The sequence below is a fragment of the Peromyscus maniculatus genome, chromosome 2, assembly GCF_049852395.1.
Source record: "Peromyscus maniculatus bairdii isolate BWxNUB_F1_BW_parent chromosome 2, HU_Pman_BW_mat_3.1, whole genome shotgun sequence".
NCBI classification, from domain to species: domain Eukaryota; kingdom Metazoa; phylum Chordata; class Mammalia; order Rodentia; family Cricetidae; genus Peromyscus; species Peromyscus maniculatus.
Window position 1 is genome coordinate 47,654,865 of NC_134853.1, and position 132,932 is coordinate 47,787,796.

Consider the following 132,932-nt stretch of genomic DNA (forward strand, 5'->3'; position numbering starts at 1 on the left):
ACTAGCAGCCAGGAGTTTCTGCTGCTTGGGTAAGGCTTCTTAGGTCTCTGGTTTTAGGTATCTGTTGTGTATCTCCAAAGATAGCCCAGTGAAGTCTTTACCTCCTGTCCTCAGCTCTAAGAGCGGTAGGTACCACAGCACACAATAGCATGGGTTTTTGCACTTGGTTTTCTTCAGCTTCCAATAGGGTGTCAGGCTGCGACACAGCCATGAACAGTAATATAGACAAGGTCCCTGCCTTCTGGAAACTTTAATTTTAGTTGATTTTAAAAACGGAAAAAAATTAATAAAAAAACCAAGAAACTCGTAGAAATAGGTTGTGGTGGCTAATGTTTAAAATCCCAACATTGAAGAGGTAGAGGCCGAAGGATTCCTGATTGAGGCTATAGCCAGGCATGGTGACACACACCTTTAATACCAACATTTGGGAGGCAGCCAGGCCAAGCATAGTCACATGGTAAGAATCTATCTTAAAAAGAAAAATGTTTGAGGCCAGCTTGGGCTACATTACAGCCCTGTCTCAGAGGACTCTAGTTTGATTCCCAATGCCCACATGGAGGCTCACAACCATCTGTGACTCCATTTTCAGGGTATCTGACGCCCTCTTTTGGCATCCATGGGCACCATGCAAAAGCATGGTACACAGACAACAAGCAGGCAAAACAATCATACACATAAAATAAAATAAATTTTAAAAAACCAGCTACAGAAGAGATGTCAGCTATGGGCCACTTTTCTATTTGCTGCCTAAAAAGGATGTAAGAGGGAAAACCAGGTCAAGGAGATAGCAATACAACTCCTCTCCTTTTTCCCTGCAAGCTTGTGTGTGCGGGGGGGGGGAGGGGGGTGTCACTTTTTAATGGGCCTCTTTGAATTTAAGATTTGAGACCACAAAAGCTGGGCATAGTGGCACTTGCCTTTAATCCCAGCACTTGGGAGGCAGAGGTGCTGTGGGATGTTCTGTATGGCAAATGTGTTGCTCTGATTGGACAATAAATAAAATACTGATTGGCCAGTGGCTAGGCAGGAAGTATAGGTGGGACTAACAGAGAGGAGAAAAGAAAGAACAGGAAGGCAGAAGGAGTCACTGCCAGCTGCCGCCACCAGGACAAGCAGAATGTGAAGATGCCGGTAAGCCACGAGCCACGTGGCAAGGTATAGATTTATGGAAATGGATTAATTTAAGCTATAAGAACAGTTAGCAAGAAGCCTGCCATGGCCATACAGTTTGTAAGCAATATAAGTTTCTGTGTTTACTTGGTTGGGTCTGAGCGGCTGTGGGACTGGCAGGTGACAAAGATTTGTCCTGACTGTGGGCAAGGCAGGAAAACTCTAACTACACAGAGGCAAGTAGATCTCTGTGAGTTCATGTTCATGGAGGCCAGCCAGTAGTGCATAATGAGTTCCAGGACAGCCAGAGTTACATAGTGAGACCATGTCTCAAAACAAACAAGTAAATAAAAAAAGATTTGAAACTATAAAATCTTTCTTTTGTCCAATAAATCATAATTCCCAAAGACATTCTCTATTCTGTTCACCACATGAATTTCTGGTGCCCAAAGAGGGCATCAATCCCTCAGAACCAAAGTTACAGACAATTATGAGCCATCCATACGGATGTTTAGAATTGAGCTCCACTCCTCTAGAAGAGCAGCCAGTACTCTCAAAGGCTGAGCCATCTCCCCAGCCCCCTGTTTTATGATTTGTAAAGTTGAGTACCCAAAACCATACTTTCCATGATCATTTTCCATAGTTTATTAAAACTGAGTATTGAACAAGTTCAGTAATTCTTACTGGCCATATGGGTAGTGAGTGAAAGAAGTCTTGTTGGCACCTGGGTCTGACATCAGTTCAGTGTTCTGCTGGCCATTCCTAATGGTATACCATAACTGTATTTCAGTAAGAGAAAAGATGGAATAATTAACCAAAGAGTATTTACTGAGAACTTACTAGCAGCTCAGTATATGGAAGGGCCTGTGGCCCTGCGGCATTATAGATCCTTAACAGAGTTCACATTGCTACATACTTGACACTATCTCCTTTGGGCATTGACATTATGATATAGAAGGTGCACACACTCCAGGTACATGGAGAAGTCTTGCTTCCTAGCTTCAGCATACTACCTACAGGGTCCTCATGGTAGATTTGAAAAGTTCTCATTATTTAAAAAGTATAATAATTATTAATAAACTTGTTGATAGGACTAAACAAATCAGTATTGTAACTATTTTTAACCATGAAGTCCTTTTAGTTAGTTGGACTAGATTTCACCCAGATAGAAAACAATAATTCATTACACACAAACTGAATAATCATTTTCTATTTAATTATGTTAAATAAAGACTCTTTAACTTGGGCATGATTATGTAATTTAAACCTGCAGTCCCTGTGGTGATATATTGTGTGCCCTAATAAACTTGCCTGAGGATCAGAGGACAGAGCCAGTCACTAGATTAGACATAGAGGTCAGGCAGTGGTGGCACACACCTTTAATCCCAGCACGTGAGATCTTATGCCTTTGCTTGGGAAACACACGTGCCTTTAATCCCAGGAAGTAAGATGGTAGGGCAGAGAAAGGTATATAAAGTGTGAGGAAATAGGAACTCACTCTCTTTAGGCTGAGGATTTCATAGAGGTAAGAACTAGTGGCTGGCTGTTCTGCTTCTCTGTTCTTTCAGCTTTCACCCTGATACCTGGCTCTGGGCTTTTTATTAAAAGATCATCTAAGATTCAAACAACAAATCTCATTACTTGGGAGATAGAGGCAGAAGAATCAGGAGTTCAAGGTCATCTTTGGTTACACAGTTAAGTTCAAGGCAGCCTGGACTACATGAGACCTTGTCTTTAAAAATGAAACAAAATGAAATGAGTCTTCATATTAAATCTAGTTCCAATTGTTATTGAATGAACAACATAAAAGAAAAATACCACTACATAAAATAAAACCCTAGAGCTGAGTGGTACAGTATATGCTTAGTATGCTTAAGACTCTGGACTTAATTTCTGGTATGAATGAAGGAATGAATAAATGAATTCTTTGTTGTTTTTGTTTTTGTTTGTGGGAGCCCACAACTGACTCAGTTTCCCAGTTTGAATCTGAAGTCTATTCTGAGTCAATAGAGTTCAGGCTTGTTTGCTCCAAGGCTGTGAGAAAGTCCTGATTAGCCCTCAGAATTTCCTTGAATGGCTGTGAGAAAGTTCTGATTAGCCCACAAGAAGGAACACCCTATCTAGTTATATGCAGGCTGCTGATGCCAGCCAGAGGTACATTGAGATAGAAAATGAAACTGCCTGCTCCTTGACACAGGCAGGAGTGATAGTGGTTGAATGCCCGTGCTGTGCATTGTTCTACCTCTGTCCTTCAAGACTGTATATAAGCTGGCTGTGAAATGAACTCAGGGCTGTCTGGCACTGACTGGCAGACCTCTGGATTCTTTTCTGTCTTCTTCATTGTCTCTTCAATCTGCACGCCTCTACCCTGCTACCCAGCTGACTGTAGGCAGGCTCCAAAAGTTGTTTTGTTTTGCTTTGTTTTTCAAGATAGGGTTACTCTGTATAGTCCTGGCTGTCTTGGAACTCACTCTGTAGACCAGGAGGGCCTCAGACTCACAGAGATCTGCCTGCTTCTGCCTCCCAAGTGGTGGGATTAAAGGTGTACATCACCCCACCACCATGATGTTACCTTATCAAACTCAAGTATCTTTTACCATGATGTTAACTTATCAAACTCAAGTATCTTTTACCATGATGTTAACTTATCAAACTCAAGTATCTTCTATCACAATTTGACCAAACCATAGTTCTCAGACTGGGAATTATTCTAAAGAAAATGCATTTACAGCTGTTTCCTGGCCATGGACACCTAGTTTTCTGGTCTCTTGGCTTATCATCAATCATCATGTCTGCCAAATAGATATTTCCCAGAAGACTACTTGAAATATCTCAAAAAAAAGGTGCCTTTTATCATCAATATCATCATCTTTCTAATCATGCCAGAAACAGGAGGGAAAAAGAAAAGAATTTATTTTTGCCAGTTTCCTTTTTTTAATGTTTTGACAATTAATAAAAAATATTTTCCAGCTATGTGGTAAATTTAAAAAAGATAATGCTGCTTTCTTTTTCAGTGTTAAGAATGCATTAGCCAGGTCAAGTGAGATGGCTTAGTGCTTAAGAGTGCTTGCTACTCTTACAGAAAACTAGCGTTCAGTTCCCACACTTCCAACCAGCTCATAACCACTTGTAACTCTAGTTTCGGCAGATTCAATGTCCTTTTATGGCCTCTAAGGGTACCTGTACACACACACACACACACACACACACACACACACACACACACACACGTAAATAAATAAATAAATGAATAAATAAATAAAATAAATCTTTAAAATATAAAATAAATCTACAATGATAGAAGTACCCCCCAAGAACATGGAAACATATAGAAGTTACTCTGGAGTTTTCACAGAGCAAGTAGAATTTCAGAGAGAGATTGTACAGACAGGTTGCTATTCCTCTCCTCCACTGAACACCTTATGTTTGCAGCACTACACCACATACTTTCCTTCTCTTGGGTTATCTAGAATTTGTCAGGAAATGCCAACTGAAAGTTGTTTAAACAATAAAGAGACTTGTATTAACTAACAGAAAATCTAGAGGCTGGTGCTGTTTAATTCAGTGGAAAGACTATTTAATTCAATGGTTCTAAAGTATTGTCACCATGAATCACTTCTGTCATCTTCAGCCTGAATGACTTTTCTTCAGTCATAACATGTGTACTACATCAAATATAATACACATGGCAATTTCTCAACCAGGAACCCTTGCCATTTGGACTCAGATAATTCATCTTTATGAGAGCCGATCCTGAGCATGCCAAATGTTTATCAGCATTCCTAGCCTCTCTCAAGATTGTCTCTAACCTCCTTTCCTCATACAAGGCAAGCAAAAATGACTACAGTCATTACTTACTGTCCCACAGAGTGGCAAAAACACCGGCAGAGAAGAACCACTGAGAAAAGGAACAACCAGAAACACCGAAAAAGGAAACTAAACTTTCCCTTCTTTATAATCAGATTTTTCTTTGGGTTACCAGCTCACAAATAATGACATGGAGACTTATTATTCATTATAAGAGCTTGGGCCTTAGCTTAGGCTTGTCCCACTAGCTCTTATAACTTAAATTAACCCATTTATTTTAGTCTACATTGTGTTGCGTGGCTTGTTACCTCATCTCTTTGTACTGCCCATACTGCTTCCTCCTCATCTGGCTGGAGACTCCGCCTTCTTCTTCCCAGAGTTCTCTCTGCCCAGCAGTCCTACCTATACCTCCTGCCTAGCTATTGGTCATTCAGCTTTTTATTATACCAGTTACAGCAATACACCTTCACACTGTACAAATATCCCACAACACCTCTTCGTGCTTCAGTTTAAAACCAAGAAAGAAGCCATCTAATCAGCTGACTTCCTCTCTGTTTCACTGTCCAGAATGGTAACCTAACTCTGCTTAAATCAGCACTGTCCTTAGACCCAAGCAAATAAGACACTATTCCAGCTACTTCTCAGCAGTCGCCGAGTTGTTGGTTTTTAATTTACTTTTTTGTTTTGGAATAATTTAAATTTATGGTCAATGGCAAAGATTGCCCAGAGTTCCTCAACACCTTTTACCCAGTTGTCCCTAGTATAGTCATCTTCCATAAGTGTAGTGTTTGTCAAAAATTTAAAAAATTGTTGTTGTATATAACATTCCTGTGCCTCTAGTATAAAGCTTACTCGACCATACTAGAATGGTAGTATCACTATCATCTGGACCAAGACATGCCCATTGCACAGAATTTCCAAGGAACCTTCCATTAAGGATAGGGGAGGGGCTCATGATGCTCCACCCCTTCCTGGGGAGTTATTAACTGTTAATTGTTTCTGGGTGGAGGCAGAGACATTTTCCTCAGTTGTATACCAATGGATAAGTTGACCATACTCCAGTAATTAACCTCCTTTCCCATGTTTACGTTGGCAATCCTCATTAAAATCAGTAGGTCATTACAGGGTGGTAGTGGCAGTGCCCTTCAGCCCGGTCTACAGAGTTTCAGGACAGCCAGGGATACACAGAGAAAGCTTGTCTTGAAACAATGGGGGAAAAAATCAGTAGGTCACCAAAATAAAATAAAATGAAATAAATCCTCGGAGAGTAGAATGGAAATTGAGTGGTGAAGATGAGCTGGCACACACCTTTAATCCCGGAGATGTTGGAGCCCACTAGGAAACCTAGTGGCTGTACCCAGCAGGACTGCATGGGAGGTTGATTGGACCACAGGCCTGGGTACCAGGTGACTGTAACTAGCAAGGGGGGTGTGTGTCTTTTGCGCCACCCTTAGCATTGTTTTAAATAGACCTTTGGAATAAAGTTCTGGGCCCGTGGAGAAGGATCCAGTCCCACCTGAGTCTATCCTGTGTTTTCTCTTTCTCTTCTATTTCTAACTAAGTCTCTTATCCCTCATTCCTCAAGAGTTCCTGGGGTAATAAATAGTGGGGTCTGGTCTTCCACACAGAGGCAGGTGGATCTTAACATGACGGTGTAAATAGTGCTGGGAATTGCACCCAGGGATTCTCGGGCACTAGCAAGCACTTTACCAATTGAGCTACATCCTTTGACCCACTTGTTTCTTTTCTGAGACAGGTATCAGCATGGAACAAGGACTGGCCTGAAACTCCTAATGTTCCTGTCTCAGTCACGGAAGTGCAGTACTAAGTGCAATGTTACAATGGTAACAGAAACACGATATTCTTCACTTTGTAAAATGTACGTGCATCTGTGTGGCTAGATGTGTGTTTACATGCTCATAGATGGTTTTAGGTGTACAAATAGACGGCTGTGACATTAAAAGATCGCTACTCTAAACAGTCTACACTTACCACACTAAAACCCACTAACTCACTAGGCTTCAAGCCAGCAGGAACCTCACTAAGAGCACTTAGATCATAAGGCCAACATTATTTTCATTTGTTTCTCCTTTCAATTCTAGGGGAAAGAGCAGTCATATAATGTCATGTTTTGTTTTGTTTTGTTTTTCTTACAGTGCCAGAGTGCTATGTTTGAAGGCCTACCAGGCGGATTAACAAGATCCCTAAACAGACCCCAAAGAAAAACAGCACAGGACCCGAAACCCAGGTAGCGGCTGCTCTAGGGCGGAACTCGCCGGAAGTCTCGCGGGAGAGCGTCTCACCGGCGCGAGCCTCCGCCCCTGTTTACTCTAGTTCCGGTCCCCGGCCTCAGCACGCGCCCCGGCAGGCTGGTGTTTGCTCGCTTCCTCCGCTCCCAGGGCGGGCCGGAACTTTTGTCAGCAGGAACCGGTGTACGCAGTTCAGTGTTGTCGACCGGCGTCTAGGCGACGAGGCTGCTGTTCTCTTCCCCCGGCTGGCGGCCGCTGCGGGGTGCAGCCCAGCCGGTCAGGTTGAGGAGCGCGGCCGCCTGGACTGGGTCTATGGTCGCTCCGTGGGCCGCTCTGCTGGCTGGTGCTTTTGTATCAGGGCAAGCAGTATTCCATGGCAGGGAACTTCTGGCAGAGCTCCCACTAGTGAGTGAGCTTCCATTTTTCTCGCGCGGGACCCGTTCTGGGGCACGGGGAGGACCGGGCCTGCGACTCCTTTCGGGGCTTCCATCCTGGCTGCTCTTGGGGGTGTGGGTGAGCCTTCCCCGAGAAGCTGGGGGTCCGAAGCCGAATGCGCTTGTTCGGCGGAATTTGGGGGACTGTGGAGGGGGCAGGGATGAGCTTGAAGGATGGATAAGAGGACCGATCTCGAAGGAAGAGTGATGCAGTTTCATTTTGAATTTTGGGGTTAGTTAAGTGGGATGATATGGGCACCAGGCACATTGTTCCCGACAGGTATGGCTCGCTTTTGTTAGGTTTTGTTGAGAGCAACGGCGTTATAATCTCTTGTCATTCGCTTTACATGTAGATTTAATATTTATTTACTCAGAGGAGAGGAGTAAGTCGTCCTTGTTTCTACCTGCTGCTTCCTGGCTGTCCTTTATGCCAAATTGTCGATCCGTTTGTTGTGTGTCTCCCCCCCCCCCCGCGCTCGCCCTCGCCCCCGGGTTTCTGTGCAGTCCTGGAACTCACTCTGTAGACCAGGCTGGCCTCGAACTCAGAGATCCGCCTGCCTCTGCCTCCTGAGTCCTGGGATTAAAGGCTTGTGTTACCATTTCCTGACTTCTAAATTGATGTTTATGCCCCTAGAATATAGCGCAGGTGCTCTCAAAATGTATCCATTTTCATTCATTAGCCAATGTCTTCTATTTTGCTTTAAAAGTGTGTCTTTTCTAGATTTTATTTCTTCCTTTACCCATCTAAATGAATGAATTTGGGTGTCTGCCAGTGACCATGGAAGGGCTAAATATCTAAAACATTTATCTTTACAGGCATTGGTTAAACATGCAGGAAGTTGTGTGCTTTGAGCAGGTTGTCAACAGAATAAAAACTGAACGGGACTTTATACAAGACATCTTTGTTTAAGTAAATTTTAGAGTGAAGAGAAAAACAAAATTTTAGTTCTGTGAATTGGATTGGCTCTTTTTCCTCTTTGCCCAAGAACGGGGAAGAAAAAGAAAAGAGTGGGTTTGGAAACCTTTTTCTGGAAAGCATGTTTTCCCTTGCTACAAAGTGATGCTAGGGAGATGAAATGCTCATAAAGCATTACTATGGGACATACTATTCTTCGTTGTTTTCACTCACTGAGATGTTATAGTTAAACTTGAAATACAGAAGCAGGAGACCCAGAAAGGCAGGTTAAATTTGAGCCTATAGAGGCCTTACTATAAAGGGTCCAAGAACTGTGTACTGGTGCTTTGTAAAAATGACAGTATGAAGGAAATCCAGAAACAGGTAGAGTCTTTGAAAAACATCAGGAGATTCTTTTTGTTTTGTTGTTGTTGTTTTTCAAGCAGGATTTCTCTGTGTAACAGCTCTGGCTATCCTGGAACTCGATTTGTAGATTAGGCTGGCCTTGAATTCATGGAGATCTGCCAGTCTCTGCCTCCCGAGTGCTGGGATTAAAGCTGATTCTTGACCCTCAAATTCTGTTTTCTCCTCAAAGGATCTTGCTGAGACTGTAGGTGGGTTGCTGAAAAGCTAGAGAAATCAGATGAATAAATTCCCTGAGAGTTTAAAATGGAATCCATAGCATCCTTTTTTATCGACCAGGCATAACAGACTGACACAGAATTATTAAAGATAGTTAGCAAAGCAGTCACAAATAGCCTTAAAAACCAAAGGGATTAATTTTTTTTTTTTTTTTTTTTTTTTTTTTTTACCAACAAGACTGTGAAACTTTAGGGGTGATGGGGGAAATGCTGGTTGAAAAAAAAAAATACTTCATTAGAAAAATGTTTAATTTCCTCTGAGGCAGAATTTACTTGAAACATATGAGCACGTGTTGAACAACTTAAGCATTGTTGAGTATAATTTACTCATCATTTTAGAGACCTATTTGAAGAATTAATGCTGAGACTCTGTGTGTGTGTGTGTGTGTGTGTGTGTGTGTGTGTGTGTGTGTGTGTTTCAAAGGTAGGCTAGTGCTCTGTCTACCTCTAAGCTACGTTCCTAGCCAGACACTGTCTTTTAAGGACGTACTTCCTAAAAAGCAAAAAAGAAGAAGCTGGGTGTAGTGCTGCATGCCTTTAATCCTAGCAGTTGGCAAGGTGGGGTGGGGGGTCGTTGGCAGGCGGATCTCTGAATTTGAAGCCAGCCTGGTCTACAGAATGAGTTCCAGGACAGTTATGGCTACACAGAGAAACCCTGTCTCAGAGGGGGAAAAAAGCATGTACTTAGAATATGGTCATCTTGTTAAATCTTAGTGTTTTAGGTGTTTTTGCTTGTTGGCTTTCTATACCATGTTTTAACATCTTTCCTTTTTCTAGTTTGCAGTGGATTTTGGATAAACAAGATCTGTTGAAAGAGCGCCAGAAGGACTTAAAGTTTCTCTCAGAAGAAGAGTATTGGAAGTTACAAATATTTTTTACAAATGGTAAACTCTTAAATTGGTTGAAATAGTATAGTATAGCTGCTCAACCTTTGAGACTCTTTTGTGTGGTGATTTTCAATGGATTATTACAGTCTATAGTTAATGCTTTTATTTGTACATTTATCGTCTTAGTTTTCTGGGTAACACTTTTTGCACCTTATGTGTCAGAAGCACAGTGTTAGCTCACCTCCTCAGGCATTTCTCGTGCAGCCCCTTTTAAGGCTGGCTAAAACAAAGTAAAAATAAATGATTCTTTAAATTGATATCCTGTAGTTGTCATTCTTGCCTTATAACTTTACATTAATGAAAGGGGATTTAGTCAAGAAACCTTTACTGTACTGGGATAGCTTTGTTGCCTGTTATTTTTTTTTTTTTAAATTAAGTAATTCTCTACTCACTCCACATGCTATCCACAGACCTCCCCCTCCTTCCTCCTCAGCCCTCTTTCCCAAGCCACCCCGCATCTTCACATCCCCCATTTATTTGTTTTATGTGTATGGGTATTTTGCCTGCTTGTGTATCTACACTCTATGTTGTGCCTGGTGCTGAGGAGGTTTGGCTCTCTAGGGACTGGAGTTATAAATGGTTTTGAGCCACCATGTGGGTGCTAGGAATAGAACTCAGGTCTTATGCAAGAGTGGGTGGTGATCTCAACTCCTGAGCCATCCCTCAGCCCTGCCACCATGATGTTTAATGCTGTCACTCTCTGCAAATCTTCCTTTCTCTTGTGTAGAAGATTAGCTATGGATTTCTTGGTAAAATAACAGTAGGTATTTTAATTTTTAAAACTTTTTATATAGATAATTTGAAAAGCACTAAAATATATAGTAAAAGAAGAATATTTGATATTCAACCTCCTTATCCCAAGATAACTTGTAGGCAGTTTCTTGTTTGTGCATATTGCTATATTTGCAAGTCTTAGGCAGCTGTGATTCAGAGGGTGTCAGAGAGAGTACCTAGGTGTGAGTGGACATAATTCTAACATGTAGAAATTACTGTTAAAAGCTAATGTTATTAATGTTATTATAATGATGCCAGGTGATACATTTAAATTTTATTATTTCCCTTTTAGTTATCCAAGCATTAGGTGAACACCTTAAATTAAGACAACAGGTTATTGCTACTGCTACAGTCTATTTCAAGAGATTCTATGCCAGGTATGACTGTTTTCTTTATTTTGTTAGCCTGTTTGAAATTCTCTTCTAATTTTCTTATGCCATACATAAGTAAGTCGCTTGTTTACTATAGAGTTAGGAGTCCCTGCTCCTTGATCACCCAGTGTGCTTTCTAAACGGACATCATTTAACTCTTGTCTAATCTTGTTGTAGGTATTCTCTGAAAAGTATAGATCCTGTATTAATGGCTCCTACATGTGTGTTTCTGGCATCCAAAGTAGAGGTATAAAGCAATTTTCTGTTCTTCATCAAAGTATATTCATTATGTATAGTTAATCTTTTTTTATATTGCCTTTGTATGGGGGTAATTTATACAAGATAATATATACATCTTGCAAATAATTATATTTTTTTATTTAATAAATATGGTACTTATTATGTATCAGGTGCTTTAATGAGACCCTTTATAAGTTTTTATTTAATCCTGTAACAGTGAAGTATATAGCAGTAGTATCCCTATAGGGTAAAAGGGCCTTGACCTTGACTTGATCCTGAGACTAGAGCCAGGGGAGAACACCCTGACCCTGATTTGACCCCAAGCCTGAGACCAGAACCAAGAAAAAGAATCCCACCAATCCCTGAGCTTGCCCTAAATCAGGCCACAAAAATCCCACCAATCCCATGGAAATCTCTGCTCCCCCAGAAGCCCTATATAAAGCCTGCCTTCAACTCAGTTTTCTGCTGCTTCTCATCCAACCAGAGGCAGTCACCCTCCTGGGTTCTTCCCTCCCAATAAATCTCTTGTGTGAGGTTTGTTGTGTGGTGTGACTTTGTGGTGTGCCTTGGCTCCCGAATGCCAGGATGCCTTTCCCTTCAGAGATGCAGTAATTCCATAGGGGAAGCCTTTCCTCTCAGAGCTGTAACACTTGCATTGGGCAGACCTTCCTGCTTAGCTGTCAGCACCTTTCCCCTCAGAGCTGTGATACCTCCATTGGGAAACCTTTTCCCTTCAGAGCTGTAACACTTTCATAGGGAAGCCTTTCCCCTCAGAGCTGTAACACTTACAATCCCCATCTTATAAATGAGGAAACTGAGGCATAGAGAGAGCAGCAGTCATACACCTAGTCAGTAGCAGAGCCAGTATCTGAGTCCTAATAGTCTAGCCCCTTATCTTATGACTTAATTGCTTTGCTATTTTTAAAAGACATTGTTGGGCTGAGTGTGTTGTGTATGTCTTTAATCCCAGCACATGGGAGGCAGACGCATGAATTCAAGGCCAGCCTGACCTACATAGTGAGTTCCGAGTTCCAAGATAGCCAGAGCTATATAGTGAGACCTTGTCTTGAAACAACAACAAGAAGACATTATTTGGTGCTAAGTTGTGTTAAGTACCATGGCTTATCTACTGTAGCCTAAGAATGTCTCTGCTTCTCTCCCATATTCTTTTTCTCTATTCCTGTCTTCTCTGGTAACAAAAAATAGAGGGAAAGTGAAAGGGTAGGCTAGGATTAGGAAAGGCTATAGCTCTGTAGACTCTTCTCACAAGGAAAAGTATGGGTAGTGGGAGCAGAGAAAGTAGGTAAGAGAGAAGACAGATAAGGATATGGACCAACAACTGGATTTCTCTCAACTTATTTTTTCAGTGTTGTTGAGAAAGCTCATCTTTCAGCTATAACCCAAATAGTAGCAGATTTTGAGAACTGGCTGTTTTTCTTAACTAATCCGCACAATCTCTAGTCTATTGTTTCTATTCTTGGTAATGTCTTTAGAATATTAATTGTATCCATGTGAATTGAATGTGATTTTAACCTAATACGTTTATACTCCTTTTGTGTTCCTTTTGATTTAGAAGTATCCATGACTTCTTTTCAAATTATCTCCCAAGAATACTAAAACCTTTTATAGGAACTTTTGTTAACTCTATGGTTTCTTGAGATAAAGTTTGAATAAATCTAATTATGGAAGTCAGTTGTAGAATGCTTGCCTTGCATCCATGAGGCCTGGTTTCAGTCCTTAAGACTGGATTTGTGAAAGATCTTTTTGGATAAAGGGGCCTTGTAGGTGAGTTATATTTTCAGGTTTGGTTGTTGAATTACTTTTTTTTGTCTTAAAAGTCTTTTTTTATATAATGTGTTTTGATCACGTTTCCCCTCCCCCAACTTCTCCCAGATCCTCTTCCCTTTCCACCCAACGTAGTGTTCTTTTTCTTTCTCTCAAACAAAACATCATAAAACCAAAAACATAAAACAAAATCAAAACAAACCAAAAAGCCAGAAAGAAGTGGAAAGCCTGCAAAACACAAAACAGTAACAAAAACCATGGGGTTCATTTTGTGTTGGCCAGCTGCTCCTGGGCATAGGGCCTGCCCTAGAGTGTGGTTGATAGACCCAGTGTCACTCCACAGGGGAAACTGGTTTTCTCTCTCCCAGCAGGTATCAGTTGCAGATAGCATCTTCATCCCCCTCCACTCAGTCTGTTGCATTACATTTTATCTCGAACTATGACCAAATTTCTGTTTTGTTTAGTAGAATAGAAATTGTGTACAAATCATATTTAATATACACTCCTTAGTTTTTAGTTTTACTTATTAGGGTTTGAAGTTTAAATTTAAATACACACACACCTGGAAACAACCTAGATACCCTTCAACTGAGGAATGGATAAATAAAATGTGGTACATATACGCAATGGAGTACTACTCAGCAGAGAAAAACAATGACATCACGAGGTTTGCAGGCAAATAGGTGGATCTAGAAAAATTCATCCTGAGTGAGGTAACCCAGACTCAGAAAGACAAACATGGTATGTACTCACTCATAGGAGGATACTAGATGTAAAACAAAGATGACTAGACTGCTACTCACAACTCCAGGGAGGCTACCTAGAAAACAGGACCCTAAGAAAGACACAGGGATCTCCCAATGATAGAGAAATGGATGAGATCTGCGTGAGCAAACTGGACGTGAGGGGGAGTAATGAAGGACAAGTCGAGGGAAGAGAGCTTAGGGGAGCGGGAGATCCCAGCTGGATCAAGAACAGAGAGAGATCAAGGAATAGGAGACCATGGTAAATGAAGACCACATGAGAATAGGAAGAAGCAAAGTTCTAGAGAGGTCCCCAGAAATCCACAAAGATACCTCCACAATAGACTATTGGCAATGGCCGAGAGAAAGCCCAAACTGACCTACTCTGGTGATAGGATGGCCAAACACCCTAACTGTTGTGCTAGAAATCTCATCCGATGACTGATGGAAGCAGATGCAGAGATCCATGGCCAGGCCCCAGGTGGAGCTCCAGGAATCCAACTGGGCGAGAAAGAGGAGGGATTGTATGAGTGAGAATTGTTGAGACCAAGATTGGAAAAAGCACAAGGACAAATAGCCAAACTAGTGGAAACACATGAACTATGAACCAATAGCTGAGGATCCCCCAACTGGATCAGGCCTTCTGGATAAGTGAGACAGTTGATTAGCTTAAACTGTTTGGGAGGCATCTAGGCAGTGGGACCAGGACCTGTCCTTAGTGCATGAGCTGGCTGTTTGGAACCTGGGGCCTATGCAGGGACACTTTGCTCAGCCTAGAAGGAGGGGACTGGACCTGCCTAGACTGAATCTACCAGGTTGAGCTGAATCCCCAGGGGAGTCCTTGCCCTGGAGGAGATGGGAATGGGGGGATGGGCTGCGGGTAGGGGGGAGCAGGAGGAGGGAGGACAGGGGAATCGTGGCTGATATGTAAAATTAAATCAAATTATAAAGTAAAAAAAATACACACATACACTAGATTAGGTTATAGAGTACAGATACACCCCCCCCACTCCCAGTTCTTTGAAAAAGGATTTCTCTGTGTCCTGGCTGTCCTGGAACTCCCTTTGTAAACCAGGCTGACCTGGAACTCATGTCTGCCTGCCTCTGCCTCCCACGTGCTGGGATTAAAGGTATGTACCCCCAAGCCTGGGCCGAATTACAGATTTTTAATTGAAGGTATTTGAATAGTTTTTAATTTGTTATGGCCCAATTCTTGCTTTTTCCGCTTTAAAAGGAAGTAAACAATTTAGAAATCTTAAGTGATTTACCTGAAATTAAATGAGAGTGTATTTAAAGTACATTACTTGATAAATTTTATTATTTTATAGTGGTAGTATATTAGATTGAAAAGGAAATAACTTACCTAAGAAGCCTTGTATTCCATTATAACTGCTTCATCCTTTCAGAAAGGTTGGTGTTTTTGTGGTCTTCTGAGTAATATCAGCATTTGTTCATTTATTGATTGACTGGTTGGTAGATTAATCGTGCTAAGGATTGAACACAGGGCCTTGCACATTCTTGGCAGGCAAGCAATATACTTCTGAGCTGTACTCCAACCCAAATTGTGAAATTTTTTTCTAAATTATTGAAATTTTAAGGAAAGGTAATACATTTAGAAATTTAAATACTTCATAGATAAGTAGGTAGAAACTGAAGAGGCAGTCAACATGAGAAGAACTTGGAAAAACTTTTGAGTAGATTTCATATCTTTCATTTTTATTGGATTAGTAAGTATTTGATCTCATTCACTTTTCTCTAGGAATTTGGTGTAGTCTCAAATACAAGATTGATCGCTGCTACTACTTCTGTATGTAAGTGCAAAAAGTATTCTGTTTTAAGGATGAAGTCTAAAGAAAGCTGTAACATACAGATTTTGTTTTATATTTTTTTATGAGCCACATGTACGTGAATTTATTACGGCTCCAAAGACTATTCTTGCATATTAGACAGGGAAAAAATGTTTGAAAAGATGTTTTTACTGATGTAGTTATGTAGACCTGTGATCTCAGTGCTTGGGAGGTGGAGGTAAAGGATTAAGAGTTCAAGGCTAGCCTCACCTACATAGTGATTTTTGAGCCAACCTGGGCTATATGACACTAACTCTAAAAAAGGGGAGGGTGTTTTTGTCTTTGTTTTTTTAATTTATTTTCATTTTTTGTTCATTGATGTTTTGCCTGAATGTATGTTTATATGAGGATGTCAGAAGCCCTAGAACTGGAGTTATAGACAGGTGTGAGCTGCCATGTGGTGCTAGGAATTGAATCCAGGTCCTCTGGAAGAGCAGCCAGTGCTTTTAACTGCTGAGCCATCTCTCCAGCCCTGAAATTTCTTTTCGATTTATTTTTACTATTTTATGTGTATGAGTGTTTTGTCTGCATGTATATCTATGCACTACATTTGTACTTGGTGCCCAGGGAAGTGATGAGCTTCCTTGTGGGTGCTAGGAATTGAACCTGGGTCCTGGGCAACAACAAGAAGTACTCTTTAACTACTGAGCCAACTCTCCAGCCTAAAAAACAAGTTTTTGTATTCATTACAATATTACTTTTTTTTTTTTGAGACCAAGTCTCATCTGAAACTTGGACTCCTCTAGCCTTTACTTACCAAGAAGGACTGCTAATCTCCTGGTGAGATTACATGTGTGGGCCATCATGCCTAGTTTAAGACAGTACTTTTCAATGGTAAAAAAATTAACTGTAATGATGGGAATAATGTATTTTCAAACCTTCAAATTGTATGGTACAGAAAAGAATGTGACTGTGTAGATAGACAGTCATCTGAGTTAATTTTTGTTTGTTGGTTTTTTGAGCCAGGATGTCAATGTTGCTGGAGGGCTTCTCTCCAGGTTCCCCAAGCCCCGCAGTCCCACAATCCACTTATAAAATAATCACTCAGACGTTTATATCACTTATAAACTTTTTTTCTTTTTATTAAAATAGAAAAGGGGAAATGTGATTTTGATTGTATGTTAATAAATAAAGTTGCTCGGGGGTCAGAGCTATTAGAGCCATAGCAAGAGTGTGGCGGTGGTGCCGCACGCCTTTAATCCCATAGATCTCTGTGTGTTCAGGGATACAGCCAGCATTGGAGACATATGCCTTTAAGACCTGGGGGGCTGTACATACAGACAGTGACGAGGCAGTCACGTGTTTGGGTTTACAACCAATGAGAAGGCAGAATGACTATGAAATGACTTATACACAGGGAAATAGATCTCTTTCGGGAAGCTAAAACCACCGCAGGAGGAAGGGTGCGATTTTAGCTCTGAGCTCTGATCTCTTGGCTTTCTCTTTTACATTGGTTCTGTGTTTCTTATTTAATAAGATGGTAGCCCTGGCTGTCCTTGAACTCACAGAGATTTGCCTCTTGAATGCTGGGATTAAAGACTTTTATTATCACATCTAGCAACACTTGTGTTTTTAAAGAATTATTTTTAATTATGTGTAGGTATGTGTTTGCATGTGGGTATATGCATTTGAGTGTAGGTACCCAAGGAGTCCAGAGGCATCAGTCCTTGTAGCTGGAATTATATAGTTTTGTGAACTGCCTGGTGTGGGTGCTGAGAACCAAACTCGGGCCCTCTGGAAAAGTGATCTTAACTGCTGATTTCACCTCTAGCCCCAGTTAGGTTAACTTTTACCCCATTTCTGTCTCTTTGTACTTGTGTCTCTTTCTATCCAGTTGCATAACCTTCTTAGACAAGTTGCTCTACCTCTTGGCCTTAGTTTGGTTTGTTTGCTTTTAGACTTTTGAGACAGATACTCGCTATGTAGCGCTGGCCTGACTCATGATAGTTCTCTTCTCTGAACTCCTAAATGCTGAGATTATAGGCATAACCCACCATCTTTCCCAATTCATATCAGGCCTTTTTAAAATTGTCATGTGTGTATGGTTTGCTGTGTACGTATGCATATTTGTATGTGGTAGGCATATGTACTTGTGTGTGCATACACACCAAGACCTGAGGTTGATGTATAGACTCATCCTTCATTTTTCTCCACCTGAATTTGTTGAGGCAGGGTCTCTCCATTAAACCTAGAACTTGACAATATGGCTAGTCCTGCCACTACAGCTTACTGTGGGGGAGCTCTTGTCTCTGCTTTCTGCTGGAATCACAGATGGACTGCCACACACATAATTTCTGTGTCTGGAGATCCAAACTCTGGTTTCTGCATGCTTGTAGCACTTCAACTGCTGAAACATCTTCCTAGACCACATCTTAGGCTTAAGGGTAGAAGTTTGCTGTAAACCTTTAATAACACCATACATGTGTCACCTCAGTGATGCTCTGAATTGTTTTCTGGAAACGTATTTAATCTGTTGTCTAATCTGCAAGATGGAGAGTTATGATGAGGATAAAACCAGTTAATATGTACAGCATGTTGAACAATACCTTGCTGTTTCTTTTCTAAGATTATTATACCAAATATCAGATTGGATATTTAAACAGAAAGGTATTTTCTCAAAGTTCTAGAGTCTGAAGGTCCAAAAACCAAAGCACCAACAAGTTTGGTTTCTCTTGTGGCCTTTTTGTTTGGCTTTATGGTTATTCTTTCATTGCCCTTTGTGTGCCTGCACCTTTACTTTCTTTCTTTCTTTTTTTTTTTTTAAGATGCATATAAGTATCTTGCTTGTGTGTACATCATGCTAGTGCTGTGGAGATGAGAAAGAGAATATTGTATCCCCTGAAACTGGAGTGATAGACGTATTAGTGACAGCTATGTGGATGCTAAGAACCAAACTTGGGTCCTCTGCAAGAGCAGCAAGTGTTCTTAACCACTGAGCCATCTCTCTACCCATTCCCCATTGGTCTTCCACATTGTATTAAAACAGCAGTAGTCGGGGGTGTGGTGACACATGCCTTTAGTCCCAGCACTTGGAAGACAAGGGCAGGCAGATCTCTGTAAGTTTGAGGCCAGCCTGGTCTACATAGTGAGTTCCAGGACAGCCAGAGCTACTTAATGAGACCCTGGGTGAGTTGGGGGAGGGACCAGCAGGTTGACATTCTGTTGCTGTGAAGACTATTGAGTGAAGCAGTTCTTTTATCGTTGTTGTTGGCTGTTTTGTTTTGTTTGTGAAGCAGTTTTAAAGGAAGGATTTATTTTGACTCATAGCTTCAGAAGTTTCTGTCTGTGGTTTGCTGCTTCCGTCACCTTTAAGCCTCTGGTGAAGCAGAAACATCACAATGAAAGGGTATGACAGGGGAGAGCTACTTACTTCATGATGGCCAAGAAGCAGAGGGTGGAGGAGACTGAGGACAGGAGGAAGTATCTCTTTAGTGACACTCCACCAGGGATCTGCGTCCTCTAATTAGGCCTACCACCCACAGCTCTACCACCTCCCATTGGGATGTTCAGTTAGGACTCCATCAGTGTTTAGAAACTTTATCTTTCAGTGATGGCATCCTCCAGCTGATGACTTAGCCTTCAGCATATGAGTCCCGGGGGATACTTTATGTCCAAACCACATCAAGCCATCCTTTGACCTAATTTAACCTTTACCTCTTTTTAAAAATGATTTATTATGTGTATGTGTGTTTGGTGTTTGCATGTACGTATGGGCACCCGAAGAAGCCAGAAAAAGGGTGTTGCATTCCCTGGAGCTGTAGTTACAGGCAGATGTGAGCCCCCTCACACGGGGTGAGAACTGAACTCTGATGCTCTGCAAGAGCAGTGAGTATTCTTAACCGCTGAGCCTCTTTATTGCTGTAAAGGTCTTCTCCAGGTATAATCCCCTTCTGAGATGGTAGGGGTAGGACTTAAGCATGCAAATTATTGACTTTGTTTCTTTTAGTTCTTTGAGACAGTTTTACTACATAGCCTTGGAGAGATGGCTCAACCCAGTGACCTGAGTTTGATCCCTAGAACCCATAAGATGTCCTCTAAATTCCACCCACATCATGGTGTACGTGTGTGCATACACAAACACAGAATAAATAATAGATGTTTAATGTAGATCCAGTGGTGGTAGCGCATGCCTTTAATCCCAGCACTTGGGAGGCAGAGGCAGGTGGATCTCTGAGTTCAAGGCCAGCCTGGTCTACAGAGTGAGTTCCAGGACAGCCAGGGCTTAAAAAATAAAAAAATAAAAAATAAAAAAATAAAAAAAAAAAAAGTGGGTCATATTGTTTTAGCATAGGTGGAATAGAAGCTGACAGCATAAGGTAAATCTAGTCTCTTTAGATGTGTTAAGTGTCCAAATCCAGGGGTTAGTGATATGTATCGATTACAAACTTTTTTGAAACAGGATCTCACTATCTAGACTAGACTGGCCTCAGACTCAGAGAGATCCACCTGCCCTCCCTATTGCTGGGATTAAAAACATAAACCACTGTGCTGGTCCTATACAGACATTATTTTACCTTGTTGAGTCTCTGCCATTAATAGGGACCTGTTTTATTTGTATACTTTATACCCTACTTACATATAAAGGAATTCTAAAACCCAGAAACCTAAATGGAAACATTTTCAAAATAAGGAAAAGAAAGAATATTAATTTCCTCATGTTGAAATAGTTCTAGGTTTCAGATCTTGGCAGATGTTACCTAAATTATGTGTACAGTACTTAATTTATAAAATACCCCTTTTGAAAATGTAATACAGAAAAGCACAGAAGTCCCCTTATTTTGAGTGAAGGAAGTCACTTGTACCAATGGAAGGATCTATAAACCAGAGCTGCTGGAGCTGCCAGTTGCTATCCTAATTGGCTTAAGTATTGTAACTATGCATGAGTTGGCTGTTTGAAACCTGGGGCTTATGCAGGGACACTTGGCTCAGTCTGGGAGGAGGGGACTGGACCTGCCTGGACTGAGTCTACCAGGTTGATCTCAGTCCTAGGGGGAGGCCTTGCTCTGGAGGAGGTGGGAATGGGGGTGGTCTGGGGGGGAAGGGGAGGGGGGCAGAACAAGGGAATTCATGGCTGATATGTAGAACTGAATGATATTGTAAAATAAAATAAAAGAAAAAGTATTGTAACCTAATGACTTGAATACAATTTTCTCAAAAATACTTAAGTATGTGTCACTCTTGACTTCTTGAGGAGATAACAGTTGTTTTTCATTTGTACTTCATTAGTGAGTACAAATGGTAACAATGTTGTATAACAAAATGACTTTGCATGTATCATGGTGTAGCAGATCTCTATTACCTTGAGGCCTGCCTAGCCTACATAGCAGGTTCCATGCTAGCCAAGGCTACATAATGATACCTTGTCTCAAACAAAAAACTAACAATAAATAAATACATTTATGTGTTTGTTTATGAATAAATACATTTACATATTTATGTCTTGGTAAAGAAGCACTTGTAAGCTCAGAAATCATCAATTAGTTAAAAAAATTCTTTAGTCTCAGATAATCACTGCTGATTTTGGTATATTATCCTAACTTCCCTCCCATTTTTTTATAGGTTGCTATATAGGTGTCCTGTATTCATTCTAAGATAAATACAGGCAAACAGAAAAATACCACTCTAGAGTTGAAGGGATTTTAGAGATGTTAGAATCTAGTGATTTTTTTTCAGTCTTTTAATTTTTTAAAAAGCAGTAGAAGCTTTTTCCTTTCTTCCTCCTTTCCCTTCTTCCCTCTCTTTCCATATCCTTCCCTCCCTGCCTCCCCTCTTCCCTTTTCCTTTACCTCTGCAATCTTGCCTATACTCCAAGTGCTGGGAGTGAAGGCACATGACACCATTACAGCGTGAATCTTTATTTGAAATAAAATTGAGGTTCTCCAATTGTATAGGCAAGCTCATCACTCAGTCTTTGTCCTTCTTGGAAACAAAGCTCTAAATCTTTTAAGTATTTCTGAGAGCTCCTCCTGGAGGTAATAAATACAACCTACCTTCTAATATTTTGTGTTATGTTAAAGAAATTTTGGATAAATTCATGTTGGCATCTTCTTGATTTTAATTGTTTTGTTTCGTTTCTTATAGTAAAAACTAGATTTTCATATGCTTTTCCAAAGGAATTTCCATACAGGATGAATCATGTAAGTATATTAAATAAAATTTTATATTAACTAACTTCATTTTCTATTAGAATAAACTTCATAGTCTCTTAGGAATGGGAGTTTCAAGTAATATAAAATATAGACATTATTGTACATTAAATCTCAGTAACTTAATAAATAAATAAATAAAAGCCAGGTGGTGGTAATGCACGCTTTTAATCTTAGCACTTGGGAGGGAGACAGAGACAGGCGGATGGATCTCAGTAAGTTCAAGGCCAGCCTGGTTTACAAAGTGAGATCTAGGACAGCCAGGACTCTCAAAACAAACAAACAAACAAATCTCTATATGTTTTTTCTGGTAATAGTTGACAGTAGTGATTATTAATCTTAGATGCCAGTTAAATCACCTTAGGAAGTTTTTGTTGTTTTTTGTTGGTAGGGGAAGGGTTTGGCTTTTTGAGACAGGGTTTCTCTGTGTAGTCCTGGCTGTCTTGGAACTCTCTAACTCACTCTAAAGACCAGGCTGGCATCTGTCTCCTGAGTATTGAGATTAAAGGCATGTGCCACCATGCCCAGCTTAAATTTGAAGTTTCAAACAGTTCCAACAGTTTCTGTTTTGTTTTGTTTTTGTTTTTAAGTAGCAGGAATTCTGGGGTTGTAGCTCAGTAGTGGAGTAAATGCTTAGCATATCTGGGACTTTGGGTTCAATTCCAAGTTACTACCACCACCCCCCAAAGAAGATCATGATACTGCCTTTTCCTTATAAGAATCTAAAACATGTAACAGTCAAATGCTATTTTTTGCCAAGACTCCCTATTTGCTGTTTACTCTAAGCACTCGGGAGACAGAGGCAGGCAAATCTCTGTAGCTTTGAGGCCAGCCTGGTCTACGTAGTTGGGCCCTGACTCAAAAAACAGACAAAACTCATAATTTTTATTGTGAATGTTAATGCTAATATCAGTTACTGTGTTTATTTTCTTGATTTAGAAATTTTATGTAAGACTGGTAAATGACTTAATTTGTCTGCATCTGTAAGTTGTTAAACAACAAAGAATATTCATGTAATTATGCTTATTTTCACTGGGTTTTTTTTTAACAGATACTAGAATGTGAATTTTACCTCTTAGAATTAATGGTATGTATATTTTTTCATAATACAGTAAAACAGTTTAATGAATTGTTCTGAAGGGAGGTATATTTTAAATTTATCCAAATGATACGTGATGGCAAAATCATAGAAATATAATAGCATCATCACTTATTCCTTTCTGAGACCTATAAAATAATTTTTATCTCTTACTTGGGCTTGAAAAAAAAGTCTTTTATTTTATTATAACTATATTAAAGATTACAAGCAAATAAGCCAGGAAGTTAAACCACTGTAAACTGTGTGCACAATTTGTTTATGTGTGCAGAGTTAAAGACAGATTATGTCTTGGGCAGAATTCTGCTCCTCCATGAGAATTATGGATTTATAGGCTAATAAGAAGTGTCAGTGTGTTGCAGATGTGACACTTTGAGTCTCTAAGGGAGAGAATGGATGCTGACTGTCTGCCAACTGATTTACCAAAGTGTATTCCAGAGAAAGCCCTGCCTTCACTGTTACAGCAGCTCAGGGTTATGTTTGAGTAAGAGAATAAAAAGGAAGCAAGTATAGAGATAGAGAAATTAATCTGAAATACACAGAACAATTAGTTGGAAAATGATACAGTTTTGTGTTATAATAAACCTGCTTTTATACATATATTTTTAAACTGTTTCTAGGATTGTTGCTTGATAGTGTATCATCCTTATAGACCTTTGCTCCAGTATGTGCAGGACATGGGCCAAGAAGACGTGTTGCTTCCCCTTGCATGGTAACTGGAACAGAAGTTACTCATATGTAACGTGATACTAGACAGGAGGGTTGGTAACTGAATATGTGGTTTGGTATTATAAGGTGCTCCAAGACATTTTATATTCAGCAGCTCTCTGCTCATTACATTTTAATGGCTACAGTGGTATAAGTCATAAAGTCATCCATGTCTTGAATTACCTATCTGATAAGTATTTCTTTTAATGTTTTGTATAAAAACATGACTTTACATGAAAATTAAGAATAATTTTTTTTCAAATAATACTTTTTGATTGGATTCAATGTAAACCCATTTCAAATTATGGGTTATTCATTTTACTTTTTATTTTCCAAAAATGTGGAAAATTTATTTTACATAGTTTGTTGTGGGGTCCCAAAATCGAAAATAAGTTAGTTTTATATTCAGTAGTGGGTATCACTTTGTTGTCACATTCACACATATACGGTTTTGCCTCTGTTTTCATGTGTGGCTGTTCTCAGTAACAGAACAAGGTTGTAAGTGTAGAAAGATGGGAGAAGTTCCGTAGTCAGTGACGTACATGTGCTGTTAGTAATGCTAAGGTTTACATTTCTACAGGAGGATAGTGAATGATACCTACCGCACAGATCTTTGTCTGCTGTATCCGCCTTTCATGATAGCTTTGGGTATGTAAATTTGGGGTGCCTTTATTGGTTAAACTGTTTCTGCCTATTTAGGTTATGCTAAAATACATTTCACCTAATCATAATTTATGTTTTTATGTAGTAGACTAATCCTTGAATGTGAGCTTTCAGTAATGTGCACTACAACAGATTAGCATTATTGTCCCCCAGCCCCCTTCTTTGGTAATTTTCCCCCCTTAATTCATTTAAATCAGTACCTAAACAATGTTTTTGTTTGCTTAAGGGGAAAATTCAGGTTTAAATCTGCTGTTATTAGTTGACGTTAAGTATCTGGTTTTGATTTCCATTTCTGGATCTAAGAGCTTAAGGAAAGAAGTGTCTGTGCTTGTGTTGCTAGGAGAAGTTAGCTGGCATCCCACAGCATGGAGAAGGGATGCAGTGATGGGCTAGAGTAGACTACATTTAGACATTGCTTTCTTTACACTTGTAGAAACTATTAGCTAATTTTTCTGAGTTTGTACAACTGTGGGAGGGATAATAAAGAATTGTTTATTACAAAGAATCTTATAAAGAATTATTTCAGTAGTTAAGTGAAATGTCCTATAGAACACCAAATGCCTGTTATAACCTAGGCACTTAATAGTTTCTGCTCCTTTTTTCTCTCCTGTTGACTTTCATGGCTCCTTTCTTACACCACCACCCCCTCTTTAAATTAATCCAGACTTCTTTTTCTTTTAATTTTTCCCCATACTTAATTTCACTGGATGGGTTTCCCCTCTCTCTTTTCAGTTATGTCTTTTTTCATTGCTCTTTTACATTTATTTTATTTTATATGTATGAGTATTTTGGCAGCACGTATATGTAATCACTCATGCCGTAAGCCCTTGAAGGCCAGAAGAGGGCACCAGATCCCCTGGAACTGAAGTTAGAGATAGTTGTGAGCCTCATGTGGATACTAGGAATTGAAGAGAAGTCCTCTGCAAGAGCAGCAAGTACTCTAAACAGCTGAGCCATCTCTCCAGCCCCCCTTTTCAGTTACTTCATAAACATTGCTGGTTTTCATCTTTATACATGAGCTATAGCATGAGCTATACTTAACACCGCTGCAGCACTGGTGGCTCTTGTAACACACTGGCCTGTGTAGGATTCTGAAGTAACACCAGTGAGAAAAGACGCTGGGTTTGTATAGATAGGAAGGAAGAAATAGCAGGGCACATGGCATGATTTTGTCCTCCGTGTGTGGTCTATGTTCCCCTTAGGTAGTCTTACTAAAATGTGTGGCTTTTATAATCTTTTATATGTTGAAACATTAAAGTAAATGTGTTTACTTGTGAACATTGGCAAGTTCGTGTGACAGTATGGTACACATAGTAGAGGTTAGAGGTCAACCTTTGTCATTCTTCAGGAGTCATCTTTTTTTGTTTTTGTTTTTCAAGACAGAGTTTCTCTGTTTAGTCCTTGCTATCCTGGAACTCACTTTGTAGACCAGGCTGGCCCCAAACTCAGAGATTTGCCTGCCTCTGCCTCCTGAGTGCTGGGATTAAAGGTGTGCGCCACCACTACCCAGCATCATCTACCTTCTTGAAGCAGGGTACCTCATTGGGACCTAGGGCTCATTTATTAGATTAGGCTGACTGGCCAGTGAGCCCCAGAGATTACATGTGTTTGCCATCATGTCCAACATTTTCTTTTATGTGTGTGGGTGTTTTGCTTACATGTGTGCCTATGCATTGTGTGCCTGCATTGCAGAAGCCAGAAGAGTGTATTGGCTCATCATGATTGGAGTAACAGTTGAGTTATCATGGCTACTGGGAATTGAACCCAGATACTAGAAGAGCAGCTAGTCCTCTTGGCCTGTTGAGCCATCTCTCCAACCCTAGTCCCATGCCAACATTTTTTTAATGTGGGTGTTGGGAATTGAACCCAGTTCTTATGCTTGCAGTGCAAGCACTTGAGCAACTACGCTGTCTCCACAGCCTGAATCTGTTCAGCTGAGATCGTGTGCCTGATCAAGTTCTTCATGTCCATGGTCCTCACATAGCTCCATTTGACACTTGACTGACACCTCGTTAGCCTTGCCCAGAATGTATTACCTTTTTAAATTTTGTTGCTAGCATGATGATTAGTGCTAGTTAGTTAACTTTAGTTGGAAACTACTTAGTTCCCAACTAAGGGTTCTTTGATCTTAGCTATATATGTTGGTTATCTCAGTTGTCTGTCCCTTCTGTAATCTAGCCATCTTTTTCATCCAGTTTGGTGATGGGTCTCCAGCGTCCTTATGCTTATTATAGTTAGATCATATTCTACATATTATTGAGCTGGGCTTGTGATTCTAAATACAAGCTAACATCCCTCACACTCTCACAGGGAATATTTGGCATCCAAGGAGATGGACCTGGATTTCATAGTGAAATGAGATGCCATGGCATCTCATGGGTATAGAAACCAGGGATGCTGTTCAGCTTTTTTTTCCCCAAGACAGGCTTTCTCTGTTGCCTGTCCTTGTTCTTACTCTGTAGACTAGGCTGGCCTCGAACTCACAGAGATCTGCCTGCCTCTGTCTCCCGAGTGCTGGGATTAAAGGTGTGCACCACCACTGCTCGGCTGCTGTTCAGCATTCTTTATCACACAAGACAGTATGGTTTGGTTTTTTTTAATTTATTTATTTATTTTATGGATATGAGTGTTCTATCTGCATGTACAACTTTATGTCAGAATAGGGACATCAGATCCCTCTTCTGGTTGTTAGCCACCATGTGGTTGCTGGGAATTGAACTCGGGACCTCGGGAAGAGCAGCTCTTAACCACTGAGCTATCTGTCCAACCCCCAAGACAGTCTTAAAAGCTTTTCTAACCAAACATAACTGTCGTGCAAAGGTCAATAAATGCTTAAGTGAAATTTAGCTTTTTAAAATTTAGATTATATCCCCTAAGGATAGGTTCCATTAACTGGAACTAAAGATTAAGGTCTAGGGATGGAGAGTCTGGTGTATGACATTTGGGTGAGGTCTGCTTCTATAGACCAAAGGTCACCAGGTCATTAATAATATCCCAGCTTTCTGGATAGAAGCATTTTATTTCCTCCTCTGAGGAGACACCCATGTGTGATTAACATTCCTGGTTCCCCCTGCAGTCTGTGGATGCAAGGACTTTTGTGCGCCCAACAAACATTTTTAAGACTTGCAGTACATTGGTGAGGTGGGCTTTGTTTTCTGTCACTGACTCGGGGGTGTGATTTGACTACTTTGCACTACTATTCATAGGTGATTTTCCCTGTTTACTTTTCTTGGTTGGAGTTGTTTCTCTTGTACAAATCTGCCCTCAGGGCCCTACAGCTGACCAGGATACAGTGAAGACAGGGTGTCAAGAACTGTCCTGGAGCCAGAAGTTTTTCTCTGTATCATTAAATTAATAAATGGTCTATTAAATGTTGATAGACAATGTAAAGTGTTTGTAATCTCAACATTATAACTTACTTTAGAAAAAGAGTATTGGAAAATATGATAAAATCTCTATGAAAATCTTCTAAGACTGTTTGCCGGTAAATTTGAACAATTGTTTCTAATTTTTTTATAGCTTGCCTACATGTAGCCTGTGTTGTACAACAGAAAGATGCTAGGCAGTGGTTTGCGGAACTTTCTGTGGACATGGAGAAGGTACTCTTGTCTTGTTTTAACATAGTCTCGCTGTGCAGCCCCATCTTTCCTGGGACTTGCTATGTAGCTCAGGCTGGCTCCAGTGCATGGAAATCCACCTGCCTCTCCCTCCCAGGTGCTGGGATTAAGGCGTGTGCCGCTGTGCCCTGCATGATGTATGTTCTTTATATGCTAATACCTTGCTAGTTCTTGCTACTGATAGCTTTTGAAATATTTTCTTCTAGATTTTGGAAATAATCAGGGTTATTTTAAAACTGTATGAGCAGTGGAAGAATTTTGATGAGAGAAAAGAGATGGCAACTATTCTTAGTAAGATGCCGAAACCAAAACCACCTCCAAACAGGTATATTTTAGACCCAATCACTGATTTGATTTCATTGTATGGTGTACTCAGTTATATTTTTCTTAGATTGTGCTATCTTTCATCTTTTTCTAAAAACTTATACTAAACTTTCTTGATTTCTGTCTGTGTAATTTCTGTCTTGATAAGTTGAAGATGTCTCAGTTTTAAGATAAGTTCTGTCTAGCAACTCCCTAATGCAATGGAGGTCTATTACAGGTATCCCTCAACATACCGTCACATTCTGTACATAAATGGAACTGGACTAGGTACACCTACTTGAAATTCAGAGATAAAAAGCTCAAAAATAATTCTTTCCATTTGATTCTCTGCCATTCTTCTTTCAGTAATGATTATTTTATACATTTCAGTAACCATTTTCAAAAATTTTGATAATCTGATATACAAAAGATAATAAATTTTGACTTCCGAGTGACCCTATGATCCATAGCACACAGTTACATATAATTTTGTAAAAATGAACCTCCTCTGTTAAGAAGTTTTTGTGGTTTTCATTGAATCTGCTCACTTAGTTGAGTGGCCCTCCGCCCTCACTGTGTGTCAAATCATTGAAGGAAGAGAAAGAGGTGAAAAGGGAAATGAATGCTGTCGGCCTAGTTGTTACTTTAAAAGGTCATGAACACTAAGATGCACTTATAGACTGCTCTGGTTACAGTGATGTTACAGTTGAGAAGAAAATGATGTTACTGTTACTAGGAGCTGCTTAAGGCAGTCATTCAAACAGCTACCTTTGGATGCGTTTTTTACAGAAGCTCCCTGAGTGATTCTCCACTAATGGCAGGGCCTGAAGCTGCAAGATGATGATGGACAAGATAAGGCAATCTCCTATTGTCACAGTTACTGGTATTTTCAGCTTTAGTTCCTTTTATTTTAATATTCAGCATTTTTCTAGGAAATTACCATATTTTTTAATGTATAAAGGTTTGTTATTACCATATGATTTTATGATGTCATTGGACAGCAGGCTTTTTGTTTTTGTTTTTGTTTTTTTGAAAGACACTTTGGATTTTCCTAAAGAATAGAAGTAGCGTTTTACATGTCTGATTTGATTTTGTAGGAAATTTGTCCAGAAGTTGTAATCTCTATGTTGAGTGATACCTGTAATAATAGTGAAATCCCAAGCGCTAACTTATATCTCTGAATGTGTATGGACACTAACTTCCAGACTGCTTGTTGTGTATGAGGGCCCAAAGTTACAGAAGAATAAAAACATAAAACCAAATGTTAGTTTTCTGGACTTTAATTTTCTTCACCTGTGTCTTATAGTCAGAAATGTCTTTGTTTTATAGAATTGTGCCACAGAATGATAAACTTCGGAAACTAGTAGTATTATCAGGTGTTGAAAATGAATCTTTTAATTGGCATAAAATTTCTTTCTTCCCCATTTGAACAGTGAAGGAGAGCAGGGTCCAAATGGAAGTCAGAACTCTAGCTACAGCCAATCTTAAAACACCCTGAAGAATCCTGTAGTGGACCACTTGGAAGTAAAGCATTGGACAGTTTGAGTAATGTCTTCATTGGAAATCAGATGCAAACGAATAGCTTGTTTCTATCAAGCCTATTGGGAATTGACTTAATTTTCACAAAATAAGTTTTCCTTACTTAATTTGATTCTAGTGTGTAATTTATTAGATCTTAATTATAGAGTTGAGTAAAGCTCTAAGGGGACATTTTAGACACACGCAGACATTTCAGAGTTAACTTCTCTCCCACACAAATGTACGCACACACAATAATACTGGTTTTTGATTAGGATAATTGACGTTTTTATTAATAGCTTTTTTAATTAAGGCAGGAGACATGAAATGTCATTTGTTTAAAATTCTCTTTGGACATTAAGGGACCAAAAAAAAGGACATAAAAAGTCAGTAAGAGCCCTTCACCCTCCCCAGTTAAAATTTAAAACTTTTATTCTTAAATAAATTAAATCTTAGGGAAAATTGTAATGTTTTGGAATGGTATTTATAATTTGAGGGAGATGAATCAAGAACTTACTGATTTTTAAAATGTATTTTATTCAATATTTTTTGTATCATCACAGAAGATACTAGCCCAACCTGTTAGAAAAGTGCAATATGTATAGTGTGCTTTGACAGTTTAAAGCTTATATTGACTTATTAGCTGTTTTGAAATGCTGGGAAACCTGAAAGAAAAAGTTATTTGCATTTAATTCACAGTTAATAAGCATTTTAAAAGTTCAATTTGGTTGAACAATGAAGCTGAAATTTTAATGTTCATCTTTAATCTGTACTGGAAATTTTTATGAGATTTTATTAGACCCCAGTCTAATTTTGTGTTTTAGTGTGAACTGACAGATGTACAGTAAGTATTCTAAGTCAAGAACCTACTCAGAGTGGGGCGGTGGTGGCGCACGCCTTTAAACCCAGCACTTGGGAGGCAGAGCCAGGCGGATCTCTGTGAGTTCAAGGCCAGCCTGGGCTACAGAGCGAGATCCAGGACAGGCACCAAAGCTACACAGAGAAACCCTGTCTCGGGGAAAAAAAAAACCAAAAAAACAAAAACAAAAAAGAACCTAGTCAGGTTTCAGGCTAGTGTGATACTGGCCATTCTTAATTTTGTGAGTGTAGACTTCAAAATAAATGTTAAATCTATGGGACTGGTATCACTGGAACTTCATAAATTACTCATTTTCTTCAGACTTGAAGGAAGAATGACAAATAAAACTTGGAGTAATGGAATATTAATGTGTAGTTTTGCACTTTTAAAAAATAAATCATGAAAAAAATTACTGAGCATTAACTTCCTAGTTAAAATTAGAAGAATAAAAGTTAAGTTCTTCAGCTATATTTACTAGTGTCTTGAATTCATCTTGTTAAGTTTTACTTAGGATTTCTGAGAATCTTTCTGCATGTTAAATTAACACCCGTTATACTTTGTAAAGGGGTGATTTCATATGGTTTATGAGTAGATTGTAAGGAAAGTCTTGATTCCTTACGGAGAACATGGGATGAGCTGGAAAGGAGACACATTGGTACCAATACGGAACCTCCTAAGGTTGTATAAGGATAAGAAAAACAAAACAAGCTCTCTGCAGGCCTTATGGAGTGAATCTGAGCTTAGCTTGGATGCTTGGTGATTGCTCATCACAGTCATTAGCCATAGTTCTATCTTCAAGCTTTTTTTTTTCCAGTTTATTTTTTCAGTCTAATCTTTATGCTTCATGGTTTTCTTTGCAATCTCTTATTGTAGAAAATTAAAAGTTTACAAGAGCAGACAGAGCAGTGTAATAAACCTCCATGTGTGTATGAGCTAGCCTCAGCAGTTACAGATTCATAGTCAATTTCACCTTTTTTCAACTTCCACAGTCTCCAGTTTGCATATTAATTTTGAAGAAAATTCCAGATATATTATTTCATCCGTAAATATTTCAGTATGTGCTCCTGAAAGGTAATGGCTCCTTAAAACACTATAAAAGTACTTTTAAAGGTTTTTTTTTTTTTTATACTTTTTTGTACTTTACTTAAAAGTAATGAAATTAATTATCAAATTTTACATTAAAAGTTTCAGTTCCTAGCAGAGTGGTGGTGGTGCACGCTTTTAATCCCAGCACTTGGGAGGCAAAGCAAGGTGGATCTCTGTGAGTTCAGGCCAGCCTGGTCTACACAGCGAGATCCAAGAGAGGCACCAAAACTACACAGAGAAACCCTGTCTCGGAAAAAAAAAAAAAAGTTTTCAGTTCCCTGGGAGTTACAGAACAGTCTATGTATTCATTTATAAATCCTTTTACTTTTAGATTCATGGATTCTTCCTCCATGTTATTAAAAAAAAAAAATTCCTAGTTTTCATTTGTTAATCTATGAAGTTTCCCATAGCCTAAATTTTGCTGTGGGCATTCTTAGCATGCCATTTAGTGTGTTTTCTTTCTCCTTTGTATTTTTGTACGTTGGCAATTGAATATGAAGGTCGATCACATGGGGATTCTCTTTGTTTTGGCTAGACTACTGTATAAGGGGGCAGTCTCTTCCGTTAGTAAGCACATAGTGGCTGTTGCTGTATTGTCACCCACATGACAAGTATTGTTTTTCAGAATCAATTACTGTCTTAGGCACACTGTCCAGTATCATAGCCACCAGCCACTTAGGGTTGAATGGTTACCATGTGGCTTGTCTGAATGCAGATATGCTGTAAATGTGCAAACGTGTTGGATTTCAGGTACTTATTACAAAACAAAAGAATGTTAAAAATCTCAATTTGTTTATAACCATTATGTGTTTTAAATGATAATATTTTGGATACATAGAATTAAATAAAACATTATTAAAATTAATTTTTCTTGTTTCTTTTTAATTTTTTAAATGTAGGAACTTTTAAAATCACAGAGTGGCTTGCATTGGACAGTGCTGCTGCCAGATAATAATGAAAATGTTAAGACTCCTGTCTCATTCCACCTACCTCTCATTCCCATTTCCTCCTTTCTTTTTAACTTGTAGTCATTTCTCTGCTATTTACTTCAACATTTCCAATTAGCAAGCTCCTAATATATATTATCATTAATTTGAACATTTACTGTATGTCAAATGTACATCATGTGCTGAGTTTGAGCTAGTTCTCAGAGTAGCTTTACTCCAGAGATGAGAACTCAGTCATAGTTGAAGTGACAGCTTAGATACAGATTCCAACCCATAAACCTGCTCATCTGAACTCCAAATACATTACCATGCTACCTCTCCGCTTACTCTCCCCTTTGTATTCATTTTTTATTTATTTTCAATTGTAAATATTACCTTACTATGGAAGATGGAAGGTCTTGCTTTCTCTCACATTTCCCTCTCTCCCCTATGATGGGATTTCTATCATTTAATTGTACAGTTTGAACTGGCCCACAGCTTTAGTACTAGCACTTAGGGTATGGAGTCAGGAGGATCAGAAGTTCAAGTCTAGCCTGATCTACATATGAACAGTTTGAGGCCAGCCTGAACTACCTGAAACAGTATCTCCAAATGACAATACATTGTACAGTGTTCAGTTATATACAGGTATATAGATAATAGTCTTCTATAATCTAATTTTTTAAGACTATTTTGTCTTTTATATTTGGCAGTTACCTTGGTTATAATTTGTTTAGTGTTTCTTGTTATTTATTTATTGTTTGTTCTTTAAAATTCACACTTAGGGAGACTTTGGCTAAGTGTGTTATCCTCCAGGAGAAAATGACTGCCCTCAAGGCCGAGTATCACTGCTGTGTAGAACCAACTAGATTGTGATTCCCCTTGTTTTCTCTTATGTAGTTACCAAAGATAGGGGCATTTCAAGCCTTTTAAGTAGTGCCTTGCTCTTGTTTGAGAGTGCAGTTCATTCTCTGTCTAAGGGTATTCGACTTGTTGGTTGTTTTAAGAGTTCTTTGTTCCATTTTGTTCTGTTTTTTTTTTTTTTTTTTTTTTTTTCAAGATAGTTTCTCTGTGTAGCCCTGGCTGTCCTGGAACTCACAGAGATCTGCCTGCCTCTGCCTTCTCAGTGCTGGGATTAAGGGCGTGCACCACCACCCTGCTCTTTATTCCCTGTTTTAACAGTTTCCTTTACAGCCCTTCTGTTTGGTTTAGTCACACTGTTGTTAGTTAGAATGTTGCCATAATTTAAAGGATCCTATATATTTGAGAAAACAGAGAAAGATATTTGGAAAGTCTGTGTGTTAAAATAAGAGTAGCATAGAATAAAGGATAAACAACTGTCATATTTAATCTTCAAAGAAAATATGAAGTAGGTAGGAACTTAGGAATGCACTCAGATACACTCAGTGAGATTCTACTAGGATATCATCATCTAGAAGGTTCTCTTTCCACTTCTCCCTCCCTAGTGAAATCTCTCTCATTTTCTCTTTTTCCTTGGTGCTTGTTGTGGGATTTTCACCAGAGGAGACTGCTCAGACATGGGTTTAAGCCAATAGAAAGTCTGTATTAGCTGGCTGGTGACTATACTGGGTGCTTGGTATCCTAGTGTAGCCCTGAGCCTTTCTCAGGGTGAGCTTTTCAGTACAAAAAAACATGGTCTGGGTTGACATACTTCAGTCAACACAAGCAGTTAGCCAGAAGCAGAATTACAGTAGCTAAAAAACAAGGTTAGTACATTTAAAGACTTCCCACAACTACATATGGACTTTGGCGGGTTAGGCCTTTGTGTTTGATTTGGCTGGCGGTTCTGTCCGCATGCTGAGTTTTACAGCCTAATGGTCCTTCCACCATGGCTGTGCTAAGGTCTAGGGCCCTGCTACAATGCAGAAGCAACTTATAGTGCTGAAAAGGTCTTGATAATTTAAAAGAATTTTTTTCCCCAAACACCGGGAACAACTTACTTTGCTGGAATGATGTAAATTGTTCACTTTTTCATTTGTATTGACTGATTGACTTAGGGTCTCCTTACACAGCCCAGGCTGGCCTCAAACACTGTTCTTGCCTTGCCTCTATAATCCTGAGATTAAAGTTCTGAGCCACCAAGCTTGGCTTCTTTAAGAATACAGCATTTGTGCCTGGCAGTGGTGGTGTACACCTTAAATCTCAGCACTTGGGAGGCAGAGGCAGGTGGATCTCTGAGTTCAAGGCCAGCCTGACCTATAGAGCTAATTCCAGTACAGCCAGAGCTACACAGAGAAACCCTGTCTCAAAAAAACCAAGAAAGAAAAAAGAATACCTCATTTGGGCTGGAGAGATGACTCGGCAGTTAAGAGCGCTAGCTGCTTGTGCAGCTAGTTCAATTCTCCACACCCACATGGCCCTCCTGTGACTCCAGTGCCAGGAGATCTGATGCCCTCTCCTGGCTTCCACAAGTGATACACAGACATACATGCAGGCAAAATACCCACATACGTAAAAATAATAATGGTATTTTTAAAAATAATACAGTATTTGGTGTTAATGGCTCAGAGGTCTAAGAGCATGGCTGCTCTTGCAGAGAACCCGGGTTCAATTCCCAGCACCCTCGTGGCAGCTCACAGTCGTCTGTAACAACAGTTCCGGGAGATTTGACTCCCTTTTCTGACATCTTTGGGCACTGCATGCATTCGGTGAACTACCAAGTGCAGGAAAAACAGTCATAAAACTTCACATAAAAACTTAAATCTTTTTTTTAATTTATACAAAACTTCATTAGATGCTGAACCTGTATCTATTAGGCGTTATGACAAACATAATAAATAGCAAAAGAATACATTCTCACAGAATCGAAGAGGCCCAATGGAAATCATGAAGCCAGCTGAGGAAGCTGAGAATGAAGGGAAGCTGAGGCATTTGGTTAATTCAGAATTTGGTCTATTGTTGCCACATTTTCCGTGGTTACTTCTGCTCCCTTGTGACCTACTCAAAAGGTGATCTCCCATGATTGAGATAAAACAGCTACTCGTATAAATAAAGCATTAAATCATACGCTATATTTTTTACATTTTGAAGCCTCTGACACCATGATAGCAACGGTTTTAATATCAGTCTGGAAGTGGTACTGCAGGCCCTTTAACACTTGGTAGGCTGGGGAAAAAAGGATCTTGAGTTCGAGGGCACCCTGAACCATGTAGGGAGACCCTGTCTTAGCAAACGAAAGCATCAGACTCCTCTTGTTTTAATTGTGGCCAAGTGCAGACAGTCACGTAAAGGGGTATGGTGGTGGTGTTTGTTTATGCTCTTTTTTGCAGGGCCCACCATCCAGTTCCCAATGAATGACACAGAGATGAATTCTTACTTATATATGCCTGGCCTTAGCTTGGCTTATTTCTTGCCAGCTTTCCTCAACTTAAGTTATCTCATCTACCTTTTGCTTCTGGGCTTTCCCCATTCTTTTACTTCTGTAAATCTTACTCTTACTCTGTGGCTTGCTGTGTAGCTGGGTGGCTGACCCCTGATGTTCTCCTCCTCCTCTGGCTTCTAGATCTCTCCTCCCAGATTTCCCCCTCTATATTTTCTCTCTGCCTGCCAGCTCCACCTGTCCTTTCTCCTGCCTTGTTATTGGCCAGATCTTTATTAGACTATCAGGTGTTTTACACAGGCACAGTAGCACAGCTTCACAGAGTTAAACAAATGCAACATAAACAAAAGTAACACAGCATAAAATAATTTTCCCCAACAGTATGGGGTACTGGTGGTGGTCATTTAGTGTATTGCTGACTCATTCCATGGAACAGATGAAGATCACAGGGTAAGAATCTTCTCAATTGAGACTTAAAGAAGGCATCTCCTTGATTTTCTTTACCAGAACTTGGTTCCCAGGATAGTACCGGGACTGTCTTGTATCTCATATCTAGGCCTCCCTGTTAAAGTTTTGTAGCCAGAAGTTTTCCTGTGTCCCACCCCGCCTGCAGCCATTCAAGTAAACACACAGAGGCTTATATTAATTAAAACTGCTCAGCCATTAGCTCAGGCTAACTACTGACTAGCTCTTACACTTAAACTCAGTCCATTTCTGTTAATCTATATGTCTCCACGTGTTCGGTGGCTTTACCTGTGTGCCATTACATGCTGTTCCCTGGATGGTGGGTTAGCATCCTGACTCAGCCTTCCTCTTCCCAGAATTCTCCTTGTCTGCTTATCCCACCTATACTTTTCTGCCTGGCTACTGGCCAATCAGTGCTTTATTAAACCAGTGTAGAAAAACATTCCACAGCAAAGTTCCAAAGTAACTTGTCGGAACTTGGATAGGTGGGTGATACGTTACCAGCTGGTTAGTTTGAAGATCATGTCGCAAGTTACATCAAAGGACAGACCTGTACAAAACTGCTAACGGCAATCCCAAAGAGCTAAGGATAATAACTTAAATCCAAGAAATAGGAGTTCCTTGCATTAGCTTAGTAAGACAATTTTTTTAGTAGCCTATTTATTCGTTCCACTTTTCTGGAAGACTGGTGATGCTGGGCACAGTGGAGGTTAAGTTGTATCCCCAATTCCTGGGAAACTTCCTGGAGTAACTTCGGCCTTGAAATCTGGCCTATTTCAACTCTGTATACTCTTAGGCACTCCAAACTTAGGAATTTTTTCATTTACAAGAGTTACTACTTTCTGTGCCCTTTCCATCTGACAAGGAATGGCTTCAACCCATCCAAAGTGTCCACTCATGCTGTAGGAGATGGTGCTTTGTCCCCTGGTAGGTAGTTAATTCTTTTGGATATTTTCTTTGCCTTTGCATGCCTGGGAGAGGTAAGTGATTCATCTGGGGATTAGTCTTTTGGCAGGTCCACACCTTTGGCCTATGTGAGCCAAGACTTCCACCAGCTCAGTCCCCAAGAATATCTTTCTGGCTAACAGTCTTATTTGGGGTTTCTATTGCTGTGAAGAGACACCATGACCATGACAGCTCTTACAAAGGAAAACATTTAATTGTGGTGGCTCACTTACAGTTTCAGAGATTCAGTCCATTAGCATCATTATAGGGAGCATGACAGTGTGCAGGCAGACATGGTGCTGGCTATATCTTGATCAGAAAGCAACAGGAAGTGGACTTTGTGTCACACTGAGGAAAACTTGAGTAAAAGAGACCTCAAAGCCTGCCCCCACAGTGACACACTTCCTGCAACAATGTCACAACTATTACTTCAACAAGGTCAATCCTCCCAATAGTGCCGCTCCCTATGAGCTTATGGGGGCCAATTACAAACAAATTTCCACACTAATTGGAGTTTTCCCTTCCCTGGTGATATATTTGGTGAAGGGAGCTTTAGAATTTCCCATTGTGTTGATTTAGACAACCATATATGACAATTGGGGGCAGGCCGCCATCTGTGGTGATCCAGGCTGTAGCTGTTTTCCTGGGCTTCCTCTATCTTGGATGGAATGTGATGTGTCCTCAATAGAAGTAGGAAGTAGTCTCATACGGGGGAACCTTTTCCTCTGTCCTGAATGCCTCTGCCCTTGCACCTGCATCTGCTAAATTATTGCCCAAGACTGTCGCTTTCTCCCTGGAACTTGGCCATCAGCTGAGAGTAATGGAGAGGTTTGGTCTTTGCTCTCCTTAAGCTCTCTGAAATACAATAAAGTGATTTCTCTACCCTTACCTGGGAGTCACTGACATCCTGAATAGACAGTTCAAAGGGACCACCTAGACTCCTGTGGGAACTTAGATGTGGGCCATGGTGGTAGTCGTCATCATCAGCTACCACCCTCTCTGTTACCCTCTGTTTTTCCACTGAGGCCAAAGTCTTATCTAAAGTGAGCAAGTGCTGGGTGTGGTAGCACATGGCTTAGGAGGCACTGGCAACCACACTGTGAAGCCCTATCCCCAAACAAAAACTAAGATGAGCATGACATCCCTCCAGGCCGTGTCCTAAAGACAGTTTAGATTCTGAAAGGCCTGTTCCTATTGGCTGGGATTCTCTGTGAACTACCTAATTCCATTTTGATATCTTTAAGCTCTGCTGCTAACAGAAGAGTCGCTGGGTGTAGATGGGTCTTAATTCTCTCACCATCTCCTTGGTAGGGAAATAGCCCAGAAGCCTCACTCAGGCTGGACTTCCTAGGTTCTCCAGGGTACAGTGGGAAGGTTCAGGTGGAGCCAGGGCTGCCAGTTGGGACATATGGGTTTGAAGGAGCTGGGATTAGTAAAGAGGACTAAGGTGGTGGGGTTGAGTTATGTAGGGGTCCCTGGTTTCCAAGGTGGAAGAGCTGAACAACAGATGATTGTCAAAATGGTAGACTCAGCCTGATAGTAGCAGGCCAATTCCAGATGCTGCCAAAGATCAAAGTTGAACATAGGAACCTTGAACCATTTTCCCTCTTTTCTGCAGAACTGGTCCAGTTGAAGGATAGTATAATTGAGAGACCCTGAGGCAGCTTTTGTCCCTCCCTCCCCCACCCATTACCCAGGGGATATGGGAGAAATGCCTCTTAAGAAAATTGGAGTTTGTGTTTGTCTGAGTGTCTAATTCTGCTCCTTGAAGGCAGCTAAGTGAAGACTTGAGAGAAATCTTGACATCTGTCCCATCTTCAATGAGGAGAAACAATAGAGAAGGCTTGGACTGGGGTTGCCACCTCCCTACCAATATTCCCTAGGCCACTGGGGATGGGGGCCATCTCCAACCTGCCTATAGGACAGTGTGGTGGTCCCATCTGTCCCAGGGAGAGGCCAAAACAAGTAGTGAGATATATCTGCACCTACCCATGGCTCATTCCCCTGTCATCTCCAAGTTTCCTCCATGATTAGTCTTGCTCGTAGAGCCATGTCACCATGTGGCTGCCTACAGGGGCTCAGGCCAGACACCCTATAGCTCTGTCCTTAAGATACTTCTGGTGCTCCCATTTTCCAACACATTTGATTTGCCATCTGATTTCCTGCAAGAAAGAGTTTACAAAAGCCTATTGGTCTCAGAGATCCTCAATGGAGAGAGGCCATGCCTGATGGGGTCAACCAAGAGGATAGTAAGAAAGGTATGCCATAGAATCATGGGAACTTCATTGCTGTCCTTTTTCATTTTAAAAAACTACCTGATCTAGTGTGCTTCTCTGTTGCTGTGATAAACCACTGACCAAAAACAAATAGAGGAAAGGAAGGGTTTATTTGGCTCACACTTCCGTGTCACAGTGCATCACTGAGGGGCATCAGGGCAGGAGCTCGGTGCAGGAATCTGGAGGCAAGAACTGGAGCAATCTGGAGGAAGCCCATTTACGGACTTGTTCCCTGTGGCTTGCTGAGCCTGCTTTCTTACACTATGCAGGACCACCTGCCAGGTCTGACACTGCCCACAGTGAGCTGGGCCCTCCCATGTCAATCAAGAAAATGCCCCACAGGACAATCTGATGGAGGCAGTTCTTCAGTTGAGATCTCCTCTTCCCAGATATGTCTAAGTTTTTGTCAGTTTGGCAAAAAAACAGTACACTACCCTTAACCAATGTTAACCATTGGTCTGGCTTCTGCATCTGCAAACATGGCACAAGAAGCTAGTCCTGGGAGGCTTCAGCTGAAAAACCAACCCCATGGAACTGCAGAATGTCTGGGAGTGGGGCGAGGAAATGATACAGCAGAAGCATGGTCTTCCCCATGGTTCTTTTCCAGATGGTGGTGATTGAAAGAGAATGGCCCCTATGGGCTCATATACTTGAATGCTTAGTTGTCTGAGAGTGCTGCTATTTGGAAAGCATTGGGAGATATGGCCTTGTGGGAGGAAGTGTGTCACTGGGGTGGGCTTTGAGGTTACAGAAGCCCAAGCCAGGTCCAGTGTCTCTCCCTCTTCCTGCTGCCTGAAGATCCAGATGTAGAACTCTCAGCTCCTTCTCCAGTACCATGTCTGCTGCACGCCTTGAGTTTGGGTCTTCCCGAATCCCAGATGAGCCCTCAAGAACTATAAGGGGTGTGCTCTTGATCTAGGGAATGGCTGAGCATGTTTGGTGGGACAGGAAAGACAGAAAGCAAAAGCCAGAGCTCTAATCAAGCAAGCAAACAGCTCGCTTTGGTATGGGAGGCACCTGAGTGCTGGGAGTTGACTAAATGAATTCTGGATTGGGTATTTTATAGGCCCCCTAGATCCTCCCCTTTTCCCTGTCAGTCCTGTTTAGATACCCACTCCCATGCCTTCCTGGCTCTCTGTCATCCCAATGTTTTCTGGGAAAAAGAAACACTCTTAAGGAGCCCATTCTCACTTTTCCTGTCTGAATGTACCTTGGACTCTTCCATCAATAATAGCCCCTATCCCCTACATAGAAAAGGTGGCAGTAATAAGTAACAGACATTAAATAGAATGCTAACAATGTTGTTAATACCTACATTTCTCTTTCCTCAATGGAAACCATTCTGAAATTGGCATTTGTTATTTCCATAGCTATACCAAAATGCCTACAAAATGCCTACATAGCTATACCAAATGATAGCTACATGGTATGTTTCTATAATTTGCTCTTAATATAAAAACCTCTAGTTTTTCTTTCTCTTTTTTTTTCTGTTTTTGTTTGCTTTTTGTTTTTTGTTTTTTTTTTGAGACAGGGTTTTTCCGTGTAGCCCTGGCTGTCCTGGAACTTGCTCTGTAGACCAAGCTGGCCTCGAACTCAGAGATCCACCTGCCTCTGCCTCCCCCATGCTGGGATTAAAGGGGAACCTCTAATTTTTCATTGACATTAATCTTATTATGTGTGTCTAATCTGTTGTTAAGCCTGTTTAATATCTGTTGGGTGTTGTCTTTTGTTGTTATGTTTGGTTACCAGAAACTAAACCAGGGCCTTGTGTGGCCCAGCTAAATGTGCCATCCCTAAGCTACATCCCTAACCCTCCTTACATTTTTAGATAGGTTCTTATTAATTTGCCTAGGTTGGCTTTGAACTCATAATCCTTCTGCCCCAGCCTCCTGCATGACTAAGATTGTAGATATGCTCCAATGAGTCTGGCTTAGTTACTGTGTTTTAAGTTCTAGAATTCCTATTTGATACTTCTTGTGTTTTAATATAGTTCCCCTTACTTTTGTCATCAAATTACTGAATATATTTTAGTTACTTTCTTTTTTTGTTATGTTAATCCTTGTGTCTGAAAGTTCAATATGTAAGTCCTGTATGGTTATGTTTCTACTCTCTTCTTTTTTCCTCTGAGGCAGAGTTTCAGATAGCTCAAGCTTGCCTTGAACTCACTGTGTAGCTAAGGATCTTTAATTTCTAATCCTCCTACCTCCACCTCCCAAGTGATGGGATTACAAACATATACCAACATAGCCAACTCTTTTTTTCCTATTATTTTTCAATCATAAGATCATATTTGGGCTGGAGAGATGGCTCTGAGGTTAAGAGCACTGACTGCTCTTCCAGAGGTCCTGAGTTCAATTCCCAGCAACCACATGGTGTCTTACAACCATCTATAATGGGATTTGGTGCCCTCCTTTGGACTTCAGGCATATATGCAGGCAGAACACTGTGTACATAATAAATAAATCTTTAAAAAAAAAAAGAGCATCACTGTGTTAAAAAAAATCATATTTATATGATCGGTGGTGGCACATGCCTTTAATCCTGGCACTCGGCAGGCAAAGCCAGGCAGATCTCTGTGATTTTGAGGCCAGCCTGGTCTACAGATCAAGATCTAGGACAGGCACCAAAACTACACAGAGAAACCCTGTCTCGGGGAAAAAAAAAAAATCATATTTATTGCTGGTGGCACATACTTGAATCTCAGCATTTGGGAAGCAGAGGCAGGTAATCTCTGCAAGTTAAGGCCAGCCTGGTCTACATATTGAGTTATAGGCCAGCCAGAGCTACATAGTAAGACCCTCTCTCAAAACAGAAATGAAAAAGACCCTGCTTACTGTGTACCTAACAAGTTTTGATAAAAGTCTAAACATTCTATGTGAAAACTTTGGATAGCCTTTGGCTCTGGTTCAGCCAACCACACACTGTGTCCTATAGGCTAAATTTGGTTTGTCACCTGCTTTTTTGGCCTGACCTTGAGGTAAGAATGCTTGCTATATTTTTAAATAGTTGAAAGACTATTTGGTGACACATGAACATAAAATTAAAACTTTGGTGTCCATAAGAAGTTTTCTGGGATACAGTCACATTTCTATATATTCACCTATCATATGATCAGGAAGACAGCTGCATTCGGGGTTTAGTTGACTCAGTTCTTAAGGGGACTGCTCAAATTGTGGCTTATTTGCACCTATTAGTTTGTAACTAAAAGCCTGGCACTTTTTATCTAGGTTCCTGTTAGTTGATGGGCCCAGTACTACCATTCAGGTTCATCCTCTACAGCTCACTTTCTTCTTAAGAACATAGATCTTCAAAAGCTTTGCTGTAGTTATACATTGTGTATCAAATAAAGCTTGCCTGAGGATCAGAGGACAGAGCCAGCCACTAGATTAAACATATAGGCCAGGCAGTGGTGGCATGAGGAGACAGGAACTAAGCCCTTTTTGCTGAGAACCCAGAGCCTTTCCGCTGAGGACTCAGAGGCTTGCAGTCTGAGGATTCAGGGAGCTAGGACCTCACCTTCCATTCGGCCTGAGGATTCGGTAGTGGTGAGAAGTTTCTCTAATGGCTTGTTGCTTTGTCTTTCTGATCTTTCAGCCATTACCCCAATTTCTGGCTCCCGGTTTTTTTTATTATAAGACAATTTAGGATTTGTGCAACACCTTGCTGCTTCCTTAATGCCTTTAAATAGACTAGCCCTTCCATACATGTGTGCAAATGTGTATGTGTTTGTGTGTGTGTGCATGTACACACACACACACACACACACACACACACACACACACACACACACACACACACGTTGCAGCATTTCTAGTCCTAGTAGGAAGAACAATCAACAAATGGGACTGGCATTGTGAAAATAGAAGTTCAAATGTCTGGATTTCTAGATTTTCCAATGGCTTTCCATCTTATTTTAGAGAGCTTTGATAGGTAGGTCCTACATGATCTAAAAGACTACATGAATGAAAATGGAAAAAAAAAGAGTCAGAAGAAGCAGGTAAGAAAACACACGTTTACTTTGCTACTATTATGCCAGCACACTAACAAGTGTATAACTTAACATTCTAAAGAAAGACACACACACTTAGGAGTCAAACTGGGTAATTGTTTTTATGAGTTTTTAAATTGAGGTATATTACTTGTAAATACACATATCTTTGCATTTGCTTTGATGAGTTTTGACACACACACACCTGACATTTCCGTCATGCCACAGAACATCTCTACTAGCCTACAAAATTTCCCGACCTCTTCCAGGTTAGTTTGCCTTCCATAGTCATAACCCGTGCAATTTTTATCCTCATGTTAACTTTAATTTTTAAAATTAGTTACACTGTTAACTATTCTGGCCACACCTTGCCATGAGTCTTCAGATGCTATGAATGTGTTTTCCTGTCCAGAGTTTACTTCTCTGGACCCGAGATCCTTTTGTTTTCTTTTGAAACAGGGTCTCTGTAGTCCAGGCTGGCCTCAAACTTAGCAGTCTGCCTATCTCAATCACCTGAGTACTGGAACTACAAGTATGGACCTAAGACTGATGCTTAGTTATTGTTTAAGATCAGGACGGCTTGTCAATACACTGTTTCTGCTTATAACATGATTGCACATAATTAGATAATATAAGCTACCTGATCTTTTGGAATATCAAAGTACTTAAAAATTAACTGTAGGATTTGTATATTTCAATGGCAATTCATATTATCTCAGTCCTCAATGGACTCTGAGAATGTTCAGGGGAGCAGTGTCTTCGGTTCACAGATGAGGAAAACAGTTGCCAAGCATAGCCTTTGGTGCTAAGACTGGGGTTTTCTTTTGCTTAATCCATTATTCTTGGATGTGTGAACACAAGGACAGAGTCTTTTATTCCAAAACTCAATTTTCTTGTTTTTTCTCTGAAATTTCATAGTTTGCCCATTCCTTCCATCCTCCAGCATAATGTTGAGCACTGAAAATGTACAAAATAATGTTAGGTTTCATAACAGAAGACTGAGAGGAACTTTGCAATAGCTACTCACTATACTATCTAGATTCTATACCTTTTTAAAAAATGTTTGTTTTGAGTAGGTTGGAAAGACACATCATGCCCTTGGTCTTTACACTGCCTTTATTAACAGTATTTTTTTTTTTTTAACCGCTGTGGTAGTAGAGCTTAAATCCGGGGCCTTGTACATGTGAGGAACATGGTTTACCACTGAATAATATCACCAGCTCCAAGACACTCTTTTTTTTTTTTTTTTGGAGACAAAGTATGAATGTAGCTCTGATAGGCTTTGAATTTTTGCTACATATGTGTATAGATGTTTTGACTGCATATGTGTCTGTACCCTTCATGCATGCCTGGTGCCCAAAGAAGCCAGAAGAGGGCATCAGATCTCTCGGAACTGGAATTTCAGACAGCTATGAGGTGCAATGTGGGTGCTAGGAATCAAACCTGGGTCCTCTGGGATTGCAGACAGTGCTCTTAACCATTGAGCAATCTCTCCAGCCCTGCCCCCCCCCCAAGAGATTCTTAAATAGACTAAGAGACGTTTGCTTTTCTTTTTGTTATGCTGGGGATTGAATCCAGCACATCCTGTGCAATTATGCTACCACTGAGCTCTAGCCCAGCATCCCCACTGTCTATACAATATTGCAGTCCATGGTGCCCAATCCAGTTTCCCTTCGTTCACACACCTGGTAAAGCCTAGGGATATCGCTGTGTCCACAGCCTTCTTACTTCTTATTCCGGCGAAACAAGAAAACACAAGACTGTCAGATTTGGATGGCTTCACTTCATGGTACTTCTCTTTGAAGTCCCTTGGGTTCATCTGTAGAGCTTTACCTACCTCGTCCACTGGAAGAAAATGTTAAGGAATTCAATTAAGTTTTGGATATAATCAGTTATTAAGCATAAAAACCGAATCAGTTTAAAACTCACATCACTTACATGGTATGTTGATTGATCCAGGTATTTTTCCATGCTCAATAATTTCCCATGTATCTCTAACATCAATTAACATAATGTTTTTGGAGTTCAATAGGGTTTTTAGTTCCCTATAAGTGACATCCTTAGAAAGAGCAGAGCAATGATGTCGGCTGCTTCCCCATATTGACTTCAAACCTATAAAAAAATTTAGACAACTTTAAAGTAACATTGGTATTAACAGCTATAAGTAGGTTATAGTTAGATGACGGAACTGAGTTCACCTTTCTACTTTAATAAACTCTGGATACATACTCTGTTCCTGGTTCCTGACTTGTAAGTACACAGAACTTCTGAAAGTGGGAGATGATACCTTTCTTTTCATGAGGTAGACTCTGGTGGTCTAGACAGCTTTGAGGTGGCACTAATCACCCAAAAGCCCAAGCCATGAATGGAACTTGGATCTTTCATGCTCTGAATGCTTGGCTGCTGGCCTTCTGACACTTCATTGTCCCTCAAAACCCTCTAGCCAGCAAGAGCTTTGGAACATATCAAGCATTCAATCATTGTTATGATATAGTTTGTTAATCCCACTCTCACTCAAGTGACAATATGAAGAAAAATTTAACTTCATTTCCCTTTGCAAATAAAGATAGTAACTTGTATATCACAGGGTTTCTGCTCTTGTGCTGAAACTCCAGGACCAAAAGTAACTTGGGGAAGAAAGGGTTTGTTTCACCTTATAGCTCCTAAATCCATCACTGAGGGAAGCGAGGGGCATGGACTCAGGACATCTGGAGGCAGGAACTGAAGCAGAGGCCACAGAGGAGCACTGCAGATTGTCCTGTTCTCCATGGCTGCAGACTGTCCTGTTCTCCATGGCTTGCTCAACCTGCTTTCTTATACGCCGGAGATTACCTGCCCCCGGTGGCATGCCCACAGTGGATAGGCTCCTCCCACATAAATCTTTAGTAAAGAAACTGCCCCTGCTGGGCATGGTGGCACACACCTTTAATCCCAGAACTGAGGAGCAGAGGCAGGTGGATCTCCTTGAGTTCAAGGCCAGTCTGGTCCACAAGCAAGTTCCAGGACAGCCAGACCTACATAGAGAAACCTTGTCTCAAAAAACCAACCAAACAAACAAACAAAAACAAAACAAAACAAAAGGTAAAAAAAAAAAAAATGAAATACAAGTGTTAAAACCTTTGTGTCAGGCCTGTAAAGCTTAAAATTATTGATAATACCAAATATTGGCCAAGGTCTGAAGAAAGAGATTCTCTCACACATTGTCATTAAGAACTCCTAAAGGGTGACTAAATAGATGGTTCAGTGGTTAAGAGCACTTACTGCTCTTCCAGAGGACCCGGGTTTGATTCCAACATTTGATGGTGGCTCACAACCACCTGTAATTTCAGTTCTGAGGGATCCAGGACCATCTTTTTTCCTTCTTCAGGCACAAGGCATATAGATGAGACAAACATGGACAAAATATCCATACACATAAAATAATAAAATATATATAGTTTTTTGTTTTTTGAGACAAGGTCTGGCCTGGAACTCGCTCTGTAGACTAGGATGGCTTTGAACTCACAGAGCTCTGCCTGCCTCTGCCTCCTGAGTGCTGGCATTAAAGTTTTCAATAGAACTTCTAAAGGGAATTAGCTGTAATGCCATTTTAAACATGCATAGCCCTTTTGCTTCATGGCTTTACTTTTCGACATCTGGTCTACAGGAGCACGTGTGGGGTGACAGGACAACTTTGTGGAGTCTGTTCTTCCACCTTTTCATGGGTTCCAGGATCCACATTAGGTTACCAGGCTTAGGTGGCAAGCACCTTTACCCACTAAGCTATCTTATGAGCCCCAAGACGAGATTTAAAACTTTTTTTTTACTGTAAGGTGTGCCCCCCCATGTATGTGTAACATATGTGTACAGATACCACATGTATATGTCCCCTGGAGCTAGAGTTAGAAGCACTGGTGAGCCGCCTGACAATGGCGATGGGAATTGAACTCAGGACCTCCGGAAGAACAGTAAGTGCTCTTAACCACTGAGCTGTCTCTCCAGCCCTCAGAATTAGATTTTTAAAAGTTCACAATCAACCTACTCAAATTAATGACAGCAGGCTAAATTTGCATTTTTTCTATGTGTCATGGTAAGAAACTGGAGAACTATGTAATTTCATAAATTATGTTAAACTTGATTCTAGCAGTGCTTACCAACATGGAAAATGTACCACAACAAACAACTCTTGAAACTGGATCAAAGATAATTTTTTCCCTATAATCATCAGACTGACTTTTAACTTCCTATAATTCAGCTATACTCACTTGTGAGGGAGTAGGTAATAAAGACAGGTTTTCTTGTCTTTCCGTTCAGTGATCAAAGCCTGAAGCAACAGCATATTTTTCTTTAGTCTCACCTTCCAAGTCTCTCCATGGCGTGAGCCTACACTGCATACTATTTATTTGCATCAAGCTATAGGTGTTTTTGTATGCCATATCCTCTACTTGTAAACTGACCACTGGGTCTGGTGTTCAACCAAAGACGCATTCATCAGTTCTGACACTGAAGGAAAAAATGACTGAGTCTTAAGTTTTGGAATATATATATGTATATATATATATATATATATATATATATATAGTATATATGAATATCTATCTATCTATCTATCTATCTATCTATCTATCTATCTATCTATCTATCTATCTATCTCCCTTCTCAAGCCATGAGCCAAAAATAAACCCTTTCTGAAACTGCTTTTGTCTGGTATTAAGTTATAGCACTGAGAAAACTAATGAATGCATGCTGTTAGGTTTAATAAAATTAATGTATATACAGTGCAATCAATAGTTATTCCTGTTTTCACAAATTATACCATACTGCTCCTTCTGAAAGAAACATCTCTCCCTTCCTTTTTACAAGGGACACTGACTCTCCTCTCATATCTATTTAATATTTCTTGTCACTTTCCTTTAACGATTTTACTCAGGTAGCCATTCTAGTAAAATACTTGTTTGTGTACACAGAGTAGATTATACAATGATTATCAAATAATTTTATAATAAAAACCTGGAACTAAATTTTTTTTATAAGTGACTGGTTAGTAAACTGTAGTATATCCCCACTATGGGATATATGCAGTTTTTAAAAGCTAAATATCTATGTGAGTCAAAATATAGAAGTATATACACAATACACACATATAATACAAACTTTTATCTATGGAAAACCATAGAAAAGCTTAAAAGATTCATTTTCATACACATCTGAGGAGTAGAATGTGAGTATTTAAAGGAGATCTGTGGCTGTGCTATTTTTTTGTTTTGTTTTGTTTTCTTTGGTTTTGCTTTGCTTTAGTGAGAATATAACCATGTACTATTTGTGTAACCTTTAAAATACACAAAAGTGCCGGGTGGTGGTGGTAGTGGTGCACACTTGTAATCCTAGCATGCAGGAGGCAGAAGCAGGTGAATCTCTGTGGGTTTGAGGCCAGCCTGTGGTGGTATTGTATTCCCCAAAATATTGTTCACCCTAATAAACTTATCTGGGGTCAGAGAACAGAATAGCCACTAGATATAGAGGCCAGAAAAATGGTGCCACACACGCCTTTAATCCTAGCATTCCAGAGGCAGAAATCCATCTGGATCTCTGTGAGTTTAAAGCCACATTGGGTGCCGGGCGGTGGTGACACATGCCTTTAATCCCAGCACTCGGGAGGCAGAGGCAGGTGGATCTCTGTGAGTTCGAGGCCAGCCTGGGCTACCAAGTGAGTCCCAGGAAAGGCGCAAAGCTACGCAGAGAAACCCTGTCTCGAAAAACCAATAAAAATAAAAATAAAGCCACATTGGAATGAGCCAGGCATGGCAACTCAAGCCTTTAATCTCAGGAAGTGATGTCAGAAAGCAGAAAGGTATTTAAGATGTGAGGACCAGGAACTATAACCGGGTTAATTAAGCTTTTAGGCCTTGGAGCAGCACAGTTCAGCTGAGAGGCATCCAGTCTGAGGAAACAGGATCAGCTGAGGAACTGGCTAGGTGAGGAAACTTCTGAGGAAACAGGATCAACTGAGGAACTGGCTAGGTGAGGAAGCTGTGGCTGGTTCTGTCTCTCTGATCATTCAGCGTTCACCCCAATACCTGGCTCTGGGTTTGTTTTTGTTAATAAGACTCTTTAAGATTCATGCTACACTAGCCTGGTCTACAGAGAGAGTTCCAGAACAGGCTCCAAAGCTACACAGAAAAACCCTGTCTCAAAAAAACAACACAAAACAAACCAAAACAAACAAAGGCACCTTCCTCTGGCACTGTGCTCAAGTTAGATCTGAGGTTCTTTCCAGTTCAGTCCCTCTGGACTGGGCTGTGTACTTGTATCTATCTGTCTCTCTCGCCCATGCACGTGCAGATGGTGAACTCCTTAGGGAGCTGTATCCCCTGCAGGAGGCCTGGCAGATTGGGTTGTCTAGTATTGCTACAGAAAGGTGAAAGAAAACAATTTACACAGAAAAGCCCATCTTCAGTAACAAAAGACGTTAAGAAAGGAGCAAGGGAGGCTAGCTTGCTAGGGCGGAAAAGCTGCTTCTTTGGACGAAAATAGACGTTAAAGAAGAGGCAGTGTTTAAAATAACAAAATAATAAAATTTAAAAAGTGGAAAAAAATAGAGGGGTGCAGGGAAGGTACTGAAGCCCTGGATTGAGCTTTAGACCCAGCTAGGTCAATAGCGACGTTCACTTCTTCTGTTTCCAAATTTGCAAAATTAATGGGAGATGGACCTGTTTTAACCGGGTGTGTGTGGGGGTGGGGGAGGTCTGGTTCATGAAGAGATGACCTCTGTCCCCTGGTGGGTCACAATGGTAAGTTAAAAGGGTGGGTTTGTAATTTAAGCCTCTCCGGAGCCTTCTTGCTGGCTCCTTTCTGTGGTGAATTGACCTTCATCACTCAAACTTGCACAATTCATTCTCATGATAAATAACCTTGGTGCCATGTTTACTCTATCGCTGTGTTCATCAGCGCATCTCCAGGCTGGGAGAGCATGGAATCCGGAGAATCAAAAGGAGCAAAAAGCGCATGTGGGCACTACATACGTACGTGCCAAGAGTAGGAGGCTTCACTTATATTATTAACTGGAAGTCTAAAGAGAGCACGCTCAATGTCATCCCCTCCCTGGCACCCGAAATCAGGTGGTTTTTGTTCCTCAGGGATCAAGCTCACCGCCAAGCGCAGCCTCCGCGGATCCTAACGCCGCCCTGCATGAGGTCCCAAGCACCCGCCTGGCCAACATCACCGTGGGCTTTCTGGGACCCCGGGCGCTGCTGACCACTTCCTCCTCGGCTCCTTCCTGGCTTCTCACCACGGGCGCTGTCCAGGCTCTTGAGCGCCCCGCAGTCAGCACCGGCAGAACGGGGTACTGCCAAACAGTTAATATTTTACTTTATCTCAGGATGGTTTTTGGCAGTTTTATAGTGTTAGCTTTCCATTGCTACATTGACTAATCACCACCTATTTACTAGCTTCAAACAACAGAAATGGATTATTTACAATTTTGAAGTTATCATACTTAACTGGAATCAATGTGTCCGAAAATATGTGTAGTTTTTGAAATCTCCAGAGAAGATTTTATTTTAATTTACTTTTGCCTGCTTTTCATGTCTTCTCGGGCTGACTCGTTCTTTGGTTCCCGGTCTTTCTCTGTCTTCAAAGCCATCTTAGCATCTTCACATCTCTCTGGCTGACCCTTGCCTCTGCTGTAAGACCTCTCATTTGCCCCTCCTCTCTTCTTCCTCTAAGGACCTTTACATTCAGACCACTGAAATAATCCAAGTCAGAATCTCCACTTCAGATATCTAAACATGTGATAAGATCTGAAAATCTCTCTTACCAGGTGTGGCCGTTTGAATAAGAATAGCCCCCATAGGCTCATCTATTGGAATGCTTAGGAAGTGGTATTAGGAAGCGTGGCCTGGTTGCAAGAAGTTTGTCATGGGGGTGGGCTTTGAGGTTTCACATGCTTATGCCGGGCCAGGTATCTCTCTCTCTTCCTGCTGCCTGCAGATCTGATGTAGAACTCTCAGCTTCTTCTCCAGCACCATGTCTGCCTGCACACCTCCATGCTTCCTGCCATGACGATAATGGACTAAACTTCTGAAACTGTAAGCCAGCCCCGATGAAATGTTTTCCTTTTTCAGAGTTGCCATGGTCCTGGTGTCTCTTCACAGCAATAGAACATTGACTAAGACACCAGGTAAAGTAACACATTACAGGTTCCAGGGATTAGAACTCAGAGCATATGGGAGGCAGAGCCAGGTGGATCTCCATGAGTTCGAGGCCAGCCTGGGCTACAGAGTGAGTTCCAGGAAAGGTGCAAAGCTACACAGAGAAACCCTGTCTCGAAAAAACAAAAAACAACAACAACAAAAAAAAAAAAGAACTCAGAGCATATTCGGGTTGGGTGGGCTGGGGCTTTTTTGCTGCACAAGGCTTCTCATTACCTTAACTTTCTCGTCACTGAAGTGGTCCGAACATAATAAAAGGTACACTGAACTGGAATTTATTGAGTAAAAAATTAACATATTAATTAACATATTAATTCAAACTGATATTAAAATGTATGCCCAAGGAATAATTCCATTAAATACACATTTTGAAATGAGCACATTCTCTTCTTTTTTGTTTTTGTTTTGGTGTTTTGAAACAGGATTTCTCCATGTTGCCTTGGCTGTCCTGGATCTTGCTCTGTACACCAGGCTGGCCTGGAACTCACAGATATCCACCTGCCTCTGCCTCCCAAGTGCTGTGATTAAAGGTGTGCACCTCCACAGCCTGGCTGAAATCAGCCCATTTTCAGTAGTGAAGTACTGTTTATTATGTGTTAGGTGTGTGCGCAGTTGTCTGTATGTGTGTGTGATGTATGTACTTGTTAGAGTGGGTGTGTATGTGTGTACGGAGGGCAGAGACTGATGCTGGGTGTCTTTCCTCAATTGTACCACCTTTATTTTTTGAGACAGGGTCTCTCACTGAACCTGAAGATGATCAATTTGAAGGGGCTGGAGAGATGGCTCAGTGGTTAAGGTACTTGTTGCTTTTGCAGAGGACCTGGGTTCAATACCCAACATCTATATGATGGTTTTTAACAATCTAAAATTCCAATTCCAGAAGATCTAATGACCTCTTCTAATCTCTGAGTGTACTATGCAAGTATGTGGTACACAGACATAAATGATACACAGACATTCATGTGAGCAAACACTCATATACATCAACTAAATAAATACAAAATTATTGTTTAAAAAAAGATGATGGGTTGGGGATTTAGCTCAGTGGTAGAGCGCTTGCCTAGCAAGTGCAAGGCCCTGGGTTCAGTCCTCAGCTCTGAAAAAAAAAAAGGGCTGGAGAGATGGCTCAGTGGTTAAGAGCACTGGCTGCTCTTCCAGAGGTCCTGAGTTCAATTCCCAGCATCCACATGGTGGCTCACAACCATCTGTAATGAGATCAGACATGCAGGCAGAACTCTGTGTACATAGTAAATAAATAAATTAATTAAAAAAAAAAGATGAACAGTTAGGCTAGGCTGGCTGGTTACTGAGCTTGAGGAATCAGCCTTCTTTGCACTCCCACCTGAGCTCTGGAGTTATAGGCACAGCTGCTTCCTACATGGTTCTGAGATTCTGAACTCAAGTCCTCATGTTTGAATAGCAAGCGCTCCACCAAACGGCGCCATCTCCCTAGATCCAATAATTCAACAATTTATAAACCACAGCAGATTCTACACCAATGCCATTATCTACTACTAGGTTTTTCCTAATCATTTAGAGTTTAAGTTTTTAAATTCTGGCACGTGCGCGCGCACGTGTGTGTGTGTGTGTGTGTGTGTGTGTGTGTGTGTGTGTGTGTGTGTGTTGTGATGACAAGAGCACATATGTATCACAGCATGTATATTGGAGGTCAAAGGACAAACTTTATGGAGTCAGTTCTCCTTTAAACATTTATATGGCTTCTGGGGGTTGAACCCAGGCTGTTATACTTAGTGGCAGGCACCCTTACCTACTAGGCTATCTTGCCAATCCTTTGTAATATACATTTTTTGTAGGTTCCCTGTATGAGAGAAAACATGTGTTATGGTTAGCTTTCATTGTCAACTGAACACAACTTAGAATCATTTGGGAAAAGTCTCAGTCTTGGATGTTTATGTTGGGTTGGTCAGTAGGTAGGTCATTGGGTTGGGGGACTACCCTAATTAGGTTAATTGATATAGGAAGACCACTGTGAGTGGCACTAATCCCTAGGCAGGGGGCCCTGACTGTTTCAAGCATGGAGAAATGGAAGGGCTGAAGAGATGAGTGAGCAGGGGACAAGGACTAGAGTTCAGTTCCTAGCATCTATGTTGCAACTGAATGCCGTTTTCTGACTTTGCAGTCATACACGGAGACACTTGGCACTCACTCTTACACACATACATAAAAATAAATATTCTGTAAGCAGAGGCAGAGTTTTCTGTCCTGACCCCAGTTCCCAAATACCTGGCAGCCACTTCCTAATTACCACATAGAGAATTATATAAATCATAAATGCTTGGCTGATTGTTCAGGCTTATTGCTAACTAGCTCTTACATTTAAATCGATCCATTCCATTAATCTGTGTATCGTCACGTGGTTGTGGCTTTATTGGTCCTCTGGCATCTTGCTTCTTGGGAGGCTGGCTTCAGTCTCTCTTGACTCCTCTTCCTTTGAGTCCTCAGTTTGATTGTTCCACCTAACCTTATCCTGCCTCAACACAGGCTAAACAGCTTTATTACCAATGAAAATAATACATATTCACAGTGTACAGAAGCTTATCTCACAGTAATAGTCCACTTAAAAATGGCAAAATCAAGCTGTACACAAGCAAGTGAGCACCCATGTGTTCATTTATCTCTGCTTGTGATTTGGTGTATTGTTAGAAATAAGTTCAGGGTCCCAAAGAAAGAGACCACCATTCCAACCTTACTCTTAATAAAGAGGGCATGCTTGGAAAATTGAACACAGATAGGAAGTGCACTTGGGTTTTTTTGTTTGTTTGTTTTTTGTTTTTTTGAGACAGGGTTTCTCCGTGAAGTTTTGCTGCCTGTCCTGGATCTTGCTCTGTAGACCAGGCTGACCTCCCTCCTCAAATTCACAGAGATCTGCCTGGCTCTACCTCCTGAGTGCTAGGATTAAAGGCATGTGCCACCACCGCCTGGCTTGTACTTGGTTTTTATTCAAACTTAGGTGGTGACTGTCTTTTCCCCATTGGCTGGGGTCTGATCTCAGTCTTGACTGAAAAGAATTGGCAAACAGAAAATGAAGGATCATGGAGTCACTGCTCTAGGCCATCAAATTCCTGGAATACAGTAGTGGTTTTACTGAGTGCTGATGGAAATTAAAACATTTGAATAAAGTCTTACAAGTAGGGAGAGTAAAAAGATTTGAATTCCTTGCCGTAAACACAAGTTTCATGATATTTGATACAAAAGTTTTATATTTGATGTTCTTACAGTAGGATATTTCTTGCTGTCTTGAGTTCCTGCTGCCTAGACATCCCAACATGATGGACTTCTTTTCTCCCCTAAATTGCTTGTTGATGAGGTATTTTATCACAGTAACAGAAATGAAATTGTAACAGGGCCCCAGACCTTAGTAGTCTTAGTAGACCTTAGCACAACTGACTCCATTGTGGAAGTACCATTCAGGCTGTAAAACTCAGCATGTAGACAGTACCACCTGCCCAAACTAAAACAAGGGCGGAATCCATCAAAGTCCATAATTCTAGGAGAGTCTCTAAATGTACTAACCTTACTTTTTGGCTTCTGTAGTTCTGCTTCTGGCTAACTGTTCTTGTTAACTAAAATATGTAAACTTAGAACATGGTTTTTTTTTTTTTTTTTTTTTGTGCTTAAAATCCCACCCTGAGAAAGGCTTGGGGCTACACTGGGATCCTGAACACTCAGTGTAATCGCCAGCTGACTAATAGACTTTGTTCTGGCTTAAACCCACGTCTAAGCAGTCTTCTCTGGTAAATATCCCACAACAAAATGAAAACATGCAATATTTGTCTTTTTGAGTCTGAGACTTAACATGATCTCTAGTTCCATCCACTTTTCTGCTAATAAGCATTGCCAACTTTGAATGAGGATTGTAGTCTCTGGAGATTTTGGTCAGACTAAGAGCCTATCTGTTAGATATCAAGGCAGTTGAATGAAAATGGGCACAGTAAAGAAACCAAACTAGCCACTCCAGGGGTGAAAAGGATTTTGTTTTTTCCAAGCTGCCAAAACTGTCTCCTGAGAAAGCAAGGAAAAGTGCCGGGGGAAAGATTTCCAAAGTTAAATGAGAATAGGAGAAAGGGGGCTTGTGAGCTGGGGTGGGACTCGTGAGCAGGCACTGAGGGAGCCTAGCCTAGCATTGACCTTGACAAGTAAACAGGCCCCACAGTCAAATGTTAAGTGAAGAGCCACCTGTTCTCTTGCCAGAGATGAGAATGACTCCCTTTTTTAGCAAACAGGAACTTTCTTCAAGTCCCCGAGAGAATGGTGGCTTTTGTCTAAATGCTGGGCCTTTGGAAAAGGAATTTCTTGGGGGACCAGACAGTAGCCATGGGACTTCATTAATTCTAAGAGAAATTTTAATATTGAGTGACTAATTGCAGAATTCTTAAATTTCTTTTTATTAAGAAGAGAATCTAAATTTTCATTTTAAAATTCTGCCCTTCTAACTGTAATTTGAGTCTTAAAAATATGATATTTTAAAAAGGACCTATTCCTGGTGCAATTTATTTTACATTTGCTCTTTTGCCTATCTTTTTCATATTCTATTTCAAATTCAATATTAACATACAAAACTTTATATTTATACAGACAATTTTGACTTTGAAATTACATCACAACACAAACTGTTCTCATTGATGCAACATTTCTTTCATCCTGGAAGAAAATCTCCTAAAAGATCATTATGTATCCAGCACGTTGACCTGCATATTTCCTATAAACATAATGTAAATGAATAACTACCTATTTCGACAAGTTTCCCCATAGAAATGAATTAGAATTTTTAAGGTAACAAACAGTCAGCTTTGGGCGCTTAACTACAATCTTTTAAATTCAAACCCAGCACCCTTGCCATTAGGATTACAACCTGTCCCTTGTGAAAGACAGACTTCTAGGACCCATCAACCAGTGCTTGCAACAAAATAATTTCAAACCAACTATTTTTACTCAAAAGCAAGGTGTACAACACTGTAACAGATGCTCGGACTCTGAAGAATCACAGGTGTGATGTATTGTTTAGTTCAGAAGTGAGAACCACATGAAAAAAAAAAACCTTGATATACAGTGAATGTCAGATGTAACTCTACAGAGTTCCCAGAAGGGTGATGAGACACGGGAGGCCGGCTCAAAAAGTGCCCAGCAATCGAGACAGGCCAGAAGGACCAGAGCCCCTCATCCACGCCAGCACCTGAACTCAGGCCCTGTGGCTAGCTTTGTACCAGCCAGCTGCAAGGGGTCACCCCTTCATTGCGCTACACCAGCTCCAGTTCGCTCTGACCTCCTCGCTGCAGGAACAACGACAATCAGGATCTGAGCCTAGACTCAAAGGCCCGCCCCCAGCCCACCCAGAACACCAGACCCCGCCCTCGCCCCGCCCACAACGCCAGGCCCCGCCTTCTCCGGGTTGCCTGCCGCGCAGGCGCAGAAGCTCTAGTGTGTGGAAGCTGCGGCCCGGCGGGCGGGGTGAGTTGGGGCCCAGGCTTTGGGGTCACTGCAACCCTTGTGTCTTCGCTGAGGCGGCGAGGCCTCCTTGTAGGTGGACCAGCCTAGAAAGAGAGGTTTCCCACGTGCCCTCGCGTCCACATTCACAGCGGCGCCGGACGGCCACCGGGCCGAGTCCTGGCGTTTGCGGGAAGAGCCGGGGTCGGGGAGGGAACCAGGCCAAGTCCAGTCTTCACGGTGACCCGGGATCTCTTGTCCCCTCGCGATCTCTCCTTGCCCCGCACTCCACTCTGCTAATTTGGGGTGCATCAGTGGCCTCCCGAGAAAGGGAGCCTAACCACGGCTTTCTGGCAACACCGAATATTAGGGGTCGATCCTACCCGAGCCCACTTCTGGCTCCCGGACTTATGCAAGTCACTTTTACCTCCATCCAGTTTCAAGTGTAAAATGAGGATGATGAAAGTGACGTATCTCAGAGTAGTTGGGAGAAGGTTCTTGCGTGTTTTGAGCCCGGGTGTCTAAAGGAAGATGTTTACGTTTCCTCTTCTCACGCTGGAGAATAGCCGCCCAAAACTAAACAGTATTTGGACATGGGATGTTTGTAGCCAGCTGAAAAGCAAAATATTAAATATGCTAGCAGTACATCCTGTGTTAGAGAAAATGCAGGTGCTAGGTAATGTTTAAGTTAAAAACTGAAGCTGATGGTTCGGCAGGTGAAGGCTTTGGCTGCCAAGCCTGATGGTTCAGTCTCCGGAACCCACGTGGTGAAAGAGATCCTCACCGATGCAAATCGAAACACGGAAACACGTGCACATCTTTACACACACACACACACACACACACACACACACACACACACACACACACACGTAAATAGATTAAAAAAATTTAAAAAATGCTGTAACACTTGATGTTTAGAAAACTGCACGGAAAAAAAAATAGCCAAAACATATTTGTGTAAAGAGTTAACAATCAGGCCTGAGGCTTCTGTCATTTGTAGGCTCTGCCTGCAGCCTTGGCCCTTGTTTGGCACCTGGAAACTTGGAGTTTGGGCGTGTTCTGATGTAGTAAATGTTCTATGCCCAACGTTATATTTTATGCCAAAATTACCAGTTACCATACAGTTCCCGGTCTCCAAGTCTCTAATGGGTTCCCCTGAGCTCAGATTCATAGCTGCTTGTTCCTTGTGAGGAGGAGAGTGTGTGCTTACCTGAGAGGGAGAGAGCTTATGGAAGTTATGGAAAAGAGTCCTTGTCCATTCTAATCAGGTTGTATACTCATTCAAATGCTGTATGAAATGTGCAAGAGTAAACCTACAACCATGTGCTGATTCCTTTGAATCCTTCTGTTGGCCAAGAGAGCCTTAGAGAGTTCCAGACACAACTTTGATAATGGAAAGTTAATGGATGCAGGTTTGTAAATTTAGAGATAGAAAGACCAGATTTGCCATCTCATTGTGGGGAGGTCGGAGGATTGGAAGTTAAGGAGATTGAAAAGGGTTTGAAATGGCTAAGTAAAGTGCACAGAAGTTGTTGAGAGAGAGGTGTGGTGGATAAGGCTAGGCCCAGTGTGCTTTCTTTCAAGACTTTCTGAATACATGAGAAAGTGATGACTTTGTGGTCATCTAGAATTGACTTCTGCTAAATGGGTGATGTAGTGTTTACTTACCTCAAGTTAAAGGTGACCATGTGCTTTTCTTTAGTCAGCCAATATGCGCTTCAGGCAAAGCTTTAAGAACCAGCTCTGTATTAGAGCTTTTCCCCTTACCCCATTCTGCTGTAGGAATCGGAGCATTTGCTGAGATGTGTTAGCAAGGACACCTGCATATACCACCCCCCAACACACATATGCTTAAAAAAAATCATATGGGGAAAACAGTATTAAAAAAGAATGAAGAATTCTAACAGATGAAGTATAAATAATTATTAAATCTTCATCCAGAAAACCTCTATAGAATACACTTGGGTCAGATAAGGAAATTAGAATATGTTAGGATAAAAGATACTAGGAAAATTTTTCCTATATATGATAGTGATGTCATGTAGGAGAATTGATTTTTTTTAAAGCACCATGCTTAAGTATTTAGGGATAAATTTTCATTATTTCTACAACTTATTTTCAGATACTTTTAAAAATAATCATACATATGTATATATATTTGGGCTGGAGAGATGGCACAGTGCTTAGAGCATGTGCTGCTCTTGAGGAAGACCAGAGCTTGGTTCTCAGCACCCATACTGGGCAGCTTACATTTGCCTGTAACTCCTTGCAGGAGATCTGATGCTTTCTGCCCTCCACCGGTACCTGCATTAACATGCACATACCCATGGACATACTCATACTTTAAAATTTAAAAAATTGTGCATTTCTATCCAGGTGTATAGGTGCACACCCTTAGTCTTAGCACTCTGGAGGCAGAGGCAGGCAGCTCTGTGAGTTCAGGGCCAGCCTGGTCTACAGAGTTGAGTTCTAGGACAGCCAAAGCTACACAGAGAAACCCTGTCTTGAAAAACAAACCAAAACAGCAAAAATTGTATGTTTCTTTACTGATATTTAGATAAAACAAATACAGCAAAGTGGTAATACATGTGTAATCCAGACAAGGTGTGAGTACTCATTATATGGTTCTTTTAACTTTTGTAGATTTTAAAAAATTTTTCATAATGAGAACTTGGAGAGAAAAGATGGCAGCTTAAAAGCAGGAATTAATTTTTCTGTCACTAGTCCACTAGGTAGTGCAGCGATTAGGGCTCCTGACTATTAGGTTTACAGTTTTTCTCCCCAGTCCAGTGTGAATCTTCCAGCTGCTACTGTCAGCATTGATGACAGGGTGAGGAAAGAGCCCATTCTAAGAAGTAGTTCTTATTTCCTTGATGAAAATTTCCCCTCTGAGACATGCATGCAGGGGGCATGTCTTAGTGTTGAGCAATTTTTTTTGTTTGTTTGTTTTTTTACTGTGCACTGAGTGGCTTTACAGCTAATATTAGTTAGTACTGAAGGCTGGCAAGCTCAAGGTGCTGGCAGATTTGTCTGTCCTTGCTACAAGCAAGGGTAAGGTAGACCCCAATTTAAAAAAGGTCTAGTTGTCTTGGTGTTCTTCTTGTTACCTCACATAAATGCCAGGTTTGCTCTCTCACCTACTCTTGTTAGGGCTCATCTCCAAGCACTACCACACTGTGGATTAGATTTCTGCAGAGGGGTTTTCAGACACTTGGCGCGGGGTGGGGTGGGGTGGGTGGGTGGTGGTGGTGGTGGGTGGTGGTGGTGGTGGTAAAAACAGTCTGTAACAGAGTGGTTGGAGTGTGCCATTTGTGTATTGACCTTTTTTTTTTTTTTTTTTTGTATGGCAGTCCTGGGGCGAGAACCCAGGGTTTCATGCATGCTCTACCATTGAGCTGTCCTCTTAGTCCTGTGCATTGGTTTTGAGGTTTATTTTAGCTGATTTGTTTCCCTTCTTTTTCTTCTGTTGAATTATAGACCAATCAAATTTGAATGAGCATTAAATACCTAAAAGTTTAATTTTGAAGATTAAAGTATTGTTATTTTTCTTTAAACTTTTCAGTAAATAACAGATGCGGGTAAAAGATCCCTCAAAAGACTTACCTGAGAAAGGCAAAAGAAATAAAAGACCGTTGCTACCTCATGACGAAGATTCTTCAGATGACATTGCTGGTAAGTTGTACGGTCTGATATCTCAGAGAGAGGTTGGGGTAAAGAAGGAACAGTAGATGCTTTTCAGTCAATATGTTCAGTACTTTATTTTCACCATTTTCTACATAAATCTGAGAACTAGCGTGTCTAGTTCCCCTCACAAAACCATTGTTGGTGTTATTGGGATTTTGTTTTAAGTTAGAAGTATATTAAAATTGTCATATTGTTCTTTGTCTTTTCTCATGGCTAGAGCTGTCCTGGAACTTACTTTGTAGCCCAGGCTGGCCTCAAACTCACAGAGATCCTCCTGCCTCTGTCTCTCTAGTGCTGGGATTAAAGGTGTGCACCACCGCTGCCCACTTAGACTTGCGTTTCCTGAAAATGAACTTGGAATCTTTGTTTTCTATTCTTGTTATTTAATAATTTGGAGGAAAGAAAGGAGGTTTTGGCTTTATATCACCATTTGCAAAGTAGAAGGTTTCCATGTAGAGTTTTTATTTTATTTAAAATATAACACACCAGGCTAAGTATGGTGGTACATGCCCTTAATCCCAACATTTTCAGGAGGTAATGGCAGGCAGATCTCTGAGTTTGAGGCTAGCCAGAGTTACATTACTGGTTTTTACTTATTTAATATAAAAAACTGTGGAAACTGGACTATTACAATTTTATATTCAGGAATATTCATCTAACCTATTTATCATATGAAATTTAGATAATGATATAATTTACAGAAACCTGAAGGAGAATTACTTAAAAATATAAAGAAAAATTATTTACATTTTCCCATAAAATGTTATCTTTAGTCCATCCACTTATTTCTAAGGTCACCAATGATTTCAGTTATACAAATCTGAATGGCAGCATCAGAATATTTATGTTATCCTGGTCAGAACCCATCCCATGGATTATGGAGAAGATATCTAGAATAGAATGAGTTTTCACTTTAGAATATTAAATTGTAAAGTTCATACAAAGTAATGACATTTTGTAAGCTGTTGCTCTGGGCGGGCTGGTCATTCATCAGCTTTCCCCAAATGTTCCTTTCTTTAATGACATGGGTCCTTCCTATTCGAGTTCCTTTTTTTTTTTTTTTTTTTTTTCTTTTCTTTTTGAGCCATGGTCTCTAGCCCTGGCTAGTTTCAAACTCACTGTGTAGCTGAGGCTAAATCAAACATCTGATTTTCATGCTTCTTCCTCCCAAGTGCTGGATTATAGGCTTGTGCCATTATACCTTGTGGGGTAGTGGGGTGCAAACCTGGGGCCTTGTGCATGCTAGGTAAGCATTCAGCTGAACTGCTTCCTTAGGCTCCTGGAACTAGTCCTTTCATGTCTGTTCTTATGGTTCGCCCTTGATGTAAAATTAGGAAATTTAATGTTTTATGTATTTCATTGTAAATACCTAGTGAGGAATGACATTCATGTCTGAATTGAATTAATAATAGCTAGCTGCACAACTAACCTTTCTAGTTAATTAGTATATGGTTGTGGCTTTGTAAATGTAGTTTTGATGTGGATACCTGAGTGTTCAGGTATTTGGGGACATGTAAGTATTAACTGGGCTCTTAGGAGAAGAATATAATTATTTGTATTTGTGCTTAGTTTTATTTTGTATTTGTGCTTAGTTTTAGCCATTTGTCTCTATATACAGTGGAAGCTTTTATAAATGATATTTAGGGACCAGACAAAAATTTGTCATGTGAGAATATTCATTAAGAATTCTGAAGCCAGGCAATGGTGGTGCACGCCTTTAATCCCGGGACTCAGGTGGCTGAAGCATTCAGATCTCTGAGTTCGAAGCCATCCTGGTCTACAGCGCCAGCCTCTCCAGGAAAGCCAGACCTACACAGAGAAACCCTGTCTCAAAAAACTAAAAACACAAACAAACAGTCAGAGCAGGACCATGGAAGCAGGAACTAAAGCAGAGACCACGGAGGAACACTGCATACTGGCTTGTTCCCTGTGGCTTGCTCAGCCTGCTTTTTTATACAGCTCAGGACACCTTGCCCAGAGATGGCACTGCCCTTGTGGGCTGGGCCTTCTCACATCAATCATTAATCAAGAAAATGCCTACAGACTTGCCTACTGGCCAATCCGATGGAGACAATATCTCAATTGAGGTTCTGTCTTTCCAGATGACTTCAGCTTGTATCAAGTTAATGAACTAACCAGTACTCTTGCTCATGGTAGTGCTTTCGCCTAGCAGAGAAAATGTTTTCATTTTGCCCCATATTATTCAGTAGGTTTAACATGCCAGCACATCAGTTATGCTGTCAGTGTGAATCATGTGAAGAAGGCAATAGCTGAGAATCTGTGGTCAGTTTGTTCAGAGTGCTTGAAAGAGAGAAGATTCTGTGATGGACAGCCAGTACTTCCCTCCGATGTTTGGTTGTGCCTCAAGTGTGGTTTTCAGGTAAGGAGGTATTATTTATATGTCTGTGTTTTCTTTTTTTTTTTTTTTAAATGCCTACTATGAGTTGGTCTTCTGGTGATATAGGCCTTAAAATAGATTCGTTTCATGTTTAGATTGTCATGCCAAGGTGGACTTATGAATGTTTAGGATTAAGTAAATATATGCTATGTTTAGAAGGTAATCATAATAGTATAGTTCATAAATAGTTTGAAAAGGAATCTAATGCACTTGTTCTCATATCTAGACCTGTTTTTATCTTTCTTTCTTAAATTTAGGAAATGGATGTTACCTTTTAGATTCCTTTTTCTCCATTCCTTTTTACCTTTTTTTTTTCATTAATTTACTTTGTGTGTGTGTATGTGCATACAACACATTTGTGAGTGTCAGAGGATGGCGTACTGGAGTCGCTTCTCTGTTTACCCTCATGTATGACCAGGGATCAAACTCAGGTTGTCAAGATGGGCAGCAGGTACCTTTACTCATTGATCTATCTCACCAGCCCTAATAAAGGAATTTTTCGCTGAAATAAAAGTTGTGGCACACGCCTTTGATCCCTGTAATTAGGAGGCAGAGACAGGCAGATCTCTGAGTTTGAAGCCAGCCTGGTCTACAGAGTGAGTTATAGGACAGCCAGGGCTGCACTGAGAAATCCTGTCTCAGCTTCCTGGCTTCAGAGACCAGGGATGCTTCAGGCATTATGTGTCACACAGCAATCGCCAAAGCTCATTTTGCAGATAGACAACCCTTTCCTAGACTCTAGCGAGGGATTTTACCACATTGGCCCTGTTTCCATGTTCGGTGGGCTTGAGGTGGAGGACTGGGAAATAGATGTTTGGGGTGGGCACCCCTGGGTTAGCAGGATGCTCAGTGTCCCATAGTATATAATATACAGGACAGCAAATGGCATGCGTTCCTAAATGACAGAGAAATCAATCTCCTGTAAATACTTAATGAACAGTAAGTTATCTACTTTACAGATAATGAAATTTGGTAAAAATTTATGTTACTCTTTGAAACTGTTCTCCCTTCTTAAAACCCAACCTGCTTAATTACAATTTAAGATTTGATCAATTTGAAAGAAACTTATATGTGAATCATACAAATAACATTTTGTTCATCTTCAGGGATGTGGTAAAAATTCAGAAAGCCAGCATTCGCTGAGACACTTCAAGAGCTCTGGGACTGAGTCCCATTGTGTTGTCATTAGCTTGAGTACGTGGACCATATGGTAAGTTAACTTTTGCTAGTACTTTATCTGCTAAAAAATACTGAGATTTATGAGGTAAAATAAAAATGTAATATCAATGTATACATTTTTCTCTTACACACAGTCTGTGGGATAATTTAAGAAAAGTAATTTTACCCGTGGACGTAAAGCTTATATTAAAAAAATAAATCCTACTTATCTTTCACATTTTCTTTGTACCATAAAGAAAATGTGTAATTTGTACTCTGTCTTGTTGAATTTTTTGTAACAAACTAATGCAGAATTCCAGCATCCTAAGAGGAGAAAGGTTCCTTAAGCACTCGGGTGGTTTGGGATTCTCTAACCCATGCAGTGATGGTTTTAAGATATTATTGGAGTCAAGTATGGTGTTGTACGGCTGTAATCAGAGCACTGGGGGAAAACAGGCAGGTGATTGTGAGTTCCAGGTCAGCCTGCACTCTATAGCTAGACCCTGTCTCAGAAAGACCAAAAACTGGGGCCAGAGAAATGGTTCAGAGGTTAAGAGTGTATATTACAGGGCTGGAGAGGTGGTTCAGAGTCCTGCTGTTCTTCCAGAGGACTCAGGTTCAATTCCCAGTACCCACAATTGTCTGTAACTCCAGGCCCAGGGATTGGATGCTCTCTTCTGGCCTCTGAGGGTACTGCATGCACATGATGCACATATATTCAGACAAATACTCATGCACATAAAATAAAAATAAATAAGACTTAAAACAAAAAACAAAACCAGGCATAATGATGTCCCAGCATTTGGGAGGCAGAGACAGGTGGATCTCTGTGAGTTGCAGTCTAGCCCAGTCTACATTGAAAGTTCTAGGACAGCAAATGCTTTATAGAGAGACCCTACTTTTGTTGTTGTTGTTTTGTCTTATTTTTTGAGACAGGGTCTCTCTTTTTCACCATGGCTGTTCTGGAACTCAACCAGATGGTCTTGAACTCACACAGATCTGCTTCTGCCTCCTGTGTACTCGATACTACCCCCAAAGAAGCCCCACCAACACACCCACTCGCATACATACACATGAGTTGGGTACACATATAAGTTGGGCTATATAACTGCTGTGCCTGAAGCCTTGTGACATTCTATGGCATTTAAGACAAACTGCAAAATTTGAACAGTGAGGATCTGTGTGAACTGTCTCTTGCTTATTTGCCCATCTTCTCCTTTGAGTTCCCTATTTCTATGCAATTTAAAGACAGAATTGTTAAGTGCATACCTTATATGTAATTACTGAAGGTGCTTCATAACATTGGCTTGCATTTTATATTTTTCAGGTGTTATGAATGTAACGAAAAATTATTGACACAGTGTAACAAGAAGGTTTTGGCTCAGATAGTTGACTTTCTCCAGAAACATGTTTCTAAAACACAAACAGGTAACTTAAGCAATTTGCTAAAGCAATTTGTAGTAAAATATGGTTCACAATTTGCATTAAGAGTTCATAAAGAATACCTTTGGGGCTGGAGAGATGGCTCAGAGGTTAAGAGCACCGACTGCTCTTCCAGAGGTCCTGAGTTCAATTCCCAGCACCCACATGGTGGCTCACAACCACCTGTAATGAGATCTGGCACCCTCTTCTGTGTACATAATAAATAAATAAATCTTAAAAAAAAAAAAAGAATACCTTTGACCCTCCACACTCAGGAGGCAGAGACTTGCAGATCTCTGTGCATTTGAGACTCTCCCGGTCTACATAGGAGGTTCCAGGCCCTCCAGCATTATATATTGAGAACCTACCTCAAATACAAAACAAATCACATCTTTGATTTCACTGGACTTCTCTCCGTCTGTAATTTGTGTGAAAAGACTGTCATGCATTTGTAGCCAGCAGTCTCATCGTGCTATCATGTAAGGTGTGTACATTTCTAATACGAGAAACAGCAGTTTGTAGCTAGCACAAGCTGTAAAATGTAAGAGTCCTAGTTTAAATTTAGTCTCCTGTACTATCAGCTGTGGGCGTCTACTCCTTGGTTTCCTTATGATCAAATTGGGATCAGAATTCTATTTTGAGGAGTGTTGTGAAGCTTGACAGTAATACGTGGTGAAGATTTGGGAATGATGTTTGTGAACACACTGGACTCGTTCCTGACACACATTTGTGGAACTGCTGTCTATATTGTGTGTTGTATAATTGCAGTGCTGTTCTGATCCTAGCTACTCAGATAGAGGCCGGACTTCTCTGTTGAGGGATCAAGTTGCCTACCAGTCTGCTTACTGGCCCCAGTTTTTAAATTTTCAAGGATTTACATTTCTTTGGGCCTGTGAGATGGCTCAGTGGGTAAAGATGCTTTCTGCCAAGCCTGATGCTTTTGAGTTCAATCCCTGGGACCCACATGGAGGGAGGAGAGTCAGTGTGTGTGAGTACACATTCCAGGGCACTTGTGGGGAGCCCAGAGGACTACCTGTGAGAACTGGTTCTTCCTTTTCACCATGTGGGTCCTGGGGACCAGACTTATGTCATCAGGCTTGACAGCATGTTCTCTTACCCCCTGAGCTGCCTTGGTTGCCTTTGAGATGCCTTTGAAGAAATGAACTGCCAGCAACTGAAAGGTTTTATAAAAATATAGTTATGATGAAAGTGCTGTGTTTGTTCCCAGGGCCTTGTGCAGGATAGGAAAACATTCTACCACTAAGTTACATCTTCAACCCTTTAGTTGTCGTACAGGACAAAAACAAAGAAAACCCCGTTGTTTCCAGTTGAATTCCAGCGTGTAGTTGTCTTTGTTAGCTACCTGCCACTCTAAAGAGGCAGTTGTGGAGAAGCCAGAGGAGGAGGGCTTCCGGACAGCAAAGGAAATCGTTGATTCTGTTACTTCTCTATTGAACTTACTCAGCAAGCATTTGTAGGATTCCCGCTTTGTCTCAGGTATGCCAGTCATGGCTCCATTTCTGCCGAGACAGGGGCCCAGGGAGCTGTGGTGAAAGACCTTGGGTTTTCAGCACTGCGTTCGGCCTGCCTGCTGTCTCTTGAGAACTGCACGTTGCATTTGCTTTGTTGCCGGTAAGGACACATGCAGTCAGTTGATGCTAGCAGTGACGGGGGAACTATGTTTCTGCATTTCTTGCCTTAGGTTGCCTAAGGCTAAGAATAAAGCCAGTGTAATAGCCATTCAGTGGTTCAGATTTCTTGAATACTTAATTTCAGGAAGAATATTAGGGAGGAGTATCTTAGTTTTTCATTGCTGTGACAAAAAAGTTATGGGAAGGATTTATTTTGCTTCCTTATTGTCTTACGGTGTCAGAGATTTTGTCTATGATCAGCCTCCTCCATTGCTCTGGACCTCTGTTAAGTTAAAACATCATTGTAAGGTTTTTTGTTTCTTCCCCAGACAGGGTTTTTCTGTGTAGCTTTGGCTGTCTTGGAACTCACTCTGTAGACCAGGCTGGTCTTGAACTCACAGAGATCTGCCTGCCTCTGCCTCCCAAGTGCTGGGAATTAAAGGTGTGTGCCACCGCTACCTGGCTCTTTTTTGTTTTTTGTTTTTTGAGTCAGAACATCATTGTACTATGAGTATGTGCCACAGCAGAGTTGTCCACCTCATGGCTGGGAAGCAGAAAGAAAGAGAGAGGGAATGAATTAGGAAGGGACCAGGGCAACATACAGCCCACAAGGACATGTTCACAGTGACCTACTTCCTCCCCTACTAAAGTTTCTGTTACTAGGACATCCCAAATAGCAACACTAACTGGGGTGCAAGTGTGTGAGAGATCAGTGAGAGTTTCATATTTGGATTAGCTACTTTTCTAATGCCATGACCAAAAGCAACTTAGGGAAGAAAGAGTTGATCTTGGCTTATACTTTCAGAGGGATTAAGATTAAGAGTCCATCATGGGGGAGGAAGCATCAAAGCAAGTGGCAAGATCAGGAACCAGAGGTCACATTTTCAACTGCAGACATAAAGTAGAGAGTGACCTGGAAGTGGAGACCTACTGTGAACTCTCAAAGCCCTCCCCCACTGACATATTTCCTCCTTCACTTCACTTCGCATATTTCCTACATCACTTCTGCGGTGCCAACCACTAGAGACCAAGTGTTCAAATATTTGTGTGTGACATTCTCCTTCAACCCACTGAGATATTCAGACCGTAACAGAACATGGGCTTTGAGTCAGGGGCCTGACATTCAGACGTCATCAGTCACTAATTATGTGACCTCGGGTGCTTTTTGTAGCCTCGTTTTTTCCCTTAGCACAGGTTGTTTTTTCCTGGTCTACTTTAGAGACTGATGGGTAGTGAATCTAATCCTTAGGGTAGTAAGGGACTGGAGGGATGCTCAGCAGTTAAGAGCACTCACTCACTGCTTCTGCAGAGGAACTGGGTTTGGTTCCTAGGACCTATATGGCAGCTCACAACTGTCTTGTTACTCTAGTTCCAGGAGGTCTGATCCTTCTTTTGGCCTCTGTAGGCACTGGACACATGTGTACATACATGAAGCAAAGCACTCATACATGAAGAAGATAACAAGACTTTACTGGGAGTTCTAATTGATGTTTGGAGCCCTCCAGGTACTTCTAAGCAGGCGTGTTCATTTGAAAAGGAAAGCCGTAATGGATGATCTTGGTTTTTTTTAGCAGATTTCTCAAAGGATGAATCATGGCCAGATGGAGATAAAAGAAATCACTTCAGGTGGTGGGAGACTAATCCTTAGTTGTGTTTGAGGAGCCTTGAGTAGCACCTAGGAAATGGGACTTCGGGTTTGAGAGTAAGGAGACTTTCACAATGAGATAGTTTTGAATTCATGGTTTCCAAAAGTTCTAGCTACAGTATTTCTCAGGCAGATTTGGTTTTGAATAAGATCCCGTGGCATGTTGGAAGAAATCTGTCAGACTCTGGTATGACATTTCAATGTATTTTAAGAAAATACTTTGGAAATAAAATATGAGAATTGCTATCAAGGAAGAATTTGGAAGAATAGTACATTTAATCATGAAGTTATTAAATAATAATTGTGAAGCCTCTATACAGATAAAATGCCACATACCATAATTCAAAGGGATATGTGCTTGGGTAGGAGGGAAAGAATGCTTGGGTAAGAAAACAAAAAAGAAATTTTTGAGATTGTATATTAATTGCAACAGTTCTCCCTTTTCCTCCCTCCAAACCCCTCCCTGCTCTCCTTCAAATTCATGGCCACTTTTCATAAGTTGTTATTGAATGCATATGTATTTATATATAGATATGTATTCCCAGTTATAACCTTTTGAGTCTATATAATGTTACTTGTATTGTGTTTTCCGGGCTGACCATTTGTCACTGAACAACTAGTTGGTGTGCTCTTCCCTAGGGAGGGCCTCCTCTGCTGCTCCCAGATTTCCTCAGTTGCCTGTCACTCTTTGTGTAGGAAAGAATGATATTAAAAAATTCTTATGATTTTGCACTAAGTAAAAATAATCACTGAGAAGAAAGCCAGTACCGGCTCCATAAGCACACTTCAAGTTATGCAGGGCCTCCTTTCTAATACTTTAATGTTACTTGTAGAAAATCTAGGCTAGTTCCCCATTCCCCTCTTTGGGTCTCAAAAGTTTGATGTCACTGCCTCTTTGCACTTTTCAAAAATGCTTGAGGCTTAAGGAGCTTTGGTTATGTGGCTTTTCTGTCAGTCTTTGTTAGAAGTGAAACTAAAAAGTTTGAATGTTTACTGAGAAATATCAGTAACTCCATGACAATTAACATAAATACTGTTTTTTAGGAATGATAAATACTTTTCAAAATTGAATGAGTAGTATTGTTTACACTTTTGTGGGGTGGGTTGGACAAGGTTTCTCACTGTAGCCTTGGCTGTCCTGGAGCTCGCTCTGTAGACCAGGCTGGCCTCGAACTCACAGAGATCTACCTGCCTCTGCCTCTCCAGTGCTGGGATTAAAGGAGTGTGCCACCATCACCCAGCAAAAAATAGCTGTATTGTCATATTTGCTCCTGTATCGGAAGTGCATCCAGCACAGGTCCAGTCATTAGACTGCCTCTGCAAGGGCTCACACAGGGACATGGGCACACAGAAAAACTGGGACTGGGTGGTCTAGGCTCTCTGATGGAGAAGCCCAGCAGCCTGGAAGCTCAGTGTATTTATTGAACAGAGAGGAAGCATTCTAGCATCCAGTTGAACAGGGAGGAAGGTTATGTATGGACAGCTGACTCAAGGAGACAGGTTTATAATAATATATGGCTGGATCAAGGACATAGGTTTAACTAATAGGAGAAGCAGTCCGTAGAGGAGCAGGCTTCAAGCTGTAAACATGGGGTTGGGGGCTATGGTGGGACATTTTGTGCACGGACTATCAACATTCACACACAAACCCCTGAAGAAGGTTTTGCTAACCCTTTGACACTCAACTAGGGAAGGCTTTACCACTGCCATGGGGCTGAGGTATTGAGTCCTTGACATGCCCATATCAACAACACAAGTTCACTTAGGAGCTCACAGGCTCAGTGCTTCCTCTACTCCCCACGGGTTTACAATGACGAGTGAGTGAAAGTAGCATCTTAGACTTATGAAAGGACTTTTGGTCTTAGGGATCCCGGGCTTTCAAGGAGAAGGGTGTCTTCAGGCATATTGAAGAACTTCCAACTAATGTGTCTGTTTCTGTCTTCAGCTTTACTTTACCCATTGAGGCTCAGCCTAATGACTGCTTCAGTGTTCTTACTCTATTTTCTCCACACTTGTCTTTTCTCTGAGATACAGTGTCTGTGTAGTCGTGTTAGACTGTAATAGCAAGCATACCACACTTGGTGTTTAGAATGAGTGAGTGAGTGAGAGAGAGAGAGAGAGAGAGAGAGAGAGAGAGAGAGAGAGAGAGAGAGAGAGAGCGAGCTCCTAAATCCATATTCTTTGAGGAATGGATTCCAGTTGACTTTTTTGTCTGCCTCTGATATGGCTAGGCAGTAGTACCTGCTGAATTAAACCGAACTGGAATGTAAACATTTGTTGCTGAGGGAATAACAGAAAACCTTTGTTATTTCCATCCTCCCTAAACCCTGGCTATTAGTATCAAAATTATTTTACTTACCAACGTTTTGTTACGTTTGAGTTTCTGCTTTATGCAAATGCTACGTATGATGCACTAGCTAGCTGCTCAAGGCGAAGCAGTGAATGGAAAGAACCTACTTGCCAGTTACTGTTGTTGCCTATCTCTTGGTATTACAAGGGTTGTAAAGACATCACACTTCTTGTTTGCTTGTCTGTGTGGTGCTATGATACAGTGGGCTGATGGTATCTAACCTTGACTAAAAGAGCCAAGGATATTGATTTAAAATTGCTTTCTAAGTCGAGAGTGGAAAGTTATTTAATTACAATATGGCAAAAGGAGAAAGGATGTGTGTTTGAGGGAGAAGAAACAGGTTGTTGGTGAGGGTGCCTAAAGAGCAGGAAGGATGGGTTTGGTGGTGCTGACGATGATGAGAGGTGAGGATCAAATAGGAGCAGATGTTTAAGGACTTCTTTTGATTTGTTCTTAGGACTGTGAAGAATCACTGTTAAGTTTTCAGTCGAGAAGTGAATGGTCACTGTTGTATTTTAGACAGGTTATTTGACTCATAAGAGAGATAGAAATGGATATTCCAGCTATTATTATCAGTGACATTTATCATGTGACTAAATAAGTACATGTTCCTAAGGTTGATGATTAACTAGGAATTACACTTTGAGAATAGGTGAATTAATTACTATTCACTTTGAAAGTAGAGGAATTGTGGTAAAAACAGTTTTTCTTAAAACTTCTTTCAGCTGTAGAAATGGGCAAATTAGCATTACTACTACATGACTGGTTTAGGTAATTGCATTAAGCAGTTGAGATGAGTCCAGTGCAGGTTCCCAGAAGAATGCTTACAGCTGTGTAGATTTCACATCTGATGTTAGAATTTGTGTGTGTTTGTGTGTGTGTGTGTGTGTGTGTGTGTGTGTGTGTGTGTGTGTGTGTGTGTGTGTGTGGTGGGGGAGCTCACCCTTGTGATATGCATAATGAAAATGTCATATATAACACAAGATTGAAAAAGGGCAAAAAATATCCTTGCAAGATCCAACTAGAAAGATGTTAAGAAATAGACCAAAGACCTGGAAAGAGTAGAAGAATGGATAAAGTTGGCAGAGCCTGCCGGGAGGGAAAACAAATCGCAGAGGGCTTTTAGGGCCATGAAACTTCCCATGTGATAAGGTGGCTATCTGTCATTATGTATTTGTCCAGCTGAAAGAGACATCCACCACCAAGAGGAAACTTAATGTAAACTATGGATGCTGGGTGATAATGAAGTGTCAATGCAGGTTTATCTTGTCTAACAAATGAACCATTCTGGTGGTGGATGTAGATAATGGAGAGGTTTTGAATGTGTGGGGATGGGGTGTGTGGCTCCATTTTGCTTTGAACCTAAAATTTGCTGAGGGTGTTTTTTTAAACTGACTCATGTACTCTGAAAGGTTCGTTAAGCTATGCTACTTCAGTAGGCTTGGATAAGTAGAGTATTATACAAATACCAAACGCAGGAATTCCTAATGGAAATTCATACTGATGAATATTGGTTAGCTTTTTGTGAACTACACGGGAGATTGAAAGTTCCATGTTCTTTCTACAGAAACTTAGCTCAAAATATCAGTACTAGCAGGATGCTATTTTTATTAGGACTAAAGAAAATAAAGTATATACTGTTGAGTTCATTATGCTAATATTTCTTGGGGTATCAAAGACCTGAATTATGTTTGTTTTAGAAAGTGTTTTTATGTCTTCCCCCACCCATTATATATATATATATATATATATATATATATATATATATATATATATATATATATACACACACATATATATATACATATTTTAAAGTAAAACAGTATTAAATGGCTTGATTAGGTTCTGAAGCTGAGGATTAAAATACTGTGACCTTTATAGTAAAAACTAGAAAGCGGTTTAATGCCTTTTGAAAAGGTAAATCGTTTCTTCTGCCGTGAGAGTCCTCCTCTTGTTTGCATCTCACAAGCTGAACCCTAGCTCATTCCCTGCCACTGCAGAGTCCTGTGAGGCAGAGGCTCGGGTGTATTCAAGGTTTGACTTCACCTGCAAGCCAGGGCAGAGGACAGTACAGCTGCTGTCGGGTAATGGGTGTTAATACTGCTTTACAAGATGTGCTGAAGACGCATCCTGCACTTGGAATCTGTGAGGCAGCCACACTCGTCTCTGTGTGCTTGTGTGGCATTTTGTTGAGCTGCATGTGCCAGGTTGGTGGAGGCCCTCTGTGCTGAGCATCAAGTCAACCTAAGGAAGTGTCTTGGGATTACTATTGCTGTGATAAAACACCATGACCAGAAGCAACCTGGAGGGGAAAGGCCTGATTTCACCCACAGTCCCGTATCAGAAGTAGTGAGGACAGCAACCTGGAGGCAGGGGCTGATTCAGAGGCCATGGAGGGGTGCTGCTTACTGCCTTGCTCAGCAGGCTTTCTTTATAAAGCCCAGGACTAGTAGCCCAGGGGTGGCCCCTCCCATAAGGGACAGGGTCCTCCCATATCAATCACTGAGCAAATGCCCTACAGGCTTGCCTGTAGCCCAGTCTTATGGAGGGAGGCATTTTCTCAATTGAAGCTCTTTTCTCAGATGACTCTAGCTTGTGTCAAATTGACATAAATACAAGCCAGCACAACTGACCCCTTGTCAACTTGACACACAGGTACTTTACTGTTAAGCCACATCGTTTCCTTTCTTTTTCATCCCCAAGATCACACATTAATGTTGACATTACAACATAGAGCATTTTACATACTTGAAAAGCCCCACATACTTTAAACTTTCCAACACTTAAAAATTCAGCCTCTTAAAATCCAGAGTCTCCCAACTGTGGACTCCTATAAATTAAAAAATAACTTAAATATGTTCTTACTTCAAGAGGGAAGAACCAGGGCACAGTCACAATCCGAACAAACAAAACCAAACTCCAACTGTAAATAACTCAGTATCCACTATCTAGAATTCACTCGTGACCTTCTGGACTCCTCACAAGGCCTTAGGTCACTTCTCTGGCTCTGCCCTCTGCAGAACAGTTTGTTTTCTAAGATCCAGCTGGCTCCACTCCACAGCTTCTCCTGTTCTTGGTAGTCATCCCAGGGTACTGTCATCTCAGAAATCCTGGGGGTCTTCTGCTACAACTGTGCTCCATTTTTACCAGCCTCTCATAGGTTCTCTTCATGGTGCCAGTCCTCAACTTCTTTGCATGACCTCTTCAATCTTGGACCTTGAACTGACACTGAGTCTACACTTCCACCCATAGCCTATCCTGGCCTCTTGTAGTGCCAAGCTTCAGCGGCTCTCCATGACCCCTTCATACCTTCAAAACCAGTACCACCTGGGAGACTCTTACACTACCAAGTTTGGCTGCTAGCACAAGGTACAACCTTGGCCACTTCTGGAACACAGCCTGTGTGCTGACTGTGAGCAAACACTTCACAGAAAATTTCACCTCAATGATGCTGGTCTCTTTTCAATCACCACAATAATTTCTTAGCTCCATCTGACTAGCATCTATTTTCCCAACGAAGTAAGAGTTTCACTTCATTGGTTCTGGTCTCTTGTTAGTCACAGATGATCCTTCAGCCTCAGCTAACCAGATTCTCAACTCAAAATAGCAAACAGCCCAGATAGCCTTTAAGGGACTCAAACTTCCTTGAAACTTCACATGCCAGGCCTCCATTGTCTACACTGCTTTCAATGCTTTTATCTCCCAAGCTCCTACAGACCAGCCCACTGAGCTCTCAACACTCAATGGCTTTTCTAGTCCAATTTTCCAAAGTCCTTCCACAATTTTCCCCAAAACAACATGGTTAGGTCTGTCACAGCCATACCTCCTGATCCTGGTGATCCTGGCACCAATTTGTCCTAGTTAGGGTTACTCTTCCTGTGATGAAACACCATGACTAAAAACAACTTGGGGAGGAAAGGGTTCATTTCACTCACAGTTCTATATAACAGTTCATCATCAAAAGTAGTGAGGGCAGGATCCTGGAGGCAGGAGCTGATGCAGAGGCCATGGAGGGGTGCTGCTTACTGGCTTGCTCCCCATGGCTTGCTCAAACTGCTCTTTGTGTATGTAGACTACAGAGTTATTACAAGAGCCATAAGAAGACAGCCAGGACTACACAGAGAAACCGGTCTTGAAGGGAAAAAAAAGTGAAGGTTTGTTTGCTGAGTGGTGGCAGCACACACCTTTAATCCCAGTACTTAGGAGGCAGAGGCAGGTGGATCTCTGTAAATTCAGGCCAGCCTGATCCACAGTTAGTTCCAGGACAGCCAGGGCTAGTACACAGAGAAACCATTTCTCAAAAAAAAGTTTTTAAAATAAGCCATAAGAAGTGTAGCTAGAGGAGGCTTGGGGTCATGTACAAGTGTAGTGGTTCAGTACCCAGCACAGCAACCAAAACAAGCAAACAAATGACAAGCTAGAATGCCCAAAGTCTGTTCTTTGCATTCTCATTGTACATAATTCTGTTAATGTGAAGGAATAGATGATATTGTAGATAGAGTATGCTTTTAAAATAAAATAACCTTGAAATCCTGGACTTACTTTTTCTAATAATGGGTACCAATTTATTTTTTTAGTTGTCAGTGAAACAAGGTAAAAAAAATGAACAGAAATAAAAAATTTGTATGCTCTTTTAAAATTGTTTTGGTAGCAGCTTTGCCCTTTTCGTTATAACACATTCCAAAAAAATTCTTGGAGTTCAGTCTTTAGGGTATTTGGTTCTGTTTCTAAAGGAGGTACAGGGCTGTGGTAAGGCTCATTTTCTAGCATGCTTGCCTAGAATTGCCTAGGGGTTGAAACCTGGAGTTCAGGCCCCAACAGCACATAAACAGCAGAAACACACATACCTTTAGGTGTAAAATATTTGACTAATTCAGACACCCCCCTGTTTTAAACTAGAATCTTAGCTCTCACCAGACAGTTCATTAATGAATAGATGTACAAAAATGTATACTTAGGTCCTGGAAGTTCTGCTGGTACAAAATTCAAGGCTTTATGTACCAGCTCTGTACTTTCTGGTCATAAATCATAAGGATTCTATATAAATATAAATAGTGGATCATATAATAGCTGGCACACTGTAGGCATTCCATAAACTGAATGGATTTAAATTGTTCTGTATTCTAAAGCTTTCCCTATTACTTTAAATAAAAAAGTAGCTTTTAGAAAATGCTACTATGTTTTTCTGGTTAAATTATCTGATGTATTTAATACATAAGCCTAATAGCGTTGTTAATCTTGGATATTTTCTCATAGATTACTGTAAAAGTGAGCAGACCCTTGCCACTTGTGTGAAGCGACCATTTAACCATGAAATCAACTGTGTTTATCGCTGCTGCCCTGTGGGCATGTTCTTTCTGGCGTTCTGTCCATATTTGGTGGCTGTGCATGGAGAGCCAGGTGGTGCTGCAGAGCATCGCACAGTGAAGCGTGGCTATCTCCAGATTTGACATTTGTCATTCCTTACTGCTGAAGGGAAGGGGGGGAAATCTGTTTTTCCATATGTTTGTGCTTTTTTTTCTTGCCTGCAGTTTTGTCCAGATGGTCTTATGAACATTGTTTACTTTGGGATGTCATCCCAGATGTTTTAAAAAGTGATGGATGAATGAAGTACAGAGATACATAAAGTATATATCAAAAAAATTTAATATTACTTATTTCTAGGACTATTCTAGGAAATTCCAAGTGGACTTGTGTACTATTTAATCTATGTGTAGCTTATTTCTCCCAACCATTGTTTTTTGTGTGAAAAGTTAAAAGAACAGAGCTGGTATGTAGTTCAGTTGATAGAGTGGCTGACTAGGATGTAAGAGTCCTGGTTCAGTCCCCAACACTTAGTAAAACCTGGCATGTTGATCATCCTGAACACTGGAGGGGAAGCAGGAGGTTTACACCCAGGTAAGCTCCGTGAGTCCTGGTCTCAGATATGTTACATATCAGAACAGCACTTATTATCGATGTGAAAGAAAGGAAGGTCTTTCGAAAATTCATCTGTTCAGAGTGGCATACACCCAAATCTGTAAGAATCTTAGCCAACTGTCTTTTATAGTTATTGTTATTGAACATGAGTCATTGATGGGGATTTAGGCTGTAAAGTGATGGATTTATACTTGGAATGTTACTGTTACGTCCCTGAGCAGATCACTTAACCTGTCTGAGGCTGCTGGGATTAAAGGCATGTGCCATTACATCTGACAGACATTATCTTTGGTGGCCTAGCTACTTGTAAGGAGCCATGCTTTTGTAAATGGTCCCTCACCTGGGATCTTGTAGGAAGCATTAAAAATGGATCACTAAAACACCATTGTCAATAAAACAATCATGGAACATAGAAATGAGATTAACTGAGAAACAGGGATCAGCAAGAATAGGAGGAGACCAAAGGAGGGGGAATATGACAAAAACAGATACATGAAAATGTCACAATAAAACCCATGATTATATATTATATAAAATTAATATATGTGATAAAAGAACAGGAATCCATTATCAGTGACTATCCACAAGCTCAGACAGCAACCCTAGTAGAAATCCAGCCTTTTTATGCCTGATGAATTCCTAAAATGAAGGACTTGGGTATCTGTTCTAGGAGTCCTGGAAACATGGTCTACTGTAGATATATCAAGGGATGACTATAAATGTTTTTGTTTGTTTGTTTGTTTTTAAGACAGGGTTTTATATATCCCAGGTTGGTCTCAAATTCAATGTGTAGTTGAGGATGACTTTGAATTTCTGATTTTTCTGCTTCTACCTTCCACATGCTGGGATTACATGCATATGCTACCAGCCTGGTGCTCTGTGGTATAGGAAAGGAACCTAGGGCTTCCTGTATGCTAGGCAGACAATCTATGAAGTAAGCTACATTCACAGTTCCCTGTTTGATGATTTTGAATCCCAGTAATCTATTACATAGTTCTGATCAACATGTCAGTTTGTAAATGTTAGAAATTGTTCTTTATTCTTACATTGTCATTGAACACAAACTAATAATGCAGTTTTCAACTGGGCATGGTGTTCCATATCTTTAATTCCAGCATTAGGAATTCAAAACCACCTCGTCTATGTAGCAAGTTCTAGGTCAACCATAGCTATATAGACCCTGTTTCAGAAACAAATAAAATGAAAAATTCAGATCTATGCTAGTTATCTAGATTGTCAAGTACAAAGCATGGCACTCAGGTTTATTAGATATCCCCCCACCCCCGAGACAGGGTTTCTCTGTGTAATAGTCCTGGCTGTCCTGGAACTTTGTAGACCAGGCTGGCTTTGAGCTCACAGAGATTCACCTGCCTCTGCTTCCCAAGTGCTAGAATTAAAGGTGTGCACCACCACCTTTTTGTAGTATAGTGTGATCCCATTAACTGTTTTAGCTTTTAAATTTTCAAACTCTGGGCTGGAGAGATGGCTCAGAGGTTAAGAGCACTGGCTGTTCTTCCAGAGAACCTTCCAGAGAACCTTCCAGAGGTCCTGAGTTCAATTCCCAGCAACCACATAGTGGCTCACAGCCATCTGTAATGAGATCTGGCGCCCTCTCATGGCATTCAGGCAGAACACTGTATACCTAGTAAATAAATGAATGAATGAATGAATAAGTAAATGAATAAATAAATAAATCTTTAAAAAAATTTTTTTCAAACTCATCGGAAAGTTGCCAGTTTTACCGAAGAGCATCACTGTAAGATGGTAGTTTCCTGACCTGGTCCTTTCTTTTGTTTACTAATTGTCATCTTTTCATCAGAAGGTTTCCCTCTGAACATGGTGTAATGATGCTTTCCTTAGTCCCACCACTCAGGACACAGGCAGGCAGATCTTGTGAGTTTGAAGCTAGCCTGGTCTACATAGTGAGTTCCAGGACAGCCAGGACTACCTAGTGAGACCCTGTCTCAAAAAGAAAGAAAAGTTTCCCCTCATGGAGCTGAAGAGATGGCTCAGCAGTTAGGACCACTTGGCTGCTCTTTCAGAGAATCTGGGTTTGATTCCTCCCGACCCACATGGTGGCTCACAGCCATCTCTAACTCCATTCCCTTCAAGGAATCCAATGCCCTCTTTGGCCCTTTGTGCGCAGGCATACATGTAGGCAAAATGCCAATACACATTAAAGTGTTTTTTGGTTTTTTCTTTTTCGGAGCTGAGGACTGAACCCAGGGCCTTGCGCTTGCTAGGCAAGTGCTCTACCACTGAGCTAAATCCCCAACCCCACATTAAAATGTTTTTAAATTGAAAAAATTTCTCTCACCGTTTAATCTCATAAAAAATCTGTCATGAATATGCATTCATTATGTAACCATCTGTTATATTACCCTTATTTTGATATTCCGATTGCACACCTCGGACTGTTATACCATGCAGCTGGAATCCAGTGTTTGTTTGTAGCCCAGGCTGACTTAAACTCTATTTGTATCTGAAGGTGATCTTGGATTTCTGATCATCCTATCTCCACCTCCCGTGACCCAAGTGTTCATTACCATTTTGACCCCTTCCTTATTCTTTGGCACAACAACAATTTTATAAGCTCATTTCTCATCTTTCCTGTCTGAGGCTTTGAATAGCTTGTCTTTAAGCACCCATTTCTTTTCTTGTGGGGAATTGTATTTAGAAGGAAGATCTTTTCTGTTTGTTTTCACCTATTTCCCTCAAACTTTTAAATTCATCAGGAAATTATTCTGTAATGTGATGTAAGGGTACAGATATTTGTATAACAGTGAATTCAACTCAATAGCTATAAAATATAAAACCAAAGATATTTTGTTTGTGGTCTTGTCCTTCAGGAACACTAATTCAAAGATTCAGTCTTATTTGATTTTAAATGATATATTTAAATTGTCAAGTGGCATATTTAATTTTATATCTTATGTAAGTTTTCTGTGACTTATGTATGTTTCATAGGTGCATTTTCAAGACTCATAAAACTTTGTGAAGAAAAGCGTGAAACAGGTGAAATAAAGAAGGGAAAAAAGGGCAGCTGTGTGCCATCTGTGAAAGGAATTACAAATCTAGGAAATACTTGCTTTTTCAATGCAGTCATTCAGGTAAGTCATCAGCATGATTTGTAAACTGTGAAAAATTATTTGAACTGGTTAATATGAGTGTAGACTGTCCACTCACTGTTAAATGTTATTCTAGAAAGTTCCTTCTGTTTCTCTTTGTTTGGATTATTGTTGGTGATTATCATATATGTACTCAGCAGTGTTATCTGGAAGTCTGTTGTCTTGTAGTGCTTCTTTAGTTATACTACAGAAAACGTAGTGTGTTCAGTTAAATCTTTAAGATTTTAAGTGGACATGGTTTGCTGTGCTGAATGAGATTGGGAGCTTTGAGAACACTCACGTAATCACATGAGAACCACACACTAACTGAACATAGAGCATTCATGTCATCACATGGGAACCACACACTAACTGAACAGGGAACACTCACGTCATCACATGAGAACCACACTGTAGCATGAATTTCAAAGGTTCTTATTAATAAAAAACAAACCCGGAGCCAGGTATTGGGGTGAACGCTGGAAGATCAGAGAAGCAGAACAAGCCACAGCCACCTTGCCTCGCCAATTCCTCAGCTGATCCTGTTTCCTCAGACTGAAAGCCTCTAGGTCCTCATCCAAATGGATCTCAGCTGAACTGCTGCTCAAAAGCCTGAAAGCTTAACCAGGCTATAATTCCTGGTTTTCACTCCTTATATACCTTTCTGCTTTCTGCCATCACTTCCTGGGATTAAAGGCATGAGTCACCATGCCTGGCTGTTTCCAATGTGGCTTTGAACTCACAGAGATCTGGATGGATCTCTGCCTCCCAAGTGATAAGATTAAAGGTATGAGTGCCACCATTTTCTGACCTCTATGTCTATCTAGTGGCTGTTCTGTCCTCTGACCCTAGATAAGTTTATTAGGATGCAGAATATATTGGGGGACACAATATATCACCACACCACACACTAACTGAACAGAGAACACTCACATCATCACATGAGAACCACATACTAACTGAATCGAGGCTTGGCTCTGTTGTCTAGAACTTGGCCCAGACTCACATTCTCTTTGAACTGATGAATGAGATAAAAGAAGACGGCACAAAACTCAAGATTTCGCTTTCGTCAGCTCCACAGCTGGTGAGTAACAAGCAGTCAGCTCCACAGCTGGTGAGTAACAAGCACATGTACAGCTACAGAAAGGTAATAACCTGTTTCCAAAATGTTTCTTTTCTGTTTCTCTAAGCCACCAAATGGGACTGTAGTCTGAGGGCTTTAAAACATAATTCTAAAGTATCTTGTAAAAATTACCAGATAAGGTTTTCAGAAATTGTAGCTTTTCAAAGTATGCTATGGTTCAGACAGATTGTGGATAAAAAAAAAAAAATTTATTTGCACATACTGGAAAAAAAACAAAAGTCAGAACTTTTATTGAGCAAAATGTCCAGGACTCTTGTTTTGTAGTTAACAGTAACATTTATTTAAATTTAGGTCTTGTTGTTGTTACTATCACTTAAATAAAGAATAGCTTTAAGAATCTTGATAATATTTTATTTTCAAATTATGTATTTCTGACATAACATTGATCATGTTTTCAAAGGATCCATTAGTGGTGGAACTTTCAAGCCCTGGACCATTGACTTCAGCCTTGTTCCTGTTTCTTCACAGCATGAAAGAGGCTGAAAAAGGACCACTTTCTCCTAAAGTTCTTTTCAATCAACTTTGCCAGAAGTGAGTGTGTCTGCATTCTTGATATGAACAATGAGGTCACAAAGTACTAATGCATTCCCACTAACAAGGGTTTTTTATTCCTGCTCTGTTGTTTTGGTTGCTGCCAAAGACTGCCAAGACAAAGAAGCAACATCTGTTAGCCACATCTGTGTGCTTTATGCAGATTGTCCCCATCCTCTTTAGAAGTGATTGTGTTAGAAGTTTATGTGTTAGGAACAGAGCCTCAAAAATGAGGTAGCACACCCAGTTTTGGGGCAACAGAACTGAAATTCAAACGAAGTCTGTCCTGACTCAAGTCCAGGATGTAATATTGTGTATGTCTGTATCTACCAGGATGTTACAGCCATTTTTGTGTTTTGGCAGGGTGAGTTGCTTGTGCTACCTGGACATGTTTCTTGGGTGGAACTGAATGGTCTGTAACGTGTAGAAAGTAGCATAACGAATATGTTTCCTTTGTTGGTGCCAGGCAAGGTCTACCACCAGGCTACATCCTCAGACTCATAGCTTCTTTGTTTTAAAGATGAGCTTTGAGGCAAATAGAGCTTATGTGCATTTCTCCAGGTATTAGCATGTATTTAAAAGCAAAATCTTCGTATGCCTGGAAAGAAGCGCATGTCATAAAGGGCTTACCTAACTGGATGTTTGTAAGTAAGTAAAGCAGAGAAGCAGATGACACAGTCATAACGGGTCATCTGAGACTGAATGCTGTATTGAAACAGTGAGGGGCCTGGCCCCACCCTTTCCATGGGATAAAGGTTAAACTCTTTAGAGGGGCTGAGGAATATACTATTAATCCTACTAGTTGAAATAAGGCCACTACCACAATTCTTGAGCCATATTTGAAGCAAGCTTTAATTAAATGCTGGCCAGGATGATGGACTCTGGCCAGGTCCATTCCAAGGTTCTCAGAAAATAGCAACAAGTCACATTTTGCAGAGGCTTATAAAGGCAAACCCATGAGCTACTGTATTTCCCATCAGGTCCAGTCAGGAGCAAATATAAATTGTCACATACTTCCTGCCTGCCTCCTACATCCAATCAGGGGCAAGTGTATATCCTGTTGTACTTCCTGTCTGCATATAATCAAGCACATCCAGGGCAGATGGGTCAAGCAAACTTGTTTAGGGGAATGAAAACATGTGGCTTGTTATCTTCCATAAACAATAGCTTCCAGCATTTCAGGAAGTATATGTCCTTGAGCAAGGGGCTTACAGGTTAGAAGCATAGATCTTTTAGGCACAGTAATTAAAACTTAAAACATGGGCTGGAGAGATGGCTCAGTGGTTAAGAGCACTGGCTGTTAACCAGTTCCAGAGATCCTGAGTTCACATCCCAGCAACCACATGGTGGCTCACAACCACCTGTAATGAGATCTGGTGCCCTCTTCTGGCCTGCAAGGACACATGCAAGTAGAACACTGCATACATAATAACTAGCTAACTAAATAAATAAATCTTTAAAAGAAAAAAACTTAAAACATACATTTATACATGCATGTATATATATCTACTAGGAAGTTACAGCTGTTTTTGAGGTTTTGTTGTGGGGAACCCACCAGATATGACCACTAAACAATTTATAGCCAATTGAAAGTCTTTATTCTGCTAGCTCGACTACACTCATGTATTCAGTACCTCAGTGTAGCCCCATGCATTGAGACCAATAGGATTTTAAAGGCACAAACCGTGTTCTGGCTTGCAAGAAGCAAGCAGTTTAACAGAAGCTAAAGAAAGTGGTTAGCTGAAGGGGGTTCTGCACAAGAAGTTAAGATAAGTTGGCTGGGGCATCTTGACCTTGGGTTCCTAGAATAGAGTTGGGTAATTTTCCATGGGATTCTCCATCAAGGAGATCAAATTCTCATTAAACTTGAAATGGCCTCAGCAAGAATACAAGATGGAGGAGCCTTTGCAATGTCTTGACGCATCACAGTTTGGCAGGGTGAATTGCTTCTGCTGCCTGGACATATTGTTTTCTGGAGGTGGATCTGAACTGAATGGTCAGTCTAGGGCTAAGCAATTCTTTATGTCATGGGGCTATTGCCCAATACAGCCTGTTGCAAATCCTCATGATCTGAGACTATTACCCAACATATCCCAATTCTGGAAGGGTAAAAAGGAGAAAGGGGAGGAGTCGTAGTTTTGGAGTGACTACTTCCTGTTAGCGAGGTGCTGCAATCTCAGCCATGGAAGGGGCACATTGAGGTTGCTTCCAGGTTGGATAAGGGCTGGTCAGTTACCTCTGGGCAGTAAAAGCTGGTAGTCTTTGTTGGAAGAACTTGGTGAGACAGCTTGGGAGCCAAGCAGGTACAATTTGTTTCTGGTCCTACACAGTCTGCCTCTCTGATGGTGAGAGCTGGGAAACTGGAAGCCTGGCTATCTTGAGCTTGGTGGGACCTAGAGATGTAGAGTCAAATTGAGGGGGTAAAGCCAGGAGTCATTTATGGCCCTATTCATCCTCTCAACTTCCCCTGAGGATTGGGGCCAGAAAGAGATGTAGAATTTCCAGGGGATTTGGACACAGGTTGGGTAGTCGAAGAGATGAACTTGGGGCCATTATCTGACCGAATGGAGGAGGGCAAGCAAGAGATGATCTCAGAGAGTAGTGTGTAAACTATAGTGTGGGCCCTCTTATTTGTGGTTTGGAAGGCTACAACCCATCCTGAAAAGGTATCTACGAATACTAGTAAATGTTTGTGTCATCCGACTAGGAGAATATGGTGAAAGCTAACTGCTAGTCTGGGGAAGGTAACTGGACTCTCATTTGGTGAGATGGAAACTGGGGAAGCAAAGGTTGGGATTAGGATTTGTCTTTTGGCTGGTCTCACAGAACGTGGTAAGTCTTTTTAGAAATAGCCCACCAGTGAATAGTGGTAATTAACTGCAGAGAAAGGAGAGAAGAGTTTGATTAGAAGGGTAACTTAGGGGGTATAGGTGAGTTAGGATGTCAGCCATCAGAAAGAGGGTTCTGAGTGCACAAGGTGGTTCTGGAGATGGAGGTTTTTGTCGTCAGAGTAGATGGAAGATGTGACAGGGCAGTGTGTTGGGCCATTAGGTTGGTCATGTTATTGAGAAGAGAGATATATCATTTGTCCTTTTCATGTCCACTGCACTGAAGAATGGCTGGGTGGGAGGTGGAACTGCTTCGAGGAGTTCCTGTATTAAAAGGGAGTTAATAATTGATGTTCCTTTTTGGGTTAGGAAGCCCCTTTCTCTCTGGAATAGCATGTTGAAGTATATTTAGCGTCAAGAATATATTGACTCTAAGGTTGCAAGCAGGTGTGAGAGCCTGGGTAAAAGCGATTAGTTCTGCCTGTTGGAAATTGTATGCCAGGTTAGGGATTTGATTTCTAGTATGTGTGGGCTTGTGGATGTAGTTGGATCCCCTTGAAGTATATAGCATATTGTGCTGTGTAAGGGGCTTGTTTTGGGGTACTATCAATTATAAACAAGTTGGGGACCTTTTATAGGTGGTAATGAAAATATGGGCAAAAGGCTTAGAGAAGAAATCATGTGTCTCAGAGCAAGCGTGAAGGAGCTCTGAGGGCATGGAGGGTTACTGGGGATGTGTGTTTTGGGCTTGAGAAGTGAGCATGACTCATATACAAAGTTAGGATCTAATAAGTAAGCATGGAAAAGCTGTACCCTGGTTTGGGGGTGATTAGGAAAGTGTGGTGGCTGATTAAGTCCTTGAGTGGATGTAGTGAGCATGTGTAGGGGGCTGTGAAGTAAGATTTTGTTTGCCTCAGGGACAGGCAGTACCACCATGGCCATGGTCTGGAGGGAGGGTGGCCAGTCTCTGGTGACCATGTCAGAACAGGCCGTGGGACAATATATGTTCCTCCCTGTCTGCAGAGTGTTGCAAAGGCTTGTCCTTGGTTAGCATTTAAAAAGAGAGAGAAGTCCTTGTTTGGATCTGGAAGTGCTAGTGTAGAGGTGAAGGAAAGAGTAGATTTCATTGGTTTTATGGGAGAAAGGATGGATTGAGGGGGAAAAGTGGCTCCTCTAGGAGCCTCTTAGTGGCTTCATTAAGAGGCTGAGCAGCAAGGGAGAGTTTGGGAATCTGTATTTGAAAAAATTATAAAAGCCTAATAATGTAAATAGTCTGCCTTTGGTTCGTGCGATGGATAGACAAGGAGTTTCTCTATCTTGGTTTGGGGTGTAGTTCTCCCTTCTAGTGAGATTGAGAGGCCCAGATAGGTGGTCAATGGTTGGCATATCTGGGTCTTGTCTCTGGAGACTGTATAGGCCCAAGAGGCAAGAGAGTTAAGGTGTCTTAGTTAAGGTCTCTATTGCTGCAACAAAACACCATGACGAAACAGCAGGTTGGGAGGAAAGGGTTTATTTGACTTCCACATTGCTATTCATCATTGAAGGTAGTCAGGACAGGAACTCAAACAAGACAGGAACCTGGAGACAAGAGCTGATGTAGAAGCCATGGAGGGGTACTGTTTACTGGCTTGCTCAGCCAGCTTTCTTATAGAACACAGGACTACCAGCCCAGGGGTAGCCCCGCCCACAATGGGCTGGGCATTCCTCCATCAATCAGTAATTAAGAAAATACCTTATAGCTGGATCATATGGAGACATTTTCTCAATTGAGGTTCCCTGCTTTCAGATAACTCTAGTTTGTGTGTCAAGTTAACATAGGACTGGTCAGCATAGAAGGCTCATGGAGTGTTGGAGATTGGTCTGTGAGGAAGAGCTGCATAAGAGACCATCTACCGGTTGCCAGGACTCACAAATGCAACTAATGTGTTGTCCCCAGCCTTGCCCTGCTATCCTTTGTTTCCTTGGATGAATGTGGGGCGACCTGCTGCCCCTCCCAGCTGGACAGTGACGGGTGTCTGGTGGGCCTTGTGGTGCCTAGGAGGAGGAGGAGATGAGGTTTTCCTTACCATGTAAAGGAATATTTGCATGATTAAATTATAAAAAAAAAAAAAAGAGAGAGACCATCTACCTCCTGGAAAAGGAGACTAGAGGGTAAATCTAGTTTGGTGAGGTCCTTTTGTGAGGCTAGCTGTCTTGAAATTCCTGAGGGCAAAACTGTCCAGGTGAGTGTGTGTGTAGTGCTGGGTAAGTGTGTGTGTATAGTACTGGGTGTGTGGTATATTCAGGTACTTCCAGATGAAGGCACACAGGGGTTGAAAGGATGTGTGTAGAGGGATAGTAAAGAAAGCATCTTTTTAGGAGGCAGAGGCAGGCAGATCTTTGTGAGATCGAAGCCAGCCTGGTCCACAAAGTATGTTCCAGGACAGCCAGGGCTGTTACACAGAAAAACTCTGTCTCAAAAAGAAAAAGAAAAAAAAAAAACCCAAACAAAAAAGAAAGCATTTTTAAAGTCAAAGACGGAAAAGAAATCAGTAGAGGAGGGGATGGGAGAAAGGGGTGTGTTAGGTTTAGAGACCATGGGAAGGTGGGAACAGTGGCTTGGTTGATTTTTCAGAGGTCCTGAAATACCTTTGGACTTTCAACACTTAGCGGCCAGGGTAGGAGTCCAAGGAGGGGGAAGTGTAGAGGGTGCGGATGAAGGTTGGGCAGTAGGGAGATTGTTCCTGGTGGGGGTTTGTGTGGGGGTATTGTAGGGAGGAAGTTCATCAGCAGGATCAAAGGCCAGGGAACTGAAGTGGGGATTGGATTTGGGTCCAGACTTCTGGTGACAGAGAAGAACTAGGGGGCAGAACAGGAAATGCAGAGAGAAGAATGAAGTGAAGGGTTGACAAAGCCTTGGGCATAGATGTCTTAGTCAACATTCTATTGCTGTGAAGAGACACCATGACCATGGCAACTCTTAGGAAGCATTTCACTGGGGCTTGCTTACAGTTTCAGAGATTTAATCTGTTATTGCCATGGCGAGGAGCATGGCAGCATGCAGGCAGACCTGGTACTGGAGAAGTTTAGAATTCTACATCTAGATCTACATCTGTAGGCAGCAGGAAGAGAGAGAGCGAGCCACTGGGCCTAGCTTGGGCTTTTGAAACCCCAGAGCCTACCCCCAGTGACACACTCCAACAAGGGTACACCTCCTCCAACAAGGCCTTACCTAGTCCCTGTCAAGTAGCACTACTCCCTAAGGTCAAAGCATTCAGATACATAGCCTATGGGGGCCATTCCTATTCAAACCACCACAATAGGGTACCTTGGACCACTTGCCATTTCATTTGAGAAAGTTGTCTAGGTCTGTAAGAATGTCAAAATTGAAAGTTCTGAACTGGGGCCAGCAAAAGGCCATTATCAAGGTAGTGCGCAACCAGATTTGAGTGGAGAATTTAATGAGTTTAGTGGAGCTCTCTGAGATGGAGATTTTTAAGATTACTTTGGAGACAAGCCAAGAGAGAGTCTTTTGGGATAGATAATTTAGAGCCCATTTTGGAAATTTGGTTTAAATTTGAAATGACAAACAGAGCTGGTTGAGAGCCTTATCTAGCTGCCTGGGGGATCCTCCAGGTTTAGAGAAAAGATGAAAATGAAAATGAGGGGGCATCCCCATATTCTTAAGCCTAGTGATGGGAGTGGGTGTCAGAGAGTTAATTATACGTGGGAGGTCCCTGGAACCTCTGTATTTTGTGATCTGGAGGGATGAGAAGCTCCTGGACCTTCTGGAGCCTGGTCAGGGTGCTGAGTCAGCCCCAGGCAGTTGCCTTGTCCTGTAGATTTTGGGTGTGTAGATGGCAGTGGTCAAAGGATGAAAGGCCTCTCAGCCTGGAGATTGGAGTCCAGGAGGAAGAGGTCAGAAGAAGATGGATGGGAAGGATCCGGAGGAGAGCAGAGGACTGTGATCAGGCTGGGTTTATGTAGAGTACCAATAAAGTCCCAAGGACTGAGGTTCTGTCCACAGAGACGCAGAGGATACAGAGACCAGAGATTCTAGGTTGAGCCGGGCGGTGGTGGGGCATGCCTTTAATCCCAGCACTGGGGAGGCAGAGGCAGATGGATCTATGTGAGTTCCAGGACAGCCAAGGCTCCACAGAGAAACCTTGTCTCAAAAGAGAGAGAGAGAGAGAGAGAGAGAGAGAGAGAGATGCCAGGTTGAAACTGGTGGCTGTTTAACCTCTGTCGTGAGCTCTGAGGTGTCTGTACTTCCGAAGGAGTGACCCCTTCGAGGGAGGGAGGAGGGCTTCCTGCCCAGAGGACCCTTAAAGGGTCCTGGGTTTGGGCATCAGGTGTAAGAAAAATGAGGCAGAGAATCAGATAAACTCCTCTCAACAGACTGCTTTATTGGAATAGTAAGGGGCCTCAGTCTTTCCTTGGGTTGTATGCATTTAGAGAAGCTAGGGTGTGTGAATGTGTGTGTGTGTGTGTGTGTGTGTGTGTGTGTGTGTGTGTGTGTGTGTGTGTGTGTGTATTTATTTGTTTGTTTGTTTGTTTGAGACAGGGTCTCACTATACCTCTGGCTGCCCTAGAACTCGCTCTGTAGACCAGGCTGGCCTCTAAACGGAGATCCACCTGCCTCTGTCTCCCTAATACTGGGATTAAAGGTGTGGCTCACCAATCCTGGTTTGCTAAACAATTCTTTATAGCTCGGAGCTATTGCCAAACACAGCCTGACATAATTCCTCATGACCTGAGGCTATTACCCAACTTTGTTAAAATATTTAGTTATTTCTTTTTCTGAAACATTGAGATTAATTATGTCCTGTTCTCATGGACCTTATAAACTAGTTCAGCCTAGTTATTGAGGCGTGAAGGAAGAACGTTCTTTAAGTAGGAACTTGCATTTTATAGTATCTGCAGACTTCAAAATTTTGTTTAAACTTAAACTATCCCCAAATAGAGAGGGATTGCCATGCTTCATTTATTCTGCACATACAGTTTTTTTTTTTTTCTTTAATGCCTGAAGGCCAGAAAAGACTAAGAAGCTTAGAGATGTGACTGCCTCATAAAGTTAAGTAGTTTTAGGGCATTTTATGCTTTAGAAATTTGTTTTAATTCTGACCAAAATAGCTTCATTTGTTTTTATGTTTCCTTCTTTTATTAAGATTTATAAAAATAAATAATATGTTAAAATAGTTGAGTACTCCCAGATAAAAATTAAGATTTCTATGTACCCCATCTTCAGGATTCACTACTACAGGTAAAATGTCTCTCACCTGATGTGCTTATGGGCAGAAAGATTTTAAACTTTGGGTTTGTTCAGATTTTGGAATACTTGCATATATTATGAGCCCTCTTGAAGAAAGGGTTCAAGTACAAACACAAAGTTGACTTACATTTTATATACCTTGTGAGCCTAGCCTGCTAATTTTATTGATTTTTTAAAAAAAGATTTTATGTTTATTATATGTGTATGAGTGTTTGCCTGCATGTATGTGCACTACATGTGTGCTTGGTGCCCTTGGAGGCCAGAAGAGGGCATTAAATCCCCCAGAACTCCAGTTGAGATGCTTGTGAGCCTTGGGATGTGAGTGCTGAGAAGCAAATTTAGGGCTTTTGCAAGAGCAGCAAGTGCTCTTAATGCTGAGCATCTATTGGACATTCTTAGAACATTTTGGGCAGTTCTATAAAATGCATTTGAAGTGAAGCTAATTCATATCTTGCTATCTTTTCTTTAGACTTCATATGTTTTAATTTCTCGGTCCATAGGCTTACTTGGTGTAGTTTTTTGCTTATTCATTTTTCCTCATTTTTGTCCCCACTTCTTTCTCATCTCCTTGCCTCATCTGTCACTCCCACACTTCCTTCTTCATACTTCTCTACTCTCTGCTTATTAATTTAAATCTTAAGTTGCTCTCACATAACCCTTCTGGCTACCCTTGGAGATCAGTTTCCTAATGTTACTTTGTGGCCATAATTTGGATGTGTGGTGTAAAGGCTCAGCTTTAGGTACTCAGGCTGTCTTAGTTCTTTTGTGGCCTTTGGGAACATTGTCCAGGCGGCTTTCCTTAAGGCTTAAGGAACTGTCCCCTATCCTTCAACAGTGAGCTTCATCTGGGTCCTTGTGAAATACATTTATCTCTAGCTCTTCAAGGCTGAGCTCTTTCAGGCCCAACATGGCTGTGCTTTGCTTTGCCTACCTTAGGTTTGTGATCCGTGGAATTCACTTGGACTTTTTCCCCCCTCTCTATTACTACTACTACTTTATTATTATAAATAATAATTATTATTACAGCTTTATTATTATTACTTGTATGTGTGTTTATATGTTGATACATCATGTGTCACAGTAACACATGCTCAGAGGACAAATTTGTGAAGGCAGTTCTCTACTTCCACCTTTATGTGGATTCTAGGGATCCAGCTCAGTATTGGGAATTGAACTGGGCCATCTGGAAAAGCAGCTAATTCTCTTAACTGTTAACCACTTCCCCAGCCCCTGTATCTTGAGGATTTTAAAAGCCCTCTTCTTTTTAAAAAAATACTGTAAAAATTTATGTGTGTGTGTGTGTGTGTGTGTGTGTGTGTGTGTGTGCTTATGTGCACTGCATGTGTGCTAGTGCCTTGTGAGACCACTGGAGCACTGGAATTGGAGTGGCAGGCAATTGGAGGACCTCCTGATGTGGGTACTGAGAACTTAAATCTGCTCTTCTGTAAGAACAGTGATTGTTTTTAACCACTGAGCAATCTTTCCAGCACTCTTTGCTCCTGGACAGCATCCTTCTTGTCATGTGATAAGGTTTGAATTGAAATGTCCTATGGAGGTTCATGTGTCTAAACACTTGGTCCCCAGCTGCTGGTGCTGCTTTGGGGCTGAGTTGGTGGATGTAAGGCCAAGGGGATTATAGCCTGGCCCTGTGTCCGGGCCCAGTATCCTCTCTGCTTCCTGGTCCACCAAGATGTGAATAAGCTGCATGACAAGCTCCTACTGCCATGAACCAACCTGCTCTGGATGTCATCATTCCCTTCCCACCATAATGGAATGCGCCTTCTGGACCCCTGAGCTCAAATAAAGCTCTCTTCCCTTCAGGTGTATCTGTCAGATATATTGTCATAAAGAAGGTAGTTAATATACTAAGGCACATTTCCTATAAATGTCCTCTTATTCAGTAGGCTGAATGTCTTCATATATTTGGTATCTGTTAACTTTCTTAAAAGTAAGTTTGAAGGTCTTTTGATATTGATACCTCAGATGGTCTCCTTCAAAAATTTTATAAGTTATTGGATTATGTTTTCCAGTTCTCACTAAAAGAATGAAAAAAAAACCCTAGGTTTAATTTTTTTCAGTGATTATTCAGAAGGCAATAAACAGTTTGTACATGGTTGAGATGGAGATGTAGGAAGGCAGCTTCAGAAATGATCTCCACCCTGTGTATCTGTCTGCTTGAAGCGCCTTGCTAAGGAAGATACCCGAAGGATTCCTGCTTCTGACTAGTTGATTTCACTAACATTGCTTGATGTTGACAGCACAGGTCTATTATGTAATCTCTACCTCTTGTGATGCCAGTGTGGCGGCTCAGATAGCACTGGGGTTTGCTTCTAGCCCGAGTTTCTCTGACCGGCTCCCACAGGCATTCTCTAGCATGATGGTGCTATTTGCAGCTGCCCAGCAAAAAGCTCACTGAAGTGGCGCTTCCACTTCTGTGTTAACTTCACTGCCAGTTCACTTAGCTCTGTGGCAGGCACATCAGTGCACCGTAGGGTGGATGCTAATTTTGAGAGTATGAGGAATGCTATTTAAAGTACTGGATTCTGGGTCGTAAGAGCCGGATTGGTATTTAGTGGCATTTAGCTTGTTCTTCTTCAGTCTTTTCAAGTAGAAAAAGGCAGTGCATCTTTACAGAGTCTTTAACAGTGTTGTTTATATCAAATGAGATCACACACACACACACACACATCATAGTGAAATTATTGTAAATTTGTTTTGTACTGTGCTCCTGTGTTCTTTTCATAGAATTCACCTTAGATTAGACTGCATTCTAGGGCTAGCTTTCATTTAAGACAAGACATTCATCTTAACATTGGAATTTATTACAGATTTTAGAATTTTGTACTTGCTTATATTCATTGTACAAACAGTTGATTTCATGATGACATTTCCACCCCCCCCCCCACTGGTCCTTTCTTCTTCCCAAATAGTCCCCTTTCACTTTAATATCTTACTTTGTTTTATTGAGTTTTCCACATCTGAGAAAAACGAAGTTTTCTTTTTGAATCTGGCTTATCTGACTTAACATTTTTTTTCTTTTCTTTTATTTTACAATACTATTCAGTTCTACATATCAGCCACGGATTCCCTTGTTCTCCCCCCTCCTGCCCCCTCCCCTTACCCCCAGCCCACCCCCCATTCCCACCTCCTCCAGGGCAAAGCCTCCCCCAAGGACTGCGATCAACCTGGTAGACTCAGTCCAGGCAGGTCCAGTCCCTTCCTCCCAGACTGAGCCAAGTGTCCCTGCATAAGCCCCAGGTTTCAAACAGCCAACTCATGCACTGAGCACAGAACTTGGTCCCACTGCCTAGTTGCCTCCCAAACTGATCAAGTCAATCAACTGTCTCACCTATTCAGAGGGCCTGACCCAGCTGGGAGCCCCTCAGCCTTTGGTTCATAGTTCATCTGACTTAACATTTTGATCTCCTGTTCCATTCATTTATCTGCCTATGACACAAGTTTTTCTTTGTGTTTGCATAAAAGTCTCTTGTGTAGGAATACATTTTCTTTACCCATTTGTGTATTGCTGGACACAACAACTAAACTAATTCTGAACACCATGACTCGGCTGTTGTGACTGGTGTTGCATGAACGTGAGTGTGCATAACTTTTATGTGCTGACCTAAATGTTCAGTCTCGAACATGCTGGGTCATATGGTCAATCTGTTTGAGTTTTCTGAGGAACCTCTGTACTGATCTCCATAATGCCTCTGGCACTGCACATTCCCACCCACAGTTTATGAGGGTTGTTTTTTTTCTCCCACATCTCTGCCAGCGTTTGTTGGCTTTTTTTTTTTTTTTTTTTTTTTGGTTTTTCTTTTTTTTAGGGGGGGTGTTTCGAGACAGGGTTTCTCTGTGTAGCTTTGCGCCTTTCCTGGAACTTGCTTTGTAGACCAGGCGGGCCTCGAACTCACAGAGATACGCCTGCCTCTGCCTCCAGAGTGCTGGGATTAAAGGCGTGCGCCACCACCGCCCAGCTGTTTGTTGGCTTCTTGATGATAGCCATCTGACTGGGTGCAACTTTGGTGTCTAGTTTTGATTTTGAATTTCCCTGTTCCTAAAGGTATGGAACTTTCTTGGCCATCCGAGTACTGTCTATTCAGTGTTCATGTCTCCATTTGTTGCTGGGTTATTTCCTGTGGGGTTTTTTTTTTTTTTTTTGTGGTTGTTCTTTACTTAGATATTCTAGATACTAAACTAGTAGTTTACGGCAAGGATTTTTCTTCATGCTGCTGATTGTTTATTTTTCTGTGAAAAGTTTAATTTCATGCAATCTCACTTGTAAATGTTTTGCTCTTTCCTAAGCTATAAGACGCTGTTTCAGAAAGTCTTCGCCTATGCCTGTATCTAGAAGTGTTTCCCTGGTTTTCTTTTAGTAGTTTCTCGTTTCAGGTGTTACGTTAAAGTCTTTTATGCATTTTGGTTGATTGTTATAGAGTGAAGGATAGCATCTAGTTTCATTCTTCCCCACGTGGGTACAAAGTTTTCTTGGCCCCATTTATTGAAGAGGCTGTCTTTTCTCCGACGTAAGCCTTTGACACGGCTGCTGAAGTGTGTGTTCGTGTCTGCATTGTCTGCTCTTCTCTGTTGGTGCACATGACTGTGTTCGTACCACTGCCACTCTGGCTTTGTTACTGTGGCTCTGCAGAACTCACTGAAATCAGGTGTTGTGATACTCCCAGCACTGTTCTTCTGCAGACTTGAAAAGTTACCAAAATCAACTCAATATTTGCCATTGGTGTCTCTGTGTTTAGCACTTAACTATCTCATTCAGTCACACAGGAAATCTAATTATTAAATCCTTAGAAGGACTATATTCACATAATTACTGATGTGTAGTTATATTAAGATATAATCTGTTAACTGTGTGACTGTATTTCTTCTAAAATAAAAAGCAAATGGATATTTATATTAAGATACAGAATGTATCTTAATCCTTTTATTCTTTAGGTGAAAAGAAATCACAGGGACTTGGGTTTGAGTGCTGTTTTTCTTGCTGGCTCTATGACATTGCGTATTTTAATATCTCTTCCGGTCCCTGTAGTCTGACCTTTTTTGTCAGGACTGCTAACTCCTCAATAATGACTTGAAGACTTGTTATTAACTATAGAACCTTGGCTGATCACTTAGGCTTGTTATTGACTAGCTCTTATAACTTAAATTACCCCCCCCCCCTTTTGTTAATCAGTCTCCTTTTTGTCTCGTGACTTTATTACCTTTACTCTGTAGTGCCCAGGCTGCTTTCTCTCCCTCTGGCTGGCCACTCCCTCCTTCTTCTTCCTAGCATTCTGTGTGCCTGAAAATCCTGCCTAGCTATTGGCCATGTTTATTAAGCCAATCGGAATGACACATCTTCACAGTGTACAAAAAGATGATTTACAACTTGAGAACATTGCACATTTCAGTGAGACTCTTTAGGGATGGGGGAGTTAAAGTGTGTAAAACTGTCAGTACTGTGTGTGACATGCCTAATCAAAGGTAAGTGCCTACCCAATGGGCTCATTTGCCCTGGAACAGGAAGAACATTGTGTCTGTTTAATTGGAAAGTAGTAAACTGACCATTAATTTATTTCAGAATGATCTTACATAAGACTGATGTGTTACTGATGATCTGTGGGATGATTCTTCCTTTTTTTCTTTGTTGCTTTGTTTTCACATCCTAGGGCTCCTCGGTTTAAAGGTTTCCAGCAACAGGACAGCCAGGAGCTTTTGCACCATTTGTTGGATGCGGTGAGGACAGAGGAGACAAAGGTCAGATTTCTTAATGTGTGTCACGTGTTCTCTTTAAGGCAAAGATACTAACCTGGAACAATTTCTGTCACTTTAGTCTATATTTTTGCCTTTCTTCAGTAAGATTATTTCTTTTATACTTTTGTAGCCCCACTTGTCCTTTTCTTAATGTCCCTCAGCTCTAAAATCAACTCAACGTAGCTTAGAGACAGAACTCACTGTGGTCTCTAGCTACTGTCCAGGCTACTCAAGAGGTTGAGTCAGAAGGATTGCTTGGACCCAGTTTATAGTGAGATACCTCTCAAGAAGAAGAGCCAGGTGTGATGCTGCATGCTTTTAATCCCAGCACAAGGGAGGCAGAGGCAAGCAGATCTGAGTAGTGAGACCCTGTCTCAGGAAGTTAGGAAGGAACAGGGCCGGGGTGGTGGTGGTGGTGGTGGTGCTGGTGGTGGTGGTGGTGGTGGTGGTGGTGGTGGTGGTGGTGGTGGTGGTGGTGGTAGGTGGGAGGGAAGGAAGGAGTGAAAGGAGGGGAAGGGAAGGGAGGGAAGGAAGAAAGGAAGACACAAAAAGAAGGGTAGAAAGGTTGTCTTAAATATTGAGCCCCCGGCATATAAATACAGGAACAAACAACCATCTAGAAAGTATCCCCCTTATCCTCTGTTCTCCTTCCCTCCAGCTTCTTTGGCTCTTAGAGTTTTTTCACTTCTATCAGAAGACGGCAGTGTTTCTTCTCCTGCTGAAAGCCAGCACGGTGCTCACTGTGATAGCTTCTTCCTTCTGGCTTCCTGGGGATTTGTAGCTACTTTAATGTTATCATTTAAATAAGTTGATGGGTAACTACTACATCATATTATACCTGTTTTTTAAAGATAAATTAAGAAATTTATAATTAAGTTTTGGAGACATTAACATTCTCCCGAGCTAAAATTTTATCACATTTTCTTACAGCTTTATATAGATTTTTTTTCTGCAGAAGTATGTTTATTATGTGATATTCATACGCCATTGCAAATTAATTAAATTTTTTTCTATGCATTGTTTTTCTCTGTTGTGCATTATCATAAAAACACAGACAGTACATGTTGCTCTTATTCTGCTATTTGAGGGCCATAGACAGTTTGACAAAATTAAAATGTCGTGTCTCTGGATGCATTTAGCCTCACAAGCGGAACGGCCATGCTGGTCGGTTACAGTGAGTCTGTAGACAGGAGCTGCATTGTCTTGCCTGGGAATGAACAGATGCTGAGTGTGCTGTTCACACGTGTTACTGCCCTGGCTTTCTTGATGGAAGAAAGGCTGCAGTTATTATGTCTGCCACCAGAATCATGGAGAAATGACTGAAAACTACTGACCTTTCCTATTGTTTCCTTAAAGACTTTTCTTGTAACAGTAAGGTTGAGGAATATACTACTGCTAACTTGAATGCAGTGCTAAAGGGGGCATGTGGTCCAGTTATACATGTTGTGTATGTGCAGACTATATAATTACATTTACTGTAAGTAGTTCTTTTATGGGCAGCCTTTTACCTTCAGATTCATGCTTTCTTTGGTTTTTTTCCCCGTCTAATAGAGCTTTTACTAAGATTAGACTTACTATTTTAAAGATGCATCATTTTAATCCATTGTTGAGTAAGATTATGTTAAAGGCAGAATGTCTCAGCTAGCTGCACTCTATCACGTGTGTTTAAGCAGCTCCATTCCTGGCTTTTCCTTTTCCTTTAACATGAATGTTTAGGTCATTGTGTGTGTGTGTGTGTGTGTGTGTGTGTGTGTGTACACACGTGTGTGTAATGAGTTTATTATAGATCCATAGGAGGGAGCGTGAGAGCGAGAGCACCATGCTGTGTGACTGAGGCCTGGGAGTCAGCAGTGTTAGCCAGCTGGCCTTTTTCATGCCCCCAGTACTACAGCTTGAATGTAAGGCCTTGTGTTTATCAGACAAGCACTCTACCAAGTGAGTTCCTTCCTCAGCTCTCTCGAGTCAGTTTTTTGATCTTTATTATACTTCATAAAAGTAATTTGGAACCATTTTTTAAAAGAAATACTATGCCTTAAAACAGGTTTGCTGGTAATCTGTGAAATATTTAGGCTTTAATTCTTTCTTTTCCTTCCCTCCTTCCCTCCTCCTTGGCATGGTAGATAATTTTCTATCTCTCCTAGAATTAATTTTAAAAATTGTATTTTCTTGGAAAATTACCTACTGTATTTTTTCCAAAGTTTCAAATGTAATTATCTTGGAAAGTATTCTCTGGGGGTTATTTAAATTTTCTTTAACTTTCTTATTGGCTTCTTTTATTTAAGTATGATATTAAGCTTCCTTTTATGATGGTAAGATTAGCTAGTACTTTTATTTATCCTATACCTAAAGAATTAACTTTGGGTTCATGTATTTCTGTCCAGTTTCTGTTTTCATTTCCTGTGAAGTTTTCCCTTCTACTTTTATTTGGTCTTGGCACCCCCTTCTCTAAATTCATAATTTGACTGCTTAACCCATTTGTTTTTATTGTTTTCAATTTACTGAAATATTTAAGGTATGAAATTTCTTCTGAACATTGGAGAATATCTTAGATTCTGATATGCAGTGTTTTTATTTTCTGTTGAAGTATACCACATACTTTGGCATTTGCTTTTTTACCAGACAATTTTGTGTCATTTTCACAGTAAAAGCCATTTCAGCGTCTGGATAGACTGCTTAGTGTTAAGAGCATTGGCTGTTCTTGCAGGGCCAAAGTTGGGTTCCCAGCTCTCATACTGGGGTGTTCACAAGGAGCTATAACTCCAGTCCCAGGGGATCCAATGCTCTCTTCTGGATTCCTTGGAAACCTGCAAATACCCATGCACCTTACATACAGGCACATATAAATAAATAATAAATCTTTTTTAAAGTCTATTTCAGGCAGTAGTGTTGGGTTTTAGGGTGTGTGTGTGTGTCTGTCTGTCTGTCTGTCTGTCTGTTCCCATGTGTGAGTGCCTGTATGTTTCTGCATGGAGGCCCAAAGTTGACTTTGGTATTTTCCTTAATAGTTCCTCACCCTGTATGTTGAGGCAGTGTCTCTTACTGAACCCAGAAGTCATCCTCTCAGCTAGTCTAGCTAACCCTAAGGAGAACCTGAACTAACTAGGTTACTTGCTGTTGTAACTGGTAAAAATGCTTTAAATCCTCAGAACCTAAACAAAGTTGACACTCATCTATGAAATTTTGGCATTAGAGAGGTTTGAGACCTTTTGTTTTGTTTTGTTTTTGAATTTGTTTTAGAAGCAGGCTATCACTCTGTAGTCCAGACTCGCTATATCTCACAATCCTGCCCCTCCCTCCAAATGCTGAGATGACAGGCATGCACTATCATAGCCACTCAGAGAGTTTGGTCTTTTGTGGAATCTTAGAACTGAAAGATAGAATACGCTTAATGTTTCTAAATGTGTATATGTTAGGGAAATCTCAATCTCATAAAACTTTTAAAACAGAATAAAACTGCATAGCCTAACAATAAGAACCTATTTAAGATTCAAATATTTTATTTTCTGGGTAGAAACCATAGTGTACCTTGCTATTTGAAAGTCCCTTTATTGAGAATGAGATCTTCATTAACCATCACTGGGTTCTCTTGTCTTTGTTTTACAGAGGATACAAGCTAGCATTCTGAAAGCATTTAATAACCCAACTCCTAAGACTGCTGATGATGAAACTAGAAAAAAAGTCAAAGGTATGTGGACTCTGTTAAAGTGCTTTCTAGAGTAATATATTAAAGGTTCCTTCCTCCCCGCAAGGCTCAGGGAGCATCTAAGATCCAGGGAAAGGGTAGAGTGTTAGAGAACACTTTCCCCTGGGCATGGCCTACCTTGCACCCCTGAACTCTGAGCAGCTGTGGTTTTCCAGTACCTTAACAAACCTGTTATACAGAGTGGAGGGATCAGAAAACACATCCTTCCCCGAGTATGTAAATGCTGTTCGTGGTTGCTAGAGGAAGGAGACTTTTTTTCAGAGATCCAGCCACTGGTAGGATGCCCATGCATATGTAAATAAGCAATCTTTGGGGCTGGAGAGATGGCTCAGAGGTTAAGAGCACTGGCTGCTCTTCCAGAGGTCCTGAGTTCAATTCCCAGCAACCACATGGTGGCTCACAACCATCTGAAATGGGATCTGGTGCCCTCTTCTGGCCTGCAGTCATACATGCTGTATACATAATAAATAAATAAATCTTTAAAAAAAAAAAAAAAAAATAAGCAATCTTTACCCTTGCTCCTGTAAGGAAGAGGAAGAAGGGGATCAGTGGAAGTAGGGGGGCACAAAAATGTTGCGGGGATAAATTATGTTGAAAGACACGTGTGAAAATACAATGAAACCACATTATTTATAAAATGAATATATGCAAATAACCTAGAACAGTTTCTTTACAGAGGAGCAGTTGAGCATTATGTGAACTAAATCGCTAAAGGAGCATGCATCTCCTGGACTCCGCCCTAGTGGCAAAGGGGAGGAACATAGGCACTGCCTAGTGATGTCTGTTCCCTTTCCACAATGTTAGAGATGAAGCTGGACTTTGTGCCTGCACCTGCAATATTCTGACAACTTCTCCATTGGGGGCATTATGAATGTGTGCCTTGCTGTTCTCAGAACTGTAGAGTAAACCTGTCTGGGTGGTTGTAAATGCACATTAGAATACACTACTTTAGTATTACGTTGGGTTTTACAAGTACGACATTGTGTGGTGTTTAAGGCATACATGCATGTATATTGCAGAGATGCTATTGTGTAGTACTTGAGTCTTGTGGGCAGTGACTGAGGAGGCAAATCATACAGGAAATAGTCCTGCATCACTCAGTATGTCAGACAACACTGTATTTAAGAAGAAATTGTGATGCCAGTTTTTCTTATTGATTTAAAAAAATGTCAACTGCAAAATACCTTAATTTTCCTTTGAGCCCTTTTCCTTGTACAGTCTTCATAACCAGGTTCTTAAGAATACTTGCTCACTCGAGTCTCTCAGTTATAAGAATTAGATAAAGTATATCTTTTCTGTTGAGGGAACTAATATTTTGTTCCATGTGGGTTGGCATATAAAAGTCAGAATGATTCAGTTCATCCCAACTTCTGAGAGACTTCAGCATTCTAGCAAGAGTGTTTTAATGTTGCAGTAAGGGATCCTGTAAGTCTGCCCATGCAGATGGTTTCTCAAGAGAGGATTGTGGCTAGAACCCTATGCTGTGCTACAGGATGGAATATAGCTTTAATTATTGTGTTACTGGGCAGGGCAGGCTTAGGTACAGTAGAAAGCGTCATTTCCTTCTCTTTTAAAGGGAAACAAGAAATCTCCAGGGCTGAGCATAGAGGCATGCAGATCTCTTTGAGACCAGCCTCTTATGAGTGTCAAGGCTACACAGTTGAGACCCTGTCTTCCCCCAAAATAAGGATCAGGAGATGCTTAGTGGTTAAGAGCACTTTTTTCTCTTGCAGAAACACCTGCATTCACTTCCCAGTGTCTACATGGGTGGCTCACAGCCCTCAGTAATTCCAGTTTCCGGGGACCCAACACCTCTGACCTGCATGCATAATGATGTACTTACATATATGCAAACACTCGTACATTAAACACATAAATGTAAAACAAAAATTAAAAAGGACTACTCTCTAAAGGACAAGTGGTGGTGATTGGGGAATAGGGATGGACATGCTTGCTTTGTGTTGTGGTCAACTTGACCAGAAGCCTTCAGAACTTGCTGGGTGTCTGTCACCTTCTGGTGAAGGACTTGTGACCTGGCTTGGTAGATGAGGCAGCTGAGGTGATGGGCATGCAAATGTTGCTCAAGGAGGTACTACTCTGATGCTGTGTTTGAGAAGGGTGTTTAATGGGTGCTGTCATGTGACTAAAGAAGTGGGTGTCAACAGTTTTCTGATGAAACCATGCTTGAAAATTTGAAAATGCTGACTCAGAGTCTGTCCACAAAAAAGAATGCATTAGGACAGAAAGAACATGTGACAATGTATGTATAATTTTTTTCTTAAATTAATATCACATGATCGATTGACACTGATGTCCATACATGGGATCGTCTAAGGGAGACTTCAAAGATTGTTGAAAGTAGCACCCTCTTTTGGAGGTTGTGCAGTAACATTTCCATGTTATATGAGTAGCACCTATTTTTTTCTTAGATTTCTTTTTTAACTAATTTTTTTTCAACTTCACATGTGTGCACTTTTCATAACAACAACCCTCACTGCCTACTGCCCTATCATCTCCATCTGCCTCTCCTCTTCCTCACCAACCCCAAAGACAGTGGTTCCTCCTTTTCCAGAATCTAGTGCTAGCCAGTAGTTCAGAGGTAAAGGATAAGGCCTCCTGAGCTCCGTGATTGATTGATAATGCTGGTCCTGTGTGGTCCTGATGCAGTATTGATATGAGTTGATGATTACAGTAGTTGTATCACATCTAGGAAATGGCGTTTTGTAGCCCTTCACCCTGTCTTCTGCTCTTACATCCTTCCTGCCCCCTCTTCCGCAGTGTTCCCTGCCTTACGGAGAGTGTGTAAGGGACCACACTGGCTCTACTTTCTGCATCCCGGGGCAGCCGTGAGGGTGCACTCACCACTGTTTATTGTGAGGAGGGCCTCCTCTGATTTAGGCTCGGAGACATTTATCTAAAGAAAGCAGTTTGCTGCCATGTCTAGTTTACCATCAGAAACGTACTCCCCGTTTGAGTCTACTGCCTTCCTGTGCCTGCATTGTTCACCTACATTGATACTTACATTATCAGTTCACCACCGCTGTGGAGAGGGTATCGAGTTCAGTTCAGAGGGCAGTCACATTACCTTGTTTTATCTAGACAAAACGTCTGTATGCTCTAAAGACGTTGCAGATTCACTGAATATTTAAGAGACTAATAATAGCAGTACATCTTGCCTGCTCCAGCCTTTTGCTACATGTCTGTCAATGTAAGACAAGCCAATGATTAAGCATAGCTTGTATAGATACTGCAGCTTGAGTTTATAGCCTGTGACATCCAATTCCTACTCTTAGTGTATATTCTGCCTTTAAATACTCTTAGTATGAAGTAATCATTGTTAGAGGACACTGTAAGATATGTTTTATTTATAACTTTTATTTTTGTAGTATTATACTGTTTATGATCATAATTTATAAAGAAATGCTCTAACATTCTATTGTACTTACAGGTTTAAGACTCACTTTCTCTGGGTTGGGGATTTAGCTCAGTGGTAGAGCGCTTGGCGCAAGGCCCTGGGTTCGGTCCTCAGCTCTGAAAAAAAAAGACTTATTTCTCAGCCAGGTGTAGTGGCACACACCTTTAATCCCAGCACTTGGGAGACAAAGGCAGGTGAATCTCTGTGAGTTCAAGGCTAGCCTGGTCCACATAGTGAGTTCCAGGACAGCTAGAGCTACATAGTGAGACCCTGTCTTGGAAGTGGGGGCAGCTGGAGGACATAGTTTCTCATCTGTGCCTTATTACCTTGTTGTGATGCTGCCATCCAGTGCGTATTGAGAGCAACAACCCTGGTTTCTTTCCGTTTGTGTCAGCTCTCCTTTAAATCCCTTGATTTTTCTAAGTGAAACACTGTATTTCCTAATAGTTACTATAAAATGTCTATGAGCATTAAAGTATGTCTTCTCTGTTATTAAGTGTTTGGGATACCTTTTTCTGAAGGTAGAGACTTGCAAAGGATAGAAAGCAAGATGAACAGGTTTGTTAATAGACTTTCTGTCTCAGGTTTTATTGAAAAAACTTTAAATATCTGTCAGAGCAGAAAGATTAGCACAATGCATTTTCTGTGTATGTGTGTGTGTGACTTAACTACATCCATAGCATATTGCTTGGTCAGTTTCCTCCAATGCCTGGTTATTTAAAGCAAACCATTAGCACAATTTCTTTTGATCTGTAAGTACTTCTTATACAGAATCATTTCAACTTTTTGGTGTAATCAAGCACATGGGTGTATATGTTCACATGAGCTATCAGCTGCCCAGGGTCACTTCTTATACTGTGTACTTCACATACTTGCTTTTTATATCCCTTTTTCATAGCCAGGTTCTAGAATCTTTAGCCTCAAAAACAGCTATTTTCCCTATTCTGTCTAACTTTACATTAGGTACAAAGGCATCAAGAAGATTAATGGGAGCAGCTGGGGTGTGATATGAGTTAGTAGTTATTGCTATATTAATTTTACCTAATAAATTAGTTAAATTTATTTTGGGCTGGCAGGATGACTTAGCAAGTAAGGGTATGTGCTGCCAACTCTGATGACATGAGATCGATCCCTACCTACATGATGTTAATTCCTACAGATCATCGTACTCGATAGTCATATATATCTCCCTTACAAAATTGTGAAGGAGGTAGGAGAGATGACTCAGAGGTTAAGAGCACTGGCTGCTCTTCCAGAGGTCCTGAGTTCAGTTCCCAGCAACCACATGGTGGCTCACAACCATCTATAGTGAGATCAGATGCCCTCTTTTGGTGTACAGGTGTACATGTAGATAGATCACTCATATACATAAAATAAATAAATAAATAAGTCTTAAAAAAATTTTTAAAAATTGTAAAGGAGAAAGATCTAACATAATAAATACATTATTGGATATAATATAGAAGCTATACTTTATCTAAGTGACATTTGAATAAACAAATAATGGCATGTAACTGTTGGATCAGTGATAATTGTGAAATTTTAATTTAAAAAATGGATGCTTTTTACAGCCTATGGTAAAGAAGGCGTGAAGATGAACTTCATAGATCGGATCTTTATTGGTGAATTGACTAGCACAGTTATGTGTGAAGAATGTGCAAATGTATGTACCTAGAATTCACACAAATGTATGTACCTCAATCACATTGTTTTTGTTGTATTGTGTTTTAGTTCTCAAGTATCACAGTGGTTATCAATAGATATTTGATAAATTGATAGGCTTACTTTCAATAACAATTACTTTTCAATAACAATAACAATTCACATTCCCAACATTGCTCATACACAAATACAACCACTTAAAGGATATTAGTGATGTCTCAGAAGTAGCTAGTGCCTTGCCTTTAGAAAGACTCAAGTATTTGCTCAAGCTCCAAGATGCTAAAGCTGATAGCACATGAACCTGTTAGTGAAGAAAAGACTGTTGTGGCAACAGTCATCGCAGTGAACTTTCCTGTAGCCATCAGATGGATAACGATGACCAGAACGCTTGTGTTCCTGAGTGGAGTGCCTGTCCACTGAAGTCAGCTCGCTGTTCAACTCTTCTGACTTAGAACAGCTCGTGATAATGGCAGCAAAGAGGTTCTCTTCTACATGCTGCCTTGAACAGTCATTAAAAAGGACTATGGTGGGGGCTACATAGTAATTCTTGTAAAATGTACCTTCTACTTCTACAAAGTGAGCACATTTTTCAGTGTTTCTAAGTAAACATGCTTGTTTATATGGTTTCATTTTTCCTCTTGACTTACCTGAAGTTATCCTGAGTCCACTTCTCTTGGTTGCTCTCCCCGTTTTGCTGTGTATATGTAGCACAGCCTGGCTTTGAACTGGAGTTCTCCTGTGTCAGCCTCCCAGGTGGTAAGATTACAGGTATATGCCACCATGCCAGATAAGCCTATCTGAATATGATCAGATGTAATAGCTTCTAGTTTAGACTGAGGTGAGAGAGAAATTTCTGTGAAAATGAGTAACTGTCAAAGTGAAAAACAAGTAACTGTCACAGTGTAGTATTCTAAAATGTGGCAACATAAGACTATCACATTTGATTGAGGGTTTTCTTTGTGTGTGTGTGTGTGTGTGTGTGTGTGTGTGTGTGTGCTTACGTGATATTCAGAAGGAGTGTGTTTGTGTCTGTTCTCTTGACTTAATCTTTGAATTTAGAACTAATTCTTATTGTAATACTATCTTAACAACATAAAATATGCATGAATTTTTATAGATTTTTCAACTTCTTGATAAGAAATATTTCTAGCCGGGCAGTGGTGACGCACGCCTTTAATCCCAGCACTCAGAAGGCAGAGGCAGGCGGATCTCTGTGAGTTCAAGGCCAGCTTGGTCTACAAAGCAAGTTCCAGGAAAGGCGCAAAGCTACACAGAGAAACCCTGTCTCGAAAAACAGACAAACAAACAAACAAACAAAATATTTCTAAAAATATGGCTGAGTGTGATAAGTTAAACTTTTATCAGATTTTATAGGTAAAGAGTCTGGATGTTCAGTTTTTCTGCCCTCCCTAGTTAATAAAACCAGGATTATTATATCTCCTCTTGCTTATGACATTGAAACATAGAATATGACTATAACTTTTACTAAGATTTATAGAACTTTGGGCACAGACACTGATTTCTCTCTTACATAGATATCTTCTAAAACAGAATTATTCTAAGAAATCTGTCAAACATTGTCATCTCTGCGTTTTCTTTTTTCCTCCCTCCCTCCCTCCCTCCCTCCCTCCCTCCCTCCCTCCCTCCCTTCCTCCATCCCTCCTTCCTTCCTTCCTTTCTTTCTTCAGTTTTTGTTTTGGAGACAGGGTTTCTTTGTATAACAGCCCTGGCTGTCCTGGAACTTGCTCTGTAGACCAGGCTGGCCTTGAACTCACAGACTCACAGAGCCTGCCTCTGCCTCCCAAGTGCTGGAATTAAAGGCATGCACCACCACCGCCAGCTTTCTGCTTTTCCTTAACACTTTATATTGTGCTTTAACTTGAGATTTTAAGTCACCTGGGAAGTTTTGTTTCTTTTGCTTTTTACCAACAATGTGTATCTGTGTTAGAATTCTAACTGAAATTCTCAATCTGCTTTTTCTTTTTAAGATCTCCACTATGAAGGATCCCTTCATTGATATTTCACTTCCTATTATAGAAGAAAGGGTAAGGAGAAATAATCATAAAACTCCTGCAAAGAGCATGCATTCATTCATTTATTTAAGCACCTGTCGAGCTTATTATCCATATCTCAGAGTCATGTGGTTTACACAGAACTGAGTTTGTGTAGTATGTTTGATATCAAGTATGTGGACATGTGTATGAAGTATATATATTTTCTTACTGGAATTCAGTCTTGAAGCATTGTATATAGTCAGACTTTTTTTGAACCACCAGCTCCTGAATAATGACATGGAGACTTTTTTTATTAATTATGAAAGCTTGACTTTAGCTTAGGTTTGTTCCTACCTAGTTCTTAAAACTTAAATTAACCCATATATATTAATCTACATTTTGCCATGTGGTAGTATTTTATGTCCGACTTCCTCCATGTCTGGCTGTCGAATCTCCCACCTCAGATTCTTTCCCAGAATGCCTATCTCTGCCGGGAATCCAGCCTATCCTCTGCCTGCCTAGTTATTGGCTGTTCAGCTCTTTTTTTAAACCAACCAAAGGGTGCCTTAGGTGGGTGAGGTAAAACAGAGACATCTTTACACAGTGTACAAAAAGATTATCCCAACACTTGTATTTTGAAGTTGTTAAGATAACTACCTTTTTAAAATGGGTTGGAGAAAAGGCTCAGCAGTTAAGGGTACTGGCTGCTTTTCCAGAGGACCTGGGTCCAATTCCAAGCACCCACATGGCTTGTGAGCTTACAACTGTCTTGTTTTAGTTAGGGTTTCTGTTGCTGTGAAGAGACACCATGACCATGGCAACTCTTACAAAGAAAACATTTAATTGGGTCTGGCTTACAGTTTCAGAGGTTCAGCCCATTATCATCACAGCAGGGAGCATGGCAGCATACAGGCAGATGTGGTGCTGGAGGAAGAATAGCTGAGAGTCCTACATCTTGCAGGCAACGGGAAGTCAACTGAGACCCTGGGCAGTATCCTGAGCATAGGAAACCTCAAAACCCACCCCTACAGTGACACACTTCTTCCAACAAGACCATACCCACTCCAGTAAAGCCACACCTCCTAATAGTGTTACTCCCTATGAGATGATGGGGGCCAATTACATTCAAATGATCACATTCTTCAACTCCCGTTCAAGTTGCAGGGCATCCATCGTGTTCTTCTGGCCTCTATGGGCAATGAATACACGTGGTGCACAGACACACATGCCAAAACCACCCATACTAATAAAATAATCTAACAAGCATTCCTTAAAAGAGAAAATTACCCTGTTACATTTCTATTAAATTAGGAAATTTGAAAAGAATTTATTTGCTTAAAATGTTTTATGTTATATGTGGCGTAGGTTTCAAAACCTGTACTTTTGGGAAAAATGAATAAATGCCGAAGTTTACAGGAGACAGACCGAGATCATAACAATGCCACCGTTGCTGTAGAAAATACCCATCAACCCAGAGCTGCCAAGATGCATTCCTCACCTAAAGATAAGGCAAGTCAGATTGTGGTGGGTTATGTGTTTAATGTTTTGGTTTTGAAATATCTCAAGCATGTTCACAGGTAGAAAGAGCAGTATCTAATTAACATCCCCCATCCTGTTTCTCAGCTTTACAATGATCATTTCATGGCTGATTATGTTCCATCATATGTATTCCATCATTTCCTCTTTTCCAACCCTGGTTATTCTGAAGGAAATCCCAAATATATCATGTACCTCTCAATACATCACTAAAAGTTACTTTTTTAGGGGTTCTGGATAGAGTCCTGTAGTGGAACACTCCCGATGCTCAAATGTTCAACACCCAGAACAACAAAGAAATAAAAAATGAAGATACTCCCTACAAACATTACCAAAGTACCTGCATATACTTGAAATTGTCAGTAACTCATTAGTAATATCAAACCTGCTTCTGGTTTATGATCTAACAAAAGGGTTCACAGGTTACAGTTGATGAGCACACTTTTTAAATCTTTTTATAACCTATAGATTCCCTCGTCTCAATCTATTTACCGAAGCAATGTGATCCTTTTGTTAATGGTTTCCCACATTCAACAGTAATTCATTTTGCTATTGAGTTCCCATGGCTCTGACAGGTTTTTCTCCATTACTTCTTCTCTACTACAAATTAGATCTAGAGGCCAAATTTTAGCTTTGATTGTTTATTTAGTTTTCAGCAAGACAACATCTAGCCAGGTGTGGTGGTACATGTCTGTATTCCTAGCACTCCAGAGGCTGAAGCAGGAGGATCCCAAGTTGAGCTTCACAGTAATTCCGGCCTGGGCTGAGCTACAGTAGCAAGATTTGTCTCTGAAACTGTAAACAAAACAAAATGGGGGCAATGGGGCTGGGCAGAGGAGGGGGAGATACTGAGTTTAAATGGTGGTTTATATTCAAGTAGGGATGTATAATTCTTCGTGTATATCTTTTCATTGCTAGCTATTCAAACACATTGTCAATACTTAATTTTTCTAGAGACATGTCTGGTTGTTAACTATTCTATTAAAATAGAAAGAAATCAATCTGATTTGTATTTTATTTAAAGAGAATGCCTTTTATGTAAAATAAATTGTACTGACTCGTCAAAGTGACATGAAATTGAAGCTACTCTGTTAGAAATCTTATAGGGACAAAACTACAAAAGATAGAATGTATGGTTTATCTCTTGTAGTATTTTATCTTACTAGTTATCTGTCCATCATCTGTTTGGTTGTCGGGTTGATTTTGTTTTTGTTTTGTTTTGTTTTTTTGAGACAGTCTTGTTGTATTATAATTCTGGCTAGCCCAAAATTCAATATTTAGCTCAGGCTGGCCTGAAATTTGCTTCAACCTCCCAAGTGCTCAGATTACAGGTGTAACCTTCAAATAAAGTCTGTCTCATTTCTGCTTGTAAGATCCCTAGGGTGGTTGATACTCTTGACCATGTGCCTTTTCCAACAATGGAGAATAGAAGTGCTGTGATTGGAGCTTCATAGATGGAAACGATGAAGGCACTGCACGTTCTGATGTGCTTTTCTAAAGCACTGGCTAGTAAAATCTGAGTTTGTAACGACTTTCTTTAGCTTGTGCTATTCTGTTTTTGTTCATTGTTTGTTTAGTTATTTTGAGACAAGGTCTCTCTCCATAGTCCTGACTGTCCTGAAACTTGCTGTGTGGACCAGGCTGGCCTCGAACTCACAGAGATCCTCCTTTCTTTTTGCCTCCCAAGTGCTGGGATTAAAGGTGTGTGCCACTACTGCCCGGCTATTATTCATCTTTTATTTTGTGCTCTTGACTAGACCAAATACATAGTGATAGAAATAGATGTCTTATACCTATATGAAAGGCCTAAGTTTTTCTCATAGCCATGTTCTACAGAAATCCCATCCCCTTCCCCACACATGGCAGCCCCTGCTGTTAGTCTCCCGGGTAATAGATTAGATTTAAATTAGAGCAAATTAGTCTATCATCTGTTGATTGTCGTTTAGGTAGATTTTGAAATGGATCTCAGAGAAATGTTTATTTAGTAATTGGGGCAGTTAAATGGGACTCATGGCATTTGTTTTCAATAAGGTCACAAAATTCTTTTCTCTGAAACATACTGTCAACTTACAGAATCAACTAAGTCATGACCGAAAACCCTTAAGAAAATTAATATCTGGAGAAGAGAAAACTGGTGTTATGCATCAGAAGAACGAAAACTTTGACGGGAGCGGGTTTGCCAGCGTCATGAGTACCGAGTCATCAGTGAACGAGAGCCCCACCGACGGCAGTGAGAAAGAAGGCAGCCTTTGTGAAAGCAGTGTGGACGCCGACAGTGAAGCTTCTGAGTCCGAGAGCGCTTCCAAGCGAACTGTGCTGCTCCGATCCAGCGGCGATTCCTGGGGGCACACGGAGCAGCACCTCCCCCTCGCCTTGGCAAGTGAACTGCCACACAGCGCAGAGACTCCCAGTGGGGATGCAGACGTGGCTGAGGCAATTGCTGGACTTCGTCTGGGCAGCGCTGTAATTGGAAATAGAGACGGTGACAGGGAAAAACAGCCACTCGATGTCCCCAGTAACTTGTGTTTTTCAGAGGGAAGACATATGAGGTTTCATAGTGCCCAAAATGCTTTCCAGACTCTTTCTCAGAGCTATGTAACTACTTCTAAAGAATGCTCAGTGCAGTCCTGTCTCTACCAGTTCACATCCATGGAGTTGCTGATGGGCAACAATAAGCTTCTCTGTGAGGACTGTACTGAAAAGAAGCAGAAGTGTCAAAAGGAAACCAGTTCTGCAGGTAAACATCTAGCTTGCTTTGTTTCTGGCTTGTGATGCATTGTAGGGGAAGAGTAGTTTATAGTTCCTTGATGGGGCGCTCCAGAACCTGCGTGCATTGAGCCACTTGGCACAGGCCTTGTCTTCCTTACCTGTCTCTCCACTCAGGACACTGGCTAGGCAAATAGATTCCCAGCAGATGTTGCAGTAACTGAAGAGCAAGAAGGACATGTCTCTGTCTTGAAAATACAAACTCATATATTCTAATCTGAGGGATTTGAAACCTTCCTGAAATAGTCTTAAAACTTACAGCTTCATCACTAGTGGGACTTGAGATTACTGGCCTTCACAAATCCTCTCAATTTCTTATAAATCCAAAAAAGTATTTGAAGTTCTTAAGTATGTTTATGCCATGAATCCAGTGTTTGCTTGATTAGAGAAAAGTGGGAATTCTCACCAATGGATTTTCAATACATCACTCACATTAATGAATGGAAAGAATAATCTCAGTGACTACACTGTTGCTTAGGATGGGGAGGGGGCTTAGCAGGTCAAGTGTTTGCTGAAACAAGCATAAAGACTGAGTTCTGATCCCGGCCCCTGTGTGAGAGCCGAGGGCGGTGGCACATGCTGCAGTCCTAGCACTGGGGAGGCAGAGGCAGGCAGGTGGATCTCTGTGGTCCACACAGTGAGCTTCAGGACAGCCAGGGCTACATGCAGAGACCTGTCTTTAAAAATCAAAACGATGGCAGTGGCAGTGGTGCACACCTTAATCCCAACACGTGGGAGGCAGAGGCAGGCAAATCTCTGAGTTCCAGTACAGCCAGGATTACACAGAGAAACTGTCAAAACAAACAAAAACCCCACAAAACATATGGTGTAATACTATATAAATAGCTTTTATTAAATGTCTATCAAATTCTAAGTAATATAGTCAATGGAATTTTACAAGTAAATTGGTTGTTTTATACAGAAAAGAAAGCAGGAGGAGTTTATACTAATGCCAGGAAGCAACTCCTTATATCTGCTGTTCCAGCTATCCTAATTCTTCATCTTAAAAGATTCCACCAGGTAAGAGTCTGTTTACTAACACTACAGCCAGTTTCATATGTTTGCAGAGCCATAAGACCTGCGGGAAATTGTCAAGCATTTCCTTGAATTAAAAAAATTGTCATGTGAGATGTCCTGCACTGGGGGGAAAAAGCTTGATTAACAATATTAGAAGATTTAAGTGGTGGGAACCTCAGTGATGTCTCTAAGTGGCATGTGATCACAGGTGTGTTTGAATGGAGACTACATGTGTTAAGTGGAATTAAAGGAGCAAAAAGGCAAAGCCCACACAACTTTTTGAACTGTCACGACCAGGCTGAGGTGGTGTTTGGGCGGGGCAGTGTTGACTAGGGATTCAGCACAGGAAGGCTTTGAGGGAAGGTCTATAAGGCTGGGGGCACAGATGGACGTGAACGACACATAGATGTTTTTAGTGTTAAAGGAAAGGTGGTTTTTCTTGAACTATTTATCATTTAACCTTGTGTCCTGTCTAGTGATGCTTTGTTTTTCTCCCTGGTATTTGGTTTGAACCCAGGGTTTTCGGTTTGCTAGGCAGATGCTCTGCCACTGACCTACATCTTTTGTCCTGTTTTCTTTTCTTTTTTTAAATTAAAGGCAGAGTCTTGGGAAGTTGCCCACGCTACTCTGGAATTTTCTGGGTAGTCTGGAAAGGCTTTGAAATTGCAGTCTTCTTGCTCTGCCTTCTAGGCAGCTGGATTATAGGCTGTGCCATCAGCCCTGACTACTTTTTTTTTAATGGCTTTTAATTTCTCCAGAAGAAGAAAGAAATATAGACTACTAAGTACTGTATCTTCTTTTATTGTTGTTGTTTTTTGTGTGTGGTTTTGAGATAGTGTTTCTCTGTGTAACAGCCCTGGCTGTCCTGGAACTCGCTCTGTAGACCAGGCTGGCCTCTATCTCACAGAGATCCACCTGACTCTGCCTCCCGAGTGCTGGGATTAAAGGTGGGTGTCACCACTGCCCAGCACTAACTTCTTTTTTTAAGTTAGGGGTTTTTTTTGTTTGTTTTGTATTTTAAAATAAAATTAGTAATTGAAGACTAGGAAAATTGCTCCTTTGGTGAAGTGGTTATAAAGGAAGGGGAGGGGGAAGGAGAAGGGGAGGGAGGGGAAGGGAAGACTTAGATATTTGTTAATGACTAAAGCCCACACCGTTAGTCTCAGCACTAGGAGGGGGTAGGGAAGCAGGGGAAACCTTTGTCAGTTCAAGGACAGCCAGAGCTGCATAGAAAGAACTTGTCTCAAACAACGAAAGAATCAAAACCAAAACAAACCAAAAAGCTCATGATTCTCCATAGCCAAAGTTATGGAAACATTTTTCAAGGTTAGCTTTGGAAAGTAAAAATAGAAAAGGAGGTAGAGTCTTCTGAAGATTATAAAAGTTCTTTTGATTTCTGCAATGTGAAGTTAACTTTTATTGAAAACTATTGCAAGTGTTCGAGTTCTTTCATAGTGAGTGAATTTCATTGAATTTTAGAAACGAAAAGAACCTAAAAAGACCTGTTTGCACCCATTTCTGACTTGACCTAGATAAGGTTGCCCATAGTCAAGTTCATTTTTGACTAGTCACTGAATTAGGTACCCTGGACTCTGTTGACTCTATTTCCATGACAGTATGGGTCAGAGGACTAGCTTTTAGCACATTAGACTTACTTTTCCCTTAATTGTTGTAAAAACCACAAAGGAAGTAATTATTTACCTTATTCATGGTTAAAAAAAAATCCCATGTGAACAAATAACCTTTCTAATAACAATATATGAAATTAATTTTTAATATGTGAAACTTGATGTGACTACTATTAATCGTGTTTTATTTGTATCTATGAGAATAATAATTTCTAGAATTTTTTTGGTTTTAATTGACAACATAGTACTTTAAACTTAACTAAGTTTGTTTTACTGAAAACATTATTTTGTCTTTTTAAGGCTGGCTTGAGTCTCCGTAAAGTGAACAGACACGTAGACTTTCCGCTTACCCTTGACTTAGCACCATTCTGTGCTGCTTCCTGTAAGGTATGATATATTAAGACATTTGATTAACTAGCAAGTGAAATGCTTAAACGAATACTTTTATTATTTATTAGACTATGCTTTTGTTTTGTTTAGATAAGCTTCTTTTCTTAAATGAGCAATTGTGGCATATTAATATATCAAATATGACTTTTGTTCTTTGGAACAAAGATGAGTAAAGCATTAGGCATGGATCCCGAACATCAAAACTACCTGTTCATTATTAGCAGATGATATGATGGCTTTGTGCCCTCCTGTTCCTCTGAGTGAGCCAATAAGCTATAGTTTTAGCATCTGTCTGTATCTTTTGCAAATAAACACACTAACGCATTGTTTTTTTATGCCATTTTATGTATACTACCGATATTCGGATACTTGTCAGCCGAATAAAATAGGTTCAAATTGCTAATACCTTACTAACAAGGTTTATAATTGCTTTCATGTACTTACATGTAAGACTTGTGCAGGTAAAATTGATTCACATTTTATTGAGGAAAATAGTTTTAAGGTAATAGAGTGTCATATTCATGGTTATTGGCCAGAAGTCCAGGTTTTGTGGTATGTCATTGGATACTTATTGGAACTTAATAAATCCAATACATTGACTAACTGACTGCAGCTTTTTGGTGAATCTAACTTATTTGATGTGGAATACCAGCTCTGTTGGTTACTAACATTCAGTACTAACACTCAGTATTTCTAGAAGTAATAGATAATACAGCAAATAAGAATGAGGCTTTCTAAGCTCAGTGTTTAGTTTTTGAGAACACAGTATTTTTGAAAGTACCCTTTCTAAAGAATTTCTAACATACTTAATAGTAGACAGAACAGTACAATGAATCCCCACCATCCGTTCCTAAAATCTCGGGTCTGTGGCCGGTCTTGGCCCTTCTCCTCATCCATATACTTTTCTACTCTGTCCTTTGTTACTGCTTTGAAGAACAGATCAGGTATCACTTCATTATGCATGTCTGAAATATAATAATTACTCTGGGCTCCTTTCCTGGTTTTGTTTTGTTATGCTTATCTTTTGAGAAATGATCTTGCCCAGACTGGTCCTGACATCCTGAGCCCTCTACCTCAGCCTTCCATGTGCTGGGGCTACAGGCTTGTACCAGCTAACCACCGTGTATTTTCTTCTTTAGATTCCTTTTTTTGTGGGTGGAGGTGGCAATTGAACCCAACACATGTCACATGCACTGAGCTGTGATCCTAGCCCTCTCTCCCATTTTAACACAACCACAATGTCATTTAATATATCCTTCATAATCAGTGTTTATGTTTCCTGTTGTATCATAAATGTATACTGATTCATTTTAAAAATCAATACAATAATTAAAATGAATTAGTTTACAAATAAATCAGTGATGCCTTGAATACTGTTTTAATACATTTCTTTTTTCTCCTTTTGGAATCTTTCTTGATTTTTGCCATAATTTGGCTTTTGATGATTATCTCTTTGTCATTATTGTTTTCTACGTACATGCAGTTGTAATTAAAGAAGACTGGATAAATTTGAGTCTGGTAGTCCCCTCTCTTTGTTTTGTTTTTCTAATGCTGTTCCATAGTGAACTTTCTGTTCCTTGAGAAGCACAGAGTATCCCAGTTTGGTTTGAAGAATACATTGCTCTGATGTATTTTCGTTTTTCAAGCAGTTTTTCACTGAACTTTACTACTTTTTTCCTTTGTTTGAAAGAATATAAGTGTGGGAGAGAAGGTTCTCTACGCTCTCTATGGTATCGTGGAACACAGTGGCTCAATGAGAGGAGGCCATTACACTGCGTACGTGAAAGTGAGAGTACCCTCCAGGGAGCTATCAGAGTCCATGACTGCAAGGAAACCTGTACCAGGTAAGCCCTCCTAAGCATAGTTTAGTCTCAAAGATGAAAGAATTTATATTTTACAGGTTCTCCACATGGATTTATTTGATTAATCTTAAATCTGCATAGATAATCTTTAAGAATCTTAATAATAATCCCAAAGTAGTATCCTGTTAGGCATTATGAAGTGACAAGTGATATTTTACAGTTACTTCAGTGGTTTTTGGTTTTGTAAAAAGTGTGTGTGTGTGTGTGTGTGTGTACTGGTGTGTGTGTACTGGTGTGTGTGTGTGTACTGGTGTGTGTGTGTACTGGTGTGTGTGTGTGTGTGTGTGTGTACTGGTGTGTGTGTGTGTGTGTGCGCGTGTGTTTGTGTGTGTACTGGTGTGTGTGCTGGTGTGTATAGCATAGTGGGCTGTCCCAGAGTGAAGTCCAGCGGTCGGTTCTGGTCTTCCACCTTGTTCTCTTGATTTTGCCACTGTGCTGTGTATTCCAGACCTGGGGACTTCTGCGTGACCCTCTTGTTTCTGCCTCCCATCTCCCCATAGGACTGTTGGGATGACTGATATACAACACTGATATCTGGCTTTTTTTTGTACTGGTTCTGGGGTCAAATTCAGATCACCAGGCTTGTGTAGATAGCGCTGACCACTGAGCAACCTCCTCAGCAGTGATACCCCATCTTCTGAAGCTCTATGAGGTCCTGAAAAGAGTGGGACTTGGAAATGTGCTAGCTATGCTGAAAGGCCATTAGATTTGCTTCCCCATCCCCTGGATTTTTTAAATGTGTACTTGTGTGTGAATGTGCAGCTATGAGTGCAGTTGCCCATACAGTTCAGAAGAGAGCATTGGAATCCTCTGGAGCTCGAGTTACAGAGGTGGTTGTGATTTGCCCAGCATGAGTGCTGAGAACCGAACTCTGATCCTCTCTGCAAGAGCAGTATGTGCTCGGTCCATGCTGAGCCGTCTCCCAACCCCCACCCCCCACGCCCCACCCCCACGCCCCCTTGTTAGTTCTTGTTGCTGTTGCTGGGTTGGATTTTTTGTTGTTTTTGTTTTGACAAAGGGTCTCACTACATAACCCTGTCTGACCTGGAACTCGCTGTAATAGGTCAGGCTGGCCTCAGATTCACAGAGTTCCACCTGCTTCTTCCTTCCTCGTGCTGAGATTAGAGAGGCATGCACCACCACGCTCAGCTCTTTATTATTATTTTTTTTTTTTTCAGAGCTGAGGATCGAACCCAGGGCCTTGCGCTTACTAGGCAAGCACTCTACCACTGAGCTAAATCCCTAACCCTTTATTAGTTTTTTAAAATGTATTTATTATTTATGTGTCTGTGTGTTTACTGTATGTATATGTGCATGTGTTTGGAGGTCAGGGAACAGTTTGTGTACTCCGCTTTCTCCTTCCACCTGTGTGTGGGTTCTGGGGATCGCATTGGTGGCCAGGTTGGTACAGCAAGCTCCTTTCCTTCCTGCGCCATCTCTCAGTCTCCTCCTTCATCCTTTTTGATTAAAGTAAATCTTTTCTCAGCGAAATTAAATATAACAAGGCTAATATTCCACTAGATATTTAAATTAAAATTTTATTAACTGGAAGAAATTATTGGCATAATTTATTAGTGATATTGGTGCTTCAAAAACATTAGTTCATTTCAGGTAATACTTAATCTAAGAAAAAACTCATATGATGTTAGAATTAAATATATTTAATGAAGAATGTGTTGCTGCTTACAATTTAGAGGACATAAACACACTAACTGTAAAACTGTACTTTTTTGTTCTCCTAGGTTTGAAAGAACCTGATAGTGAATTGGGAGGCCACTGGGTCCATGTCAGCGACACTTACGTGCAGGTGGTTCCAGAATCAAGAGCACTTAGTGCACAAGCTTATCTTCTTTTTTATGAAAGAATATTATAATTATCTATTAACTGTTAATTAGCTCATGTTTATTTTAATGCTGTAATGGTAACCATAATATGTAATGTGCCTTTGTAGTCTTTAGGAATAGTGCATCCTTCCAGTGTTATTTTACTTTTTCATCATATGGTGAATCCTTTAAAAAGAAATTAATACACCAGGCTGTTGGGGCACACGCCTTAACAATCCCAGCACTCAAGTGGCAGAGGCAGGTAGATATATGAGTTTGAGTCCAGCCTGGTCTACAGAGTGGCTTGCAGTATAACCAGAGCTACATAGAGAAACTCTGTCTCAAAAAATAAGACAAAACAAATTAATTAGTTAATGCTTTCAGATCTATATTCTTAAATGCAAAAATATGTTTCATATTAATTGTCATGTCCTTGGAGATCCCTTTCTCAAAAAATACTCTTTTTGATAGTAGTAGAGAAGTCACCTTTATGATATGACTCATCATTACAGACATTCAGAGATGGTGGTAAATTGAATCATATTTTAATATACTGTTTCCTAAATGTAATACAGCTTTCCTGAGTGCATGTAATATATCTTGTGTTATAATTGACTTACTTTTTGTTGTAGCCTTTTAAAATCTTGGCCCTGTTTTGAATCGTACTTAACATTTTTTATGTGCTTGTTATTTTTCTAGTGAAGAATTGAAGTGAGTTTATAACTGTTGTTATAAAGTAAGTTGTTCATCCTTGTACCACTCCACTTAAAATCATCTCAGGGCTTTGCAGTGGTGTGTGTGCTACTGTACAGGAAATGTTGCTAGAACAGGCTGAACTAGTGCCTAATGTAACATAATTATTTTTCATATTTTATGTGATTCGGTCATGTAAAAAGGAGCCACTGTCATTTTGGTAGTGTGAGTTTACAACTAGTGTATTGATTAGCTTATTGTTTAGTGTATTTCAAAATATTGAAACATTTCATAATCATTTGCAGCCTGTTAAAGATAATTTGTAAGTGACTGGCGAAAACCAAAATAAAAATGTAGGTAATTGTAACACGCAGAAACAGTAAATAGAAGTTGATAATCCATATAGGAACATAGAATTTAAAGTTTAAGGATATCTCTGAACTATAAATTAACAAATTATATTTATAAATGATAAAAAATCATATTCTTATCAGTAACAAGGGAATATAATACATTTTCTACTTCTATACTTTGGTAAATATTAAACAGGGTGTTGTCTTCTGAAGCATCATTTAAAAGTTCAGGTGGGTAGCGGGGAGTGTAGTTCTGTGGCTGAGCACTCACCTAGACTGTGCCAGACCCCGGTTCCATCCCCAGCAACACAAATCAAAAATTTGGGTGGGCTTGGCTTTTACTTTAATGGGGCACAGGGTTGGTACTTCAAATGACTAAGGAGTAACACAGAATAGTTTCCCCTTCTAGAATTCAGATGATTAAACTGTGAAACTTAGCATGAGAAATATTACTACCCAGAATTTAAATAATCACTGAGGTGGTTCACTGACACATGGTATTGAATGAAAATGTAAGGGAATGGTTCGATATCCTAATCATCAGTGCTAGTGTGTGATACTGTGGACAGATGTCGGGGAGAGAGGCTGTAAATTGTGCAGACCTTTCGCCAGACATGGTGACATTCTGAAGTCATCAGTGTTGCCTCTTGATATGTGGATGGGCGAAACTGTGATTTGTCTAATGCAGAAATTTTAAAATACCATTGTATTAATAAATTCTATTTTTAAGTTGTGGAGGAAATTTCAATGATGATTCTATTGATTTTTCATATTAAGATGAAGAGTTATATTTTATCTGCAGAGCTCAGTTGTGTCCTCTAAAGAGAACTTTTCAGTGTTTCCATTTTCATCAAAAATCATTGACATGGAATATTCTAGCACCAGAACAATGAGTTAGAAAAATAATTTATTTGTTCAAGTTGATATCTTGGTCATAACAATTGCTTCCCCATGCCCTCTAACTGTAAATAGTTACCTTTTTTCTCCTAGAAAATATACTTTTAAGAAATATATGGCAGGGAGGGGAGGGATATACTGTGATGGTGATATAATAGATGAGAGAATAATTAAAAAAAAAAATAGCTGGGTGATAGTGACACAAACTTTTAATCCCAGCACTCAGGAGGCAGAGGCAGGCAGATCTCTTGGGTTCAAGGCCAGCCTGGTCTACAAAGTAAGTTCCAGGACAAGAGAAATCCTGTCTTGAGAGACAGGAGAGAGAGAGAGAGAGAGAGAGAGAGAGAGAGAGAGAGAGAGATCTAGGCAGGTACTCATACCTAGCATATAACAGTATTTTATCACAATTTAAAATAGGAAAACCTAAAAGCTGTGTGATTTTACACATTATTCTAGCAGTGACATGCAAATAAAATACTTTTATTTATAACTTAGTGCTAATTGAGGAGATTCTGAAGTGTATTTTTTTATGCTCTAAGCTTATAGTATTTCTCTTGCCATCTAAAAATGGAGGAAAATGGTTTGATTTTGATACCTAGAAATTTCTTATCTAGATTTTGTAATAGAGAAAGATCATTCAAGTCTACACTTAAAGTTATGTTTTTATTTTGAAGTTTTCCAAAGCACATTTGCAGGAATTTTAAATTGTGAGACTTCTGTAATAACAATAAGTTTCCAGATACCTCGGGAAACAGTGCAAATAAACAAGAATGTTTACAGATCAACACAACTACATACTGTTTGGCACAGTAAATTTGAAAGGTAAAAGAGGGAGGCTTTTGTCTAGAAACTGGTTCACAGGGTACCTCTGGCCCCAATTCTCCCCTGGTTCTTCTGTTTGTAAAACGATAAAATTTTCATGATGTGCCAATTATGGGAATGTGACATAGATAAATATACATCTATACTTAAGATATGTTGTTTAATGTTTTAAAAATTATATAAAGACCACCTATTTAAGTGGTCAAGGAAGTGATTGTTATTATCAGCTCAGAGTAATATATCAACAAAGCTAAATTACTGTATTTAAAAACTTTTAGCTTGCATGTGTGATTAATTAGTGATTTTATGCAATAGTTGAATACAATTTCCTGAAGATTTAGCTGTGAAATATCACCACACATTGAATTTTTGTTGTACAAAATAACATCCTGCCTACTTTCATGAACTTCATACTCAGCTTATTTTTCTGCATGACATCTGATCAAATAAACCTAAACCAAATATGTGCAATAAAATCAAGCTATTAGATAGCATCCATTGCATTATTGGAGAAATGATTTCTGTAGTAAAATGTTTTTCTTAATGTAGAAATCATCAAAAATTCAAATGTGTTTCAAAGATACATGACTATTTTCAAGTATCAATAATAAACTCATGGTATCACTTCTACTCATCCATTTTTATAGTATTTTAAAATATCTGTGTAACTTATTGAGCATCATTTTGTCATTGCTGTATATATAAACATCATAATAGATATTTAATAAACATTAAATTTTTATGTTAACAGTTTGGTCCTGGAGTTTTGCATTGTATGTTATTGACAGAGAATTATATAAACATTGTGTTTACATCTGTTTTAGTCCCCTTGGCTTGCTATGACAAAGTATAATTTGAGGAGCTCATGAACAACAAAAATTTCTCTTCTACACTTTTAGAGATCAGGAATCTCAAGATCAAGGTACAAGCAGAGCCACTGTCTAAATGAGGTCTACATCAGATTTTCTGATAATGTCACCTCAGTGTTTATTTACTTGATTAAAAGGAAAAGGGAGCTTTATGACATCTCTCTTACAGGTCCTAATCATATTTATGAGGGCTTCACTCTCATAACCAAATCTTTTTCCAAAGGCCCCAGTTCATGTAACTCTCATATGGGGAGTTTGTGAATGGGACATAAACGTTTGGTTCATAGCAACCTTTATGTTTTAGGAATGCACTACTTTAAAATAAAAAAAATCTGCTCCCTACCTGGTGCTGGGGATTGTATCTAGTAGTTCTTCCACTGAACTGCATCCTCAGTCTAGAAAAAAAAAATCTTACATGGGCTGTTTGTAGTGTCTGTCAGTGGTGAATATTCAATCTGTCTGCTATTTCTCAGGATGGTTTGAGTTATTTAGAGAGGATTGTACACTAGGAAATGTGTACATATTTGTTTTAACTTTTTTGGAGTCATGAAGCTTCCTGAGGTTATGATGAAAGTTACATAGTTTCATTTGTATTCACTTAACAAGTGTTTATTGATACCTGCTCTCTGGCATTAGGGATATAGCAGTGAACACAAGAAATCTCTCAAGAAGTGAGGAGTAATGAGAAAATATGTCAAGTGGCAGTGTCTTAGTTACAGTTTCTGTTACTGTGAAGAAACACCATGACCAAAAGCTGCTTGGGGAGGAAAGGGTTTATTTTGCACTTCCTAGGGAAGGATAGGGCAGGAACTTGGAAGCAGGAGTTGATGATGCAGAGGCCATGGAGGAGTGCTGCTTATTAGCTTGCTCTCCATGGCTTGTTAAGTTGGCTTTTTCTTTCTTTTATTTTTTTTTATTTTTTATTTTATTTTATTTATTTTATTTTATTTATTTATTTTTTTTTTGGTTTTTTGAGACAGGGTTTCTCTATGTAGCTTTGGTGCCTGTCCTGGATCTCACTCTGTAGCCCAGGTTGGCCTCGAACTTACAGAGATACGCCTGGCTCTGCCTCCCGAGTGCTGGGATTAAAGGCGTGCGCCGCCGCCGCCGCCGCCGCCGCCGCCGCCGCCGCCGCCGCCGCCGCCGCCACCACCACCACCTGGCAAGTTGGCTTTCTTATAGCACACAAGACCAGCCCAGGGGTGGCACTACTCACAATGGGCTGGGCCCTCCCTCCCACATCAATCACTAATTTGAAAATGTCCAATAGGCTTGCTGACAGCCCTATCTTGAGGAGGCATTGTAGCATGAATCTTAAAGGTACTTATTAATAAAATCAAACCTGAAGCCAGGTATTGGTGTAAATGCTGGAAGGTCAAAGAAGCAGAACCAGCCACAGCTTCCTCACCTTGCCAGTTCCTCAGCTGATCCTGTTTTCCTCAGACTGGATGCCTCTGAGTCCTCATCCAGAATGAATCTCAGCTGAACTGCTGCTTGAAAGCCTGAAAGCTTAACCAGCCAAATGCCTCTAGTTTCTGGTCCTCATGCCTTACATTATCTTTCTGCTTTCTGCTATCACTCCCTGAGATTAAAGGCATGAGTCACCATGCCTAGCTGTTTCCAATGTGGCCTTGAACTCACAGAGATCCAGAGGGATTTCTGCCTCTGGAATGCTAGGATTAAAGGCATGTGCTACCACTGCCTAACCTCTATGTTTAATATTGTGGCTGTTCTGTCTCTGACCCCAGATAAGTTTATTAGCATGCACAATATTTGGGGGAACACAATACCATCACAAGGCATATTTCTCACTTGAGGCTCCTTCCTCTCCTCTGACTCTAGCTTGTGTTGAGTTGTCATAAAACCAGCCATCACATAAGGAAAAAAACCTCAAATATTGCTTACATGCTGTCGGGAGTAACATCTAGCAAAGAAGGATGTCCCAATGATAACAGCTCTGATAGTACCAAAGAGAAAGCCGAAGAGAGAAGAGTGAGTCTTAATTTTAGGGCTCCCTCTTGTAACAGGAACTGAGAAAAGAAATCTTGATATTTATATATCCCCAGAAAAACATTTGCCAAATATTTGTAGTTTTAGAAGTTGGTGGGTTTCCTGAAAGCATTTTCATACATTTCATGGAATACTCCCAAGTAGAAATACCCAAAATGTTTGCAAATAACCCTCTTATTCTTTTTTATGATTTATTTTTATTTTATGTGCATTGATATTTTGCCTGCATGTGTGTCTGTGTGAGGGTATTGGATCCCCTGAAACTGAAGTTACCGACAAATATGGGTGCTGGGAATTGAATCAGGGTCCTCTCGAAAAGCAGTCAGTGCTCTTAACTGCTGAGCTATAACAGAGCCCCAGTCCTGTATGGGGGAAGTACCATTCAGGCTGTAAAACTCAGCATGTAGACAGCACCACCTGCCAAAAAACTGAAACAAAGACTTAATCCATCAAAGTCCATAGTTCCAAGAAAGTCTCTAAATGTACTAATCTTATTTTTTTATTTATTTATTTTTTTTTGCTTCTCTAGTTCTGTATCTGACTATTGGTTGAAGTACGCAAAAAATCAGGACATAGTTTTTGTGCTTAAAAACTCACCCTGAGAAAGGCTCAGGGCTACTTTGGGACCTCAAACACCCAGGTTAGTCACCAGCCAGCTAATAAAGACTTTCTATTGGTTAAACTCATGTCTGGTGAATAGCCAACAGCAACCATTTCTCCAGCCCAAATAATCCTGTCTTCCTTTTTCTTTTCCTTTTCGCTTTTGTTTTTTGTTTTGTTTTGTTTTGTTTTTCAAGACAGGGTTTCTCTATGTAGCCCTGGCTGTCCTGGGACTAACTGTGTAGACCAGGCTGGTATGTGCCACCACTGCCTGGCTTAATCCTGTATTTCTTAGGGCAAGATGGGTTAAACTGCATTAATACCAAATCCCAGTCACCTAAAACAACCAAAGTTGAGCAGTGCCTAGTGGCACGTGACTTTTATCACCGCACTTGGGAGGCAGAGGCAGGTGGATCTCTGTGAGTTCTAGACCAGTCTGGTCTGCAAATCAAGTTCCAGTACAGCCAGGGCTATTACAGAGAGACCGGGTCTCAAAACCTCCTCCCTCCTCCCCTCCCCCATAAAAAAACCCAGCCAAAGCTGTTTCTTACTCAGAACCCACTGCATCCAGGCAATCTCCAAAGGAAACAATCTCACTTTTGTGTTGAAAGAGAGTGTTGAAAATTCTCACTCTAGCAATAGTCCTTTACCTGGAGTGTGTCACTCAGCCCATTGGCTAGTAGTCATGTGACCCTGTAGACTTTAAGGAAAGAAAATGGGATGTGTGAGTTTCCTAGAAGCCTCTGCCTCTATATACCCCTCTGGTTACCAGGCACTGAGCTTTGCTTTCACATTTGGCAACACAATGACTCCATTTTCAAAGGTCATAATCCAGGTGGTTTTATCCCCTAAAACCGGTTTTCTAGAAGTGTCTTTGGTCAGGTCTAGGTGTTGTCTCTGCTGCTCTGAAGCCCCAGGAACCAAAATGGTTATAATTCCTACATACTTCAGGAACAGTGTTGGAACAGTAACCAGTAAGCATGCTCATCTGGGAAGAGGGAGGATGGAGACAGTGCCAGGACCATTTTACTACAGGTGTGGGGTAATTCACTGACTTTTCTAACTATAAATTCCAAGAAAGATTATAGCATGGATCCTTATTGGTCTTATGATAAAAACCCGGAGCCAGATATTGGGATAAATGCTGAAAGATGAGAGGAAACAAAGGACCAAGCCACTAAAGAAAATTCTCACCACTACCGAATCCTCAGGCCTAAAGGGAGGCGCATAAATCCTCAGACTGAATGCCTCTGAGTCCTCATCCAAAAAGGCACCAAACTCCTGTCTCCTTCTGCCTTATATTCCTTTCTCTGCCCAGCCTTATCACTTCCTGTCTCAACCTTCCTAGTGCTGGGATTAAAGGTGTGTGACTCCCAAGTACTGGATTAAAGGTGTGTGACTCCCAAGTACTGGGATTAAAGGTGTGTGACTCCCAAGTACTGGGATTAAAGGTATGTGCCACTTGTTTCTCTTTTAGACTGGATTAATCTCAAGTAGTACAGGGCAGCTTTGAACTCACAGAGATCCATCTGAGTTAGGATTAAAGGGGCTAGGATTAAAGGTATGTGCTACCACTGCCTGGTCTCCATGTTTAATCTAGGGGCTGGCTCTGCCCTCTGATCTTCAGGCAAACTTTACTTGTTGGAGTACAAACAAAATATCACCACAAGGTTTGTTTGGGGTTAACATCCTTGGCTACATCTGAGTGGCTGCTGCAAAATAAGACATACTTACGAGTGGCACAGCTTTTTAAAAGATCATTTCCTTGTTGATCAGGAGCAGTTTTCTCTTTTTAGTATGTAATTGTGATGGCTATTCTTGGATGTCAAGTTGACTACATCTGGAATGAATTGTAATCCAGAAATGGAGGGTACACCTGTGAGATTTTTTGCTTTGTTTGAAGTGGGTGAATCCACTTGTAGTCCAGACTTCTGAAGTTGGAAGACACACACCTTTGATACAGATTTTGAGGTGGGAAGACACACCTTTAATCTGGGCCACACCTTCTGCTGGAAGCCTATATAAAGACATTGACGAAGGAAGTTTTTGCTCTTTGCCTTCTGCCTTGCTAGCAAGTCCATTCCTTCACTTCTTCAAGATTCCAGCATCTACAGAAGACCAGCTGAGACATCCAGCCTTGTGGACTGAGAAATTTCTGGATTCTTTTGGTGTTTCCAGACAGGGTTTCTCTGTGTAGTTTTGGTGCCTGTCCTGGGTCTGGCTCTGTAGACCAGGCTGTCCTCAAACTCACAAGAGATCTGCCTGCCTCTGCCTCGCCGCCTCTGGATTCTTGAACTTTCCATTCATAGCCAGCCAGCTGTTGTTGGACCAAGTGAATCACAGCCTGTAAGTCATTCTAATAAATTCCCACAATATACACACTATAAACATATATGTTTATATAGATACACATGTATACATAAAGAGAGAGATTCATTCTATAAGTTCTAGAGATCCCTGACTAATACAATAATTGCACATTCTTTGAGTCAAACTTTCTGGTTTCTTTTTCTTCAATTTTTTTATGTGTATGGGTGTTTTGCCTCTACATGTCTATGCACACGCATGCCTAGTACCTAGGGAAGCCAGAAGAGGGCAACTGATCCCATGGACTTGGAGTTAGAGAGGTGTCATGTGGGTTTTGGGGAATCAAATCTAGGTCCTCTGGAAGATCAGTCAGCGTTCTTAACTGCTGAGCCATCTCCCCACCTCTAATTTGAAAGTTTTAAATATAGAGGGTCATTAGAACTCATTCTGTAACAAAGATCACAATGGTGTGGACTTCACAAATACTTTGGAAATCTTTGCAATGATTACAAATATTAGACACTTAGCCAGGAAATGGTGACGCACACCTTTTATCCCAGCACTTGGGAGGCAGAGGCAAGCAGATCTCTGTGAGTTTGAGGCCAGCCTGGTCTACAGAGTAAGTTCTAGGACAGGCTCCAAAGTCACACAGAGAAACCCTCTCATGAAAAAAAACCAAACAAGGAAAAAAATTTTAGAAATTTAATTTCTTTTCTTAGAGAAAAAAAAAAACTAAGGGTAAAAATGTGCTTTTGTTCTTGTCTTTAAACAATATAGTAGGGTAGCTGTTTACACAGTAGTTTATACTGTATTAGCCATGCACTTGCTGCTTTTGAAGAGGAACTTAGTTTTGTTCCTAGCACCTACAAGGCAGCTCACAACTGTCTGTAACTTCAGCTTTAGAGGACCTGACGGCCTCTTCTGGCTTCTACCTGCATCAGGCACAAACATGATCCATATACATGCATGCAAACAAACACTCATACTTGTAAAAAAAAATAAATCTTTTTTAAAAAGGCTTTATTTCCTATTTTGTGCAGTTAAAAAAATCCAACCTTAGCTAGGTATGATGGTATTTGCCTTCAATCTCAGAACTCACTCAGGAGGCAAGAGACAGGTGGATCTCTGTGAGTAAGAGGTCAGCCTGGTCTACAAAGCAAGTTACAGAACAACCAGGGCTACACAGAGTTACCCTCTCTCAAAAACAAACAACAAACAAACAAACAAGCAAAAACAACCCTACCAAGATCAGAAGATCAAAAAAAAAATTGGTTGCTTCTGTTCTTTCCTGTTGTGATTCTCACAAACCATCTAATCTCTTCTGATTTCTACACTTACCTTCTCCCTTCCCAGATTCATACAAGGTTTTATTGTGTAGCCCAATCTGGTCTTTAACTCCCAGGCTCAAGTGATCTTTGGGCCTCAGCCTCCAGAGCAAATCAGACTACAGGTATGTGGTGGTGTGAATAAGAATGGCCCCAACAGACTCATATATTTGAATGATTACTCTCCAGGGAGTGGTACTATTTGAAAGGATTAAAAGGATTATGAAATGTGGCCTTGTTGGAGTCTGTCACATGGGGTGAGCTTTGAAGTTTCAAAAGATCATGCTAAGTCCAGAGACTCTCTCTGCCTACAGGATCAGGATGTAGCTCTCAGCTACTGCTTCAGTGTCTGCCTGCATGCCACTACCATGATGGTAATGGACTAAACCTCTGAAACTATATGCAAGCCCCCAGTTAAATGCTTTCTTTTTATAAAACTGCCTTGGTCATTGTGGCAGTTTGAAGGAATATGGCCCCCAAAGTGAGTGGCACTATTAGGAGGTGTGGCCCTGCTGGAGGAAGTATGTCACTGTGGAGGCAGTGTGTTACTGTGGAGGCGGGCTTTGAGGTCTCATATGTGCTCAAGCGACACCATGTTCAGACCACTTCCTGTGGCCTCTGAGTCAAGATGTAAGAATTCTCAGCTCCTTCTTTAGGCATCATGTCTACCTGCATGCTGCCCTGCTCCTGCCATGATGATAATGGACTGAACTATTCAACTATAGGAGAGCCACCACAATTAAATGTTTTTCTTTATAAGAGTTGCCATGGTCATGGTGTCTCTTCACAGCACTAGAAACCCTGACTAAGACAGTTATTGTGTCTTTTCACAGCAATAGCACAGTGACTAAGACAAAGCATGTACTGCTGTACTTATCTCTTACTTCTTCATACTGCTTTGTCAAATGCATCCAGTAGCACCTAGTGTCTGGTGTCTTGCTTTTAAAATTCTTCTATTAGCTGGAATTTCATTATATACATTGTTTCCCAGGTTATGGTGAATCTCAGTTAAATCCAATGTTTTACTGTGGCATAATGTAAAGTACCACATTGCTAGACAATACTGTTAGTTTCTATGTCTGTCAACCATCTTCTACTTTAATTCAAAGGGTTTTGTTTTGTTTTGTTTTGTTTTGTTTTGTTTTCAAGACAGGGTTTCACTGTGTAGCTCTGGCTGTCCTGGAACTCACTTTTAGACCAGATTGGCCTCAAACTCACAGAGATCCACCTGCCTCTGACTCCTACTGGGATTAAAGGCATGTACCACCACCGCCTGACTTAATGTATATTTTTCATTATTTTTTTTGAGAAACAACTTTATCATTTAATTTGTGATGCAATGGCTATAACCACTTCACAAACTCTTCCTTAACTTTAAAGAGCTTAGAATGTGGTCTTCTGTGTACTAGACAGAATCAGATACTGGTGGATATTATATTACTGCTATATGAATGAGGTCAGCTCAGAAACAATATTACTGTTATATGAATGAGGTAAACTCGCTCAGAAACATTAGGTTGAATCAGATTTTAGCACAGGCTATGAAATCTTAAAGTGGTAAGTTTTCCTTCCTTTTTCCAATCTGCTCTGATTGACCAATATTGGTATGAAAAAGGTTCAGTATGAACCATCATTGAAGTATTTTTATTATAATTATGTTATGGTGCTGAGGTTTGAATATGGGGCTAGGCAAGTACTGAACTTCTAAGCTATGCCAACAGCATAATTACTATTTTGTACCCTGATGTACTATATTATGCAATAAACTATCACTACTTTTACAAAGCTGAAGTAATCAGACCAGTTAATTAAATAGTTGCAGTTTATGGTTTGTTAACAGTACATTGGCTTTCTCTTCCATTGTAGTCCTTATTATGATGATACAGTAACACATAAAATTCATCATTAACCACCCATAACTATGTAAGTCAGTGCCTTTGAGTACATGTGCATTGCTGTGCACATTTATTTCACTGTTAGAATTCCAGGTCTTATCATCCCAAACAGAAACTGTACACATTAAACAATAACTCCCCATTTTTGGTTTCCTGCAACTCCTGGCAACCTCTGTTTGACTTCTGTTGTCTAGACTCCCTATAAACACATAATTATACAATACTTAGCATTTTGGTCTGGCTTAGCTCACCTAGCATATTTTCAAGGTTCATCCATATTGCAGTACATATTGGAACTTTGTCCCCTGCTTTCTATGCACAATATAAATTTGTATTGAGTCTTAAGATGGGAGAGATATGAGAAATACAGGCACAAATCTCAAGAAATGGGAAGAGTTTTTAACCTCTCTTTTTCATGTCAGCCTTTTTTCAATTTACTTAGGGATAGTTTCTTTCCAAAATTCATGGCAGTAAGTTAACTATAACCTCATTTAGAATCTTTTACTTCAACTACCATTAACAGAGGACATTAATAAAAATGTTCTTTAATTTTTTATTCACTTATTTATTTGGTTTTTTGTTGCTGTTTGTTTGTTTTTTGAGACAGGGATTCTCTGTGTAGCTTTGCGCCTTTTCTGGAACTCACTCTGTAATTCAGGCTGGCCTCGAACTCACAGAGATCCACCTGCTTCTGCCTCCCGAGTGCTGGGATTAAAGGCATGTGCCACCACCGCCTGGCTATTCACTTATTTATTCATTTGTGTGTATGTATGTGGGGTGTGTGGGTTCATGTGCACATGCATACCATGGCAAGTGATGAAGGTCAGAGGACATTTCAAATCAGTTCTCTCTTTCTACCATGTGGGTTCCGGGGATGAAACTCTGGTTGTCAGGCTTGGAAGCAAGACCCCCCCCCCCCCTTTTTTTGGGGGGGGGGTTCAAGACAGGGTTTCTCTGTGCAGCTTTGGTGCTTCTCCTGGAACTCACTTCTGTAGCCCAGACTGGCCTCGAACTCACAGAGATCTGCCTGCCTCTGCCTCCTGAGTGCTGGGATTAAAGGCATGTGCCACCACTGCCTGGCCTTAACCTATTCTTTTTTCAAAAAGATCTTAGAGCCAAGCATGATAGTGCACACCTTTAATCCCAGAATCCAGGAGATAGAAGCAGGTAGATCTGAGTTTGAGGCCAGCCTCGTTTACATGGTGAGTTCCAGAATGGTTAGGGCTATTTAGAGAGGCCCTGTCTCAACAGACAAAACAAAAGATTTGTTTATTTTTAAGTGTATGTGTGAATGCCTGCATGTATGCATGCACACCTTGTATGTACCTGGTGCCCATAGAACATGGAAGATGTCAGAGCCCCTGGATCTGGAGTTATAGATGGTTGTGAGCAGCCATGAGGTGTACTAAGAACTGAACCCCCTGTCCTCCGCAAGAGAACAAGTGCTCTTAACTATTGAGCCATGTCTCTAGCCCCCTCTTATTTTTGGGTACGTGTATGCATTTGTTTGTAGATATGTGTGGTTGTGTACGTATCTGGAGGGAAAGGACATTTTTGAGCGTTCAGGTATACCCCACCTTTGTTTTTGAGACAGGTTCTCTTACTGATGTGGAACTCAGTTTGCACTAGGGATCTGTCTATCACTCCCAGTGCTGAGATTACAAAATGCACAGCACAGTAGATATCTTTTTTAAAGCACGGGTTCTGGGAGTCAAACTCAAGACAGTCCTCTTGCTTTACCAATGATGTTATCTCCCTAGCACCATAAAAAACCAAAATCAACTTAAAGTTCTCTGTTAATCATTAATAGTAGGTTGTCAGTTATACTGACAAGATGCTGCCACTTGATAATTGCAGTATATAATAACCAAATTACAGATCTTGTATATGATAGCTGCTCAGACCTTTAACAAGACAGTGCATATTCCAATGAAACAGTGCTTGAAATCACACAGAGGAGAAATGTCTGGTGATGTGTGCCTGTAATCCCAGCACTCTTGCTGAGACAAGAGGATTATGAATTTCAGTCCAGCTGGGGCTACATAGTGAGACCCAGTCTTAAAATAATTCATATTAAAACAAAACAAAATCAAAATACATACACAATGATTTGTCTGTTTTCTCCCTCAGGTTGTAATGTTACATGGAAACCCTAGACGGGAGTAGTTAGGAAAGGAGCGATGGAACTGTGAAATTCATTTCTATTTTGACGTGGTGATTGCTCAGAGTATTTACCTGGCATCAAGGAACAAAATCAGGAGGCCTTTAATAATCCCTTCCATTTGGATATCCAAAATGATTAGCTTACACTAGACTGGTGTCACTAGTCAAAATATTCTATCACTTGACCATGTAAATTTTTCTGTGAGTTAAGTTATATGGTAGGTCCTTGGAGGGCAAAAGTTCTCACCCAAATATTAGCTTCAATTTTACTAGGGAAATAGCACATAATTACAAGATGATCATAGGAAGTAGGAACTTACAATAGCCTTGCTAATCTAATCAGAATTCACTGAGAAAAATCTATTTCTCTGGTTAGAATGTTTCTCTGTGAGATTGAGCATGGTGACACATGATTTTAATTCCAGCAATGGGGTTGGGAGCAGGTAAATCTCTGTGAATTTGAGGACAGCCTGGTCTATATAGTGAGTTCCTGGACAGCCAGGGGCACATATAGAGACCCTGTCTCCAAAACCAAAATAAATAAATAAATAAACAAACAAATAAATAGAATGTTTCTTGGTAAATAAACTTTGAAAATACAAAATATCACAGAACTAACTCAGAGGTAACTACTGGTATGTTGTAGGTATGTCTTAATTTTGTTTCATAAAGTGAATTAAAAAAAATTAAATTGGACCAGCTGGGTGGTTGTGGTGCATGCTTTTAAACCTCAACACTTGGGAGGCAGGGGCAGGTAGATTTCTGAGTTCGAGGCCAGCTTTGTACATAGAGTAAGCTCCAGGACAGCCAGGGCTACACAGAGAAACCCTGTGTGGAAAAACAAATTTTAAAAAAGTGTTTTTTTGTATTTTTTTTTAAGACTGAGGCGTCTTAGTTATGCTAAGTGGAAATGAGGAGTCAACTATAGCTTTCCTTTTGAATCTAGTACTAACCTCATAAACTCACATCAGAGTATTGCCAGATAGTTGACAGTTTTCTTTACTGTGTCCCTCAAATTACATATTGAAAG

General features: G+C 40.6%; 3 protein-coding genes across 7 annotated transcripts; 2 read left to right on the forward strand and 1 right to left on the reverse strand.

The window, feature by feature from the left end:
• Nucleotides 1-7,268: 7,268 nt before the first annotated feature.
• Ccnc (cyclin C) lies at nt 7,269-32,644 on the forward strand. Of its 3 annotated transcripts, XM_006979264.4 has the most exons (13): nt 7,269-7,571; nt 9,914-10,020; nt 11,090-11,174; nt 11,346-11,415; nt 15,696-15,747; nt 21,865-21,920; nt 22,981-23,016; nt 23,646-23,737; nt 24,314-24,381; nt 27,916-27,995; nt 28,220-28,338; nt 29,106-29,199; nt 29,750-32,644. In XM_006979264.4, the coding sequence occupies exons 1-12, from the start codon at nt 7,540-7,542 to the stop codon at nt 29,155-29,157; spliced, it is 849 nt and encodes a 282-aa protein (XP_006979326.1). In that variant the 5' UTR covers nt 7,269-7,539; the 3' UTR covers nt 29,158-29,199; nt 29,750-32,644. The 3 variants fall into 3 exon arrangements, with proteins under 3 accessions (XP_006979326.1, XP_006979324.1, XP_006979325.1); XM_006979262.4 differs by lacking the exon at nt 29,106-29,199; XM_006979263.4 differs by lacking the exon at nt 29,750-32,644 and having other exon boundaries at nt 7,276-7,571; nt 29,106-29,578.
• Nucleotides 32,645-43,822: 11,178 nt separating this feature from the next.
• Nucleotides 43,823-51,009, reverse strand: LOC102906919 (thiosulfate sulfurtransferase like domain containing 3). Its single transcript, XM_006979261.4, has 4 exons — nt 50,848-51,009; nt 45,658-45,831; nt 45,405-45,564; nt 43,823-44,676 (listed from the first exon to the last, which is right to left on the reverse strand). The coding sequence occupies exons 1-4, from the start codon at nt 50,915-50,917 to the stop codon at nt 44,604-44,606; spliced, it is 477 nt and encodes a 158-aa protein (XP_006979323.1). The 5' UTR covers nt 50,918-51,009; the 3' UTR covers nt 43,823-44,603.
• A 6,285-nt stretch (nt 51,010-57,294) lies between these two features.
• On the forward strand, nt 57,295-119,756 carry Usp45 (ubiquitin specific peptidase 45). 3 transcript variants are annotated; one of them, XM_006979259.4, is made up of 18 exons: nt 57,295-57,377; nt 60,919-61,028; nt 63,248-63,420; nt 64,545-64,648; nt 65,924-66,024; nt 80,531-80,673; nt 81,659-81,754; nt 82,215-82,345; nt 96,088-96,175; nt 99,776-99,857; nt 104,862-104,953; nt 106,941-106,997; nt 108,312-108,455; nt 110,556-111,219; nt 112,171-112,268; nt 114,194-114,280; nt 115,974-116,127; nt 117,888-119,756. In XM_006979259.4, exons 2-18 carry the CDS (start codon nt 60,929-60,931, stop codon nt 118,016-118,018), a joined length of 2,445 nt encoding a protein of 814 aa, XP_006979321.1. In that variant the 5' UTR covers nt 57,295-57,377; nt 60,919-60,928; the 3' UTR covers nt 118,019-119,756. The 3 variants fall into 3 exon arrangements, with proteins under 3 accessions (XP_006979321.1, XP_006979322.1, XP_042126863.1); XM_006979260.4 differs by having other exon boundaries at nt 63,251-63,420; XM_042270929.2 differs by lacking the exons at nt 57,295-57,377; nt 60,919-61,028; nt 63,248-63,420; ... (4 more) ...; nt 82,215-82,345; nt 104,862-104,953.
• The last annotated feature ends 13,176 nt before the right edge of the window (nt 119,757-132,932 follow it).

Excerpts from the sequence above, each read along its gene's own strand:
- Ccnc (XM_006979262.4), top strand. The coding sequence starts at position 7,540 with ATGGCAGGGAACTTCTGGCAGAGCTCCCACTA. Across the intron at positions 24,382-27,915 it reads GCCTTTCATGATAGCTTTGG|CTTGCCTACATGTAGCCTGT; the intron begins GTATGTAAATTT and ends ATTTTTTTATAG. Across the intron at positions 27,996-28,219 it reads TTTCTGTGGACATGGAGAAG|ATTTTGGAAATAATCAGGGT; the intron begins GTACTCTTGTCT and ends ATTTTCTTCTAG.
- LOC102906919 (XM_006979261.4), bottom strand. The coding sequence starts at position 50,917 with ATGTTGGCCAGGCGGGTGCTTGGGACCTCATGCAGGGCGGCGTTAGGA. Across the intron at positions 45,565-45,657 it reads TGGATCAATCAACATACCAT|TGGACGAGGTAGGTAAAGCT; the intron begins GTAAGTGATGTG and ends ATTTTCTTCCAG. Across the intron at positions 44,677-45,404 it reads ATATCCCTAGGCTTTACCAG|TGCTCAACATTATGCTGGAG; the intron begins GTGTGTGAACGA and ends GTACATTTTCAG.
- Usp45 (XM_006979259.4), top strand. The coding sequence starts at position 60,929 with ATGCGGGTAAAAGATCCCTCAAAAGACTTACCTGAGAAAGGCAAAAGA. Across the intron at positions 82,346-96,087 it reads TTCAATCAACTTTGCCAGAA|GGCTCCTCGGTTTAAAGGTT; the intron begins GTGAGTGTGTCT and ends TTCACATCCTAG. Across the intron at positions 116,128-117,887 it reads TGCAAGGAAACCTGTACCAG|GTTTGAAAGAACCTGATAGT; the intron begins GTAAGCCCTCCT and ends TTGTTCTCCTAG.